The sequence below is a fragment of the Adiantum capillus-veneris genome, chromosome 11 (assembly GCF_014529385.1).
Source record: "Adiantum capillus-veneris isolate H3 chromosome 11, ASM1452938v2, whole genome shotgun sequence".
NCBI classification, from domain to species: domain Eukaryota; kingdom Viridiplantae; phylum Streptophyta; class Polypodiopsida; order Polypodiales; family Pteridaceae; genus Adiantum; species Adiantum capillus-veneris.
In genome coordinates, this window is record NC_140941.1 from 39,785,815 (window position 1) to 39,929,993 (window position 144,179).

Sequence of the window (144,179 nt, forward strand, 5' to 3'; positions counted from 1 at the left end):
TACAGAGTGAGAAGGTTTAGCAATGGTTTATGCAGTAAAGAAATTTTGCTACTACCTTCTGGCAAACAAGTTTGTATTTTATGTGGATCATCAAGCGTTGCTGTATCTGGTAAACAAGCCATGCTCCACAGGAAGAATCACACGATGGTTGTTAATTCTTCTGGAGTTTGATTTCACGATTGTAGTGAGACCCGATAAAAGGCACGTCATGGCTGATCATTTGTCTCGCATACCCAATGGTGAAGCCCCTACAGGAGTTCATGATGAATTACCCGATACTTCCCTATTCATAGTTGAGACTATGCCTGAATGGAGTGAGAACATTGTTAACTTTTTAGTTAAAGGTTTTCCACCCAAGGAACTTCGTAAGATATCGCTCGAAGGCTAGTAAAAGAATGTGAACCCTATTGTTTGATTGCCGGAACTCTGTATAGACTAGGCAAGGACGATATTCTTAGGCGTTGTGCCCGCGAGGATGAATATTTGTATATCTTGCAAGAAGCACATATGGGCATAGCAGGAGGACATTTTTTCGGAGACCTGACTGCTAGAAAGGTGTTGCAATCAGGCTATTGGTGGCCAACTTTATTTAAGGATGCATCCCTTTTTACAAAAGGGTGTGATGAGTGCCAACGTTACAAGACCACACAACGCAAAGACAAAATGCCCTTACATCCTATTAATGTAACCCAACCATTTGAAAAATGGGGCTTAGACTTTGTAGGTCCAATTAGTCCCGCAGCTCGCAACACTCAATCTCGATATATTCTAGTTGCTACGGACTATGTAACAAAGTGGGCTGAAGCTAAGGCTTCACAAAAAGCTGACGCGAGGACAACAGCTAAGTTTCTTTATGAGAACATTATCACAAGATTTGGTTGCCCTTTTGAAATTATTAGTGATAATGGTACCCATTTTATAAATGAGGTAATAAGAGAGCTTACCACGACCTTTATGATATCCCACCATAAGTCTACACCTTATTACCCGCAAGCTAATGGACAAGCCGAGAGCACCAACAAGACTCTAATCTCTATTTTAACCAAGACGGTAGAAGCTCATCGCACTGATTGGGATTTGAAGTTGACATTTGCTCTATGGGCTTATCGTACTGCTTATAAAGTGGCTATTAATTGTACGCCATTCAAAATGGTATACGGCCAAGAAGCGGTTATGCCTTGGGAGTTTGTCATTCCTAGTCTTAGGGTAGCTTCGCAAGAAGGATGGAATGGTAACCCCTTAACCGAGCGTTTGTATATCTTAGAAAAACTAGACGAAGAGAGACAGTTGGTTGTGCAAAATGCTCTTGTGGAAAAGGATAGGAGAAAGAAGTGGTTTGATCGCCATGTGAAGGACAAGGACATCAAAGTTGGTGATAAAGTCCTTATGTATGGAGTACGTAAAGAGAAGAAAAAGTTGAAATATGTTGGTAAAGGACCATATAGAGTATGTGAAATTACCCCACAAGGTACCCTTCGTGTGGAAACTCTTGATGGAGTTGAAACCATTGGATTCCTCAATGGGAGTAAATTCAAAAGATATTATGATCCTTTAAGCCAAGAAGAACTACGGGCCATTCATCAAAAGAAGGCTGCCAAAGCACAAACCGAGTTAAAGAAGATACAAGCTCAAGCTGAGGCTAAGGAGCGACAACAACGTATAAGACAAAAACGAGAGGCTAACCTTGGAGTCACAAATGCATTCCACGTGGAAATCGAAGAGGATTGGTTGGACTCTGACACACCTCTACGATACCCTATTGAGTTAAATAGTGCCTATGGAAAAGCGCTATATAACGCCTTATTGGACACAGGTGCTAAATATAATCTGCTATCCTATGGGATGTGGTGTCAGTTAGGGAAGCCACCTCTATCTGAGAGTATTATCCAAGTCAAGGGTGTCAACAAGAAAAAAACTACGGTTTTTGGAATCTGGCACACTTCTGTCAGTTATGACAATGGAATTGTAGCTCAAGACTTTTTGGTCATGCCTACTGGAACTATGGAGGGTAATATAAACCTAGGACACACGTGGATGCTAGCCACCAAATGCACTATTGATTGGGGGACTGGGGGTGTCACAATGCAAAAACCGACTCTTATCCCTACCACTCAAGCCATAGTCCCTGAGATATTGCCTAAGGAAATAAAACCCAAGACATTGCATGTCCAGGAGGTTGAACCATACGTCCCCATAGCCCAACTCTCTAGATCTTCAACTGATGTAGTTGAAAGAAAGCTTGAGACACACAAGAACCATCCTAATATAACAAAGAAAGCATACAAGTGGGTCCCTAAAGCTTCTTTAGTAACCATGGATGATGCTAAAAAACGAAAGCCTCGTAAGAAACATCCCACTCGCTCCAAGAAATGTACGAAAACGTGGCGCTGGATTCCTAAACGACTATTAAAAGCCCAAGGATACTATGATGGAAATGAGCAAATTTGGGTACCTAAACGTAAGATGTGTCCTTCCCTATCAACAACAAACCCATATGAGTCAAACAGTGTAACGCTAAAGCCAATGGCAGACCGTGGGAAGGGAAAGATCACAGCATGCTACACACCTAGTCCAGAGCTAGTTTGGGCTCCAAGGCAAACCCAATTTATTCCACCTAGCTCAGGAAGGGGGGAGTTCCATGAAGCTTCTAGCTCCTCATGTAATACATCCATAGAGGTAAAAGCTTCTACACAGCCTCCATCTATAGTAATGGACCTCAATGAAGCTACAAAAGAATCCACACCTCCAAGTGTTCAAGAATCACCTGATGAACCACTTCAAGTTCGATCCTGGGAGAGTACCTTACCACCCTTGCAACTTGACGAGGCACCTAGGGTAATAGAAAACTACTGGCAAAAATCCTCACCTATTACCAACTGGAACAATTGGTTTCAAAGGGTGACAAGCTCATTTCAAACGGTATGATCTACCCAAGGAAGGGGGGAGTGTTTGTGGACATCCATCATTCACTTGCTTCCCTCTCAACCTTTCTCCCTGACCTCTTAATCTCCGATCTTAGGGAATGTATATATAAAGCCTTATACTCACAAAAACAAGATAAAAAAGTAAAAGAGCAAGAGCCATCACACAAATCATAAAAACAAATTATGCACAAGAACACGACCCTTGTAATATTTGCACTCTAACCATCATCTATTTGCGTGTACAGATATGGCTAGTACGCTAGAGTCATCCACTCCTGCCTCGGGTGAGAGGTACCCTCGTTACTTTTCACAAATGTTTCACATGGTCTTTCCAGTGCTTGCATGTGAATGGGATTTGATAGGTACGCTAGCATGTGAGAGGAACTTTGAGGAGTTAGAATGGCTGATACGTCTCTTGACCACGTCTGATCCATACTTAGTAGAGAGCGTTTCTCCCATTGCACAAGCCTACCCTTTTGACCAAAATGACTATAGGCGTCTAGTGACCTTCTTAGTAAACATGGGCACCTATGAAGAAGAAGAAAATTTACATGACTACATGGATGGCACATATGGTCTCATGGATGATGACTTTGTTTATCTCGACGACGAGGATAGGGGTTTAGCCTTAGGGTTTCCCCCCAACCTCTACAATATCCTATTCCCTTGACTCTTTAGGGGGAGTGCAAATAATTAGATTAGGGTTCCTTATGTTTTTTGTTGTGTTCAATAAGTGTTGGTACCTTTTCCCACTAATGTGCCTCCTGGAGGTATTCCTTTTGTTTCCTAGTGTGTACAGGAGCGTGTTGCTATTGATAGGATTTGGACCTTCATGGAACCTTTCTCTCGTTCACACTTCAAATCAAGCGCGACCATCAACACAAATAGGTGTTTTATGTCCATTAGCATTGCCCTTATCTTTTTGCATCCATGTTTGTCTGCTTTGATTGTGATTGGTAGCATAATATTCAGCGCATTTTCTTAGTATCAAACATTTAACTCAATGTAATGTTTTGTCATAATCACTTGTCTAGGTTTAAAAATCAAGCAGTCCGACTAAGCTAGTTTGACCAAGCTAGGTATTAGAAATCTTCTCTTAATACCATGGGTAACTTCTCAATTTTTTTCTGGTCAATTAAGTTGTTTAATCGCGAGAGCCAAGTATTTGATGTCCGAGGGCTGACTAGAGGCTATACCTAGAAGACCTTGTAGTTCAGCTACGATAAAAGGAATTTCTCATGAAATCATCACCTGACTGATTACCTTTTCTTTGACCCCCCAAAGTCTTTTCACATTGATTCAATTTTGATGTGTGTGCTTATTTTGTATGCCTTGGGTTTTTTGCTTTTCAAGGAAAAGCGCCCACACTGGGAACCTCTAGGGCTCTAGTACCATAGGCGATACATGTGAGTGAAGTACCAATTTAAGCAGGGATTTCTCTTCCAGCTTAAAATTTTACATTGTGGCACTTTGATTTTTTGTTTGTTCATTTTCAGCATTTTAATTTTGTAACTTTGGGGGGTCATATAACACTGTTACCCTCCCCAGGCTCATCACATTAGTAAACTCCCTTTATAATACTTAAGCTAAAGGTCAATAGGGTTAAGCCCACTAGAAAGCCCTAGTACATTTCACACAATGCTGCCTAAATCGGATTAAGAACCTAAGTAGACATTGCTTATTAGGAAGGCATTACCCATGGTATTAATAGTCGAGCCCTAGTGCCTTTTGACCGTTAAATTAGCAACCCTGGACTTGTTTAATTTTTACCTTTACATCTGTTTATGCATTTGATTATATTGCAATTTAATGTTTATTGCTGACAAATTGTCTAAAATTCTGTTACCAATCGATTTGTCTGTTTAAAATTGCATATGATTTTTAATTGTATATGAGAATGCAATTACTGTGGCAATGTTGTTTGATTTTGTAGTGATTGAAGAAGGCTACGCACATCCATGTCGACTGCTCTTCCATCTCGACGAACGAGCTTCAACTGGATAGCTTCCGAGGACGGAATCTACATCAGGAAGGGGGGCATGTTAACTCTCACGGCACACGGACACCCTATGATCTATAAACGTTGTATTGTTTAGAGTCAGGTACCGGGCTTGTCGGACCAATAGGAACAGGGTAAGGGTGATCGCCGATGACAGGCGCACTCTAACTGGAATATTCAAGGAGTTAGTTGGCTAAGTATGGGCGCCCAAGTGTGAATGGGGTGAGCTCATATAAAAGCCACTAAACCTAATTTTTACTCATTCTCTCATTGTGCAATAGAAGCCGCTCTTGCTCCATCTCCACCTTCTCCTTCACCATCTCCTTGTGTGTGTGTGTGTGTACGTGTGAGAGAGAGTGTGAGAGTGTGTGTGTGATCGAGCGTTGCGGCGGCACGACGGCGGCGAGGCGGTTGAGCGCGGCGTAGCGGCGTCTCCCTCTTCTTCGCGGCGCGGGAATCCTTCATTCGCAACTACGCAGGAAGGTGAGTGACACACCATTCTTCCTTGTGAGCTTGTCTGTTGTATGACTGTGTGCTAGGAGCCTTTGTGGCTCGCACACGGCGCGTAGCAAGTCCCTAGCCGTAACAGCCATCCAATAGGATTTGAGTACACCTTGTGGGCATCTGGCCTAGGGAGATGACATGTGTCCCTCATTCCCTTTGTGTAAAGGGAGCTTGTGTGTGTGCGAGTTTCTCTCTCATTGCGTACTTCTTGGGCTCGCCCCCTCCTTTGTAGGACTTGGGAAGACTTTTTGGGACACACACAAAGCATCCAATTTCCTAAGCTTTATAGGAATTAGGGTTGCAGAGAAACACACACAGCTTAGAGAAGACGAAGGAAGCTCAAGGCACAAAATGGAGAGCGTATTACTTAGTGTGCAATGGAAAGATAGATAGTCCTAGAGTGATGGGCGTATATACAATGCACGGGTGAAAAAACCTCCTAAAGAGGGAAAAAATGCCCGGAGGTCCTAGTGTATTCACACACATCACCACCACATGTATATGGTAACAAATCCCCCCTCGAGTGATGCGATGAACGAGAGCTAGCACATGAGTAAAGGGAAGTGCCATGCCCTGAGGACATGATCAGTCCACAAAGGGGACTAAGTCCAAAGCTTTGCGGAAAACTTCGAGCTTCTCAAGAGACAATGCCTTTGTGAAAAGATCTGCAAGGTTGTCCCATGTTGGCACATAAGCCAAGCTGATCTCTCCTACTGAGAGCCTCTCCTTGACATAGTGTTAATGCACTCCCTGACATAGTGTTAATGCACCTCAATGTTCTTTGTGCGAGCATGAAAAATTGGGTTCCTCGCAACTACAAATGCGCTCTGACTGTCAGTGTAGATAGTGTTGACAGTGTCCTGTCCAACACCCAAATCAGCCATAAGGCATCTGAGCCATATACACTTAACCGTAGTTCTGAATACTGCCATGTACTCAGCCTCATAACTCGAAGTGGTCACAGTAGGTTGCTTCTGGCTCAACCATGATATACATGAACTGCCAAGCATGAAACAAAAACCACTTGTGACACTCACGTGTCAAAACAACCAGCCCAATCTGAGTCCGAAAAAGCATGTAAGTTTGGCGGCAATGATCCCCCCTTGGGATAAAACAAGCCAAGATGTAAAGTGCCACTAAGTTAGCGGGAAATCCTCTTAACATCTTGCCAATGATTAGACCCTGGGCTATGCATAAATTTTTTGACCTGTGAGACTGCAAACTAAATATCAGGCCTCGTGTTGCATACATAAATGAGGCATCCAACAACAGTTTGGTAAAGAGTGACATCAGCACGATCGCCAGCATCATGTAGACTCAACTTCAAACCTGTTTCCATGGGAGTGGCAATAGGTTTGCAATCCTCAAGTCCAAACTTACATAGCAATGTCTCTATGTAACTTTTCAGACACAAGGCAATAGCACCATCACATTGCTTAAACTATATTCCCCAATAATGATGCAACATACCCAAATCTTTCATCTTTAAAGTAGCATTCAAACCAGCCTTAAATTCAACAATATGTCTCTCATTTGGTCCAGTGATCAGCAAATCATCTACATAAAGAACCACAATGAGAAGTGTTGGAATTAGGGTTGCAGAGAAACACACACAGCTTGGAGAAGACGAAGGAAGCTCAAGGCACACAATAGAGAGTATGTTACTTAGTGTGCAATGAAAAGATAGTTAGCCCTAGAGTGATGGGCGTATATACAATGCACGGGGGAAAAAACCTCCTAAAGAGGGAAAAAATGCCCCGGCGGTCCTAGTGTGTTCACACACATCACTACCACATGTATATGGTAACAAATCCCCCCTGGAGTGATGCGGTGAACGAGAGCTGACACATGAGTAAAGGGAAGTGCCATGCCCTGAGGACAGGATCAGTCCACAAAGGGGAGTAAGCCCAAAGCTTTGCGGAAAGCTTCAAGCTTCTCACGAGACAATGCCTTTGTGAAAAGATCTGCAAGGTTGTCCTGTGTTGGCACATAAGCCAAGCTGATCTCTCCTGCTGAGAGCCTCTCCCTGACATAGTGGTAATGCACCTCAATGTGCTTTGTGCGAGCATGAAAAACTGGGTTCCTCGCAACTGTCAATGCGCTCTGACTGTCAGTGTAGATAGTGTTGGCAGTGTCCTGTCCAACACCCAAGTCAGCCATAAGGCGTCTGAGCCATACACACTCAACCGTAGCTGTGAAGACTGCCCTGTACTCAGCCTCACAACTTGAAGTGGCCACAGTAGGTTGCTTCTTGCTCAACCATGATATACATGAACTGCCAAGCATGAAACAAAAACCACTTGTGGACACTCGCGTGTCAAAACAACTAGCCCAATCTGAGTCCGAAAAAGCATGTAAGTCTGGCGGCAATGATCCCCCCTTGGGATAAAACAAGCCAAGATGTAAAGTGCCACTAAGGTAGCGGAAAATCCTCTTGACAGCTTGCCAATGCTTAGACCCTGGGCTATGCATAAATCTGCTGACCTGCAAGACTGCAAACTGAATATCTGGCCTCGTGTTGCATACATAAATGAGGCAGCCAACAGCAGTTTGGTAAAGAGTGACATCAGCAGGATCGCCAGCATCATGTAGACTCAACTTCAAACCTGTTTCCATGGGAGTGGCAATAGGTTTGCAATCCTCAAGTCCAAACTTACATAGCAATGTCTCTATGTAACTTTTCTGACACAAGGCAATACCACCATCACACTGCTTAAACTATATACCCAAGTAATGATGCAACAGCCCCAAATCTTTCATCTTGAAAGTAGCATTCAAATCAGCCTTAAATTCAGCAATATGTCTCTCATTTGGTCCAGTGATCAGCAAATCATCAACATAAAGAACCACAATGAGAAATACATCATCCTCACGCTTTACATACAATGTGCTTTCTGTTGGACTGTTACGAAAGCCTCGTTTAACCAAATGAGTGTCAGCTTTCTCATACCAAGCACGAGGAGATTGCTTCAACCCATACAAAGCCTTCTTACATTTGCACACTTTGTCCTCTTGTCCTTTTATGACAAAACTGCGAGGCTGCGTTACATAACCTTCCTCAAATATGTCACCATTCAAGAAAGCAGTAACAATGTCTGATTGATGTACATCCCAACCAAAATGAGCTGCCAATGCACATAGAAAACGCACAGTAGTCATACGACAAGTGGGAGCAAAAGTCTCTTCATAATCTATGCCTTTTTGTTGTGCACAACCCTTTGCAACAAGTCGAGCCTTATGGCGATCGATCTCACCATCCGGCTTGCATTTCAACTTGTAAACCCACTTCGTACCAATGGCCTTTTTGCCAGGAGGCAAATCACATAAAGTCCATGTGTCATTCTCTATAAGTGCATCATATTCTGATTTCATGGCAGCAATCCAATTTTCTGAATTCTGTGCTTCATCAAAAGACAGAGGCTCCTCAACATCATGTAAACTAGACACAGCCAAAGCATAACAATCTGATGCATAAGATGCATGGTGAGAGCCTCTGAACGAGTACGACTAGATAAAGGTGCATCCAATTTACTGTCACGCAAAGTGTGCACCAGCCATTTTGGCATACCTCTAGCCTGCTCATTTTCAGCCCTTTCCTCATCAAGTACATCATGTACATCTGCATCAGTAATAGGCTGTTCTAAAACATTTTCAGAAACCCCCATAGGCTGTACATTTGCCTCATTGGAACTTACATTCGTATTTCCACCACTGAAAAGAGGCAACAAAGTGTCATAAATGTCCTGTGAGCTTACATTACTGTCTCTAGTACATGACAGCAAGGGCTGAACAGAGTCTTCCACAAACACTACATCCCGTGAAACCAGAATACGTTTTGTTTGCGGATGATGCAACCTGTAACCTTTGCTTTCAGCACTATAACCAACAAAAATACATTTGACAGCCTTATCATCCAATTTTCTGCGCTGCACTTGTGGCACCAAAGCATATGTCAAACAGCCAAAAACACGCATGTGCTCAATAGAAGGTTTTCTATCATGCCATGCTTCATATGGAGTAATAGACTGCAAAGCTTTCGTAGGACACCTGTTAAGTACATAAGTGGCACACATGATGGCCTCAAGCCAAAAAGAATGCAGCAAAGCTTGACTTTTGACCATACATCGTGCCATTTCCGTTAGTGACCTGTTTTTCCTCTCAGCAACACCATTTTGCTGAGGTGTATAAGGCACTGTACATTGGTGTTTTATCCCACGACTAGCCAGAAATGCATTAAATTCATGAGACATATACTCCCCCCCTCTATCGGAACGGAGGGTGCCCATAGTACATTTTGAGACATTTTCAGCCATAGCCAAAAATTGTTTGAAGCACATAAAAACTTCGGACTTCGCTTTAAGCGGAAATACCCATGCATGCCTGGAGTAATCATCAATGAAAGTCACAAAGTACAGGTAATTGCCCAAGGACGGAGTTTGCATGGGCCCACAAACATCACTATGCACAAGCTGCAACCTGCATGTGGCCCTAACTGAACCATCCTTTGGAAACTTAGAACGCTGTATTTTACCCAGAATACAGCCTTCACAAACATGTTTGACAGGTGCTTCAAGAGGCGGCAAAGAAGCAACCATATCAGATTTCTGCAAACGCAGAAAACTGGCAAAATTCAGATCACCAAAACGTGCATGCCAAAGTTCTGCATCTGAAATAGCCCTTGAATCTGCAACAGCATTTGCAAAATTTTGTCCACACTTGTCATACAAAGTGAGCTTATACAGCCCACGGCACAAAAGCCCAGATGCAACAATTTCATCACCAAAACTGAGATCATGAACTGTACATCTGTCATCCACAAATTTGACTACAAGTCCAAGTCTAGCAAGTGCAGATACAGACAAGAGATTCTTCTTGATCCCAGGTACATAAAGTGCATCAACAAGTGTGAAGGAACTGCCATTAGCAGCAGTGAGCACAATCTTTCCAACTCCCTGAACTGGATAAGAGGCGTTGTTGGCACAAGTGACTGAATTCCCATGAGGGACAGACTCGAGAGAGGTAAACAATTCACGATGTGAGGTAATGTGCTTTTGTAGCACCACTGTCGAAATACCACACATGTGAATCTGCAGCAACTGACAAGCATGCATCATGGACAGCAGGATTGTAAGTGCACTCTGCGCTAAAAGCCCATTCTGCATCAACATCAGCATCACAATCTCCTTTCACAGAAGACTCAACAATGGCTGCATTTGTAGTGGAACCAACATTTGCAGTGGAACCACCCTCTTTCTTCTTAGCCTCTTTGGCCTTCAACTTAGGACACGACTTGATCAAGTGATCATTGGCTTTACAATAATGGCAACGCATCTTCTTTTTGCCCTTATCACCAGAATTGCCAGACGAAGTGCTGCCACCAGAAGCATTAGGAACAGAATTTTTGCCACTCACAGCAGAACCATAAGAAGTGGCTGCATTACTGTTACCACCCTTTCTTTGAGAAGCAATAAAAGCCTGTTCAACTGCACGCTGCCTAGTCCTGTTTTTTCTAGAAAGTGACTCTTGCAATAGCAATGTGCATAATGCATCAAACTTGACAACTTCAGGATTTCCTTGGGTCATCAGTCTCCAAGTACTAGCAAAAGTCTTGTAGGAATCTGGTAAGGCATCAAGAACAGTCTGCACAAGGGAACTGTCCGAAATGACTTCACCTGCAGAAATGAGTTGCTCATTGATATCCTTGACACTAGCAAGGAAAGTGTCCATATCATCTTCCTCATGCATAATCTTCGACTCTAGCTCTTTACGCAGCAAAGCAATTTTAGCCTCATTGCGGCTTGCATAAAGACCTGCTAGAATATCCCAAGCTTGTTTTGCAGATTTTGCTGAACGGATGTGAGGAATAATGGTGCGCTTCACAGACAACGCAATCAATGCATGAGCCTACGCATCCTTAACATCCCAACGAGCTTGTTCTGCCGTAGGCAAAACAACTCTAACAGCTACAATCCTTGTAGCAAGACCTACAACATCCTCAACATCGCCTACATCTTCAAAAACAGGATGTACATCAATGCCCTGCACAATGTTCCAGACACCTTTTGACACAAGAACATGTTGCATCATATAAGCCCACATAGGGTAGTTGTCCCCATCCAACCTGTCCTCAGCAGCAAACATCTTGAACACATCTGTGTTGTTGTTGTCAGCCATGGTAAATGTTGCACCTGATGTGAAAACTGCCCGAAAATAGGAGAAATGGAGCGGGAACAACTTGTGCTATATAGCACAAACCGTAGAAGACTATAAGGCACCTGTTATGCAGAAAACGGCACTGACAGAAAATTTGCACAAAATGACGAAATAGCCTGTGCAGTACTGCCTGTAGTGGAAACGGAGGCTGAAATGAGCCCTAATCAAAATTCTGAGCAGACCAAGCTCTTCCAGCTCTTCCAGAATATTTGTTGACCTGCGAATGCTCGCCAAAGCTCACTGAAATCGGAGAAAGTGAGCAGGCGTGTGCTGGAGCAGCTGGCGACTAAGCCCGGGAGGACGTGACCTGCTCTGATACCAATTGTTGGAATTAGGGTTGCAGAGAAACACACACAGCTTGGAGAAGACGAAGGAAGCTCAAGGCACACAATAGAGAGTATGTTACTTAGTGTGCAATGGAAAGATAGTTAGCCCTAGAGTGATGGGCGTATATACAATGCACGGGGGAAAAAACCTCCTAAAGAGGGAAAAAATGCCCCGGCGGTCCTAGTGTGTTCACACACATCACTACCACATGTATATGGTAACAAGAAGTACATCACCCTCACGCTTTACATACAATGTGCTTTCTGTTGGACTGTTACGAAAGCCTCGTTTGACCAAATGAGTGTTAGATTTCTCATACCAAGCACGAGGAGATTTCTAGAACCCATACAAAGCCTTGTTACATTTGCACACTTTGTCCTCTTGTCATTTCGCGACAAAACCGCGAGGCTACGTTACATAAACTTCCTCAAATATGTCACCATTCAAGAAAGCTATAACAATGTCTGATTGACGTACATCCCAACCAAAATGAGTTGCCAACGCACATAGAAAACGCACAGTACTCATACGACAAGCGGGAGAAAAAGTTTCTTCATAGTCTATGCCTTTTTGTTGTGCATAACCCTTTGCAACAAGTCGAGCCTTATGGCGATCAATCTCACCATCCGGCTTACGTTTCAACTTGTAAACCCACTTCGTACCAATGGCCTTTTTGCTAGGAGGCAAATCACATAAAACCCACGTGTCATTTTCTATAAGTGCATCATATTCTGATTGTATGGCAGCCATCCAATTTTTTGAATTTTGTGCTTCATCAAAAGACAACTCCTCAACATCATGTAAGCTAGACACATCCAAAGCATAGCAATCTAAAGCATAAGATGCATGGCGAGAGCCTGAACGAGTACGACTAGACAAAGGTGCATCCAATTTGCTGTCACGCAAAGTGTGCACCAGCCATTTTGGCATACCTCTAGCCTGCTCATTTTCAGGCCTTTCCTCATCAAGTACATCATGTATGTCTGCATCAGTGATAGGTTGATGTGTATTATTTACGAAAACCCCCACAGGCTGTACATTTGCCTCATTGGAATTTACATTCGAACTTCCACAACTGAAAAGAGGCAACAAAGTGTCATAAATGTCCTATGAGCTTACATTACTGTCTCTAGTACATGACAGCAAGGGCTGAACAGAATCTTCCACAAACACTACATCCCGTGAAACCAGAATACGCTTTGTTTGCGGATGATACAACCTGTAACCGTTGCTTTCAGCACTATAACCAACAAAAATACATTTGACAGCCTTATCATCCAATTTTGTGCGCTGTGTTTGTGGCACCAAAGCATATGCCAAACACCCAAAAACACGCATGTGCTTAATAGAAGGCTTTCTATCATTCCATGCTTCATATGGAGTACTAGACTGTAAAGCTTTTGTAGGACACCTGTTTAGTACATAAGTGGCACACATGACGGCCTCAAGACAAAACGAATGCGGCAAAGCTTGACTTTTGACCATACATCGTGTCATTTTCGTAACTGACCTGTTTTTCATCTCAGCAACACCATTTTGCTAAGGTGTATAAGGCACTGTACAGTGGTGTTTTATCGCACGACTAGCCAGAAATGCATTAAATTCATAAGACATATACTCCCCCCCCCCCCCGATCGAAACAGAGGGTGCCCATAGTACATTTCGATACATTTTCCGCCATAGCCAGAAAATGTTTGAAGCACAAACTTCGCTTTAAGCAGAAATACCCATGCATGCCATGAGTAATCATCAATCAAAGTCAGAAGTACACGTAATTGCCCAAGGACGGAGTTTGCATGGGCCCACAAACATCACTATGCACAAGTTGCAACCTTCATGTGGCCCTAATTGAACCATCATTTAGAAACTTAGAATGCTGCATTTTACCCAAAAGGCAGCCTTCAAAAACATGTTTAACAGGTGTTTGAAGAGGCGGCAAAGAAGCAACCATATCAGATTTCCGCAAATGCAGCAGCAAACTGACAAAATTCAGATGACCAAAACGTGCATGCCAAAGTTTTGCATCTGAAATAGCCCTTGAATCTGTAAGTACATTTGCAAAATTTTGTCCACACTTGTCATACAAAGTGAGCTTATACAGCCCACGGCACAAAAGGCCAGATGCAACAATTTCATCACCAAAACTAAGATCATGAACTGTACATCTCTCATCCACAAATTTGACTACAAGTCCAAGTCTATCAAGTGAATATACAGACAAAAGATTCTTCTTGATCCAAGGGACATAAAGTGCATCAACAAGTGTGAAAGAACTGCCATTTGCAGCAGTAAGCAGAATCTTTCCAACTCCCTGAACCAGATAAGAGGCATCGTTGGCACAAGTGACTGAATTCCCATGAGGGACCTCGAGAGAGGTGAACAATACAAGATGTGAGGTAATATGCTTTGTAGCACAACTGTCGAAATACCACACATGTGAATCTGTAACAACTGACAAGCATGCATCATGGACAACAGGATTTTAAGTGCACTCTGTACTAAGGCCCGTTCTGCATCAACATCAGCATTACAGTCTCCTTTTACAGAAGACTCAACAATGGCAGCATTTGAAGTGGACCCACCATTTGCAGTGGAACCACCCTCTTTCTTCTTAGCCTCTTTGGCCTTCAACTTAGGACACTGCTTGATCAAGTGATCATTAGCTTCACAATAATGGCAATGCATCTTCTTTTTTCCCTTATCATAATTTCCCAACGAGTTGCTACCAGCAGAAGCATTAGCAACAGAAGCTTTGCCACTCGCAGCACAACTATAAGAAGTGGCTACATTGTTGTTACCTACCACCCTTTCTTTGAGAAGCAATAAAATCCTGGTCAACTGCACGCTGCCTAGTCTTGTTTTTTCTAGAAAGTGACTCTTGCAACAGAAATCTGCATAATGCATCAAACTTGACAACTTCATGATTTCCTTCGGTCATACGTCTCCAAGTACTAGCAAAAGTCTAGTAAGAATCTGGTAAGGCATCAAGAATAGTCTGCACAAGGGAACTGTCAAAAATGACTTCACCTGCAAAAATAAGTTGCTCATTGATATCCTTGACACCTGCAAGGAAAGTGTCCATATCATCCTCCTCATGCATAATCTTCGATTCCAGCTCTTTACGTAGCAAAGCAATTTTAGCCTCGTTGCGGCTTGCATAAAGACCTGCTAGAATATCCCAAGCCTGTTTTTCAAATTTTGTTAAACGAATGTGAGGAACCATCGTGCGCTTCACAAACAACGCAATCAATGCATGAGCCTACGCATCCTTTACATCCCAACGAGCTTGTTCTGTCGTGGGCAAAACAACTCTAATAGCACCAATCTTTGCAGTAAGACCTACAACATCCTCAACATCGCCTACATCCTCAGAACCAGGACGTACATCAATGCTTTGCACAATATTCCAGACGCCCTTTGACACAAGAACATGTTGCATCATATAAGCCCACATAGGGTAATTGTCCCCATCCAACTTGTCCTCATCAGCAGCAAACATCTTGAACCCATCTGTGTTGTTGTCAACCATGGTAAATGTTGCACCTGATGTGAAAACTGCCCAAAAACTGGGCAAATGAAGCGCGAATAACACGTTCTATATAGCACAAACCGTAGAAGATATATAAGACTATGAGGCACCTGTTATGCAAAAAATGGCACTGATAGAAATTCTGCACAAAATGACGAAATTGCATGTGCAAGCCTACCTGTAGTCGAAACGGATGCCACAATGAGCCCAAATCAGAAATTGGAGTAAGTGAGGAGGTTTGTGTTGGAGAAGCTGGCAACTAAGCCTGGGAGGACACAACCTACTCTCATACCAATTATTGGAATTAGGGTTGCATAGAAACGCGCACAGCTTGGAGAAGACAAAGGAAGCTCAAGGCACACAATGGAGAGTGTCTTACTTAGTGTGCAATGGAAAGATAGATAGCCCTAAAGTGATGGGCATATAAACAATGCACGGGGGGGAAAAAATCCTAAAGAGGGAAAAAAAGCCCAAGCGGTCCTACTGTGTACACACACATCTCTACCACATGTATATGGTAACAAGCTTTTGGCCATTGCACACAACCTTTGAATTTTGGAACCTTAGCATTTTGGAAGTCTTTACGAACTGAAGCCTAAGGTCTTTGGAGCCCATTGTTGCACATAGCTCGTTTGCAAATGGCCCCCCCTTTGGATCTCTCTTTGGATCCCTATTGTGGCCGGTCTGCCAGCTTAACCAATATTCTAGCTTTTTCTCCCCTCGCACTTCCCCATATTAAATGATCAGTTTAACATGAAAAAATCATTAGGAGAATTAGATATTCGTTATTATGACATAGAATAGATGCAAGAGGCAGGCATCATCATTCTTATGGAGCAGTCTAACTCAGTGTCCCCTATGGTAATAGCTTCCAAGGAGCAATCTAGTCAATAAAGAAACCATACAAGTTTAGTTTCCAACACCGTTCATTGTGAAAGATTCTTGGAGAACCAATACTAGGTTGGTAATGGAAAACTTGCTTGTCCTCAGACACTTCTATGTCCTTTTAGCATGTTCTACAATTGAAAACTAAGTGGCCTACTTTTGTAACAACTTGTGAAGAGTATTTGGTGAAGCTAGAAACAAGATTTAATGGTCATGTTCATGACATTCGTCAATTATGCAAAAACAAACATCGCCAAATTATTACTTTTGCAAAATTTAATACTATATTAAGATTATGTTGATATTTTATAAAAGACAAAATTCTGGTCTTTCAAAGCCCCTTACCTCACCATGATAAGGTTATGGGGCAAAACTTAAAGTCTGTAATGTATATATAGGCCAACATCCATCAACTAAGCATTTTTCAAGGTTTGAAACTCAGAAGTATCTTATAATTTGAATTCATTCTAGAAAGTTTATTATGCATAATTTCTTGCAAGACATAAAATTTCTTGCACAGTTTTCGACATATTATATAAAATAGCCAAATGTGGCTTGCGTAACCGTCAAATATTATCACCTCAAGTAATGAAGTGCTAGATGTAGTATATATCCAACATTAGACACTGCAAATTAATATGAACTAAATGTTTTATGTGGTAGTTATGTGGACTATTGCATACACACTACTCATTTTTTTCTTCGATTAGGGTACAAGTTTTAGTGAAACATCAACTACTGTTATTTTTTGCATAGATGCTTTTTATGAGTCTAGTTATTATTGAGATTGTCTATAAAAGTGAGAGATTATAATTTTTATCAGTACTTGGGCTAACATTTTATATGTTTGCAACAACATTTCTTGAGATGTTTTCTCAATTTCATATCCAATTTTAATTAAATTCTTAAAACAGATACCAAGTGAACTTGAACTCTTTTTTATCCTTGAAGTTATCTCATGAATCGAGGAAAAAAAAATTGCCAACAAATTCCATTGTTGCTGTCAAAGTTACAAAATATTGACACTAACACGTTTCTAAAAGTCATCTACTTTACTATCACTTAGAAAATTCATTGTTATTCGTAAAATGCAACATTACATCTACTTTGGAAGCCCACCATGATCCACTAGCGAAAAGTCCTGTATCTTAATTACTTTGCCGATGTGGAACTACACTTACTACAAGTATTGAGATCTATCATGGAACCATTTCCCCTTCTTCATCCCCAAACCCAAGCAAGCCCTCCCTTTCAACTATGCACCAAAAATTGAAGAGCAACTTCTTAACTATGTTTGTGGGCCCATCAATACCATTTTCCATTTTCACTTTATTTAATTTCCAACAGTACCTTGTAGACCTCTCTCTCTCTCTCTCTCTCTCTCTCTCTCTCTCTCTCTCTCAAGGTTGTTTGGATCGGTCATAGAAAAGAAGATAAGTCAGTGAGCTAAAAAAACATCGGAGCACCATTGATCACCTTGTCATTCTTCCATTTCTCACGGAGGAACACGGCTTGAAGTATCAAGTGCGTACAAGAGAGGGAATTTTTCCGAGGTACTATTGGCATCGAGCAAGTATGCCAACTTTCACCAACTCTTTAATAAATTCGAACCACATAGTGCTTGGATTAATGTAATGAGAAGGCATTAAAGAGATTATGAGTGGGAATATTAATTTTCGGATAGTCATAAACAAAACAAGGAGAGTCTACTATGCATTTGAGAATAAGTGCAATCCAGATTAAATGCTGTGTTCTCAAGAAAAACCTCTTTGTCACCATGGTGCCTTCAATAACCTCTTCATGGAGTACAATCCATAAGTTTACTTGCTTAGTGTTTGAGAACTTCCAAAAGAAGTTTCTCACAAACACCATACATACTCTTACTTGTTGAGTACATATCACTTCCCATTGAGATTATGGATAGTGAACCAAATCGTTAACATACAACCAAACCCTTGATGTCACATCTACTTTCAACAAGCAAAAAAGGTCCACCCAGAGGATACACAAACTCAAGTGCAAGATGGATGCAAGACATCAAGGAGTGCTTTGAGAGATGGGATGCATTTCTTTTGCTTCCATTCACAAGAGGATTTAGGAATTTTCTCATGTAGGAAAATGGAGTCTTTTTTAATACATTACATAACATCATGAGCTTCGACGAGGGAGCCACAGAACCTAGCTAGGTACGATTGGGAGCAGAGGACCGCCGGTCCGGTGGCTTCCATTCACAAAAGGATTTAGAAAATTTTTTAATGTAGGAAAATAAAGTCCTTTTTAGTGTTTTTTCATGCATTGCATAACATCATGACCTTCTACTCGAGAGGCACCACATACCTAGCTAGGTACGATTGGGGGCATCGTACCACCACCCGCCCCACCGGGCCGAAGGTCCCTTGCCCCCGGTCGTACCTAGCTAGGTACGCGGTGCCTCCCTCGCCGAAGCTCATGATGTTCAGATAAGTGACAATGTGAGAATTATTGAGAGAATCTGTCTAAAACTTCTTGTGATTATGACACCGACCCTTACAATTCTTGGCCATCAAGACTCACTTATCGACTCCAACATGATACGTATCCTTTTGTCCCCTAGACCATTGAAATTTCCCTCTATTTCCCTCTCTCTCCCTCTCTCTTAAATTCCCTTCTTTTTCTTCTCCTCTACTCCTGGGATTCTTTCTAGCATGTTCAAATCCCATATTCCACCGTCAAGATCGCCATTAGCTACTTCACTGCTCGCTGCTTTACCTCGCGAACACACATTTTTCCCTTTCAATTTAACAACTCGATGGAACCAGTACAAACCAACGATGTTTCTTATTGTTTGTACTTCTTCTCATGAAAGCTGTGGCAATCTAAAGAATCAGCCACAATGAAACTTCTCTAAATGCACCTGCGTGCGTGCGCGCACTCTTCTTCGGGTTTGTCATATTCGCCCCATTACAAGCGATTTCCTTCGTCGTGTCTGCGATGTCTTCCACTAAAGGATTTGGGCATTTCGCATTTTCTCACCATCACTATATGTGGGTCAAACGCTAGGCTTATTGAACCGTGGCGTCAATGTAAGCTTAGATGTTCCATCGTACTCATGAAGACATGTCTCCACTCTTCAACCTTTCTCTTAGGCAATTGTTACGGTTTGCTTTGCAAGTTGGTGATGTCACCACATAGATACATCAGCTTTCCTATGAATGTTTCTAGCTGCATTGTACAGTTGAAGGTTATGTATTCTTCCCCTTGTATATGATTTATTCGGTGGGTTTGCTTTGCAAGTTGGTGATGTCACTACAGAGATACATCAGCTTTCCTATAAATGTTTCTAGCTACATTGTACAGTTGAAGGTTATGTGTTCTTCCCCTTGTATATGATCCATTCGGTGGGTTTTCCTTGCTTCGAGGTTTCCCACTAGTAAATTAATCAAATCAGTTTACAAACAAAAAGTGTGTGTGTGTGTGCATCCGCGATAGGTGATTACCACAAACATGAAGATTGAGGTACATGCTTAACTTTGCATCTCTTCTAATTCGTGTGTATTTGTCTTCCCACAAGTAGACTTCTAGCCGTGTACTTTGGACATTGTCCATCGATATTAGCTCTGCTCTACGTCTGCTGATGACTCTACTATTATGCAGGCATGTTGAAATCTGGTACTATTATCATGATATTTTGAAAATCTTGAATATCGCAATTTCTTGTAGATTCACATCCTCGATGGACCGATGACTTCACATACACAGGAACTGCCACAGTAATGGATAGTAAGAAAGCTTCGGACTGATCTTAAGATCAGCATTTCTGCAGATTCAATAGCTAGAGAAATCGGATTCAATAACCAATAACCATTGTTACCCCTCTTTTCCAACGCATACTTACCGTCTATAAGAAGCACACATCACCGCACATCCACCAACACACACACCCCACACCTATTATAAGCCACTACCCAAAAACATCAGAAAACAAGGGCAGCTATGATTTCCTTTTATTCAAAAAACCGTATATGTTTATATAATATGGTACATACAGCAAACACATAAGACTCAACATACAGCAATATGCTGGAAAAAACCCAGGCATTCAGCGGATACCCTTAAAAGATGATTGTCAACATCATCGGCAACCACGAAGAAGGTGAAGAGATGGGCTTGGAACATCAGAACAGTTGGGATAAATTAGGTGACTCGATTCCCCATTACCAGGAGTTATGCTCCATGGGGACGTGTCCACCTGGTCACAACCAAATCTTATCAGTTTCACACACATGTAATCATCTCAAAAGGGAGAACCATTTGAACATACCAAGAGAGCTCCTGGTGAGCAGATGCCAACATCCATCATCTGCTTATCCACAGCAATTACATTCTCCTTCCCATTGACCAGGCTCGCCTCTCCCGCTCCTACATCTCTGCCATCACACGAGAGAATTCTCTCCGCTTCTCTGTATGCAGCAGCCGTCTGTTGGCTCAACTGTTGCATCAGGCTAAGAGCATCAGCACCATACTCTTCTCCGTACAAGCCCGAGAAATCCTGCATTCAAAAAACGCCCAGCCATAAAACACATCTCCTTTGGCATTCCAATTCAGCACCTGAATAGCCCATACATTACCTCAATTAAGTTGCAGCTACCCTGCCTTTGTGTTGAAAGGGAGCCACAGCAATTAGGAGACTTCCAGTTGACCAACGGCGAACACAATGCCCTGTTTAAAATAGAAAATCTCTCTCTCTCTCTCTCTCTCTCTCTCTCTCTCTCTCTCTCTCTCTCTCAGATTCATGAGATATTTTGAGGGCACAGTCCACAAAATAAAATGTACAACAATATGCCAAGACTATTTCTTGGTCCTCAATCTCTCATAACATTACTTCAACACGTGGCAAATGACCTCAAATTGTGTCATAAGAACAAACCAAGCAGAGTATCAGCTTTGTCTATAATACATGAAGGCACAAGAATATCCTCAGGATCCTTGTCAATATTAAAGAAGCAACTGGTATATCTGGCAACGACAAGGAAATTTCTGAAGTAGACCCTACACGATGGGATCTCTATCTCAGGACCTCTATCTGCCTCTAGCTTCTCCTTTCCTTTGCTACCTCCTAGTTTTTTCTGCCTCTGATCCTCTAGTATCCATAGAATCCTCCGGAGCGCGGAGCAGCACACCTAGCATGGGAGGTGAGAAGGGCATAGTCCAGTTCTAGTCATGAAAAGAGTAAAAGATGTGTAAACCTTCACAGAATTTAGGGGAGGGAGGAGGATCCGGAAATGGTCCTCCTCGTGTAGGGACTTGACTTTTTCTTCTCCAATTCCACTATCATCATCTTCATGCGAAGTATCCATCTCGCTTCTGGTGGTGACCATGCACTGAGTACTGGGATACTTGGGTACTAAGGGTACTTGGGGTTGTTGATACTTGGTACAAGTTTTTCAAAAGGCATTTCTCGTGCCGAGATCAACTCCTTCCTGCAGGTGCACCCCTTGGGTCCCTTGAAGTCACACAAAGGTTCCTTTTTCCCACCTCATGTTGATTGGCCTTGCGCAATGTGCAAAGTCCACTCTTAGTGAGTGGAGAAGAGGAATGAGGGGAGGGCCGAAGCTGGACAAGCCCTTCTTCTCTAGGTAACACAAATAAGAAATATCGACACGCGCAGTGGTCTTGGGTTACCTACAATCTTCCAACAAGCAAAAAAATTTACGTGGCCCTTAAGACAAAGCCACATGAAACTTATTTGATAAAAATTCTGTGAGAGGTTCTTTGATAGATAATTTAAGAAAGGTTCTTTTCTTGACTGATGATACATAAGACTGCCAAAGAGATTTCATAGCAATGTAATGTGCAACGGACGTGATTGATGGTGAATGCTCAAGATGAGTGCTCAATGATTACTCAACGTTCCTTTACTTAATGAGAGAGTTTCTTCTACTTCATGACATGTGCAAAGACGAGAGAGCGAAGGGAGAGATATTGTGAGTGATATAGAAAGAAGAAGACTAACACCAGATTAGGTCTCCATCCCCCCCCCCCCCAAGCACCCCCCTTTCTATTGCTAGGGAGATAATGCTTTAGATTGCACAAATGTTGATACAATGGTCCTAAATGTTGAGATGATGATGGGATCTTGTTGCAGGTGCTTGAATTTGTAAGGCTAAAGGCTGAAAACACTGGCGAGGTGCTACAACAAGAGGAAAGGGAACGCGAACCTCAAAGTGTACCTGCTGAGAAAGAAGGGTAGCTATGGAGCAAGCAAGCGAAGCTCGGTGATAGCAGCTAAAGGAAACAGGGCAGCTACGGCGCTACAGCGTGAGGCATTGTGAGGCCTACCCATGCATGACTTGGTCTAACGCATGCTCTCCTCGAAGACTGATCCACTCAACAAGCCTGGGGAGTATAAAAGCTTGCTCTCCTAGCTTTCCTCCTCAAGGCTCAAGCACTCCTTCAAGCTCTTCCTCTCCATTGTCCAAGGCTCTCCTTCTTCCTCTCCAAGCTCTCCTTCAAGCTCTCCCTCTCCATTGTCCAAGGCTCTACTTCTTCCTCTCCAAGCTCTCCCTCTCCATTGTCCAAGGCTCTCCTTTGTCTCAAAGCTCTCCCTCTCCAAGCTCTCCCTTTTTTCCAAGACTCAACTAGCAAGCTCTCTACTCTCTCTTCCCTCTCATCCCATTCGCCATCTCCATTATCCCTCCATCCCATTCCCTTACTTTTTTCTCCTACTCTACTCAATCGATACTATGGTATCCTCCCCCCCCAAAAAAAACTCAACCGGACTCACCATTGCCTGGAGCACTCGGTACATCAAGAACACAGAGTTCAAGAAAAAAATATTTTCCTTTGTTAAGTGTCATAGACTTCTCGTTTTGTATGTTGTCAAAACAATCATATATTTTTTTGTCAAATGATACCATCAAAGCCTTGTTTTTAATATGTCAGTTTTCGATTATTGCCATGATAAAAATTTGTACGGGTTATAGACCCTGCCACACATAAGTGGTAAAGCATCTCAAAATTGATATGTTCTCCACCTATTGTCCCACTTCTCGTGAGGTTATTGGGTACACCTTACACCAGAGGTTTGACATTGAAAAACCCATTTGTTGGTAGCTTAACAATAGCACCAGGTAATGGGTACCCAAAACCCTTGGTTGTAAGAGAGCCTAAAACTTAAGGTTGACGAGTACATTAAAAAGTCGAGATATCATGAGAGTTCTGCATAGAGCCATCTACATTGCACTATGCTACTTCTCATTATCAAGATTAGCTTTGCCATCATTGAGGAGGGACCACTAGAACAGTAGAAAACAAGGGCATCAAAGATGGTGCACCCAATGCTTGCCTATTAGAGAAGATTATGCACTACTACACTCTGAGGGAGGTCTTCCTTCTCAGAGGGCTTCAATTGAGCTTTACATGTACGAGTGACCAGTCTAAGAGACCGTGACGATGTAGAGGGCGAAGTCAAAAAACTTCTAATCATAATGGGTAGTGAGGTCACGCGGACAAAGGCATGGAGATTGAATAAGAAGAGAGAAGAAAATGGGGAGACTTCAACGGAGAGAGCATTGATCTTGCACTTCCCCTCCTTTGAAGCACAGAAAGATTTCTTAAAGAAGCGTCCTACACTAAAGAAGACAGGGATATTGCTTGGGGACCACCTCATGCTCTCACAGCTTGCTCATATTCAAGAAGTTATGCCTGAAATAACGACGCTCCAAAAGAACCGGAATTTGACCTTCTTTAACGACCTAAGAGTGGTTATTATGGGCAGGTGCTCCGCATGACGGCGAGAGACCTATGGGACCACACTCAAAGTTGCTACTTGCAAATGTAATATAACTCTACGCCTCGATAAGGATACTTTTGAGGATAGTTTCACTAGGAGGGACATCATCTTCTATTCTGAGACACATCAGGCCCCTGAGCAATCTATGCCACATGTCAGCGGATACAAATGGGAGACACCTTGCAGACAGGAAGCTCGATCAAAGCACAGAGAACAGGGCTAAGGGGGAGTGGCAGTCTTATTCAAGGAGGAGTTGCAACCATTGATACATATAGCCCATATGGATAAGCAAGCTAGGTACATATGGAAAAGATTGAGGGCAGCGACAGGCAGATACCTCTACATTGCTATTTGCTTCTTTTCTCCGAGTATGTCAGTATATGCACCACATAGAGACCAGTCCTCCTTTTCTATTTTGCATGATGACATATAGAAGTTCTGTAGGGATGGTGACATTATCATCCTGGGGGACTTCAATGCTAGGATTGCCCATCACCAGACACTATTTTATAATACTTCAAAGGAGATGCTGAGATAGGTGGATATTACAGAGATGGGCCTATCTAGAATAACACAAGATGTGGAGCATACTCAGTATGGACGACACTTGATAGACATGGGGACAGAGCACAGAGAACAGGGCTAAGGGGGAGTGGCAGTCTTATTCAAGGAGGAGTTGCAACCATTGACACATATAGCCCGTATGGATAAGCAAGCTAGGTACATATGGAAAAGATTGAGGGCAGAGACAGGCACATGGGCAGAGACACGCAGATACCTCTACAGTGCTATTTGCGTCTTTACTCCGAGTATGTTAGTATATGCACCACCTAGAGAACAGTCCCCCTTTTCTATTTTGGATGATGACATATGGGAGTTCTGTCAGGATGGTGACAGTATTATCTTGGGGGACTTCAATGCTAGGACTGCCCATCACAAACAATATTTTATGATACTTCAAAGTAGATGCTGAGATAGGTGGATATTGCAGAGATGGGCCTATCTAGAATATCACAAGATGTGGAGCATACTCAGTATGGACGGCACTCGATATGCATGGGGACTCCACATAGATTGGCCATTTTGCATGGCCTACAAAGATTTCCTGCTACATAAGGTTTTACATCCTTTCCACACAGACATGGAGCCAGCACAGTGCATTATGTCATGGCATAGCCGAGCTTTATCTCTAGTATCCAAGAGCTCAGAGTTGAACCTAGACCTGTTGGTGTGGCAAGAGATCACGCCCTTGTGTCGATGACCATCTCTTTCCAGTTTAGTGTACCACACATACCACGGATAGCAGCCCCTACTCGCTACACGTTTACACAGAAGACGGACTCTGTCCACATAGATGGGATCTACAGACCCCTGTGCACTAAGGAGCAGCCGGAGCAAAGACTATGTTCTGTCTGGGAGCATGCCCCAAAACGGCTAGTATGATGACAAGTGCCGCGAGACGAGAGCCATACTTTAGAGGGAGGTGCTTTTGGGGGACATAACTCATAGACAGCCACAGATTGCCTTCGAAAGCCTGGTGCGGCAAAAGAAGAGGGTATTTCAGGCTCGACTAGTGCAAGATCTATATCCACTATCCTTGAGTAAGGACTTAGGTGAGGCATGGCGACCCTTTCATGAGCACTCCTCCTCTCCTGCCATTACTTCTATAGAGGCTTGGGGCCAGTATGCGTCATCTTTGTACACAGTTCTTGGATAGCCGCCTCTTCGCGACCCCCCCGAGCCATGCCCACACATATGTGCTTTTTTCACCACGAAGATGGTGAAGAAGGCCATTGATAGATTGAGGACTTGGAGAGCATATGATCATGATGTCTTAGTGGCTAAGCATGTTATACATGCCAAAACTCTACTCCCAGAGATTCTAGCACCGATGTTCAACCATGCGATGTGTGAAGGTTTGCCTGATACTTGCCGTTTATCTACTATTGCACTATCATGATTAGACACACATTGGAAACGTTATACGCATCCATTCTTGAGCAGCAACTAAGTAGATAAGCAAAGAGAGAGGGTGTACGCGTAGCCGGGAAAGTAGGGTTCAAGAGAGGTTTTACTACTCCTCACCACATTCTGACACTTAGAGCCATTATTGAGGAGGGCACATCACATGTGAGACAGATCTATTGTAGCTTTCTGGACATCCGCAAAGCATTTGACACAATGCCCAAACCTAGATTGATGCGCAGACAACAGGACATGGGAGTACCCAACAGAGCTGATTTGGGGGATTATGGCATTATAAAGGTCAGTGATGGGGCATGTACGCACTCCAAAGGGGTTATCTACATTACTTCACTCCACCACTGAGGTAAAGCAAGGCTGCCCGCTCTCTCCTACTCTATTTGGTATGTATGTGAATGAGGTTTCTGACTATATTGAGAGAGAGGGTCATAGAGGTGCAATTTGGTAGGGACATGGATTCCAATATTGTTATATGTTGATGATATTATGTTGATGATCTCCTCCGTAGGGGATGCAACGTCACTTGAATGTATTCGAGCATAGCTAGCTGCCCCCACTCGTGGTTGAGGCACTTACCAGATCATACTCCTTTTTACACTGCTTGTGGGACCTCCCCAAAGACAGATATGCCTATCTAGCACTTTAGTCCTCTCAATAGTTAGCTTTGCAAGGAGACATAGCATGCTGGTATGGGTAGATGACATCATGGTTTCACGTACATGGGTTCAGCATGGAGAGACTGCCCCCCTTCCACTGGATGCACTATCTCTGACTCTTACACAGTCCGAGATCACCAAGCTCATCCGCCAAGACGTGATTCAGCTACATACTAGGAGGACTTGGATACGCCCGGCTTTGGAATTGGGCACCAAGATGGCCTTCTATAGAGAAAATCTTCTCCAGCTCGGAAACTTTCGGCCAGTGCTGCCCTTGCCTTGTCGGCGACTTCCTGACTTCTTGTAGCTCCTCCTCCTGCCTCCTTCTAGGCTTGCTCGCCCTTGTCGATGCTCCCTTAGCACGATTGCCACCAACCCATGCTTTAAAGCCTTGTCAAGCCCTCCTTGCTCGATGGCAGCTCCTCTCGATTTTTCTGACGGCGCGCACCTCAGCCGCTCGCTCGGCCTCCCTGTAATTCTCCTCGTCAACTGCCAGCGCCCTCTAATTGCCCTACCGTCCTCAAGATCCACCATGCTCTCGGTACATCTCCCCCTCCTCGTAATGCTCTTCCCAATTGCGCGCTTTTTCTCCAGCTGCTTGACGGCACAATGTCTCCCTGCTTTTTCTCCTCGTGCAGTCCCCAGTTGACGTTGTGCCCCCGCCGCCAGCTTGCTTTTCGACCCCGTTAACTGCCAGCGCTAAGGAAGTTGCATTCCGAACTAGAAACTCTTCAAGCACTTATGGTGCTCTCTAGGTTCATCACATTTGACTTACATAACAACTATAGCACTGCAAATCACAAGATCAAAACCCGACATTCTTTTGCCAAAACAAATCCTACAAAAAAATTGTTATTTTGTGATTTCCTCCTAGTGAACGCGAAGCGTCACGACAGCGCAAACAAAAAGAGAGCCTCATTAGACGAGAGGCTAAACTGTCTCAGAGAGAGATCATAAACTTCTTTAGGGTGGACATTGGGGAGCCAGAGATGCACAGCTACCATAGCAGAGCTCGCATTCTCCTCCCACAAGAGGCACATTGATCGATCGAGCGACCGAGCTAGGGAGATCTAGACGATTATGACTACGGAGGACTACATAGCATTCATGAAATCCGCCAGCGACCGATGATGGATCTCCTATAACTTAGGTCTTTCGAGGATTGTACATCCTGCTTATCTTGTATCAGCCTTTGTATCAACTCTCACCCATTATCTTCGTACACGCACACCCACATTGTGTTGTATTAGCCCTCGGTCACTACCTCCAACCCCCTACTCATATCCTACACAGTTCTAGCTAGCTGCTTGATTCACATCTAGCAATTGAGATGTTAGTTTTTCACTTAACTTCATTTTATTTTTGTACCCAGACATTGCATTAGATTCACCAAGATTATATCAGTTTGGTCTCATAGGTCATTTTGGCCATTTGAAAACTTTTAATATAACATTTTATTTCATCTCTCTCTCTCTCTCTCTCTCTCCACATCAGCTTTTTGCTATTTTTTAGGGTTTCGAGGCTTTTTTTTTGTTGTTTAGGATTTTATTGGTTTTTTTTTTTTTGCTTTTCTTAAGGATTTCAAAACTGTTTTTTGCTATTTTTATGGGTTTTGTCATTGTTTTTTGCGGTATTTTAGGATTTTGAAATTGTTTTTTACTGGTTTTCAGGGTGTCCAAACTGTTTTTTGCTGTTTTGTAGGGTTTTGCTTTTTTTTCCTTTTCTAGGATTTTCTTACGTCTTTATCTATTTTTTATGGTTTTTTTGCTATTTTTCCAAAGTTTTATTGCTGATTTTTTCTGTTTTTTTAGGGTTTCACAAGCATTTCCTGTTGTTATCTAAGTTCTTTCTAAGCACTAAAAGCAAACATAGAAGACCGGCAAGATTTCCAGGGATATGTCCCCAATCTCAAAGGCAAAATGTAACGATTGCCTTTGAACGATGCAAAAGGATCTGCATCATGCTGGTGAAACATGCGGAGATTGCGACAATGCCACAAGGACCATAGCGACCAAAATCTGACCCATGCGAAGAAAACGGCAAATTGTTGGAGGGAATTCGAAACAATGCATAAAAGCCAGAATCGTTTGTGGAAGACCGCTGAGGGAAATCAAAGGTGCATACGCAACGAAGGAAAGCCCTGCTGCAGTGACACTCCCAAAGCAAATGTCTGGCAGTCTCATCAACAGTCGAGCAACCGACGCAACGAGAGGAGCTAATACGATGCGCCGCAAGGAGTGTTCCAACTGCAAGAACTCCCAGCAAACAACGCCAAAGAAACAAACACTCCTTAAGAAGCAAGCGAGACTTCCAGATTGATGTAAGAGCTTGCCTCGACCATTAATCGGATTTGTGTAAATCTCAGAGCGCATTACAATCATTAGCCAGCCAAGAGTCCTGCTTGAGAGAAGCATAGACATGGCAAGCAGAAATCACATCCAAAGAAGAGTCCCATAAATTCCAATCCTACATACGGCATCTACCGGCAAACGGCAGAATAGGGAGAAAAACATCCCGCATATGCCGACGCAAGCTCCAACCCAATAATCTGACGATAATGTAGGCCCAACCCAACGCATGCTACCACTTGAGAAAAGTAAAGCAAATTCCCAGATGAATCCACCACATCATGCACCGTGCGTATACCACAACTAGAGAGGAAGTCGGCTTGACGAGGCGACTCATCAACCAGGGTAAAAGACAACGCCATGCTCCAATGAATGCTTTCCAAAGGCAACGAATTCCCATATGCTTGTTGCCTGCCATGCCAAGAGAGATGTTCCGTAACAACTTTCCAAGCGGAGAGCAAGCCAGAGGTGATCAAGCAACCAGGAATATTGCAGACCATCTTGCCAAACACAAACTCCCAAAGGGAAGTCTGCCAATGACCAAAGGTAGGAGTGGCAACATGTCGACATAGATCAGCAACCATAATTGTCCATGGCTGAGACTGCAATGCAAGAGTGGACAATAACATAGCCTTCCTTGCCAATGCATGCCGACGAAGGGCCAAAATATTTAACTCGCCAAGACGCTTTGGAGTGCAAAGTTTCTCGATTGCTAACAAATGGAGCTCTTTCTTATGAGAACTGGTGCGCCACAAGTGAGATACAATAGTAGACATAAGCATTGAGAGGCGGCGGCGGGGAGCGAGGCCAATGCAGCAACGGCAAGTAAAACTGAACATATGCCATCATAATACTTTGCAAAACACGAAGGAACATGCACCGGCCATGTAGACAATTTCCAATAGAGCAATTTCACATTCAATAGTTGCATGATCCAATCGATTTGTTGTGTATTAGTAACCTGCCAACTGATAGGATATCCTAAATGACTGACCACATGCGGATCGAGAATCTCGCCAGGCCAAAAAGATGATGCCAGTCACAAACAGCAAGAGGCAAGAGTTTAGATTTCCGAAAGTTAACCTTAAGGCCTGCTGCCACGCCAAATGTATCCAATGCCAACATAATTTCACGCACATCATCCTGATTGTTACGAGGCATGAATTCATCAGCATAGGCCTGTCCTGTGAAGTCTTTCCCATTGGGTAACTTCAGCCCATGAAGACAACCGAGCGAAGTCAAGTGATCAAAATACAATAAGAGAGGGTGAGTGGCAATGGCATACAACAAGGCGCTAAGTGGGCAACCTTGTCTGACAGAGCATCCAAGAGACCAAGGTTCTGTCAGCTCTCCATCAAGGAGTACTCAACATGTACTGTGAGCATACAAGAAGTAAACGACATTGACCATCTTTGGGCCAAAGCCAAGGCCCCGCATGGTACCAGCAATGAAATCCCTAGGGCCTGCATTACGAGAACATCTTACTGGGTATATTTGGCATATTCCATTCCAATTAATACATGAGCCAGATTATCCAAAATCTGGCGACGAGAAATAAATCCATATTGGCGAAATGGATAACAACCATAAGAGGTTCCTTGATACAAGTAACAATGACCTTAGCCAAGATTTTATAGATCACCCGCACAAGAGTAATTGGCCACCAAAGCGCTTCTTTAGGCAACAACTTCAATAAACCCTCTTTCCAAGACATTGGCAAATCCTATTTCACCCACGCAACGTTCATCATATAAAGTAAAGGCTCTTTCAAAGGCTCCCAGATAGAGAGAAAAAATTCCACAGTGAGCCCATCCCAACCAGGTGAACGTCATCTTCCGAGAGCACGCAAAGCTAAGTGCAATTCATTCTCTGCAAAAGCTGCCTCCATTGCCAAAGCATCTTGAGGCAAGACAATTGAATGCATTGTAGATAACAAAAGTTGACGTGCATGAAAACCTGCGGACGAGGCCACAAGGGGAGCGGCAAAAACAGTCCTAAAATGGGCCACCATGGCATCTGCAAGCTCACACTTCGAAGCTGTCCAAGCTCATGGTCGATCCATAACCCACTTAATAGGTAGAGAGGCCCTTGAATGATGCAAGTGCTTAAAAAACTGCTTTCATGCACATCCCTTGTGTACAAACGCTCGATGACTACCACGAGCTTGCTATTTATCCAATTTTCGTTTGTCATAATGCAGCAGATACACCCCGGCCTGACAAAGGGCCGTGGATTCAATTTCCGACAACAAACGTGTGTCAGCTAAGAGTTTGACCAGTTGATACATATGGTTGGCGTCATAGTTTTTTTCTAACGCGCATGCTAGGCTAATCATGCTTCCGGACGCGTAAGAGCCCGATTGAAGTATGATTGGGATTTCCATACGTTGGGCAGCGTTTTTGAACCCAATGGGCATTTCGCCCATGTGCGAACCCTTTGCCCTATAGTGCTATTACAATATGCGAGGGAGCATACGTTTTTTGGGATTCACCATGCGTACGATCTTTAGAGCCCAACTTAAAAGACCAGTCCACAGAGAGCAGAGAAGTGACAGGCCCATACACTAGTGACTGCACTCTGTGCCTTGTGACTCGCGCTCAAAGCTTAGAGTTCTCGCGTGCTAAACAACTGTGACCGTTTGAATTCAGCAGAGAATCGAGATGGGCCGAGCCAAGCGTCCCGAGTGTCAATATGCGCAAAATGTAAAGCCTCATGCAAAAGGACAATGGACTTGCGTATGTATCTATTGTGCGCATGTATGGGATGGGGATCCTTATTGTATTCGGGCACATTTGTTGGCCATCGCGGGTTGTGGTGTGGGCCCATGCAATGAAGTTTCCGAGGAAGTTAAAGTGGTTGTCAGAAGGTGCATGCAGATGTATAGGGTGATGGAGAGGACCCAAATGCATTTGTGGATACTTTGGTGATGATTTGGGGGGGGATGCCTCTCAATCTCATGCAAGCGGATCGCATGCATCTGTAAACTCACCACCAAATTCATAAATCTGACCATTGGATCATGCATTGGACCACCATCCAAGGACCCAGTGGATCATTATATGACAGAATTGGCCCCAACTCATGCCTAACCATAATGAGAACACCCGAAAAGCACAACGAACCAGCATATGCTATTCAGTATCCTGCAAGATGCGAGCATTGCCCAGCATAATCATGTTGAATATGCTCTTGCAAAACCTCAATGTCAACCTTACATGTATGTACATAGTGCCAGGTTCGTCTCCACTTATAAGGGTTACATAACCCACACATTATATGAACTGCATTTTACACAACTATTCATTGAAGAGATATGTACAGAGGCAAAATAAGGAAGGGCTACACGCACACCCACCAAATGTGCATGCCATTGCTTGGACTTGTTGTTTAAGGACATTCGGAAGCTCCCTTGGATTGCAAAGATCCTTGAGAATGGCACAAACGTGGTTACATTTGTCACGAGGAAGTCCACTGTCTTGGCATTGTTTCAAACACTTAGCAAGAAAGATTTGGTGAAGCCCGCTGCCACTCGTTTTGTCTACCACTACATCATGCTTGCCAGTCTCGTGGATGACAGATGTATGCAAGGTCTGCACACGCTTATGATTGATCCAAAAATTGTGAGGATGAAGACCAACAAACCTATAAAGGCCACAGTGGTCTCTGAAATTGTATTTAATGCATCCTTTTCGCAAGAGGCCAAGTTGATTTTGAAGATTTCTGCCCCCAACTTGAAGATCCTTCATTTGGCTGAAAGGGAAGGAGCCACCATGGGGCTTGTGTATGAGCTTACAGATCGCATGGTTGAGCAAGTTCGTTGATGCGGCAAGGACGCAAGAGATCAACGACTTGTGTGTTGACAGATGGAATATGATGCACACACCACTGCATGCTGTGGGATACCTGTTTCGCACGGAAGAGAACAATAAAGTGATAGTGAGGTTCATGATGGGTGGATGACATTCTTTTTTTTCGACACACCATAGGGCCCACAGGGGGAGGTGCTTATCCCTTCCAAATATTAGCCATGTTACATGGTCGGGCAAGGGCCGCGTACCATCGGGCAAGAGCCACGCGTAGGCATCACCATGGCCACCTAATTGATGCACCACATGCTGGGAACGGCGGAGAGAACTCGTAGCAACCAGCTAGGAACCTCCTCCTCGGGTGATCCACCCCAGGAGGAGGATGCACTCGAGTGTCCAAGGGCAAGAGCCCTAGCAACGTGAACACCAGGCGAGCACAAGGTGTCCCTCTAGAGTGTGACCCAACGGGGGATTTGAACCCACAACCCATAGGTTGAGAGGCCAAAGCCTTACCGTTAGACCAACTCTTTGGGGACAGGTGGATGACATTCTTGAACAAGTACACCAAGGGAGATTTAACAATGCAAGGTACCCTCATTGATGAGTTAGACACTTTTATCAATGAAGGAAAGACATTTGCTTATCCTATTGTGAAGGATCCAAAGAGAATGCAAGAGGGTGTGAAATGGTGGGAGACTTTTCGGGCTTGCACGCCCACATCGCAGACTCTTGCACTTACGGTGCTTTCTCAAGGGACATTTGCCTCTCCTTGTGAAAGAAATTGGAGCACCTTCTCTCTCATTCACACTAAGAGAAGAAATCAACTACTCCCTGCTCATACCGAGAAGCTTGTCTACATACACACCAACTTGAGGCTCTTGTGCAAGATCAAAGAACGCGGCTATGAGAGGACTGAGGCCACTTTGGAGATGGTTAGCAAGGAGAAGGATGAGGAGCGTTTGCTTCAGTTGCAGGCGATTCAGGAGGCTATTGCACAAAGTACAGAGGGTGTTGTGGAGTCTCCTCTTCCGATTGCCATGCCTAGCCATATTGGGACATCGTGCTCCATCGAGGAGGTCCACGAGGATAAGGATGAGGATGAGGATGAGGCTGACGATGATGATATTCATGAGGATGTGGCCTACGATGAGAGGAGCTCATCCTGGTTTGCTCTACCCTCGGCTCACTACTTATGTTTTGGTTTCGGTATCTAGTAGACACTCCCTACTTACGTTTTGGCTTTGGTATCTAGTAGCTTGTTGACGGCTTTACAGTCTAGACTCTAGTACTCTATTGTCTACTAATGTTTTGTGATTCGGAGTCTACACTCTGTGACTCTTGTAAGTTTTGGTCATTGAAGGCTCCATAGTTTGTCTGTCATCTCCTGCATTTCTCCTAGTATCATTCTAAATTCTAATTTCTATTGATCTTATTGTCCAAACGGCGAAGTCTATGATATTTCAACATAAAAGTTTTAATGTATTCTATGGTCTTGTGTTGCTCCAATGCTCTCTGAGTCTCTAGTATTTTAAACTTGCATTCTCTGGTTTTTGTGCTACTGTTTAGTGTTTTCTAGGGTGCCGTATGGTATCCCACATATGGAATCTTCAGGGGTCTGAACTGGGCTTGTGGCAGGGGCTTCCATACCCGTCCGCGTATGCCGCATGGTTGACATTAGCAAAAACTATGGTTGGCGTCCTCAACATCACCATGTAATTGAAACATGTAATGCTTGCCATAGTCCTGAATTACATTGCGAACACGCACGCAATATTAGGATCAAGATGCATTTGGACAACCAAAGACGGAATAACCTCATAGATCATCTCACGAAATGCCTCGTGCGAAAGATATGCATTGTTGATGTGGAACAGACGCTTCTTAGCAAGAGGTTGATCATAATATAGTTGCCCAAAGCGCAGCAACATCACAACAAGAGCATGATCAGAGAAAAGCAAGGAACGGTCTATGCTCATTTCGCACACAAACTCATCAATTGTTGCATGCCAAGGACATACCACCGATCTAATCTTACAGGATAGGCAGAAAAAGCATTATGTTGAAATATATACCCCGAAACATCATGATGCAAGAAGGTCCATACATCCAACATCCGTCTACATGCCACAAGCTCTGTCCAAGCTTGCAATTCTATGCTTAACATGCCAGAATGTCCAGTGGTGTTATCAAATGAAGTCGGCGCATTGTTGAAATCCCCACAAAGCAACGCATTGGAAAGCCATGGATAACAAGCTATCTCACGCCACAAAATCGCTCGTTATCCCGAGGTTGTGTGCGCATAAACACCACCAAATTCGTCGACCTACACTCCAGCCTGCTACAGACCTTACTCCACAGGAGTAGAGCAGTGAGAGAGCGGAGTGTTGGGAGCTTATCAGCGGCCTAGCTCTCTGGTTCATCTGGCGGGCCCGTTGTCTCCGCATCTTTGAGGCTTGCCCTGTACCACCAGCAGAGACTGTTCGTGACTTTTGGCTAGAGCTGATCCATACTCTCAGAGGACAGCTTGAGGGACTACAGGGCAGCTCCGACCGCATGCGGGAGCGCCGCGAGGCTTTCCTTCGACTCTGGCGCCCTGGGCCGTTTTACTCCATGGTCCAGGGGGTGCTCAGATGGCACTACTGTCCACCTGTGTGGCTTTTCCCTCCTCCCATCTCTTGATTTAGCCCCATTGTATATATGCTGTTTTTTCATTGGGAGAGTCTCCCCATCATGCTTGTTGTAGCCCTCTCTTGCAGAGGTGGATGTAGCCCTATGAGCAGCTTTCATTAACTAATAGAAGGATCTTTTTCTCGGGGGGAAAAAAAAAAACACCACCAAATTCATAAATCTGACCATTGGATCATGCATTGGACCACCATCCAAGGACCCAGTGGATCACTATATGACAGAATTGGCCCCAACTCATGCCTAACCATAATGAGAACACCCGAAAAGCACAACGAACCAGCATATGCTATCCAGTATCCCGCAAGATACGAGCATTGCCCAGCATAATCATGTTGATTATGCTCTTGCAAAACGTCAATGTCAGCCTTACATGTATGTACATAGTGCCAGGATAGTCTCCACTTACAAGGGTTACATAACCCACGCACATTATATGAACTGCATTTTACACAACTATTCATTCAAGAGATATGTACAGAGGCAAAATAAGGAAGGGCTACACGAACACCCACCTTGTGTTGTATTAGCCCCCAGTCACTACCTTCAACCCCCCACCCATATCTTACCCAGTTCCAACTAGCTGCTTAGTTCACATCTAGCGGTTAAGATTTTAGTTTTTCACTTTACTTCATTTTATTTTTGTACCCAGACATTGTATTAGATCCAACAAGATTGTATCAGTTTGGTCTCATAGGTCATTTTGGCCTTTTAAAGACGTTCAATATAACATTTCGTCTCTCTCTCTCTCTCTCTCTCTCTCTCTCTCTCTCTCTCTCTCTCTCTCTCTCTCTCTCTCTCTCTCTCTCTCTCTCTCTCTCTCTCTCTCTACCTATGCCCCCCCCCCCCCCCCCCCTCCCCCAACACACACACGATACCCCCCTTGTTGCCCGTGCTTAGAGAGAGAAACTGAAGGGAAAGAAGGCGTAGAGAGACAGAAAAATAAATAACGTAGAGAGAGAAAGTGGAGGGAAAGAACCCGTAGAAACAGAATTTAAAAGCGTAGAGAGAGAGAAATTGTAGAGGGAGAAAGCATTGAGAGAGAAAACTTGCACACGTAGAGAGGGGTCAAAAAAAAATGTCAGACTACAGATTTTTCGTTTAAATTGCAAGGGTATGCAAAATGCATACTTCATGTGAGAGAAAATGTATACATAATGTCGAACCATATGTGCGCATAGGCTCTCGTTATTGCGGCGATTAAGCATGAGGAAGCAGAATGATAAGACCAATCCCTTAGAGGATGCCATCCAAGAGTGCAAAGAAGAAATAACGGAAACCATTAGCAAGATATACCGCAACCTATTGGGCACAATAAAAATGCTCAAAGGACGCATGTTCATCCAAGAAAGCAAGATAACGTGTGACGGCTCAGGAGAGATTGCATCACTCAAGAAGGATCTCGTTGAAGCACAATCAAAAAACACACTTGAAAGGAGAATTGCAACCCTCAGTAATAGAAAAACTCAACACGATCAAGGAGCAAGTACGGGCCATCAAAGAATGAGAAGAGCAACACAAAGAAATCACGACTTCTTGGGTGGATGTTATTACGAAGACTCAACAGGAGACGAATAAAGGCGAGAAATGGATCGAAGCTGCCAAGAAAGAAAACGGCAAGGAAATAATGTCCAGATAAGTCCACACCCACAATCATTAATCTGAAACTAGGAGGAGCAACAAAGAAGACGTGTGCGCTTAACATGTGAGAATTTGTGGCCTTAAAGACAAAGATAATGTGGACGAAGAGGTAAAAGAACTCATGGCTTTAATGGGGGTTCATGAGCCGATGCACACAAGAGCTTGGAGAGTGGGCAACACGAAAAATAGAAGGAATGAGGCAACCTCAAAAGAAAGGGCACTCATCCTTCGTTTTCCCTCCATAGAAGCGAAGGACTTTTCGCAAAAAAGGCCAACTCTTAAGAAGACGAGCATCTTTCTCAGAGATGATCTTACCGTCTCGCAGATCGCTCATATGCAAGAAGTAATGCCAAAAATTAGAGCAGCAAGGCCAAAAGGCAAGATTGCCTTTTACCGAGACGGCAAAGTGGTAATATTGGAGTGACGCTCCACATGACAGTGCGAGACCTATGGCACCACAATCAAAATTTCCACCTAGAACTGTAATGGATCTATGCGCCTCGATGTCGGTGCTTTTGAGAATAGTTTTATTGGAAGGGACATCATCTTCTATTGTGAGACATATCACGCCCCTCGGCAATCTATGCCTCACATCAATGGATACAAATGGGAGACAGCCAGCAGATAGGTGACACGATCAGAGCACAGAGGGCGGGGATTAAAACGACTAGCAGTGTTATTAGAGAGGAGTTGCAGTCATTGATACATATAGCCTGCAGGGATGAGCAGGCTAGGTCAGAGACAGGCAAATATCTATACATCGCTATTTGGTGCTTTCCCTCGAGTACGTCAGTCTATGCTTCACTCAAAGGCCAGTCCCCCTTTTCTATTTTGGATGATGACATATGGGAGTTCTCTTGAGATGGTGACATTATCATTCTAGGGGACTTCAATGCTAGGATTGCCCATCACTAGACACTCTTCTATGATACTTCAGAGGTGATGCTAAGAGAGTTGGATGCTGTAGAGACGGGCTTGTATAGACTATCACACGATGTGGAACATACTGAGTATGGACGACACTTGATAGACATGGGAACTGCACATGGACTGGCCATCTTGAATGGCCTACAGAGATTCCCCGTTGCAGGAGGTTTTACATGCTTTCCACAGAGACATGGACCAGCACAGTGGATTATGTCATGGCACACGCAGAGCTTCTAGCAGTTCTGTTTAACCGTGCCATGTGTAAAGGCTTGCCTGATACTTGGAGCATATCTACTATTGTACCTATCTTCAAATCAGTAGACCCTATGGAGGCTAGGAATTATCGCATTATCATGATTGGACACACATTGGCACGGTTGTACGCGTCCATTCTTGAGCAATAGCTCAATAGATGGGCAGAGAGGGAGAGGATATGCACAGTCGAGCAGGCACGGTTCAGGAGAGGCTTTTCTACTCTTGACCATATCTTGACACTCAGAGCCATCATTGAGGAGGGCAGATAACATGGGAGAAGGATATATTGTACCTTTGTAGACTCCTGCAAAGCATTTGAAACAGTACACAGAGCTAGATTGATGCGCAGACTACAGGAGATGGGAGTACCCACAGAGCTCATTTGGGAGATCATAGCATTATACAAGCCAGTAGCGGGGCATGTAGGCCCCTCAGAGGGTCTATCTACACCGGTTCACTCCACTATTGGGGTGAAGCAGGGTTGCCTGCTCTCTCCTACTCTATTCGGTATGTATGTGGATCATGTTGCTCACAACTACTCTATTCGGTATGTATGTGGATGAGCTTGCTTACTACCTTGAGAGCGATGGTGATAGAGGTGCACAGCTGGCAGGGACATCCGTTATATCCTAATGATATTGTGTTTATCTTTGACTCCCCGAAGGGGATGCAACGTCACTTGGATGCTTTGCATAGGTTTGCCCACGAAAGTGGTTTGTCTGTCAACCTTGGTAAAACCAAGGTTATGGTGTCTAATACCACTCGACAGTGGATCGGGAGGTTAGCACCTACATTCACATACGGCCAGGAAACAGTGGAGTATACAGATGCTTACACTTACCCTGGAGTGGTTTTTAGCCGACCAGCATTTTCATTAAGGAGGGCAGCAAAGACCAGATTGACTAGAGCCCATGTAGCATTGGGTAGATTGGAGAGGATGTGTTCGCAGGTTCACTTTTAGGAGCCTCGGACGAAGCTCTGGCTCTTTGACACTTTGGTGGCTTCTGCATTGCTCTATGGAGCTGAGATATGGGAGCCTTCATTAGACCATCACAGGAGGTCGGGTCGCACTGATAGATGGGGGGACATGGAGAAACCTTTGGTCTCTATGATCTCACGGCTCATTAGAGAGAAGGCTTCAGTACCACGTGCCATTATCCGAGCAGAGCTAGCGGCCCCCCCACTAGTGGTTGAGGCAGTCACCAGATCAGTCTCCTTCATACACCGCATGTGGGAACTTCCCAAAGACAGATATGCCCGCCTTGCACTTGACAGTTTGCCATGCACGGAGATACAGCATACTGGTATGCGGAGATGACATCATGGTTTCAAGCGCATGGATTCAGCATAGACAGATTGCAACCCTTCCAGTTCTCACTCGATGCACCATCACCGGGCTCATCTACCAAAACATGACTTAGCTAGACACCAGGAGGAGATGGATACAGCCAGCACATGAGCAGGACAGAAGATGGCTTTCTACCGAGAGTATCTTCTCCAGCTGTAGCGTGGATAGTGTGTCGTACTCTCTACAGTGGGTGATCCTCAGTGCAATGTGTGTGACATCTCACTCAAAACAGAATGAAAACACAACAAACAACAGATAACAGCAAATCAACACAAAGACACAACAGTAGACCAGAACATATAGACTCAACTAACTCAAAGGAACCAGTACAGACTCTGGTGTGGCAGCACGCTCAGCTCCAGCCCAGAACTCACGGGTACAATAGGGGTGTCAAGGCTCAGATGTGCAGGGATGGTGCAGACGTGTTGTGTGTATAGACTCACTATTGTAGACGACGACGCTGGACCATATATGAAGAAGATGATCGTGATGACCCAACAGCTACTACTCATATGTACAACCATAAACAGCCACCAACAGCTCATAAATGTCAGCCCTCTAAGTCTATCTCCAAACTAAGTGGTGGTGGTGACCTTGCCAGGATGTCCACTAAACCACCGTCCGTATCCCTGCCACATGTCACTGCCCAGCCAGGAGAGTCCGTCCAATGTGAATTAGACCATACCAACTCTACTAATTGTGTCATGTGAAAGTAACACTGTAGCCGGCTACACGTTGCCCGCCACAAGACCGCTCACCGTCTCGGTAAGAGAAATACAAGTTGTTGCCACTGTTGCACCCGGAGGTGGAGCCATCAAATCGATGGGAAAACTCTGGACTCTATGAGTGCTCTCTACAAACCGACTATTAGCGAAAGGAGCAGCCACCTGCTGCTCGACGAATGGGAGTACCTACCCCGAAGTGTACTGAGGCCACCGACTCGCACACCCACGTCGATGTGCGCCAGCGAAGCCGTCACAAGGAGCCGTCTGTGAGGATGATATGTGTCGTAACGAGTCCAAGGTACCAGCAGGCTGTTGAAATTCCTGAGGGTAGTAGTCAAACTGCTGCTGTGATGGAGCACCTCCCCAAATCTGTCGATGACTGTGCTCTCCATATCCCATGGGCATCTGTACTGATCTCACGGCATGAGCCCACCCATATCCCATGGTAGCCTAAGGCTGCTACTGAAACCCCATGTCCCCTGGACTAGCATATCTTGCATATGAGTGTCACGTGCACATCTAACTCTATGTGTACGTGCAGAAGCTACTTCATGACATGGGTTCAGTTCAGTGCATTCAGCGTAGCTTAGGGAGTGTTCTCGCACTTTTGTGAGTCTCTTCAGAGACCGTGCATGTTCACGCACTTAGAGTAGATGTATATTCTTTGGTTGCACACATCATGATTATCAGATTTTCATCAGAAACCATCAGGAGCATTTTTACAATGCATAGACCTATTTTGAATTTTCCCTATTTTAGCCAATTTTCACTTATTATTTTAAAGTGACTTTTCTTGGGAACTAGGTAGGGCAAATGTAGCAAGCATATAAGCAAACTAGTGCTAGCACTTTCTGGCAGAAGAGGCAACAACAACACAACATTCAACAAGCACTTTCTTATCAGAACCCCCATCAACAAACCTAGCGTTTTTCATTAGCAATAAGCTAACGTTTTGCACTCAGATCAGCCAGCGTTTTTGCATTGCAGTAGCCTGGCGACAGCAAGACCACAGAACAGCCCTACCATTAGCACATTTCCACCGAAAGACAGTTTTCAGTCCTAGCGTTTCTGCATTTGCATAGCGTTTTGCAGATTCACCACGATGAAACCCCAAGAAGTATCAACATTTTCAGTTTTCAGCATTGACACATTGGAGTAGAACCCCTGAACCTCGCAGATCTCACCTTCTCGTAGCAGATCCTCGCCGCATGGTCAGATTCCGCGTAGTTTGCAGATTCAGCCCCCCGTCGTCGTATCGCCGCCATCGACATCGTCACCGACATAGAGTCAGAATTCAGCAGATAAAGATTTGCATATTTCAGCCATTAGCGTTTTCAGATTTCAACCCGTCTCATCCTCGTCAACATCGTCGGCAAGTCCAAAGCATTGTAGCAATTTGTGCAATCAATAGTAGACCACTCTCGCCATAAAGAATGGGACCTTCGGAGGAGGGTTTCACAACATTCTGGTGTCGTATTCCTCTTTCTCTATCTCTCAGTCTCATGCACCTTCATTCACAATGTTTACCACTTTGTTTGTGATCTTTTGCACTCTCTCACTAAAGGAACAAAAGGCTCTCCCTTCCGTAAGTAAAAGGAACCCTTAAGCACAGTTCGGAGCACTCATCTTGAGCAAAGTTCAACATTCACTGTTGCACCATACATTGAGCTTTGAGGTCATCAATTATCTGGGACTTTACATGCAAATCTTGAGGCACGGCGAAAATGGTAGCATCTCTATCAGCAATGGCACTCTCTCTGCAACTCACAAGCAACCTTCCATGGCCGCATATGTGGCTGAGTGCTTTTGGTGGATAGCTATTAATTTCTTTGCACCAAGTTCAATCATTGCAATAGCATTTCTTGACTCTTGCACATTCTCTTCAAAGATTCTGAACAACGAGGTAGAGTCTGTTCTACTGGAAGAAGCTTCAGTAGCACCTGGAGGTGTAGAGTGCCCAACAGGCACTGCAGTCGAGGTCGGGTTGACAGTAGGACTAGGGTGCACAACAGCCACTGCAGTGGATGTCGGGGTGACAATGGTAGTAGGTTCAATGCGTAAGCTGGAGATCGGAGAGAATGACGAGGGTACCACACGTGGTGAGAAAGGTGTGGTAAAAGTGGCAGGAATATAGACAGGAGCAGTAGGGGGAGGTACGCAGGAGAGACAGACCGCCTCAGTAACAAGAGTGGGCGTACCAAGAATAGCGGAACTCCCAACGGCCTATGGCATTGTAGAGATAGGGATGGAGGTAGAAGAAGGACATAGTAGCGGATGCGTGACCAGAGTCTGGCTCTCTGAAAATGGCAGAGGTCGTAGTGTCTCTTACCACTTTGACTCTTTTCTTTTGTTTCCTCTTTTGATCATCTATGCCAAGAGACTTTCTTCTTGCTTGCAATGGCAATGTTGCATCCTCATACAGTTCAAGAGGGTTGATGTGGATGTTTATCACCTAAGCCAACAGTGACGCGGCAAAACATTGGAAGCTAGATTGAGGTGACTGCACTTATGCTCTAAACCTTTTCGCCCTGGTTTGCAATGATGTAAAGAGAATATGATGAAACCCACAAGGTATGTTCTTGATTACACAGTAAAGACCGTCACATTGTGCGAATGTGGTAGGTACTTCGCATTTCGCCTTTGGTCCTTGAGCATCTCTCACCAAAAAATACTACTAAGAGAGGTTTATGATGTTGCAGATTCGGATCATCCTGTTCGAACAATGCCCTGCATGCCTATATGGTAGCAGCTTTGGAGAGCTTTGAATATGACCTAGTACTCAACTCCATTGCATGTCCTAGACGCGCCGCTGTCAAAGTGTGTTCTTTGACCTTGGGAAAATTTTAAGCATTTCGTGAATCATGCCGACAGGTATGTCATCACAGTGGACAGCTTCAGCTAGCGATCTTACACCCAAGTTGTCCAATTGGTCATGTGAAAGAACATCTGTAAGAGACCGCTTGGGCTGCTGCATGTGAAAATAGAGGAAAAATGTTGTTTTATGTTTTGTTTTATCAATCCTGGCAATTTCATGACGATTGATAAGGTGACTCGTTACTTTCCTTTTCCCTTTTGGATCCTTCTCTTGTGCACTTGAGCTACCACTGTCTAAGCCTGAGCTTGAATTTGCATCTAATACCGGGGCATTGTAACTTTCATTAAATGGAAGACTGGACGTCTGACCCCATGCCTGCTAGGATCCGCTTCAGTTTCATAAATGGCCTGCTAGGATCCGCTTCAATTTCATAAATGGCCTGCCAGTGTGGTTGAGGCCTTTTCCTCAGCAATAGTTTTTTGCCTCTTGCCATAGCCACCTGATTGAGACTATCTGTAAACACTCGAGCAGTATTTTTTGAAAACCCCAAAAGCTTATAACAGTGAGCTCATTGTACACTAGATTCTATTAGGCCCACCAGAGCATACACAAAAAACATCCCCAGGATCATACATACATCAGTACATCACCATATGCCCCATGCAGCAATCGCAATTTTGCATACAACATAATCGTGATTTTTGTGTTGAAAGCTGGTATCTTGAAAATCTGACTGAGAGTAGCTAAATTTCGATGGCGAGGTCGCGAGCGTAGTATGGACGGATTGTGTGCAGAGAGCCAAGTTGATCGTGACAAGCACTACGAGAAGGGCCGAGATATAGATTAATGTGCCAAGTAGACTCGTTTAAGGTTTGGTCGACGTTTGATGGTTGAATAGGGCGAGAGGGGAGAGGCGATGGTGGCTAAGGGCCGAAGGGAGGGGCGAGGAGTAGATAGGGGCGAGGGTGAGAGGGAGGGGCGAGGATTGGGTATAGAGGACCATAGGCGAGGGGTTAGGGGACCAGAGGTAGACAGCGGGCCGAGCAGTAGATAGGGGCGCACAGGGGCGAGGACTGGTGTGGGGAGGGGGGGGGGGGCCGCGAGGGGTAGGGACCAGGGGCAAGGACTAGTGAGGGGGGGCAAGAGGTAGGGACTAGGGGTGAGGGGTGGGTAGCAGGAGCGAGGGGTAGATAAGGACGAGGGGAAGGGACTAGGGGCGAGGGCTAGTTAGGAGGGCGAGCGCAGCAGGTAGGGACAAGCAGATAGGAGAGGAGGCTAGGGATAGGCAAAGTAGGTTTTAACGTCCTAGGAACAATACCAAGAAAAATGAAAGATCTATCCGCCGAGAGTTGAACCTCGGACATTGAACAAATCGACAAGGACAGAGAGGCAGTAGAGAAGAGATACATAGAGATACAGATAGAGGCACAGAGACAGAAACAGGAGGATGACCATACAGTCTATGAGTGAATTCAGTTAATTAAAAAGAACAAGCTAGATCTTAGTAGGACTCCAAAAACCAAATTATATCAATGGGATAAGAGCAAAATGGATACACACAGTAGAAGTATAAGAATTTTAGAGATAACATTGATTACAACTAAGATGAGAACTGACATGAGGAAGACTTGAGAAGAGGGAAAAATGGAAAGTTGGAGAGAGTTGAGGAGGGGGCATTCATATGGTTGTTGGTGGGAGAGGTAACATCATCAGATTTCTAAAGAGTCAGGGCGAGTGATAGCACTTGATTTTGGATCCATTTACCAACAGCAAGGGAACACCTTCCAGAGTGACTAGCTGGATAGCCCCTTTTGGCAAAATCTCTTGTACCATGAATGGCCCTTGCCATGCTGAGACCAGCTTCTTAGCTTTTTTTCAAATATTTAGCTTGATAGAGTAGCACCAGTGTATCTTGCGTTATTTTCGGCTTTCTGAGATGGCCATCATGCCACGCTTTGCCACGAAGTTGCTCGGCTTGCAGAGCATGTGAAGCTAACATCCTGCTTTCTTCTAACTTCGAGAGAGGAGAGAGGTTTGCGGAAGCAATCCGCGCTGTGACACGAACGCTTCCCACTCTTGCTGAGCCTGAGTTCACCTCGTATGGTGCAAGTGCTTCTAGACCGAAAGCTAGCTGGAATGCGGTGAGGTTAGTGGTTGCTTTGAAGGAGGTGCGATAAGCTCAGACTGTGCCGAGGATAGCTTGAGCCCAAGTAGTTAGATGCAAGTGACAAGCTTTCCTAAGAAGTGCGATTAGCACTTTCTTAGTGCTCTCGGCTTACCCATTTGCTCTGGGATATTACGAGCAAGATTTGCAATGAAAAATCTTGTAGTTCGTGAGGAGTGTGGAGATTAGGTCGTTGACGAAATGACCATCTCGATCACTGGTGATTTCTAGAGGGCACCCAAATCTACAAAAAAAAAAATTCATACCGAAATTTTGCGACAGTGACTGCTGTACAGTCGATGGTAGCCACTACATCGGCCCACTTTGTTGCATAATCCGTCAGTACCAAGAGATACTTACGATTGCCGGGTTGAGCAGGTGGAGCAATTGGACCAACAAAGTCCAAGTCCCATCGCTCAAAGGGCAACCACGCCATAGATATCTGCAGAGGGCGATTCAATTGCTTGAGGGCTTGGGCGTACATCGCTGATAGACATCCCTGTATGGCCTACAAAGCTATGAACACCTTTGGGATTAAGTCGAGGGGGCAATCTTAAAATGGCCACTATTTTCTCACGGTAAGGTGCTAAATCGTCGGCAGACACGACATGACCTAAAAGCATATCTTGAGTCACCAAAAAGTGGCACTTGTTTGGATTGAGCTTAAGGTGCGTCTCGCGACACTTCGAGAAGACTACAGAGAGTTGAGCCAAGTGCCCCGATTCATGGATGATCTGGACCGTGTTAGCACTATCCATGAGGAGTCAAAGCGAGGCTCTGATATTGAGAGAGAACTTGGGAATGAAAAATATGTTCCTCTAGGGCCATGAGCAGCTGATGAATTAAGGGATTCTTAGCACTCAACCCATTCGAGGAGAAGACGTGTAGAGAGAGTAAAGTGATGGACCCGATCTCATGGTTCTTAGCGGAGCAGGAAACATATTGAGGATAGTGAGGATGGCAAGCAAGTCATCGATCACCAAGACATAAACCAACAAAGAAGATTGAAGAAGACACAGTGACTAAGACTAAAGATAACAATGATTGGGAAGTTGATACAGATCACTACTGTAAAAGATGATCCAAAGACAGAAAACCGGCTCACAAAACAATAGCGAGTCGACGCAAACTCGATTTTGTTGGACTGCTCAGTGCTTGTTGGGAGCGATAACCATAGAGCACAACCATTCTGAGTGCTCCACGGGCTCAATACTACCTGATTCTTGCATTTTTTCTAACTTGACTTTGACTGTTTCTGCATACTTCGGGTTGAGCTTGTAAGCCTGTGTCCTCTAACGGGCTTACCCCCTCAACCGATATGTGGACTCCTTACTTTGTTGGGATCCCTTCTAAATCGAGGTAAGACCAGGCAAGTACATCCTTGGAAGAGTGCACGAAAGAGATTACCTAGTCGAGTAGCGCGAGGTGATCCCATAACCAAGCGGCTAACACGATGGGCTGATGGCTGTCAGGGTCGCCTATGTTTACTTCTCTGACGAGGTCAGGCGGTGTAGTTGGCAAGGATGCATCGGGAAGAAAAGACCTTGCCGCCTCTGTGAGCTTCCGAACATCATGAGCTGGCGTCTGATCGATATTGAAATCAGCACTCTTCTTGTAACCATCCTGGTGGAAGCTCGTCAAAGGGAAATTCATCTGGTACATAGGATAGCTTGGATTGAGACACGGTATCAGACACAGGTGAGGCTGAGGGTGTGGCATGGGCAAACTCTTGTAAAAGAGATTTCTTACCCCTTCAATGGTCTTTGATAGGCTCACCAAGTCCAAAGGCTTCTACAGAGGGGCCAGCTAAGATATCAACCTCTAGGAGCAATGGAGTCCGTGCACAGGGCTCAGCCACTGTAGCAACATTGGAAGATAGTGTATCCTCTTGTAAGGCTTGAATGGAGACCACATAGCAAGACATAGAGTGGGTAGCCTCCAACCACTCCTGCAAGTCCTCTTCTGGTCCATCCGGTGGAGTAGGCTGGTTCGGTTGGGGGGTTGACTCCATTCATAGAGAACTATGATTCACCACCGAATCCATTCCCCCTTCAAGGCGAATAGGTTTCATTGGATAGCCCTTCAATGGTCTTTGATAGGCTCACCAAGTCCAAAGGCTTCTACCGAGGGGCCAGCTAAGATATCAACCTCTAGGAGCAATGGAGTCCGTGCACAGGGCTCAGCCACTGTAGCAACATTGGAAGATGGTGTATCCTCTTGTAAGGCTTGAATGGAGACCACATAGCAAGGCATAGAGTGGGTAGCCTCCAACCACTCCAGCAAGTCCTCTTCTGGCCCATCCTGTGGAGTAGGCTGGTTCGGTTGGGGGGTTGACTCCATTCATAGAGAACTATGATTCACCACCGAATCCATTCCCCCTTCAAGGCGAATAGGTTTCATTGGATAGCCCGGGCTACGTATCCACATTGAATCGGTTCCCCAATCATGTAATTCCTTTTCCAATGAGTAACGGAAATCTGCCCTCTATCTGAGGGAGGCTAACTACAACAAAATCTAGGTTGAATGTGAAGTCATGTACCTGCAGAGGGACCTTGTCAACTATTTCTACAAGGTAGAGAGTTCTCTGGTCTGCCAAAGTCACTGTAAAGGGAGCGGGCAGGGTACGCTGGAGACCCAATGCCATCATAGTGAATTCGGGCATCAAGTTGATACCCAACCCGCAATCCACTATGATCCTGGAGAAGTTGCGCCCTAGAATAGACGCGGTGAGACGAGGACTCCTATAATCAGTGAGCGGAGCAGCGCGAAATGAAATCATGTAGGACTCTAAGGGCTGCACTAGTTGGTCCCCGCCACTAGACCCTTGAATGATACAGAGATTGAATACAGAGACTATCTTGAAATACACCTTTCAACAAGTGTCATTGTACGTCATGCTTCGACTTGATGCAAATTTTAGAAGTGACACCCTTTCCATCAACAGGATACAGAGATTGAATGATGGAAAGGGTGTCACTTCGAAAATTTGCATCAAGTCGAAGCATGACGTACAATGACACTTGTTGAAAGGTGTATTTCAAGATAGTCTCTGTTGTAGGCTTCTCTCTTTTGATCAGTGCTTGCTCTCGTATCTTGAGCTTCTGCAAGTCCTCTACTTCTTCCATGAAGACACCATCAATATCTGAGAGAAGAGAGGTAGGTTGGCTCATGGCACTACTTGTTGGTTTGTCAGCTACTAGGAGAGGTTGACTCATTTGTGTGACTGGAGATGAAAAAGTTGGACCGTCGGGGAGACTAACACCCAGAGCAGCTCTGTGTGTCCGTGTGAGCACACGAGTAGGCTCTTCCACCTGTTTCAAGTTTCAACCCATTTTCAGAGGAAACTACAAGAGTGGCAGGTGGGGCCTGTGGAATGGTGTTTACTGTGATTAGGTTGATCTTTGGAAATGTAAACTCCAATTGGTTCTAGCTTGTGCTTGCAAATGTGGATGCACGTTGTTTTGGGCAGTCCTTACTATAGTAATCCTTAGCATCAAGGCAATGTCGACAAGGAGGGGACCCTTCTAGCAACGTACATTTGCTCTGATAATGTCCATACTCCCCGCACCTGTAGCACAAAATTGGCCGATTGGAGAGGCAAGGTGGTCTCGGCCCTTGCTGCATGGGGACGGATGCTGATGTGTAGAAGCTTTGGGGAACTAAGGGAGCATTAGCCAGATAAAAGCTAGGAGATGCAAAGTTGTTGTGCATACCTTGCATAGGAGGTGTTGTCAGCAGACGTGGCATAGGGTTTTGATGGCTATAGGGTGAAACCATGTTGGATACACGTGTCAACCCTTGTTGAGGGTTGGGGGCGCGGTTCTGTTGTAGTTGCCACATTCCCTTCATATAATAGCACTCTTTGTCATCATGGCCAGGTTTCTCGCAGACATGAAAGTAAGCTCGAAGTGGGCAGTCCTAAGGAGAATGCCCTGGAGAGCAACACGAGGTACACCACACCATCGGTATCTTAGTGTCTTGCTGTGCCCGGAGCTCTTCTAGCTCCCGCTTGATTTGTTCTAAAGCCTCTTGCTGTGGAGATTTTTCCGGGCTAAGAGAGAAGGACCTCTCCTCTTGAAGTGCTCTTTGTAACTTCAATGCTTCTAACTCCCTGCGTAAAAAAAGCAAGGGGTCAAAGGGATTTTCAGTGAGAACTAGGGCAGCCTCCACCTGAACGAGGTCCTTGAATAGCCTTCTTGCTCCTTTCCTGGTAGTGGCTGCTATAATCTCCTCCAAAGATGCTTCAGGTCGAAGACTTTCGCGTAGTCTCTCCTGAGATGTCTTTGGAAGAGCTTTCTCTACCCACTTCTTGACCATAAATTCCCCTGGTTGCTAAGGAAGCTTGGCAACCAGAGACTTGGTTTAAGTCATGCGTTCTGCAAAAGTCTCCTCTGGCTCGTTGGCCAACTCATCCAAAACCTTTTCCTCAAAGTCACCTGGCTTGAATGCTGCACAGAACTGTTGTCTTAAAGCTGCCCAAGTTGGAAAGTGATTCTCTGCAAACTGACTGTACCACTTGTCTGCTAAACCATCGAAGGTTGATGGAAACAGCCCAAATAAGCATCTTCTCTATTAAGAACACAACCTCTACAGAGAGGTACAAACCTCCTTGCATGGTCCTCTGCATCTTCTGAGGAGAGTCTCTTGCAAGTAGGAAACTTGATGTTTACTTTGGCCAAAACATTGGTCAACTCCTCCAGGGCCTCTTGCTCAAGAGCCTGTTGCTCAATAGCTTGTTGTAACAAAATGGGAGAGGGCTTTACTCGGATAGGTGACCTGGAAGATGTAGAACCAACCGGATGAAGGAATGGATAATGCCGTATGTAGAGCTATGGGTGATGGGGTTGGTGGACTTCTACTAGGTACCAGGGGTTGATGCCTTCTGTGGTAGTACTTTAGAGGACACAGTAGTGCGCTTTGACGCTCTAATGATTGCCTTGTATGTGTCATGCAATAACCACAAAACCCAACCACGCTTTGGGCAAGAAGACCTTTAACTAGCTGAACACCGGTCTAGACTCTACTAGACCAGGGCGAGTGACTAGACACCTGGCTGGACCAGGGACGAGGAAGGACTAGACCAGGAGGACAGCTTGGTTAGCCCAGAGCGAGAGAGGACCTGACCAGCAGGGCGAGAGACTAGGTCAGCTAGACTAAGCTCTCTAGGGTGAAACTGGACCAGACGAGCAAGCTGCACTGAGCAAGGTGAAGTAGGCGAGGCTAGGTAAACCAGCTAGCTCCCTGACTTGTACCTCAACAGAGAGTGAGACTTCAGTTCAGGTCCCACCGGGCGTGCCAAAATGACGAGGCAGGACTAGACCAGGACGAGAGCTTCGTTGGACCAGGGCGAGAGAGGACGAGACAAGCAGGGCGAAAGACTAGGTCAACTAGACTAAGCTGTCTAGGGTGAAACTGGGCCATACCAGCAGGCTGCATTGGGCAAGGTGAAGTAGGCAAGCCTAGGTAAACCAGCTAGATCCTCGACTTGTACCTCAATAGAGAGTGAGACTTCAGTTGAGGTCCCATCGGGCGTGCCAAAATGAGAGCACTTGTAGTGTGGATAGTGTGTCGTGCTCTCTATAATGGGTGCTTCTCAGTGCAATGTGTGTGACATCTCACTCAAAACAAAATGAAAACACAGTAAACAACAGATAACAACAAATCAACACAGGGACACAACAGACCATAACATATAGACTATCTCAAAAGAACCAGTACAGACTCTGGCGTGCCAGCACACTGAGCTCCAGCCGAAAACTCACGGGTACAATGGGGTGTCAAGGCTCAGATGTGCATGGATGGAGCAGACGTGCTGTGTATAGACTAACTACTCTAGACGACGACACTGGACCATATATGAACAAGATGATCGTGATGACCCAACAGCTACTACTCATATGTACAACCATAAAGAGCCACCCACAGCTCATAAATGTCAGCCCTTTAAGTCTATCTCCAAACTGAGTGGTCCTAGTGACTAGGCCACGATGTCCACTAAACCACCGTCTGTATCCTTCCCACCTGTCAACTGCCGAGCCCAAAGAGTGTGTCCAGTGTGAACTAGACCAGACCAGCTGTACTAACTGTGTGTCCTGTGAAAGTGACATTGTAGCCTGCTACACCAGCTTACGAGGGACGGTTTTGTGACCAGACCCACATACAAAGACAATGACCTGTCTCATGGGATACAATTTGCTATTCACCAGACACGCACATCTTCACACCAGTTGCGGATTGAGACAAGAAGATACAACAGAGTACCAGGAGGGGCGAGGACATGCCCCTTCTGTGACATGGAGCCTGAGACAGAGTTGCACTACACATGCCGCTGCCCTGTCTACTACAAGATACCAGACCGCTTCCATTGCTTGTTCAGAGAGGATTTTTGATCACTCTCCAGAGTTATGGGGTGCGAAGATCAGAGATGCCTGGGTTTGTTTTTGCTCGACCTGCACAGACATAGGGAGAGCCTAATGAGAGGAGAGGCTAGCCAAACTCAAAGACGGATCACAGATTTCTTTAGAACAAACACCGGAAAGTCGAAGGAGTTACTACCACAACAGAGCTCACATTTGTCTCACACCAGAGACACTCATCGACCGAACGATAGAGCTGGGGAGATCCAGACGCCTACGACTGGGGAGGATACACAGCATCGACGGACGCTACATCAAAAGATTTGGCTCACTTTGGCCAGGCATGCACGACGCCAGGTCAGACTACTGACCATGGAGGAGATTGATAAGATATGCCATCGATCGATGTTGAAACTCCTATAATTTAGCCATTTAGCTATCCCAGCCACCTGCTTAATTCACATCGAGCGGCTTAGCATTCCATAGTATTTTTATTTTGTTATGTTATGTTGTTATTGTTGTTATTTTTGTTACTCTCACTTTGTATCAAATCCACCACCTTGTAACTTTCTGGTCTCATAGGTCACGTTGGCCTTTTGAAGACGTTAATATAACAGTTCATCTCTCTCTCTCTCTCTCTCTCTCTCTCTCTCTCTCTCTCTCATGATGGCTTAGTGGTTGAGCATTTCATGCATGCCAGAGATCTATTAGCAGAGCTTCTAGCAGTTATGTTTAACCGTGCCAAGTGTGAGGGCTTGCCTGATACTTCGAGCCTTTCTACGATCGTACCTATCTTCAAGTCAGGAGACCCTATAGAGCCTGGGAATTATCGCACTATCATGATTGGACACACATTGGCACGGTTGTACGCATCCATTCTTGAGCAACAACTGAGTAGATGGGCAGAGAGGGAGGATGCGTGTTGTGGGGCAGGAAGGGTTCAGGAGAGGGTTTTCTACTCTTGACCATATCTTGAGACTCAGGGCCATCATTGAGGAGGGCATATCTCCATCTGGTGAGCGCCTCAACTACTAGAGGGGGGCAGCTAGCTTTGCTCGGATAATGGCACGTGGTACAGAAGCCTTGGCTCTAATAAGCCGCGAGATCATACAGACCAGAGGCTTCTCCATGTCCCCCAGTCCATCAGTGCGACCTATTCTCCCGTGATGATCCAATGAAGGGCTCCTATATCTCAACTCCATAGAGCAGTTAGCCAGGCAGGGAGACACAGTATGTTAGTATGGGGAGATGACGTCGTGGTTTCAAGCACATGGGTTTAGTATAGACAGATGGCCCCTCCTTCCAGTACTCACTGGATGCACCCTCTTTGACTCTTACACAATCCAAGACCACCAGGCTCATCTGCCAGGACCTGACTCAGCTAGACACCAGGAGGACATGGGTACAGCCAGCACAGGAGCTGGGAACGAAGATGGCTTTCTACAGAGAGCATCTTCTCAAGCTTACGACGGACGGTTTTGTGTGACAAGGCCCAGATACATGGACACCCACTTGTCTCATGGGATACGATGTGCTATTGGCCAAATACGCACATCTTCACACCAGCTGCGGATCGAGACTGGGAGATACAGCGGAGTACCAGCAGAGGCCAAGACATGCACCCTGTGTGACATGGAGCCTGAAACAGAGTTACACACACGCCATTGCCCCGTCTACTAGCAGATACGAGGCCGCTCCACTGCTTGTTCAGAGAGGGCTTTGGACCACTCTCCAGAGTCATGAGGTACGAGGATCAAAGATACCCGGGGTTGTTTCTGCTCGAGCTGCGCAGACACAGAGAGAGCCTGATGAGAGGAGAGACTAGCCAGTCTCAGAGACACATCACAGACTTCTTTACAGCAGACACTAGACACCTAGAGGAGCTACTACCACAACAGATCTTGTCGCCTAACAGCACAGGCACACTCATTGATCGAGCGATTGAGCTGGGGAGATCCAGCTGCTCACGAGTGCGGAGGACTACGCGACCTTGCCCCCCTTGCCTCAGCTCGACAGCTCGCGACCCTGCCCCCCTTGCCTCAGCTGAGCTCGACAGCAAGGGAAACGCTGGTCCTGCATGGACTTTGCCCCCCGTCCAGCGCGCAGTCATCCTCCTCGACCTCCCGACTTCAAGGACCAACCCCCCTCTCGACTCCAATGAGCAAGCCTGAGCGGGCCTCAGTGAACAGAGATCACTCACAAATTAACACTAAGGTCATTTTCAAACAGTCACAAGAGCAAGTTCTCACAGTAGGTTTTCACCGCAGAGCTCGGCCACAGACAAAGGTTTTCGCACAGCAGAACAAAGATTCTTCAGTCATGACTTCTTTCAACACACCGACTTCTGACACACGGAAGAGTTTTCTTGCTGTGGCAGCTGCGCCCAGGAAAGATCTCGCCGCTCATCAAGATGCACGGATCACGGCCCTAGAGGCTCAGATCCAAGAACTTGCGTTAGAGAATGTTGAACTGAAAAAATGCTTGTGTAAGCTCGAAGATACAAAAGCCAACAAGGCATCGCATAAGAAGATTGAGAACGACATACAAGCAGCCTTACAAGAATGTCGGATACAAGAATCCCTTGCCCTCAAAATTAGGATTGGAGGACTCTCCTCACCATGGTGCACTGAGGAGGATTCCCTCGAAGAATCCATCGTCAAGCTCAATATGACATTCTTCAACCGATCAATATCAAGCCCGACACTGTCTCGTGGTTCAAGGACACACATAGGCGTGTACCTCTTGGCCAATGCATCCTCACTTTCAAGAACAAAGAAGAACGGACGCGGCTGTTGCGCCAATCTTATCACCTCAAGGGGACAAAGCTGTAGATTGCCGAGGAATTGACTACAAACCAACTCAAGCACAAAGCAAGCCAGCTCAAAAAGATGCATGAAGCTCGTAAACAAGGTAAATGGGCAGTCTACCGTGGCGGTAAAGCCATCATTCAAGAGTTTCGAACTCCCAAGCCAGCTCCCCCTCTACCTGACCCCCTCTAGGTTTTGTTTGTTTTTTGTCCGTATCCTTTCCTTTTCCTTTATCCCTGATGGACCCTCAGTCCCTAACTAATATGTATCTAACGCTTCCACCGAAAGAACAGATGTAATGTTTTGTTTTGGTCCCATGGGTCATATCTGACCTCCGTGGACAATAATTAAATCTCTCTCTCTCTCTCTCCCCCCAACTCTATTTGGTATGTATGTGGATGAGGTTTCTAACTACATTGAGAGAGATGGTGATAGAGGTGCACAGCTGGCAGGGACATGGATTCCATTATTGTTATATGCTGATGATATTGTGTTGATCTCTGACTCTCCAGAGGGGATGCAACGTCACTTGGATGCTTTGAATAGGTTTGCTCACGAAAGTGGTTTGTCCGTCAACCTTGGTAAAACCAAGCTCATGGCATTTAATACCACCCCACAGTGGATCAGTAGGTCAGCGCTAGCATTCACATACGGCCAGGAGACTGTGGAGTATACAGCTGCGGACACTTACCTCGGAGTGGTTTTTAGTGGGCCAGCATTTTCATTGAGGAGGGCAGCAAAACTAGACTGACCAGAGCCCATGCAGCATTGGGTAGATTGGAAAGGATGTGTTACAGCTGCGTACACTTACCTCGGAGTGGTTTTTAGTGGGCCAGCATTTTCATTGAGGAGGGCAGCAGAACTAGACTGACCAGAGCCCATGCAGCATTGGGTAGATTGGAAAGGATGTGTTCACAGGTTCAGTTTCAGGAGCCTAGGACGAAGCTCTGGCTCTTTGACACTCTGGTGGCTTCTGCATTGCTTTATGGAGCTGAGATCTGGGGACCTTCATTAGATCATCACAGGAGGACAGGCCGCAGTGATGGATGGGGGGACATGGAGAAGCCTCTGGTCTCTATGATCTCGCGGCTCATTAGAGCCAAGGCCTCAGTACCACGTCCTATTGTTCGAGCAGAGCTAGCTCCCCCCTACTAGTGGTTGAGGCGCTCACCAGATCGGTCTCCTTCATACACCTCATGTGGGAACTTCCCAGAGACAGATATGCCCGCCTTGCACATGAGTCCTCTCGACAGTTAGCCATGCAGGGAGATACAGCATGCTGGTATGGGGAGATGACATCATGGTTTCAGGCGCATGGGTTCAGCATAGACAGATTTCCTCCCTTCCAATACTCACTGGATGCACCCTCTCTGACTCTTACACAGTCCGAGATCACCAAGCTCATCTGCCAGGACTTGACTCAGCTAGACACCAGGAGGACATGGATACAGCCAGCACAAGAGCTGGGTACGAAGATGGCTTTCTACAGAGAGCATCTCCTCCAGCTTACGGTTGATGGCTTTGTGACTAGGCCCGGATACATGGACTTGTCTCATGGGATACAATGTGCTATCGGCCAAATACGTACACCTTCACACCAGCTGCGGATCGAGACTGGGAGATACAGGGGAGTACCAGCAGAGGCCAGGACATGCCCCCTGTGTGACATCGAGCCTATGAGACAGAGTTGCACTACACATGCCATTGCCCCGTCTACTATGAGATACGGGTCCGCTTCCATTGCTTGTTCAGAAAGGGCTTTGGACCATTCTCCAGAGTCATGCAATACGAGGATCAGAGATGCTTGGGTTTGTTTTTGCTCGAGCTACGCAGACACAGAGAGCCTAATGAGAGGAGAGGCTAGCCAATCCCAGAGACAGATCACAAATTTCTTTAGAGCTGCCCCACTGGACACCGGGAGGAGTTACTACCACAATAGAGCTCGTCGTCTCACGACTGAGCTGGGAAGATCCAAACGCCCACGACTGCGAAGGACTACACAGCATCGACGGAGGCTGCATTAGAGGATTCGGATCACTTTGGCTCGACATGCACGACGCTCGGTCAGACTACCGACCATGGAGGAGATTGATGAGATCTGCCAACGACCGATGCTGGATCTCTTGTGATCTAGCTATCCCAACTAGCTGCTGTTCACACCTTGTAGTTTAGGATTCCATACTATTTTATTGTGACATTTGTCATTTCATTTTTGTTATTGTTGTCATCTTCTTACTCTGACTCTGACTTTGTATCAGATCCACCACATTGTAACTTTCTGGTCTCATAGGTCACTTTGGCCTTTTGAAGACGTTAATATAACATTTCATTTCTCTCTCTCTCTCTCTCTCTCTCTCTCTCTCTCTCTCTCTCTCTCTCTCTCTCTAGAACACTTCCCTTTCCAGTAGCACTAGACATCTATCTTGCCAAAGTGCTAGAACATCACACCACAGTCACAAACAAAATCACCACAGAATCATGACACGTCCCCTCCTTCACATAGGAAGGGGGGAGTCTCATATATTAGATTTTGGGTCCCATGGGTCATTTTGGCCCCCCGAGGACGTAAATACATCATCATCATCATCATCTCTCTCTCTCTCTCTCTCTCTCTCTCTCTCTCTCTCTCTCTCTCTCTCTCTCTCTATTGTATGGGGTAGAGGTATGGGGACCAAGTATTCCGGCCAGCACATGGAATGACATTGAGAAAATTCAGAGAAGTTCTTATGTAGACATATGGGGATAAAAACCACAACACCATACTCGGTGATGCTATTGGAGACTAGACAAAGACCATTGGAAATGCTTGCTTTGCAAAGAATGCATAGATATCTCTTAAAGGTGAAGTTGATGCCTAATAACCGTTTGCCTCACATAGCATGGGAGGTAGGATGTAAACCGCAAAAGAACCACAAAAGCATGTTTCTCACCTCTAACCTTGTTGAGGACATCAGGAAATGGTTCTCTAAATGGAATGTGCAAGGATATGTGGACATGCATGTAGAGGAAGGTACCGAGCATGAGCACGAGCTGAATTTTGAACTACAATTACTTGAGGCCCTTCACAACAAATGGAAGAATGCAATGCACAGGTCCAAGTTTGAATACTATTGCAAGCACATAAACACGCGATACTGGGAAGAATACAAAACCAAGGAAACCCAAATACATATCAAGACACCCATGTCCTTCCGTGCGAGACGGGCCATCACCTTGATGCGGACAAGATCACACATGCTCAAAAGTGAAATGGGAGGATGGCTGAATATTGATGCAAACATGAGAAGATGCACTCAATGCAACTTGAATTCATTGGAAAATGAGGCACATGTAACCCTTGAATGTCCGGCATATGCGCACATTCGGGTCGACTTTCCCCAACTTATTCAAGGATATACTACATTTGCGGAGCTTCTCTCACGAACATATCCCTCTCCAATAGCACTAGCCATCTATCTTGCCAAAGTGCTAGAACATCACACCACACTCACAAACAAAATCACCACAGAATCATGACACGTCCCCTCCTTCACATGGGAAGGGGGGAGTCTCATATATGAGATTTTGGGTCCTATGGTTCATTTGGGCCCCCCCAGGTCGTAAATACATCATCATCATCATCATCTCTCTCTCTCTCTCTCTCTCTCTCTCTCTCTCTCTCTCTCTCTCTCTCTCTCTCTCTCTCTCTCTCTCTCTCTCTCTCTCTCTCTCTCTCTCTCGTTACTCTTGTTACTCTGACTTTGTATCAAATCCACCACATTGTAACTTTCTGGTCTCATAGGTCACTTTGGCCTTTTGCAGACATTAATATAACATTTCTCTCTCGTCCCACCCTGATTGAATCCATACTACAATTGACACGTTAGTGGCAACCTTAGAATCCTATTTTAACACTTAACTCTACTCATTGCTGGAATCATTTAGGGCTATGATGTGAAATAGCACAACCAAACAATGAGTAGAGTTAAAACTCAAAATAGCATCATCACAACTATACTTAATTAGGATGGAAACTTCAAAGCTACTCAAATGGTGAGAGGTGTGAGAGTCCATTTTTGTAGGCATTAAACACTTGCTGATACCAAGCCATGCCAGACCATTATTGAAATGCAAAGGAGTGTGGCCAGTACGACTGTGATTGTGGTATGTTGCAGCCCTTAAAACTAAAACATATGTGACCCTCATTTACACAATCATAGAATTTAAGAATTTGAAATCACAGAAAATCAGACTCCAATCTTGAAACTGCTATGGAACCTCATCATCAACCCCAGAATCAGCCTCCTTATCAACCATATGCTATCTTCATCTGCTTCATTGAGAGGCTCCAAAACATTGGAGTTGCTTGCATTCTGATCTTCATTAACATTATGATGACCATACAAGTAACAATTCATTCATCCTCCCTGCAAAAAAATAAATAAACATCTCTCTTCCCAATGAGAAGTAAGAACGAGACGCTTTCTCCATCCATAGACATGGGATTCTCTTCAGATTTTGGCAAGGTATGATTAAAAAAATTTATAATAACATTGAAATCACCGTGCGAGTACAATTCCAACTATGTGCCGGACAAAGGAAGACAAGTAGGTAGCATGAGAAAGCAATACACAAATCAAGCTAATGCCGTCTTCAGCAATTTCCTTGTAAACAACCTTACCAACAAAATAGAAGCAACAAAGATATATGGGGAGTGTACGTACAGATTGAGACTGTCCCATTCACTGATGGTATTGAGGAATTCCTTGTGAGGGGTAATAGCAGCAACGTTGCCGGACTTGGGTATGGCCATGTTTGGATCAACCTTTTTCTCACAAGATATGGGAACTATGATAGATAAAGACGACTTGCATGCAGTCCGCCTATGAGACAAACTATCGCATGCCCCCAAGCCATTTGAGAAGGTTAATTTTGAAGAACAAGAAGAGGGTAAATTTTTTCCTTCTCTGCAATTCTCTACGAATGGTGAGTGCACCTGCTGCCTATTTATGTCTTGCTCAGAAAGCACTGAAGGAATCTCTGTCTGCAAGGAAAAGAGACTGATAATCAATTTCGCTACCTCCCTCTCTCCCCTCTCTTTTTCTCTCTCTCTCATCACACTAATTCAGAAATTTTCTTCACCTTTACAACTGGATCTGATATTCTCAGATGTCTAAATTCCTTATCAGTGCCATTGGTCAAGTTTTGAACCGACTCCTCTTGCTTAAAATCAGGCCATTGGTTTCTGTCTCTTGTTGACACTCCCACTCCACAATTCGAGCCATTCTCTGAATCTTGTGCAGTAAGCTGAATTCCTCGCCTTGAACTGGATACACCAGGTTTAGAATCTTTACCACCACTCGCTGAATACACTGGGCCTTTTGTTTTCACACAATAAGCAGGCGAAACTAGCATTGTTTTATCTCCTAATGCTCTTGAGTCTGAAGGTCCAGCATCCCCACTAGACATATCTGAGGGTTCTATCTTGTAAGGCCCAAGAATACTAAAATTTTTTGGGGTAGCAGATTTCTGTAAGCACGAAGTTTCATGCACAGGAGTAAAGGTCTCGCGCTGTCTCTTTTTTAAGATTGAAGGTGTGCCACCAAAGCTTCTGGCTGCAATTCTAAGCACAGCCTGAGGACTTCCCTCAGCGCCAGGAGAATCCCAAGGAGATTTTGATGGAGTTGAGCAATTCACTGCTGAGACAAACATCTGCCGTACACCAAGAGGACTATAGGCTTGCTGTACATATCCACAACTCATTACGTCGTAGTTAGTGAAGGGTAGTTCTAGGTTTGGGAATTTGGGGGGTTCATAAAACAAAGACTCTGATTCTGCAGACACCATATCTGAATCCAGCTCACCTTGATCGTCTTGCCAATCCACAAGCTCAACCTCTTCCAATCCAAGTGCCTGAGAAAGTGGATCAACTTCAGAGACATCAGTAACTTTGCTAATGTCTCTAACTTTTGGTACAATGTCGCAAGAATTTGGTGGGAACTTGCTTTCACAAAAGTCCTCTGGATCTTCGGTGATGGGTATGTCAGTTATCTGAAGAGAGTCTGTGGCATGAATGCATAGATCATCCCTTACATTACAAGTTGACATCTTGCTCAAGTAAATTTTCCTTTTAAGGGAATTTAAAGGAGTGCGCAAAGGAGTGGAGAAATGGGTAGCAGAATTGACAGGAGAAACAGATGGCAGAGAAAAGGATTGCCCTGCAGAGGCCACACAACAATTAGATGAGCCTGTGGGAGAACCACACTGCATGGGTGATCCCCCACCTTCAACTTCCATGGAATAAAATTCATTGGAGTTTAATGGCTCCCTCCTACCCTGTTTTTCCATCTCCATGGCACAAATGGATTGCTCTTGTGATAATTGTGAAACCAAACCCTGCTGATCAACATGATCTTGTCTTTTTTCTGACTGAAATTGTAGATACAGTGAGTCATCCAGTCCATACAGTTGACCCTGGTCTGTTTCTGTATGACCAAATGGCTGTTCCTCAGAGCCCCTATGAGATTGAAGCTGCCTCGGTTTTGAAGTTCCATCCATAGAATGCTCAACATTATGCACCATGTCGAGTGCTCCTGGCTGGTACTGCATGTAACTACAAGAGCTTTCCGATTGGCTGCACATATTTGAATGCATTTGGCGATTAACAAATTCATTCTCAAAGTCCACTGACATATTCTGTTGCTCAATTGTTACATTATCAGTTGTATTCAGAAGCATGTGCTGAGAAATTGCTGGGTCCAATGAGAGCTTTAATCTACCACCAACAAAAAAAGTGTCTAGCTTCTTCTTGATGGAGCTATTCCAGTGATTCTTTATAGCATTGTCCGTCCTGGATAATAATACAATAGTCCACTTTCTTAGAAAGCAATTCTCTTTAGAAATACCAACCAAACACCTTCATCACATTTAAACACAGTTAATTAATCACCTTCCAGGTAAAAACTTGGCTATTTCAGCCCACTTGTTCCCATAAATTGCATGAGCCTGGACAAGAGCCAGCTCCTCCTGTGGAGTCCAAGCATCCTTTTTTATATTTGGATTGAGATGGTTGTGCCACCTGTACCAAGAGAGTAAAGTAGTTTCAATACATTGCTTGTTTTCAGAAAACGACTCTTCAGACAGCGGAATGTCAAGTATTTTTGGAATAAGTCTGGACAAAGCCTCCCCAACCTTTCTCTACATTGCTTTCCAATTCTCCCAGGTAAGGATTGTGCAATTACAGACCACTTCTTTGCTCCAAACTTGTCGACAAGTTCCACAATCTTATCATCTTCCTGATTGGACCAATAACAACACTTTCTCAATACTTTTCAACAAAAAATATACTACGTCACATAAAAAACTAGAGAGCATAACAGAGTACCTCTTTTGTCCAAGGCCCTTTCACCAGATCAGGATTCAAGACTTTTTGCCAGCGATGGAGGCATTGCACATCTGTTCTGTCTGGAAAGTACTCCGCTGAAAGATCATTAAAAGAAATCTCTCTCTCTCTCTCTCTCTCTCTCTCTCTCTCTCTCTCTCTCTCTCTCTCTCTCTCTCTCTCTCTCTCTCTCTCCGCCCGCCCCCGCCCCTGCTCACGCACGCTGCACCCCCCCGCCTCTAGCCCCCGCCCCTCGCCCTATCTCCTTGCCCTTGCCCCTCGCCCTATCTCCTAGCCCTTGTTCCTAACCCCCTTGCCTCTCGCCCCTCGCCCCTCGCCCCTAGCCCTCGCCCCTCATCCTATCTCCTCACCCATGCCCCTCCCCTAGTCCTCGCCCTCCCCCTATCTCCTCGCCCTCGCCCTTTTTCCTCGCCCCTCACCCTTGAACCTACCCTCGCCCTCGCCTCTCGCCCTCTCTCCTCGCCCTCGCCCCTTTCCCATCGCCCTCGCCCATGGCATTAAAGCACAAATCAAATTAAATTAAATTCAATTGCATTCCATTGCTTTGCTTTGATGTGCTTTAATTTTCCCTGCAAAAAGCACTACACACCGAAAAGCAAAAATAAAAAACACAAAAATCAAAAAGGCCGATTCTCCTTTAGGTGCTAGAACAGGAGCAGACCCAGGGCTGCTTTGGTTGTGTGGGACAGCTTGCACACGTTCGGATTTGTGGTGTATGCAGGACAGTGCTTGACAGGTTTGGGTTCACGACATTGGGCGCAAGGCCCCCCCATTATTTTGGCTTTACGGCTGACGTCCGCAGTGAGCTGTGGTTGTACCTTTACCCACAGTGGACTGCTTGATGCGGATGTATGCTTGATGCGGGAGACAATGTATGCATAGTGTGGATGCATATGTGCGCTCAGTGGCTCTTCTCCGGACAGTGATTAAGCATGAGGAAGCTGAGTGATAAAGTCAACCCCCTAGCGGATCCCTTTCAAAAGTGCAAAGAGGAAATGACGGAGACTATTACCAAGATGAACCACAATCTATTGGGCACAATAAAAATGCTGGAAGGACGCATCATATTCCAAGAAAGCAAGATAAACGCACTAGAAGACCAAGTGACGACTCAGGACGAAGAGATTGTGTCACTCAAAAAAGATCTCGCCAAAGCACGACCAAGCAGCACACTAGAAGAGGGCGAATTACAACCCTCAGTAATCGAAGAAATCAACACTATCAAGGAGCAAGTACGGGCCATCAAAGAGGGAGAAGAGCAACACAAAGAGATGGCGACTTCTTGGGTGGATGTTCTTACAAAAACTCAACAGAAGGTGGATGAAGCCGAGAAATGGATCGAGGTGGCCAAGAAAGGAAAAGGCGAGGAGATAACGTCCACGCCCACACCCACTATCATTAATCAAACACTAGAGGAGGAGCAAAGAACACGTGTGCGCGCTTTACATGTGAGAATTTGCGGTCTTAAAGACAAAGGCAATGTGGACGAAGAGGTAAAAGAACTCATGGCCTTGATGGGGGTTCATGAGCTGATGCACACAAGAGCTTGGAGAGTGGGCAACATAAAGAAAAATGGAAGCAGTGGGGAAACCTCAAAAGAAAGGGCACTCATCCTCCGTTTTCCCTCCATGGAAGCGAAGAAGTCCTTCTTGAAGAAAAGGCCAATCTTAAAGAGACGGGCATTTTTCTCGAGGATGATCTTACCCTCTCGTAGGTCGCTCATATGGAGGAAGTAATGCCGGACCGGCAAGGGGAAAAGGCAAGATTGCCTTTTACCGAGATGGAAGAGTAGTAATACTGGAGCGACGCTCCACATGACGGTGCCAAACTTATGGGACCACACTCAAAGTGGCGGCCTAGAACTGTAATGGATCCATGCGTCTTGATGTGGGTGCTTTTGAGGATAGCTTTACTGGAAGAGACATCATCTTCTACTCTGAGACACACCAGCCCCCTGGGCAATCCATGGCTCACATCAGTGGATACAGATGGGAGACAGCTTACAGACAAGAGACACACTCAGAGCACAGAGGACGGGGCTTGGAGGGAGTGGCAGTGTTATTTAGAAAGGATTTGCAGCCCTTGATACATGTAGCCCGCAGGGATGAGCAGGCTAGCTACATGTGGATGAGATTGAAAGCAGAGATAGCCAGATATCTCTACATTGCTATTAGCTACTTTCCCCCAAGTACGTCGGGCTATGAATCACCCAGAGGAGAGTCCCCCTTTTCTATTTTGGATGAAGACATATGGGAGTTCCCTAGAGATGGTGACATTATCATTCTAGGGGACTTCAACGCTAGGACTGCCCATCACCAGACAGTGTTTTATGATACTTCAGAGGAGATGCTCAGAGAGCTAGATGTTGTAGAGACGGGCATGTCCAGACTATCACACGATGCGGAATATACTAAGTATGGACGACACCTGATAGACAATGGGCACTGCACATGGACTGGCCATCTTGAATGGCCTACAGAGGTTTCCTACTTCGGGAGGCTTCACATGCTTCCCACACAGACATGGAGCCAGCACAGTGGACTATGTCATGGCACAACCGAGCCTCATCTCTAGTATTCAGGACCTCACGGTTGGACCCAGACCTGTTGGTGTGGCAGTGGATCATGCTCCTGTATCGCTGACCATTTCTTTTCAGTTTAGTGTAGCGCAAAGGCTACGGGCAGCACCCCCTACTCGCTACACCTTCACGCGGGAGACGGACTCTGTATATATAGATGGGATCTACAGACGCATGTGCACAGAAGAGCCAAGGCGACCTCTGGAGGAGGTTACTCCTATACTGACACAGACACTACATGATGCAGCTGCAGAGGCATACCCACATACACAGCCTGGGCAGAGACGCCGTTCACGGAGCATGCCCCAGAACAGTTGGTATGATGAGGAATGCCGGGACACTAGAGCTAGACTTCAGAGGGAGGTGCTTTTGGGGAACATCACTCATAGGCAATCACAGATTGACTTCAGACACCTAGTGCGGCAAAACAAGAGAGCATTTCTAGCTCGCCTAGAGCAAGATCTATACCAGCTCCTCTTGAGTCAGGACTCACGGGAGGCGTGGAGGCTCTTTCATGAACACTCCCCCCCCCCCCCCCCCCCCCTCCCCTGCCATCACTTCTACAAAGGCTTGGGGCCAGTATGCATCATCCTTGTACACAGTTCCTGACCATCCCCCCCTTCCCGATCCCCCCGATCCATGCCCGCACACATGTGTTTTTTTCAGTGCTGAGATGGTGAGGAAGGCCATTGACAGGATGAAGACTGGGAGAACTATCGCACCATCATGATTGGACACACATTGGCACAGTTCTACGCATCTATTCGTGAGCAGCGACTAAGTAGATGGGAAGAGAGGGAGGGGATGCGCGCAGCCGTGCAGGCAGGTTTCAAGAGGGGTTTTTTTACTCTTTATCATATCTTGACACTCAAAGCCATCATTGAGGAGGGCAGATCGCGTCGGAGACAGATCTATTGCAGCTTTGTGGATTTCCGTAAAGCATTTGACACAGTGCCCAGAGCGAGATTAATGTGCAGATTACAGCGGATGGGAGTACCCACAGACCTCATTTGGGGGGGCACGGCATTATACAGGTCAGTAGTGGGGCATGTATGCACCCATATACGCACCCCAGAGGGTCTATCCACACCGGTTTACTCCACTATTGGGGTGAAGCAGGGCTGCCCGCTCTCTCCTACTCTATTTGGTATGTATGTAGATGAGGTTTCTGACTACATTGAGAGAGATGGTGATAGAGGTGCACAGCTAGCGGGGACATGGATTCCACTATTGTTATATGCTGATGATATTATTTTGATATCTGACTCTCCGGAGGGGATGCAACGTCACCTAGATGCTTTGTATAGGTTTGCCCAAGAAAGTGGTTTGTCCATCAACCTTGGTAAAACCAAGGTCATGGTATTTATCACCACCCCACAGTGGATCAACAGGTCAGCGCCCGCTTGCACATATGAACAGGAGAAGGTGAAGTATACAGATGCTTACACTTACCTTGGAGTGGTTTTTATTGGGCCAGCATTTTCATTGAGGAGGGCAGCAGAGACTAGATTGACCAGAGCCCATGCAGCATTGGCTAAATTGAAAAGGATGTGTTCACAGGTCCAGTTTCAGGAGCCTCAAACGAAGCTCTGGCTCTTTGACACTTTGGTGGCTTCTGTATTGCTCTATGGAGCTGAGATTTGGGGACCTTCACCGGACCATCACGAGAGGACAGGCCGCAGTGATGGATGGGGGCACATGGAGAAGCCTCTAGTCTCTATGATCTCGCGGCTTATTAGGGCCAAGACTTCAGTAGCACGTGCTATTATACGTGCAGAGCTAGGTGCCTCCCCACAGGTGGTTGAGGCGCTCACCAGATCGGTCTCCTTCAGACACCGCATGTGGGAACTTCCCAAAGACAGATATGCACGCCTTGCACTTGAGTCCTCTCGACAATTAGCCGTGCAAGGAGATACAACATGCTGGTATGGGAAGATGAGGTCATGGTTTCAGGCACATGGGTTCAACATAGACAGATTTCCTCCTTTCGAGTACTCACTCGATGCGCCCTCTCTCACTGTTACACAGTCCGAGATCACCAGGCTCATTCGCCAGGACTTAACCCAGCTAGACATCAAGAGGACATGGATACAGCCAGTACAGAAGCTAGGCACGAAGATGGCTTTCTACAGAGAGAATCTCCTCTAGCTTATGGAGGATGGTTTTGTGACGAGCCCAGATACATGGACACTCACCTGTCTCATGGGGTACGATGTGCTATTGGCCAGATACGCACATCTTCACACCAGCTGCGGATCGAGACTGGGAGATACAACGGAGTACCAACAGAGGCCACGACATGCCCAATGTGTGACATCGAGCCTGAGACAGAGTTGCACTACACATGCCACTGCCCCGTCTACTACGAGATACGAGGCCGCTTCCATTGCTTGTTCAGAGAGGGCTTTGGACCATTCTCTAGAGTCATGCGGTACGAGGATTAGAGATGCCTGGGTTTGTTTTTGCTCGAGCTGCGCAGACACAGAGAGAGCTTGATGAGAGGAAAGATTAGCCAATCTCAGAGACAGATCACAAACTTCTTTAGAGCTGTCACTGGACACCCGGAGGAGTTACTACCACAGCAGAGCTCGTCGCTTTACATACTGATCGAACGAGCAACTCAACTGAGGAGATCCAAACGCCCACGACAGAGGAGGACTACAGAACATCGATAACAAGCGGCCCAAGCAACAAAGGATTTGTGGGAGACCAATGGCGTCTCTCTTCTTGTAGATGGATGGAGCGACACCCGCAAGCGGTCCATCCACGGAGTGGTGGCCTACTCTCGGGGGGAGATATACTTTGTGGAGTCACATGATGCATCCGATAGTTGCAACGCCGCGGAGATGCTTGTTGCGGAGTGGACAAGCCCCATAGAGATCACCGGCCCGGAGAATGTCCTTTGTATGGTTGCAGATGGAGAGGCGTCAAATAGGGCAATCGGGGCTATCATTGAGGGCATGTATCCTAGCATCCATGTCACATTTTGCATGGCACATTGCCTCAATAACCTCCTCAAGGACATAGGGAACTTGTCATGGATTTTCACCCACCATTGGTGACGCCTCTCGAATTGTCTCCTTTGTGTTCAACCATCAAAAAGTGCACCATGAATTCTCAAAGAGGAGCCACTTGTCCTTGCTCAAATATTCAGAGACAAGATTTGCATTCAATTGGCTTATGCTAGGCCGCTTGTCTACATGTGGCGGAGCCTTAAGGGGCCTCTTTCTCAGTGATGAGTTCCAGGCCATGCCGGAATCTACATCAGCAAAACAGGATTGAAATGCCGAGAATGGGCCAACGACGCCACTTGCTGGGAGGAGATGAAGACTCTTGACGCCTTGGTCAAGCCTATTCTACGCCTACTTCGAGTTGTGGATGGCTTGCAGCCATGCATGGGCAAAGTCTACGAAGCTATGGATCAGATGATAGAGACACTTGAGAAGCTTGTGTCTGACCCTGTTCAGTATGCGGAGATTCATGGCTTTTGTGAGTCGAGGTGGAATGGATACTACTCTCCACTTCATGCAGAAGCTTATGTGCTTGACCCTGAGTTTCAGGGAAGGCGTCAAGAAACCGACAAGGAGGTGAGCAAAGGATAGCGGCTTGCATTGGAGCGCCTTGAGCCTAGCAGTGACACTAGGCACAAGATTAGAGACGAGCTACTCAACTACAGGCAAAAGAAGGGCTCCTATGGATGTGTAGAGGCACAGGTTGATTGCAACAAGATTGGCTCAGTTTTGTGGTGGGAGGACTATGGAGGAGATGGCCCACATTTGCAGCGCTTGGCTATTCGTATCCTTACCCAAGCATGTACCACTAGTTGCTTGGAGCAACTATGGTGTGTGTACAGCCACATTGCCTCTAAGAAGAGGAATCGCCTTGGGATCAAGAGGGCCAATGATTTGGTGTTTCTGAGCGCTAACTTGCGCATGCTTGCCAAGAGCATCACACACAAGGCAGATCCCTTCACTGAGAGGGAGATGGCACAAGAGAATCCATCTATGGCTGATACACTTTTGGAGGACCTAGAGGAAGACTTCGAGCCTCAATGCGAGCCTCGCAAGGCCTCATGCGTCGCTGACAACCTCGACTACGACAACGATATGGAGATTCAGCAGGCGAGCACTTCTTGAGTTTGATGATCATTGATCACTCTCGAGTCTAGACTCTAGAGTCTACGACTCTACCTACTACATAGCCCTTTGTACTTTTTGTTATCCTTGAGGCTTGTCCTAAGTCCTTTAGGATTTTTGAGCCCTTGTTGCATGCACTTTTCATTTTTTATCCATCGATGTTTTATTAGCACATTTGCGCCTATATGACTCGTGCTCTTTGCTCTATTTAGTGTAAATTTGTCGTCAAAGTGATGCTCTATGTGTGTGGCATGTGTAGGTCAAAAAATGCCAAAAAAAAACTTTTTTTTTTTTTTTGCTGTTCCGACTCCGTCCCCGTTTCCAGACTTTTGCCGTCACGTCCCCGTCTTTGTCCATGTTCCCGACCCCGACCCGCCGTCCCATGTAACTATGATCGAAACACACTCGGCAACACTTGAAAAAGATGAGACATGTGTGACAGTAGAGCTCCGAGAACAACGACTTCAAGAAAAAAATATCCTCAAGGTCCGCATTGGCGGGGCTACGTCAAGCATGAGAAACAACCAAGAACGACTTCTCGGAGCGCATCAATTTTCTCAATGAGACTCTCAAGACAATCAAGCTCGACTACAATGCAATAGATTGTATCACCTCTAGAGGCCCTAACAAGCCTATACCACATGGGCATGCCATCCTCGAATTTGGAAGAAGAGAAGGTCCGCTCAAGCTTCTCCAACAAACATGTCATCTCAAAGGTACCAAGCTTTGGATCGCAGAAGAACTCACTCCTCTCAACTCAAATGCAAAAGTGAAGAGCTCAAGAAGGTACATGAAGCCCGCAAACAAGGTAAATGGCCTATCTACAGAAGTGGTAAAGCTATCATCCAGGAGTTTCGAAATCCCAAACCGGCTCCCCCCACAGATGACCCCCCCTAGGTTTTTGTCTTCCCCCCTTTCATCTTCCCAATGGACCCTCAGTCCTTAACTGATATGTATCAATGCGATTTGCCACAAAAGCGCACCCGTTGTAATGTGTGTTTGGTCCCATAGGTCATATTTGACCTCCAAAGACGATGGCTGCACAGAGCCGTTGCAAACGGTCAAAAACGGTCACTTTTTTGAATCCGACCCCGGCCGACCCGTGCCGTCCCCGTCCGGTCCGTCCGACCTCGGTCCGGCCCCGGCCGTCCCCGGTCCGTCCCCCCTGCGACCCGCCCGTCCGGCCCGTTTTCCGTTTGTCCCTCGGCGTTCCCAGCCGTTCCCGGCCAGGTTACGGCCGTTCCCCGGCCCTAGGGCCCGTCCCCCCCGTCCCCTGTAACTATGCTCTTATTAACATGACCCTCGAAAAGGAACAAAGGAGGATGCAGGCTCTACATGTGAGGGTAACCGGACTCAAGGTCATAAACAATGTGGCAAAGAGGTCACAATCCTCATATCGATTATGGGAGTGGACAAGCCTTCACACACAAAAGCATGGAGAGTGGGCAAGAAGAGTGATGGCTCGAGAGAATCTTCAAAAGAGAGATCTCTCATACTACACTCCCCCTCCTTGGAAGAGAAGAAGAAATTCCTGAAAAAGAGGCCTACTCTCAAGAAGACAAGTATTTTCCTCAGTGATTATCTCACTCTCTCACAGCATGCGCATATGAGAGAGGTAATGTCAGAGATTAGGACGGCAAGGGAGAAGGGAAAGAGAGCCTTTTACAGAGATGGTCGGGTGGTGATTGTAGAGCGGCACTCTACATGACAGTGTGAGATCTATGGGACCACACTGAAAATGGCTACTTAGAATTGTAATGGATCTATGAGGTTGGACGTTGGTGCCTTTGAGGACAATTTTAGAGAGAGGGACATTGTTTTCTTCTCAGAGACTCATCAGGCATGTGGTCGCATACAGAAGGGAGAGCCCACAGGACAGTCGCGAGATCTGAGCATGGGAGTAGAGGTTCAGGAGGAGTAGCAATGCTATTTAGCGAGGAGTTACAACCACTACTACATATTGTGCGGAGAGATCATCATGCTAGATACATGTGGGTGAGGCTGAGAGCTGACACAGGTCGATTTCTATACATTGCCATATGTTACTTCCCCCCAGTACGTCAGTATATACTGCACCAAAAGGACAATCACCTTTCTCTATACTAGATGATGATATATGGGAGCTTTCTAGGGATGGTGATATCATCCTCCTAGGGGACTTCAATGCCCGAACAGGAAACTCTCACACAGTCGTCTAAGACACTTCAGATAATATGCTAAGAGAGCTACATGTGGGTGACTTGGGGCTTGACAGATGCTCAAATGACAGAGAGCATACGGAGTATGGGACATACCTCACGGAGATGACGACCACACATGGGTTAGCCATACTTAATGGCTTACATCGATTTCCTGGAGCAGCCGGTTTCACATGCTTTCTACTCAGACACGGGGCCAGTACAGTGGACTATGTTATGGCACAGCCGAGCTTTATTCCTTGTATTAAGGATTTCATAGTGGGAGCCAGACCAGTGGGCGTAGCAGTGGATCATGCTCTTTTGGCATTGTCCGTTTCATTTCAGTATAGTACAGCCCAGACATCAGAAGGCAAGTCACATACCACATAGTGGGAGCCAGACCAATGGACGTAGTGGATCATGCTCATTCTGCATTATCCGTTTCATTTCAGTATAGTACAGCCCAGACATCAGGAGGCAGGTCACATACCTGTTGTTGTTGACGTGCAAACAAGAAGGAAAACGAGAACCTCTATAGCCTTGCACACACCACACCGTCGGAAAGAAACACCATAAAGCTACGGAAAACACCTATGTCGAACACCTGTAAAGTAGGGCAGGAAACAACCCTAACCCGAACCATAATTAAAATTGATAAAAACCAAGACCATAGAGATGAAGCTCGTGTCATGTAGACCTCCGTAGAATATCCATATGCTTGATTCCGACAACAGACGAGAGAGTTACCAGCTTTTGAAGTTGGGGTATCTCTCAAAAGCACCAAAAAAGCTAGTCTGTGTTAGGAATAAAGGTATGCAGGGAATTGTAGCTATTAAAAAGGGGAATTTTTTGGCTCTTATCCCAAGGAATTTTCTCTCTCCTCTTAGCCGACATGGTTCTCTCCTTGGGCACCTTTTAATTAGTCTGATTTTTGGATTTTTTGGATAAAAAATGAGCTATCGACGACCATTTGAGCAAGGAATGGGGTAGAGGCAAGTGTCCGGGGACCAAAAAAAGGCCAAACACCTGTCTAGGCAGTGGGAACTCAAAATGGGCGTCCTTTCCTCCCCCAAAGTCCACGAGCCCTCATGGGCAAGTGAGCTCCAGTTGCTCCTTTGATACAACCTTAGGGAGTACCCACTCCCCCCCTTATAATTTCCAATTTCTACTTTCTCCCCTCCCCCATGTAGGATTACCCCATTGCCACTTGGCAACTCTCCCTAAGCTTTCCAACTTCCCCAAAAATTCTCAGCTTCTCCCACAGCATGAGAGGACTTCTCGGACAATTTTCCTCGAGGCATACCTTGCTGCTCCAGTCACCGAATGACGCACCTCGGCTATCTCCAGAAATATAAAACTTCAACAATTCTAATCTTAGACCCCCAAGTTTGCCTAATTGCCCTTCTCGCATGCACCTGCAATCCCCTTCTAAGTTGAGACGGCCCACTTCGGATGCTCATAACTCATGATGTACAAGTTCGATTCACAAGCTATAAAGAACGGCTGAAAATACTTATTAAAAACCATATTTTGGAGTCTCGAACAACCGTGAATTTTTACAAGGCCACTTCTAAAACTTGCAGGACTATGTACACATATATACATGAGGCTAGTGGGCAAGCTTTTTGGCATGACTTAGTGACTTCATGCTTATCCAAAAAATGTCTAACATAGCTTTTCCAAACCCCCCCTTTCCTGCTTAGTCATTCACGACAAGCAGAGGTCCCTAGGGTGAACAACTGCTTCATTCCATCCCCAAAAACCTCAACTACATCCTCAGATGTCTCAACATAGTCTCCCTCCATTGATAACATTTCATCTGTCACAATTCTCATCAAACGCGCCAGATACTTCTTCAATCTATAACCATTAACACGATATTTATGATCTACACCACCCAAATCAGCCAACTGATATTTGTCATTATCAAATTTATTCACAACAGTAAAAGGACCCTCCCATTTAATTTGAAACTTCTTTTGAAAGGTATTGTCCAACTTACTATTGTATCGCAACACCAAATCACCCTTTTCAATTTTTTTATCCTCCACGCACTCATTGGCTTTTAGTTGAGCCTTCCTTGACACTTCCTTATAGTAACTCAAAGCTAAAATTCTATCCAATTGCAAGCATTGTAAATCCAATAACCTTTTCTGCCATGCATTTGTTTGCTCTTCATCTTCCAATGACAACAACTTGAGAGCAAGAATTTCCACTTCAATTGGCAATAAACCTTCCTTGCCATAAATCAAATGGTAAGGGGAAAATCCTGTGCTCGTTTTGATAGCAGCTCCAGAGGCCCATAACGCACAAGGAAACTCTGAATCCCAAGTCTTCCCATGTGTTTGAGTCATCTTTCTCAAGATCTTCACCAGCTCTCCATTGAACCTTTCATTAAGACCATTGCATTGTGAATAATAGGAGGAACTGTACCTATGCTGTATATTGAGCTTTTCACATAAGAAATTAAACACCTCTCTTTTAAATCCTGGTCCTCTATCCGAAAGTAGCTCTAGTGACACACCAAATTTGCAAGATATGTATTTATAAACAAATTTTCCCATCTCCTTACTAGTAATTTGTTTGACAGCTTTGGCTTCTACCCATCATGACAAATAATCCACTGTTGTCAAAATGTAAGCATTTCTCTTGCTAGTCATAATCAAGACCCCATTTTTCAAACACATCAAAAGCTAAAATTGTCTTTCGCAACTCAGGCTTCAAAATTCTCTTTCCCATCCTTTGGCAATGCAAACATGACTTGCACCAATGATTAACATCCCGTTGAATACTCCGCCATATGTAACCTTCTTGCAATACCTTATGCAACATGATCTTCGTAGCAAAATGGCCTCCACAAGATCCCTCATGATTTTCTTCCATAATTTTGTAAATCTCCTCCTTCCAAGGCACACGACGCAAAACCAAATCACCTCCTTTCATGTAAAGCACATCATCAAGCATTTTGTATTTCCTGGCTTTCCTTATGAATGCATACTTTTAAGAAGATGGCAAACCTTCAGGTAGAACACCTGTCAATAGAAAATCCACTTCCTTTGATAAGATTTCCCTCCCATGATATAAGGGGACATCTGCTTTTACCACAAACACACAAGTGATCATCTCTTGGGCAGCATCATGAGCTTCTTCATTTAGAGACCTTTCAATATGCTGCAAACTCCATGCATCAAGTTTTTTGAGCAAAGCCTTCACTTTGAAGCATAAATTCTTCAGTTTAGGGTTCATGCTTCCATACTCCCAACACTTGCTTTACAACCAACAAAGCATCTCCTTTAATTTGCAAGCGTCTAATTCTCAATTGTATGCAAATATGCAAACCACCTTCAAGAGTCATGTATTCTGCTTCATTGTTACTAATTGCGTCAAGTTTTAACCCTTGCTTTCTCATAAGCTCCCCTTGTGCATCATAAATAACAATCCCTCCTGAAGTAATATTATGACTTCTTCGATAAGAACCATCCAAGTATAACAGTGAAGCAGTAGGGATGGCAAGAGTCCCGACTTCCTTCTTTCCAACCACCTTTTCTTTAACCAAAACCGGAGTATCCTTATAAGTAAGAAGATCTGCCAAGGTAGCCCAAGTACTTTCCTCCACCACAAAGGTGAATTGAAACTCTTGAAGCTCTATAACCCATTTCATCACTGATTTTGATATATTTGAATTATTGAATAGCTGGGGAAGCAATGAATAATTGGTGAGAAAGGTGAATGACTTTTGTAACAAGTAGTGTTTAAATCGTCTGCAAGCATAGACCATACTGGTCATCACCAATTCAATCTCAGAAAAATCTCTCGTGAGGAGTCTTCACTCTGCTAGCATAATGAACACGCTTCATATACTGAGATTCCTTCCCCCTTTGCAATAACATAGCCCTGATAGCATAATCTCCCACTGACGGATTGACATAAAACTCCTTTTCCCAGTCAAGAGCTTGCATAATTGGTAACGTACTCAAGACTTCTTTAACTTTGTCAAAAACATCGTCACACTCGTGAGACCACTCCAAGGGATCATTCTTATCTGTTTGTTGTAATGGATACAATAGTTGCGATGCCAAAGATATGAAACGAGACAAATATTTAACTTTCTGTATGAAAATGGCCAACTGTCTGGTATCTTTTGGGGATGACAGTAACAGCAAAGCCTCCACTTTCTTTGGATCTGCTTCAATCCCATTTTCTGAAATAACATGCCCAAGAAGCTTCACCCATGGTTGTGCCAAATGACATTTTTTAGGGTTTAGCTGACCCCCGCATTCGTCATACCTTGCAAAAGTCATTTCAAGCTTTTGAACATGCTCTTTTCTTGCACTCTATACACAGAAATCGTCTATGAACCCTTTGACAAACTTCCCAAGGAACAAGGTAAGGACCCAATCTACTTTTCTTTTGAAGGCGGACATTTGTTAGGGTTTAACTGACCCCCGCATTTATCATACCTTGCAAAATTCATTTCAAGCTTTTGAACATGCTCATTTCTTGCACTGTACACACAGAAATCGTCTATAAACCCTTTGACAAACTTTCCAAGGAACGGGGTAAGGATCCAATCTACTTTTCTTTTGAAGGCTCCCGGCCCATTTGTCAACCCAAAAGGAAGGTAACAAAAGCAGAAACAACCCCATGGCGTGATAAAAGTAGTCTTTTTCCGATCTTCAAGAGCAAGGATAAGCTGAAAGTATCCTGAATACCCGTCACAGACACTGTATCTTTCAAAACCAGCCACTGCAATTGATCAATATAAGGGAAAGGGTAAGGATCTTTCTTGGTTACCACATTTAGTGGCTTGTAATCAACACAAACTCTCCAACGCCAATCTTTCTTTAGGGTGACTACTACAAGGCTCACCCATTCAACAGTATCCACTGCTACAATGAACCCTGCATCTAAAAGCTTATCTATTTCATCCTTTAAAGCATTCATCTGTTCCTTATCCATCCTTCTTAATTTCTGTCGTATTTGCTTTGCCCCGTCAACTAGCTCGATCTTCACAAGATCCCCAACAAAACCCCTTATTTCTTAATATGAGGTAATGAAAAGATTTGGAAACCTGTCCAACATTGCTAAGTACTCCTTTCTTTCTCCTTGTGTCAAATCAGTACTCAGCATATTTTGAATCAACTCTTTCTTAACTAGCAGTTCCTGTTTAGGTTGCATCAACTCGTCAAGTTGCTCTAAACGGCTTGAAGAATTTATATTCCCTGATATTTGCAACATTTCATTAATTCCTTTTTGTTCTTCGTCTAAAAACAAAAATGACACGTCACCCTCATCACTGAAACTCAAAGTAGTGCTACTTTCTGAGTCTTCAGAACTATCATCACTGGTAGTTTTGGACTCATCATTCTCACTCAGATCTTCAAGTTTCATAGGTTGTTTCATAGTCATATCAAACACTTTCTTTTCACCCTTCTTGCCATGCACACCGATTGTGCCCTTGCCCCAATCTTGCACGGCACCAACAGCTCTCAACCAAGGTTGTCCCAAAATGAGAGAAAAGGCTCCCAAACCAACTGGCATAACATGAAAGTTCACCATAACCTTCACGTTAAAGACTTCGACTTCCAAATTCTTGATCATTCCCAAATATTTCACTTTGGCACGGTTTGCTAGTCGAATCCAAAACCGAGAGCTTCCGCATGTAATGAGACCCAGTCTCTCGACACATGACTATGTGATCACACAAACTTGAGCACCTCCATTAATGTAGGCTTCTCCCATGCCCACACCTTTGAGCCAAGCGTTCACCACAGGACAGATGTCAGGTAACTCTCCCACAAACAACACTTTGACTCATCCATGCTTTGGCTCTTTTTCTAGATTCACTAATGACTTCCACTACCTTTTAAGTTTGGGCACCATATTCATCAACGATCCAAAACTACAATCTACTTTCCTCCCAATCAGGTTTTCCTTTAAACTGTAAGCTGTTTCGCATTCTCCCAAAGGAAAATCTGTCACTTCAAATCGTCTACGAGGCTTTCTCTTTCTCTTGGCTTTCGCATCTTCACCCTTCTTCTCCTTCTCTTTCTTTCTGCTAGGCCCTGGTGTTACATAGCCTTCCCTCTCTCTTTTGCCTAGTGGCAACACATCTACGTTTTTCTTTTCAACCAGCACAATATCCACATGACCACCCGAGGTTGAGGCTTGATATTCCTGTCCAGTACCTTAATCTCACCGTATATCCAATGCATAATCATTAGCTCTGTTACGAATCTGCTGAGGAAGTGGAAACATATCCCCTCCCATCCTTATTGGCTCTGAACAATAAGTACTAATATGACAAAGTTAACCACAATTATAACAACTGGGGATGAACCTCCTCTGTGGCTCAAAACCACCTTGTCCACGACCAGCATTTGCATTAGGCTGGGCTTCACATGCCTGAGCCATTCCTCTACCACGTCCTCGACCACGACCACCTCCACCACCAAGAACACTAAGTCGTAATTTTTGTATCATGGTCATCATGTCTTGCATATTTCGTTGTAATTGTTAGGTATTACCAGCCCTTTGAACATGTTGGCATCCAGCTTCTGCTTGATTCTCCTCCTTTAGGCTGCCATTATTTTGCTCAGGGACCGCTTTCCCATATTCATTAAGTCTTTGAGCTTTCCATTCTTTCTCTTTGGCAATGGCGATTGCCTCCTCGAAGGTGGCGGGCTTTTTCAGGTCAACTTTGAACTTCAGACTTTCATTTAGGTTTGCCACAAAACGGTCCTTCTTTAACATGGATGGCGTGATTTCATTTCCCAAAGCCCGGGCTCATTCATCCCATAAACGGGTGGGGATGAACGGGTGAACTACATGACAAAATCATCAACACTCTAATTAGCCCTCCCAGTGTACCCCAGAATTTCATGCCAAACTTCATCAGGTACTTTGATGGATCGGTATTGTGCTAGGAAAACTTGTTATACACGGTTGTAGTCGAAAACCACCCCTGGATTTTGTGTCTGCATCAACTCCTCAAAATTGTGTAAAAAAACTTTTGCCTCATCTTGTAAACTATATTGCAACAACCGCAACAATATAGCTTGGTTTAGTATATTGCGCAGTAAGCAATTGACTTCCAACTTTTCAATAAATGTCTGTACATTTTCATTAGGCAATCCATGAAACTGTGGGAAGTCGTCTGCTATGTTTGATTGCCACAAAAACACTTACATGTGACGTCGAAAACACAAGGGATGTGGACGGATCGCTACAGTACCTAACTCACCTCACACTGGGTAACCCGGCCCCCAGTTGTTTGCTTCACAAAAACTCACGACCCTCCAAAGGCTGCAATCCAATTATACGACCACGTCAAGTGTTGTCCACAATTTGCACATACATAGGCGGTTGTCCATAAGGACCCACATCCCTTTTACAATCACTGCCTGCAGAATAGATATATTTCACAAGAATTGGAACATAGAAGCAATTGCTCCTCAATGGGGACACCAAAACGATGTTAGCGTGCAAACAAGAAGGAAAACAAGAACCTCTAGAGCCTTGCACACATCACACCATCGGAAGGAAACACCATAAAGCTGCGGAAAACACCTATGTCGAACACTTGTAAAGTCAGGCAGGAAACAACCCTAACCTGAACCATGATTAAAATTGATGAAAACCAAGACCATAAAGATGAATCTCCTGTCGTGTAGACCTCCGTAGAGCATCCATATGCTTGATTCCAACAACAGACGAGAGAGTTACCAGCTTTTGAAGTTGGGGTTATCTCTCAAAAGCTCCAAAAAAGCTAGCATCCATATACTTGATTCCAACAACAGACGAGAGAGTTACTAGCTTTTGAAGTTGGGGTTATCTCTCAAAAGCTCCAAAAAAGCTAGTCTCTGTTAGGAAAAAGGGTGTGCAGGGAATTACAGCTATTAAAAAGGGGATTTTTTTGGCTCTGATCTCAAGGAATTTTCTCTCTCCTCTTAGCCGACATGGTTCTCTCCTTGGGCACCTTTACCTGATCCAATTTTGGCCTTTTTTGTGTGAAAAATGAACTATCGATGACCATTTGACCAAGGAATGGGGTGGGGGCAAGTGTCTGGGGACCAAAATAAAAGGCCAAGGTACAGAGGAGATCTATAGCCGTCTATGAATAGCTAGTCTTGGCCTCTCAATGGAGGAGTGCACCACTTTACTGATTGAGACATTGCATGGTGCAACATCAGAGGCATACACACACACTCAGCCGGGTCGGAGGCGACATTCTGGGAGCATGCCCAACAATAGTTGCTATGATGAGGAGTGCAGAGAGATGAGAGCCCAGCTCAAGAGTGATCTTCTTTTAGGAGCTTACTTGGCGCATGCCCCACAATAGTTGATATGATGAGGAGTGCAGAGAGATGAGAGCCCATCTCAAGAGTGATCTTCTTTTAGGAGTCATCACTTACAAATAGTCTCGGATTGCTTCCGAGTGCCTTGTGTGACAGAAGAAATGAGCTTACTTGGCCCAAATGGAGCGAGACTGGTATCAGTTGTTCTTGAGTAGAGACTCAAGAGAGGCATGGCCATTCTTTCATGAGCACTCCCCTCACATGTGATTACTTCTCTTGATGTGTGGGGTGTAGGGCTACAGTGTCGCAAGCACTGGACAAACAGTTAGTGGCATTTAGGCTGAGTCCACACTTTTGCTTAGGCAATGATGCGTGGTGGTCTAGCGGTCGCGGGGCCAGACCACCACGATCACAGTCTTGAGATAATCTTAGTTGGATTAGATATTGGTGAGCCGTTGGTGGCTCTTTATGGTTGTATATATACGTAGTTGTTTGGGTTTTTATCACATCAGCTACTTTTGTGTGGTCAATCGTCTAGAGTCTATCATCTTCAATTGTACACAGCACGCCTGCACCATCGCTACACAGTTGAGTCTCGACACCCCCACTTACCTATGAGATCCAAGCTAGAGTTGAGTGTGTTACCATGCCAAAGCCTATATTGGTTTCTTAGAGTTTGTCGATGTTCATGTTGTTCATGTTCTGGTTCTGCTGAGTCGTACTATTGTTGCTCTGTTGTTCATTATCATTTGTGTTTGCATTCTCTAGAGTGAGATCTCACGCATATTGTATTGAGGAGCACCCACTATAGAGCACCACGACACATTATCTCGCTACAGGTGCGCTCATTTTTGGTACGCCCGATGGGACCTCAACTAACGTTTCACTCCACTATGCCTATAGGTCGAGGAGCTAGCTCCTTTAAGCTCTCGCATGTGTTGGTCTGGACTAGCGTAGTCCAGCTTGGTCTGTCCAATTCAATACTAGACCAGCTAGTCTAGTAACTCGTCTTGGCTCGTCTTGGTTAAGTCTCTCGTCCTGGTCTAGTAGTCTCTAGGCTGGGTCTAGTCCTCTCCCCTCCAAGTCTAGCCAGAGTAGGCTGGGTCTAGTCCTCTCTCGTCCAGGTCTAACCAGGAGATCTAGTCACTCGCCATGATCTAGTGGAATTTGGACCAGTGTGCACTAAGTAAAGATCTTCATGCTCAAGGCTTGGGTGGGCTTGTGGTTACTGCATGACACATACAAGGCAGTCAAAAGAGCGAGAAAGCCCGCTACTAAGTCCTTTGAGGTACTACCATAGGAAGCGTCAACCCTTCGTGCCAAGCAGCAATCAACCAGCCCCATTACCCCTACCTTCCCCTTCAACCAATTCTACTTCTCCCCACTCACCCCCATCAATAAACTTCTCATCCACTGTATCACAGCAAGCTCCAATGCAATAAGCTCCTATACAGACAGCCATGGAGGAGCTCAGAAGCGTTCTAGCTAAGGTGAATATTAAGTTTCCGACTCTCAAGGGTCTCTCCATAGAGGATGCTGACACGACCATGCCCGGACATTTGTTTCTCTCTGCAGAGGTCGTGGGCTCAACCGAGAAGATGCCTACTTAGTACTCTTCCCATCTACCTTGGATGGATTAACAGACAAGAGGTACAGTCAGTTTGCAGAGAATCACTTTACTACTTGGGCTACACTAAGACAACAATTTTGTGAAGCTTTCAAACCAAGCGACTTCCAAGAAAAGGTTTTGGATGAGTTGGCCAACCTGTTGCTTCAGCCCTAAGAGACTTTTGCAGAACTCATGACCCGAACAAAGTCTCTGGTCGCCAAGCTTCCTCAGCAACCAGGTGAGTTTATGGTCAAGAAATGGGTAGAGAAGGTTCTTTCAAAGACTTCTCAACAAAAACTCGGGAGAATCTCCGACCTGACGCCACCCTGGAGGAGTTTGTTGCGGCTGCTACTAGGATAGAGGGGGCAAGGAAGCTGTTTACCGACTCTTCTTAGGTAGAGAGTGCCCCTATACTCTTGGAGAGTCCATCTGACTGACTTCTTTACATAAAGAACTTGAAGCCCTAAAACTACAACGCACTCTTCAAGAGGAGAAATCGATCTCTCTTAGACAAGAGAAGCCCCCACATCACGAGGCTTTGGATCAAATTAAGAGGCAGCTAGAAGAGCATAGGTCTCAGCAAGAGACTAAGGCTATGGTATGGTGCAGCTCATGCCGCTCTCCAGGACACCCTCCACAGGACTGCCCCCTTCGTGCTTATTGCCACTTCTACGAAAAGTCTGGGCATGAAGACAAGGATTGCTACTATATCAAGGGATTGTGGCAAATACAACAAAGTCTCGGTCCTTCTCTCCAACAAGGGCTAGCACCAACATCCAATATGGTTTCCCCCTATGGCCATACCAAATTACATGCCACCTTTGCTCAATACCCCTATTGTCCAAGGTATGTCAAGTACTTTTCCATCTTAAAATTTTTATCATACTCATGCTCCCTCAGCCCCTCAGAGCTTCTACACCTCGGCTTCCAACTCCATGCAACAAGCAGAGACCACCTCGTCCCCGTTTTGTCCATCAAATTGGCCCATCTTATGCTACAGATGTGGAGAATATGAGCATTACGAAAGCAAGTGTCCTTTACCTGAAGGGTCTCCTTGTCGTCATTGTCCAGAGTCTAAGGACCACTACAGTAAGGATTGTCTCAAGCAAAGGGGGTCCTCATCTTCAGGCCCAACTCAGAACCAACAAGAATTCACATTCTCGAAGATCAATCTGATCGCAGTGAACACCATCACCCGCTACTCATGCAATTAGGCCACAACAAGTGGGGGAGCTCGCTGGGATCCTCACTCGGGCACAAAAGCAGCTCTTGGTCTCAGCTTGCCAACAGGTCCATCTCATCCATATCCACTTCCACAACCTGACCCAACTAACAAGCCCTTCATTGGTGCTAGGAGCAGGCCATTCTCTATGCTATCTGACATTGATGGAGCCTTCTTAGAAGCAGTGGCTGACTTGGAACAGGTCAAAGTTCCAGAGGAAGCCCAGATTAAAGGAGCTAAGCCCAGAGCGGAAGCAATCTTGAAGAACACCTTTCAGCAAGTGTCCCTTTACGATATGCTCCGGCTCGATGCAACCCTCTCAGTCATTTAGTCTCTGTACCCGGGTGTTGGGCCTAGTAGCAGGCACCTCCCCGTAAAGCCCTCACAGTCTTACATGATTTCCTATCAACCGCTCTCCTCACCAATTACAAAAATCCTCGTCTCACTGTATCTATTATTGGGCATCAATTCTCCGGCGTCATAGTGGATGGTGGATCTGGGATCAAGCTGATGCCATAATTCACTATGTTGGCATTAGGTTTGTAGCCTACCCGCCTTGCTCCATTCACTATTACATTGGCCGACCATAGGACAGTCTATCCAGTGGGCATAGTAGACAAGGTGCCTCTAAAGGTACAAGACTTCACCTTTAGCTTGGATTTTGTGGTGGCCAGTCTTCCCCAGGTGGAGGGAGGATTTCCTTTGCTTATTGGTAGACCATGGTTGAGGCACACTAAGGCACTTCATGATTGGGGAAACGATGCCATATGGATACATACTCCTCGTTCCCCCATGCAACCAATTCGACTCGAAGAAGGCATGGATCCCGTTCAGCTTTGTTAGGACAGTCCAGCCCCGATCTCGAGCAGCCTACCCCACCTGACGGGTCTGACGAAGACCTACTGTTTTCTCTATTCAAGCCTTGCCTGTGGATACACCCTCTTTCTCGGATCCTCTAGCTAAAATCAGTGACCCAAGTCATCCAAAAGAAAGTGTGTCAATCCCAGAAGCAAGTGTGTTAGTCCCTGATGATCATGCCTCAGGTGTTACCCTGATGGAAGTTGTTGGCCTTAGTGAACCTATAACACATCATAGAAGGGAAAGAAATCTCCTCTGAATGAGTTCGCCAACGTTTCGCCTCTTCCCTAAACACCGCCTAGGTCTGACGCCCCGCTTACTCAAGGCACTTTGTTGTGTCTGAAGAATTACCCTTTGAAGAGCTTCCACTAAGATGGTTATAAGAGGAGTATGCGGAGTTTCCAATCGATCAGACACCAGCCCATGATGTCTTGAAGCTCCAAGAGACTGCTCACTCTTCATCTTCTTAGGCGTCCTCTCTCGCTATGCCTTTTGACCCGGTCACAGAAGTCAACTTGGGCGACCCTGACAACCCTAAGCACATCCTCTTAGCCGCTTGGTTATGGGAGCATCCCGCGCTACTTGATTAGGTAGTCTCCTTCATGCACTCTCTTTAAGATGTTTTTGCTTGGTCCTACAAGGATTTGGAAGGGATCCCACCAAAATTGGGTGTCCATACTATCCCTCTGGTTGAAGGGGCTAAGCCGGTCAGTGGCCTAGCTTACAAGCTCAACCCAAAGTATGCAGAAGTTGTCAAGTCAAAGCTAGAAAAAATGTAAGAGCCATGGATCATTGTACCTGTGGAGCACTCTGAGTGGTTATCACCCATGGTGATAGCGCCTAAGAACCAATCCAATAAAATCCGTGTGTGCGTCGATTACCGCGCTCTAAACAAGGTAACTATCCAAGACGGTTTTCCCACACCTTCACTGAGCGTGGACTTGAAGATGTAGCAGCCTGCAGGGCATGTATTGTACAGTTTCATGGATGGGTTCAGTGGATACAATCAATTGGGCATCCATCCAGGTGCTCAGATCAAAACGGCTTTTGTGACTCCCTGGGGTATTTTCATCTACACTAGAAAGTCATTTGGGTTGAAAAATGCTCCACCTTCCTTCAATCGCAATGCATATCTCATATTTTGTCCCTTGCTTACGGATCATCTTCGCATCTTCATGGACGATTTTTCAACCTTCTCGAGTGCTCAGTATTCAACCCCGGTGGAGAATCTAGAGAAGCACCTCGCTCAGCTCTCTGATGTCTTCCTCAGGTATAGAGAGGCACGCCTAAAGCTCAATCCGAACAAACGTCATTTTTTGGTCACTGGAGGCACCTTTCTAGGCCATGTGGTGTCTGCTAAAGGTTTAGCGTCTGACCCAGAAAAGATAGTAGCCATCTTGAAGTTACCACCTCCCATCAACCCAAAAGGTGTTCAGAGCTTTGTAGGCCACACATGCTATCATTGCTCGTTTATATGCATGTATGCACTGGTGGCTCAACCATTGACCCGACTCACTAGTGCTACTGTACCCTTTCAATGGTCAAAAACCTGAGGCTGAAGCATTTGCATACCTCCAAAAATGCCTCATTGAAGCACCTATTCTAGTGCCTCCCGATTGGTCTATCCCCTTTCATGTGCATATTGAATATTGATGCCAGTCAATTGGTTGTGGGTGATATGCTGACTCAACCTAGTAAGGAGTACAACCTCGATCGCCATGTTCACTATGCCAATTGCCTGCTCACCAAAGCAAAGCGTAACTATAGCACCACAGAAAGGGAAGGTTTGGCTATTATGTATGCTCTACAAAAATTTCTCCATTATTTATTAGGGGTCCACTTCACAATTATTACTGATCACCATGCCCTGTGCTATCTGCTTAATAAGCCGCAAGTTGCAGGTCGAGCATGGCGGTGGCTACTCTTATTTCAAGAGTTTGATTTCGAAGTGGTACTCACCCCCGGCAAACATCACGTCCTTGTTGACCATCTCTCTCGCATTCACACAGGTGAAGAAGCAATAAGGGTTGTTGATGACTTTCCAGATAGCGATCTCTCTAAGGTGGATACCACTCCGGAATGGTACGGCGATGTCTTGCATTTGCTATCTACTAGTCTGTATCCGAAGAATGCGTCTCCGCTGCAGAAGAGAAGATTGCTTTTAAAGTCTAGGCCATTCACTCTGATAGGAGGCCAGCTCTATAAGTCAGGACCAAATGGTGTTCTGAGATGGCGTGTCTCCCCACATGAAGTTGAGGTTATTCTGGAAGATGCCCATAGTGGTCCCACTCGTGGCCATTACCCTAGTCACATCACCACCCAGAAGATTCTACAGAGTGGTCTATGGTGACCCTATGTTTTTCGGGATGCAATTGCCTATGTGAAAGTATGTGATGTGTGTCAGCTCTGTGGACCTAAACCAAGCAAGCAACCCAACCGTCCTCTGCAGGTCTCTATGGCATGGCTGCCCTTTGAGAGATGGGGCATAGATTTTGTGAATCCAATTGCTCCTCCGGCCCAACCAAGTAACCGAAAGTATTTGCTGGTGGCTACAGATTATGCAACCAAGTGGGCAAAGGTACTGGTGACAACTGATTACACTGGCAATACTATAGCCAAGTTTCTGAATGAAAATATTTTGTGCAGGTTTGGATGTCCACTGGAGATTACCAGTGATAGGGGTAGTCACTTTGTTAATGAAATGATTTCAAGCTTGCTCGCCAACTACAAGATTTTTCAACGTAAGTCTTGTTCCTAATACTCTAGAGCAAATGCGCAAGCCGAGAGCACCAACAAGGCTCTGATAGCCCTTCTGTGGAAAGCATGTCATCTCCATCCGGCGTCTTGGGCTCAAGCTATCCACGGCACCCTTTGGGCATACCGAACTTCCTTCAAAGCCACAACCAATCACACCCCATTTCCGTTAGCCTTCTGTTTAGAAGCCATAGCCCCGTTCGAATTCAACTCAGGATCTCCTTGAGTAGGCAGTCTACGTGGCTAATAAGGGTATGGAGTTTGCCTCTATCTCTCGTTTCTCCCTATTGGAAGAAAACCGCCGTTTGGCTTCTGAGGCTCTTGAAACAGAGCAGCTTCGTCGCAAGGCTTGGCATGATCGCCATCTCCAAAAGCCAAAAATTATGCAAGGTTCACTAGTGCTACTGTATCAAGCTAGATATCAGAAAAAAGCAAAAAGTTGGTCCCAGCTTGGCAAGGCCCATTCATGGTATAGGAAATCCAGCTAGTAACTTTGGAAGGTGTCTCCTTGCCGTTGGTAAATGGCTCCAAAATAGAATGCTATTATCCCTCTAATGAGTAAGCCGTCTGCAACTGTTTTCACCATCTGTAGTTGTTCTGCCTATAGTATAGGTTCCTGAATCTCCCTTCTCTCTTCTTCCACTTACCTCCCACCGAGCCGGTGTTATGATAATGTCCTTGCATACTCCCAGTCTCTGCTATGCTTAAAGGTGTCTCCACATTTCCTCCTTCGGTATACTTTCTCTACCACTGTGTAATTGGGGTGCTTGTTTCGTCTTGAACTTCTTGTAATCAGCTCATTATTTCCATAAGTGTGGACTACCTTGTTGTATTGCTTTCTATCGTTAGTGTTGTTTGACACTGAAATATCAGTCTTGTTTGATACTCAAAATGGGGTCTCTCTAGTGTAACACACTTTGGTCATTAGGAGGCTTTGCTATGCAGTAATTCTCTTTCTACTCTTCTTTCAGTAGCACGAAGTTTCTTCTTCTTCTCCTTATGATGTTTTCTAAGTGTGGATATTGGGTCACTCTATAACCATTGCTCTCACCGTAAAGTTTTTACCCAATCTCTTTGTCTGTAGTCTCCGGAGTCACTCTCCTTGCCCTACAGGTTTCTCTCTTCACCTTGAATTTAGCACTAACCCCCGCCCTTCCTACCTCAAGAGGCCCTACCCACTAGCCTCGCTCCTCTCTCCCCTCCCTAATCCCTCCACTAACCCTCGTCCTACTTTCCCTCGCCCCACCTACCAGCGCTCGTCCCTACCCAATACTACTCGCCCCTCTACTCCTCTCGCCCCTACCTATTGGCACTCGCCCCTCTCTACTCCTACTCGCCCCTACCTATTGGCACTCGCCCTCTCTACTCCTACTCGCCTCTACCCAGCAAAGTTTCGCCCCTACCTACTTCCACTTGCCCCTACCTACTGCCACTTGCCCATACCTACTAAACTCGCCCCTACCCACTAACCCTAGACAGTACCTACCTCACTTGCCCCTACACACTGCCTCTTGCCCTATCTACACTACATCGCCACCACCAACCTGTCTAACCTTGCGCACCTCAGCCTCCTCTCTGCCCATGCCCCTATCTACCCACTCAACTCCTCGTCATATCTCCCCGCTCGCTGACCCTCTTCCTTTCACTTTTAAATTAAGGCAATACACGTATCCACTCTCCTCTCAGCTATCGCAAAACCTCTCTCCCAGCTATCGCAAAAGCTTAGAGCCAGCAGGTACTGCAACTCCGGACAAATCTACTTCCTTTTAGTCTGCACATCTGCATAGTGGGATATATCATCTCATCTCATAATGATCTACCCGGTTATGGTTATGTATGTATGCTTCTGTGAGATTGCGCCTGGAATGTAAGCTCTTGTGATACAGAACATAACAGCAACAGAGCTACTCTTGTACTTTTTCTGTGCCCATCTCTAAGTGGTTACTGAAATACTATGGCAAGTAGTACTTGGCAAATACGAAGGGAAGTTTTGCGCAAAAAGCCTTCGCGCAGGGAAATAGAAAGTAGTTCTGCAGAGGAAGCGGAATATGATAACAACAACCATGGTGTTACTGAGATGACTTCTAGTGAAGCCAGTAATGAGAGCTATAGAATTCCCTCTCACCTGGTGGATCCAGATTCCAGCTCAGAATCAGAATCAGGGCCGTCTAGCTGTCGAAAGGTGGATCCCAGGAACATAAGAAAGGGGGCACAGCATGTGTTACGTCATGCAATCAACACACCTCCTAAGTCAGAAAGTCGAGCACCTTTCACATTAAACCTTCACCAGCAGCTAACTCGCCCTTCTCTACAGGATATCTTTTCACAACAACTAGGTCTGACTGCATTAGCCACTGCAGAATTACCCACTGACGTGCCTGGAGATATGGTACACGAGCTTTTGAACCGTTTTCCCAAAGTGCGGGGCCACAACCTTACCCCTACCAGGATTGGTCACGCATTGGGCATGACCACCTTCCCATCTTTGAAACCAGCCACACGCACATACTCAAAGCTTGTTAGGCGCAGCTATGGTGGGTACCACCTTAGGCAAGCCATGGCGAGAGAGAGAAGGTGCAAAAGAGATGAAGCAGAGAATGAGCGAGAGAGCAGAGAGAGAGAGTCGACATTGCAAAGTGAAAACGCTATTGTATTGTCTTTCTTTGTTAAAAAAGCTTACAATATAAGGCAAAAGTGGCCAAGCAAAACTGGCTCTAAACTAAACTTTCCTCTGCATGCTATAGCTATAAGCAGTGTTCCCACGGGCTGACATCAAAATAAATGAGGGCTTGGAAACCCCCCCCCCCCCCCCCCCCCCCCCCTCAAGCCCGAACTGGGCAGACCACTCTCATGATACCTAGAGTTTTTGGCGTACTCGACAACCATGAGTTTTAGGTTCTCTCACAAACAAGGATTTTTGGTATATCCATAACCAAGTGCTATGACAATGAAACCCCCCCATGAATAGATAGGATGTAGGTCAAAAATTAGTTACCAATGAGTGGAGGTTTTGGTTCACTGCCAAACCTTGGGTTTAAGGTGTACCCACTAACCTCACGAGAAGTGCAACACAAAAAAGACTGAGAACAAATATGTTTGGAAGGTCTTACCACTTATGTATTTGTGGCAGTGTCTAACCCATACAAGTTTTTATCATGGCATGACTGACAACGGATAAAGTAAAAGAGGCTTTTGACTGAAACAGATAATTTTGTTGACAAAAGACAAACCATAATTCTATGACACTTTACAAGCAAAATAAAATAATATTTTGAATTGTGTATATGTTGTTGTAGCAAGCGCTCTAAGCAAACCATTGAATAAGTTGGCGCGGAATTGATGCTATCTTTCATGCACTGATCATTTGAATGAGTTGTCGCGGAATTGATGCTATCTTTCATGCACTGATTGAGTAGGTACCCATAAAGCTTGGTTGCATCGAGCTTGACCCCAAAACTATCGCACATAATGTCGGCATCATCAAGAGGATCCAAGCGTTGCATAAATCCAAAATCAAATGTTTTCTTTTCTTGAAATAATTCAAACTCGGAATTTGTTTGAACATGATCCCCTTTAGCTCGGTGGCAATATAGTATCATACCAAACACAGTAAGAATTCCAATGCAATTTGGTTCCTTCTTCATCTTGCTTTGGAGGAGCAATTATGCGGCTTGATTCGTGCCATCTCCAATACCTCTTTGAGTCAACGGTGCGTGTGAAGACCCTCTTGAACAAAGTCAAGAGCCCAAGGTGCAGAAGAGATAAAGCAAAGAATGAGCGAGAGAGGAGAGAGAGAGTCGACACTACAAAGTGAAAACGCTATTGTATTGTATGTCTTTGTTAAAAAAGCTTACAATATAAAGCAAAAGTGGCCATGCAAACTGGCTCTAAACTAAGTGGTGTTCCCACAGGCTGACATCAAAATAAATGAGGGCTTGGAAACCCACGGGCTTGGAAACTGGCTATAAGCGGTGTCCCCACGGGCGGACATCAAAATAAATGAGGGCTTGGAAACCCAACAAAGCTTTCGAGAGAGGCAACAGTTCAGGCGTGTCAAGAGTTGCAGCACTCTGATCACCCAAACTTATGCGCGCGGAATAAAGAGTTGTTTTCTTTTTACTCAAAGATGCCAAAAAAACAAACAAAAGTTTGTCCACAATGTTTTCTCACTGTGAGGGACTCTACTATCTGATCCACACAATACCTTGCGGATTTCACAAGATTCTTTACACATCTTTGCAGTTTCGAGCCCTGGTGCAATCGGTATGCTCTGGCTTTCAGTGCTTTGCAGCACCTATGCTGGCTTGGGTTATTAACATACACATAAGCCCGGTGGATGTGGATGTCGAGATGGAGAGTACGCACTCCACAGTAAAAGGGAAATCAATCGCCCATATAGATCCGAGCTAAATCCATAAACCCTTCCATTGCACCTGACATTGGTATCAGAGCTCTATGCGTGCTTCGACTTCGTAAACTCAAAGAAAGAACCACCAAGAACCCAAGCAGAGACAAGAACCCAAAGAACCTCTCTCAGCTTTTTTTTCTGAAAAAATCTTCCTGTCCCTTCCCGTCGACAAGCAACCCTTGGATTTTTCTCCGAGCACCCTTGTCTTTCATCTTCACCTACAATGTTTTTACGACAGGACTATTCGTGTGGTAGTACTTGCTGGCAAGGCAGAGTCGGCACCAAGGCTGGTATTATGCGACAATAGTAAGGCTACCTAGTGACTCAAATGGTCGGTTTTTACATCGCAACAGAGCCTACATCTGCATTATCCACAAGTTTGGAGGAGTTTTCATCGGCTTATGCATCCCCAGGCATCAGAAGTACTCTGTTAACAATTGTGTCTCACCTTTAACAAGGGGGATGTCACGTGCGCACTGCAATTGCGCCACGTCGACGACAAGCTTCTGCTACAGTCTAGCGTCACTCTTAGCTTAGGACCTAGCCTGGCACCCTTGTGAGCCTCTACCAGGACGTGCATGTCCAAGCCGGTCATAGTTACATACCCTCACTTGCACAGTTAAGTCACTTAAGCATATAGGCATACGAAGAGTCACTTAAGTCATTTATTCATAAGTGACTTTCACATGACATTTATTGAAAGTAGGTAGGGCAAATGGCTAAAAGACCTATAAAAGAATCCCTTTGAGCGCTAGAGAAGGCAGAAGAGACAAAGGAAGAAGCAGTACCCACAGTAGCACCTCTTCTCAGCAGTTATTAGCAGATTTGGCGTTTTTCAGCCATCAGCATCAGCATTTTCAGCCACCAGTCTTAGCGTTTTGAGCATACAGTCCTAGCTTCAACACGATCGCAATCCCCGCCGCAACATCACCAACGTTTTCAGTTTTAAGCCCATTGTCATCCTTGGCGATAGCAGATCAGCCCATAGCCTCCTCCTCCTCCTCGTCATCGTTGTCGAAGTACCCATTAGTGCCTCAGGAGCACCACAGTACAAGTACCCCTCATCGTCGTCGTCGTCGTCGTCGTCGACGCAATATCCCAGCATCTAGCACCCCTTGCGTTTTGGCTTGGCTCCTGCCTAGCCTAGCGTAGGGATCATCAATACCTTAGTATCCTCAACACCCAAGTACCTTCTACCCAGAGTACCCCGCCGTACCAAGTACCAAGAACTCACAGTACTAAGCACCAAGTACCTGCAATACCCGTCAGTATCTCAGTAGTACCAAGCATCTGCATCAAGTACCCAATAGCATCTCAGCATCTCATCATTTAGCATCATTGTATCAGCATTTTGTGCAAGTAATAAAGCAAGTACTTGCTCTGGCAACAGAGCAAGGGGGCCCAGGGGGCCCTTGAGGGTCGTTGGGATCCGACATGCCGTGTCGTCTCTTTTCTCTCTCTCTCTTTGCGTCTCTCTCAAATGGTCTACAATTCAGTTCTCTTTTTCAAGTGAAGTTAAGTAACCTTGTGTATGTGCGAAATACTAGGTCCGAGCTAAATCCATAAACACTTATGTTGCACCTGACATTGACATGGACTCACCCTTTACCAAGCTTTCACACAATAAGAGGAACAATGTACTCAGACAAGATCTACGACAGCTCTACATCAAAGAGACACGGATCGCACCTAGACAACCTCTTCTCCGAAGCTTCTATATACAATGAGCACTTCTTGATAATGCTAGACAAGGGATTCATTCGAAGATCATGCTACAAGGACACATACATGCCACATAGCATACGTGTGGTAATTTTTCAACTCTCGCGCTCACACGATGAGAAAAACACAGTACGCAGACAAGATCTATGGCAGCTCTACATCACAGAGACATGGATCACACCTAGACAACCACTTACCCGAAGCTACTATATTACAGTGAGCACTTCTTGGATGTGTTAGACAAGGGATTCATTCAAAGACCATGCTACATAGACACATACAGCTCACGAGTAGTAATAGATCGACTCCAGGTATCATCACACCAGAGATGGGAAGACTTGTTCATACCCCCCGAGCTGGGAAGTTCTCCCAGATTTGCATAGAGAGGGTGACTAAGGAGGAGGAGCACTTTGTCAACAAATGTAGAGCATATGAGAGTATCATAGACTTTTCACAAAATAATTTACCTTTGACAAATCATGGAGTCTAACGATCAGTGCCAGTTTGGCAGTTTTCTAATGGAGATGCATAAACATAGAGAGACACTAATGGCACTTGTAGCAACACTAGAGGGTGGTAGATAATCTCAACTTACAGACTTCCTATAGAGGACCACAACCCTACCACCACCCATCACACTAACACAGAGAGGGGTCATCCAACGCCACGTTGAGATGGTAGGAGTTATGAAATGTCCCTTGAGCTCTAGGATACAAAGCTATGAGACTCCATCACAACGGAATTGAGAGATACAAACTCGCCACGGCTCTTTTCACAGTATAGCACACCCTACGACAAATCTTGACGTCTAGACATCGATGCCAGTTTGGCCGTTTTCTAGTGGAGAGACATAGACAAAGAGATAGTTGGTCCTGTAGCGACACCAGAGGGTGATAGACAATCACAGCTTACAAACTTCTTCTAGAGGACCACAACCCTATCACCACCCATCACACTAACACAGAGAGGGGCCACCTTACTATATAATGTAGACTCGGAAGACACCCCCGAGCTCTAGGATGCAAAGCTCTGAGACTCCACCGCTAAATTTAAGAGATCCAGACTCACCACCACCAGGCAGTCAACAAGAGATTTGCTCAGATCTGGTAGTCCCAACCGTGATCATATGCGCAACCTTTACACCACACCCACCCATCTACCAAATCTTAAACCTCTAGTTTGACATACAATGAAGTTAATCAGCTAGAAGCGCCATAAATCACCAGGATAAAAACACAAAGTAACAAAATGTGGTTTTGTGGTAGTGGGAAGAGTTCCAAATAGATGAAGGAGTTACACATATATATTTGATTAGTCTCATAAGCCATCTTTGGCCTCTATTAGTTGTAAAGAGAGAGAGAGAGAGAGAGGGAGAGAGAGGGAGGGAGGGGATGAAAGACTAGTTCCAACGGGAGACTATTGGAGACTTCAAAGCGCCTCGCCAGCTTAGACTAGACCATGGCATATTCTTCAAGGAGCTCCTAGCACCCCCATCTTTGATATATACCATACTACACCCTTAATATAGCACAAGACGGAGCTAGCTAGAGTGCACATCATATTTGTATAGCCTTTGCATATAATCCTACATTCGGAGCCCCTAGTAGTATTAAGTAGGGACTCTAACCTCCCACAATCCACCATCATAGTCACCACCCATTGTACACCCCATATCACCAGTTTATCAATTCGCTTTAGCTATAGTCTTTACTTTCAGTTTAGCTTCTTCCTTTTTTGAGATGGTAGCGGATATATCACATATGTACAATGATTTGTCTCATAAGGCGAGTTCGACCTTTTCAAGACATTAATAATCAATCTCTCTCTCTCTCTCTCTCTCTCTCTCTCTCTCTCTCTCTCTCTCTCTCTCTCAGCTTTCACCCCACCCCTACCCACTATTTTCTTTTCAGTTCTTTGTACTTTTTGTATACAGACCTGGTATTAGATTCACCACATGTAACCTTTTGGTCTCGTAGGTCATTTTGGCCTTTTGAAGATGTTAATATTACATTTCATTTCATTTTCTCTCTCTCTCTCTCTCTCTCTCTCTCTCTCTCTCTCTCTCTCTCTCTCTCTCTCTCTCTCTCTCTCTCTCTCTCTCTCTCAAGCAAGAATGCCCACTTTACCGACTCTCTTTGAGCTACTCATCAATGAATTGGACCATATGGTAAATGAGTTTAAGCAACCATAAGGCATTGAAGAGGTCATGAATTAATAATGTGGTAATCATGCTTTTATTATATGCGGATGATGCAGTGCCTTCAACCTATACTTCTTAAAATGCACAAAAGCTTATCATTGTCTTGGAAAAATTTTGCTTGCATAGTGAGAGCGAGCCCCTTAGAGTGGTAGAGAGCTTCATGTACCTTGGACGTGACCTTTCCGCCAATCATATAGAATGATTCATAGATACAGGGAATGGCCATTTTCAAGTCTCCGTTCCCCGTTCCCATCCCAATTTCCCGTTCCGTGTTTCAAACGTGAGTATCCGAAACAAGGAATGGCATTTCATGCATGTTGCCGTTCCGCATTTCCTGTTCCAATTTCCCGTTCCGTGTAATCCTGGAATGATTGCACTATGCGATGCTTGGAAACCGTATGTACCTTGGCCTTGAGGTTCCCGCCAGTTATATAGAATGATTATGTTGCGCGATGCTTGGAAGCTAGAAAGAGAGCCTAGTATGCATTTGAGACAATGCACAATGGGGAGGAAATTAAATGTTTGGGTTCTCAAGAAATACCTCTACGACACCTTGGTGACACAAGTGCTTTTTCTTTGTGGAGTTGATGCATGGGGTGGTAGCATCTTGTGTCCCCTCCCCCCCTTTCGGCAGTGTTTTTTCTTTCATTTTCACCCACAGGTATGCTTGCTTGCTTAGGTTGGTGGAATTCAAAAAATCCATCCCCCTAGCTCTATTCATACAGATAACAATATGCCATGCCAAAGTCCAAAAGATTCCTTCAAAGAGCTTAGCTAGCTTGATCTAATGTCTCATAACCACAACTCTAGGATTGGACTGTCTTGAAGTAGTTCATCAACTATCTTCAAGATAGCCTATATCTCACCACCTTGTATGCCAAGCAACAATCCTCCGATGAAACCATTGAATTGTGAATGGAACGAAGGGTATCAGCTGAAAATTTAGCACAGTGAATATCCACATTTGCTTGAGATCCTACCTCAAATTCCTCAATAGGAGAAAGAAAGACATCTCTCTCTTTACTGGTCTGGTTACCTCTCTGACTTAGCTCATTTACCTTGTTTGCTTCTTGTATTTGTTTCCAAAGTTCATCTAAGCCATCGTCTTCTCTAAATATCTCATGTATGATAGAATGGAAACCATCAGATGTGATCTGTGGTATTCATCACTACTCTTGGATTTTTTATTAGCTTTGCAGTTCTAATTTAGCTGTGGAAATCTCAGTTATCTTTCCAAGATTGTGTCTTGGTGGGACCACTAGTGTTGGAGCTGGAATCTCTATCCAACCCTCTAGTTTTCTTGCTGGTGGCTGTTTGTTCACGTTCCTTCCTGGCTTTCATGTGTGCTTTTCTAGCCTTCCAAGTGTTTTGTGACTTTTCCATTCAGGACTAGGTGCATCTATTCTAGGTTCCTCAATTATTGGTTCTTTCATTTCTTTTTGAGCTTGCGCTCTTGTGACAACCTGTATAGGTATCACCGTTTCATTTTCAGAACCACTCTTGATGGGATTGCCTTTAATATGTTTAATGTTGTTTTCACCGTTTTATTTGGGTTTTTTGGGAAATTATTAATCAAATGAGTGATGCCCCAATCTTGACAGTATACATTCACTCTGATGATCTCCATATGAGGACAATATTTCATAAGGTGGTCACCATGACACTTGTAGCACGGTCATAATGGTTGTCGAGGTGCTCCTGGAGCCACTCTCTATTGATAGGCAAGCCTTTGTCCTACTAAGACAACATTGTCTATGAACAATAATGTTCTCTCATCTAAGCTGTATCTGCATTCTCTTGCAGCATATGAAAAGCCCATCAAAGTCTATGACAAAGACTCTTCTCAAGGAATGGTGCAATACCCCATGCAAACAGGGGCAATCGGAGCCTATGGGAATCTTTAAACCAATTGCAGCTTACTAGTGTCTCAAACAATTGAACGGCTCAGCATGAAACATTGCCTTCAGACACTTCAGACACTTCCATACCAAGCAAAAGTCCTCCAATGAAACCATTGAATTGTGAATGGACAAAGTGTATCAGCTGGGAATTTGGCGCGAATGAAAAGACCATCAAAGTCTATGATGAAGTCTCCTCTCCAAGAATGGTGCAATACCCAACGCAAACAGGGACAGTCAGTGAATGGTGACCCTTTTAAATGCACCAATTTCACCTTATCAAAGTCTCGAACAACTGAATGGCTCAAGCATGGGCCTACAGCATCAAGCAAAAACAGCATGAATTTGTATGGAGAGGCTGCAGGACATAGGTGGTGTGCGTTGGCGTGTCAATGCACACCAGGTTCCATTGGCATGCCTAGCTGCAAGAGGACCGGATATAGGCCTAGTATAGCTAATCTCTAGACAGAAAAGGGATTCTTTATCAATGAAATGATTGTTATCGCTGAAGAAAAAGCCTAAGATCTGCATTGTGGAACCTTGACTCCAACCACAAAATCAGTATAGATGCAAAGCAATGACCAGATCCTTGGATCTTCACTTGTATCTGCGATACGTACTGAAAGAAATGGTCATAAAGTAGCAAGAACGAGCAGCAAGTGGATTTGTTTTCTTACAAGCAAACTGTGTCTTGGCTTTGGTTTTGAAAAAAAAAAATCAGAAAAATGGCTTGCAGTCTTACCAATTTTCTTCCAATTCTTTCCATTGTAGCACTGAACTGCTCTTCTGAGGGTTTCATCCTGAAATAACACCCAATAGAAGAGACATATGTCATTTAATGGCAGGTCAATCCTCACTAACCTCCTGGTGTAGACTGCTTTCAAAGCATTTGGAGGCACCATGCACATCAAAATGAGGCCACAAAATCCAGTTATATGTGTTGCATAAATGGATGTGCTACCTCTTCAGGTGTCCAACCTCCCTTGGCTGACTTTCTTGTGGGTCCACCAGTGCGGCTGCACAAAATCAATAATCAATGGCATGTATTCTGTATTTATGGAGCCAGCAAGAACATGTAATTTCATAGTTGTGTGATACCCCTGAACGGGTGGTAGGCTGAGAACCCCATTGTCACTGCAATCCGAAATAGATGAGCATGATGGAGCCGGCCTTTTCTCTTCAGATGTGCAATTTTTTCTGAGCCTGATCCCTGACATTTGTCTAAGTACAGAAGATAGTGCATGTCCCACTTACTTGTAATCATCCAAGCCTGTTACGAGTTCAATGGCTACGAAATCAAGGTGCTGTGAGGCAGGTACAAAACTCCAGGGACATCAGTCAATACCCTCTTGAAAGCATTCAAAAAGAACCAGCCAGTTTGGTACCATTGCCAGCATTATGAGCTACCTCAGAGACCAGCGTCAGAAAGGAAAGAGGAAGGTGTATTAAGGCTCGTACAGTGATGGGTTCCTATCTCTGGAGCAGGAACAGGGGCTTTCAGCAGAAGCAGATCTGCAATGGGAGACGAGATGAGTCCATAGCTGATGTTTAGATCTGTTCTCGAGGAACCCTGTGAGGAAGAGAAGGCGCCCACGAAGCAGAGAGTCTATCTGCGTGTTATCCCGTGACTTGTTTTGACAGTGAGGGAGAGCGACGAGATCCAACGGAACCTCTCCCACTCCTCATTTTTCAAACCTCAAACGGCCCTCCCACCTCCTATAGACCTCTTTCCCACTGGTTGTAACCCGTCCACATTTATGTCTAGTGGATTTTGTTGGGGGCTATAGGCCCATAAAGGTGCCTTTGGAGGGCCCTTGAGAAAATTCACGACTGCCCGATACTATGGCCCAGGTCATACTCTAAAGGTGGAAGAAAGGGAGCTTATCAAGTCTTCCAGGTGGCACACAAGGCGGAAGCAATTCGGGCACCCTTCGCTTGTGTGGCGCAGTGCCATAGGTTGGAGGAGACCCTATCAGGGTGGAAGTCCTCACGGGCGAGGGGCGGGGTGGGGGGTCGAAAGAGCTGCAGGGCAGGGCGAAAGAGAAAAAGTGATTTTCTTCCTTGACATGGCTACCTCGTCAACCACTTCAACGGCCCTATGTGAACGCGGCTGGAAAAAGCGGGTAAGCTGATTGGCTCGCAACAAATAGGAGAGACTTCTGCTGCGCATTGTGAACCCAGCCTATGCAAAGAAGGAAGCAAGTCCGCTTCGGTAGTGACCATGGTTGCTTTGTTGACCACCCCCCACATTCGTTTTCCGTCTTTTTAACTGATGGTTACCTCTCCCATGAACATGGGCAACAAGTCGCAACACATGGGATGTGAAGCATGCTACAAATGGGTCCTCTACAAGTGATTGGCCCTTGAAGATCACGCACTGGGAGCTCTCTTAGAGGGCTCCCCCATAGGCCCATTAGAGGTCCATGTGGAGGGCCCTCATAGCTTGAACTTCTTGGGGAATGTAGATGGCGTTGCAGAAATACTGACAAGGTGGCCTACAATTTCATTGGGGGTGCTTCAAGCTACCTACTGAATCGTCTTTTAACCGACTATTTCGCCAATGCAGCTGGCGGGTGTCCTCCTAGCTGACGACCACACCTTGTCCAAGCTCCAAAATTTTGTTGTAACCTATCCTATATTTCTCGAAAATCCTTGTAAAAGAATCCATGTAATTTTGAGCCAAATGTTGTATATATTGAGTTGTAATATTTTGTCATGAGCCCAAAGCTATGTGAGCCAACAGTTGGCCATTTGAAAAGCCCTAGGTATAAAGCCCAAAAAACCCTTAGTTTGAACAAGATTGTAACATTATCCTGAGTTTGGAAGAGCTTTTGAACGTACGACTATGAGCCACTACTCGGCTACAACTTGTAATCAATTTTTCTCATCCAAATTCGATTCCACAAAGTGTGTTGTGTAATGGAAATGGGCTATTAATTTTGAGAGTAACAGAAATTAGAGAAGGTACTTCTGTGGAATTACTTTGTGAGCAGAGCCGGTGAACTTAATTGATGGTAGAAACATAAACATAGCATTTAGTTAACTTGGCATGAACAATACTTTTGCAAGAGAGAGAGTTTAGAGAACATGACAACAGTTGAGGACCAAATTTATGTGGAGCCGGTCCCCCCTCCAATAGGCATTTGTATTATAGTTTCTCCCATCAAGAGAGACTTGGTACAATACAATCTGTTGTGTTCCTTGTGACCTAGGTGATGCAATGAAGATGGAAAGCTTCATGCATCATGAGCATAACATTAAGTTTGTGGAAAGCATTAACTATCCCAAGCCTCGGTCCCAAGACCTCAAACACCTTCAAAGGTGGAGAGAGCTAGCAGGGAATGAGGGTAGGGAAGAGGAAGAAGAAACATTTCATAGGAGAAATAATTAGTTCCTCACTTATCATCACTCTTCTTTCTAGCATACATAATATCATAGTAATGAAGATGGATAACATGGAAAGCTTAAGCATTGAAGCATGGCTCTTGGTTGGATTTGCATTCCATAGCCAAGAGCGTTAGTGTAGGCTCTCAACATCTCTACTTGCTTGGAGAAGGAGATGGAGCTCTTGCACTTTGCACTTCACAGAATGAGAGTGTGTGTGAGTGTGTGTGCAAGAGTATACCCCTCAAGCAACCCCCTAGCTTGCTTTGGTCGCCCCCCCTTGTAGCTCATGCTTGAAGCTCATTGGACCCCTCCAAGCCTAGGCAATCACTAGCAAGAGGCATATCAAACAAGCATGCTAGTCTTGGGACAAGTGTCCCCCTTTCCCCTTTGAAAGAGAGGACTTGATAAATGCAAAAACAATTAATGAAATTAACTAATTTATCATTGGACCCCTTGGAAGGCCAACCAATAGGCTTTAGGCACACCATGAGGGCAACCTAGCTAGGGGCTTGACATGTGTCCCACTTGCCTCTTAACCAAGGTCAAGAAAGCATGGCTCGCCCCCCTCTTCGTAGGGAGATAAGATTTGACTTTTGTGACACCTCAATCCCCTCAACCTTGGGCCTAGTTCTCACCACAAGCTTGGCCCTTAAGCCCCTCAAGCTTGGTCTAGGTACCTCGAGTACAACCCTAGCATCTCAAGCATCTCAATCATCAAGCACCTCAAGCATCAAGCACGACAAGAACCTCAAGCTTGGGCCAGGTTCCCACCTCAAGCACATCCCTAGCTTACCTAAGGTCAAAGGACTTTTAGCACTAACTATTGGAGGTCTTCAATGAAGCTAACCCTAAGGTATTTAAGCTCCATTGGCTAGCCTTGCTCTTTGGAAGACCATCTCTCATTTGATCCCCTTTACCATTGGCCCCATGTTGAGATAGATCTGTAAGCACATGTCTATATCCTAATCCTTGTTCTCCTTTATTCTCTCACATTAAATGATCAGTTTAAGTTGAGAAAATCATTTGGACTGGTTAGATATTAGATTTTATGACATTACCACTCTCTTGAAATCATAGTCGTCCTCGACTATAAGGTAGAAGAGATAAAGCCTTAGTTATTAGTCAATCTTGCTTAGCGGGTAGAGGCTCCCTTTTTACCCTACGATATCTTTCCAAGATGGATGACTAATCCATTTGGTGCTTGGGAGACATAGCTTCCGCAAGCATGTTTGCTCTTTAGTCCATTCATTCTCCCAAGTAGAGTGACAAATTCTACTCGGTGTTTGAGAGACGGCATCATCACAAACATGATTCTAAGCATGCATACTATTCAAATTTGTGCACAATAGAAAGAGAACTATTCTTATAAGACAAAAACATTGGTCATTTAAAAGAAATTTGTACATTTGCTTACTCTAATGTAGCATTGTAAGCATTGACAAGGTTCATACTATCCTTAAGCTGTATTCCTTGCATCCATCCAACATCTTCAAAAGGATAATTCTTGAACTTAATAAGATACCGTCAGATAATCTTACCATGTTGTAGTACCTTGTCTTCATGCCGAAGGATAGCTTCAAGTTGTAGCACCTCTTCTTGGTCTTCGATTTCGGGAGGATCTTCAATAATTGGTTCACTTGGTGGCTCTCCTTTGTAGGGCTTAAGTAGGCTCACATGAGAAGCATTTTGTATGAGCCAATGGTTGGGCCACTTGAGTTGATAAGCCATCTCATTGATGGGCTTCAAGATTTGGAAAGGACCATAGTATCTTTTTGCTAGCTTAGCATAATACTTTTGATGGCCCATGGGATTTTTGCCCGTCGTTTGCCTCAATCGAATCTTAGGAAACTTAAGTAAGACCCAATCATTTTCTTTAAATGTTAAGGCCCTTCTATGCTTGTCGATAACAACTTTTTGCCTTTGTTGAGAGATGGATATAGCCTCCTTAATCTTTTGAAAAGATTCTTGTAGGTCACGGATCCGCAGTGAAGATCTTCCCATGTACTTTAAGTAGCATGGGACTTTTAGGTCTTCCTTCAATTATTTCAAAAGGTTTTTTTTCGTAGAAGTATGTACAATATTATTGTAGGCATAGTCTACAAGAAGTAAGTACTTTTTCCATTGTGAGCATTGATTTACTTCTGTAATATAAGTCTGTAATAGATCGAGTATCGTAAGATTGGCTATCTCACTTTAGCCATCCATGTGTGGGTGATATGCCAAAGAGAAATTCAATCTTGTTCCTAGATTTTCAAAGAGACCTTTCCAAAAATTAATAGTCATTCTAGGATCTCTATCTGACATAATGGATGTTGGCAATCCATGGTGTTTGAAAATCTGTGATATGAAGAGATGTGCCATTTGGTGTGCCTTAATAGTATTTTTGATAGGAATAGAGTGTGCTTGCTTGCAAAACCTCTTGACTATTATCCATATTCTCGTATTTCCATGGATAGACTTGAGTAATCCAAAGATGAAATCCATGGATATATTCTCCCATGGTGAGTTTGGGATAGGCGATAGTTGGAGTAATCCAGGTTGCTTCCCCCTATCATACTTGGTCTTTTGGCATACTACACATTTTGAAACATACTCTTGTATGTCCACTTTCATGCTAGGCCAATAGAAGTACGTTTCTACTCCTCGGAGAGGAGGTTGAATGCCTCTACGCATAGGGAGGAGCATGGGATTCATACATGACTTTCTCACGAAGGGAGTGGGTAACACATAGCCTATTGCCATGGAGAAGATAACCATCTTGCAAGGTGAATGGTTCCTCTTTCTTCCCCAAAGCAAGGGCTTACATTATGTCTCTAAAGTTAGGGTCAGTAGCCTACTCATCTATCATAGAAGATAGATCATTGTGAGTTGCTATAGACACCGCATTAATTTGTTTGTCGGAAAGCTTGGTTTGTGTCATGAAGTACTTGAGACTTTGGTGGTCGGTTCGTCGAATAAATGGAGTCCCCAATAAATAGTGCTTCCATGTTTCTAGGGCATGTAGAGCAACTAATAGCTCTTTCCCATAAATGCCTAAGACACGTTCATCTGTATTGAGCCTTCGGCTCTCATATGCTATGGCATGTCCTTCTTGAAGCAAGACTGCTCCAAGGCAATCACCACAAGCATCACATTAGAACTCAAATGGCTTTGAGAGATCCATAAGCATGAGGACTGGTTGGGAGGTAAGCTTCTCTTTGAGCTTGTCAAAAGCATTTTGCTCCTTAGTAGTCCATAAATACTTAACGTTCCTCTTAGTTAAGTCATGTAATGGTCCTCCTATTTGAGAAATTTTTTCTATGGAGCATCTATAGTATGCACACATACCAATAAAGCTTCTTAGCTCATGTAGATTCCTTGGATTAGGCCATGCTTTTATTACCTCTGTCATAATAATCAATATCTAATTCTCCTAAATGATTTTTTCATATTAAACTGATCATTTAATGTGGGGAAGTGCTAGGGGAGAAAAAGCTAGAATATTGGTTAAGCTAGCAGACCGGCCACAGTAGGGATCCAAAGGAGGGAAAATAGGGATCCAAAGGGCCATGTGCAACAATGGGATAAAAAGACCCTAAGGTTCAGCCCATTAAGACTTCCAAAATGCTAAGGTTCCAAAATTCAAAGGTTGTGTCCAAAGGGTTAAAGCTTAGGATGAATTGGGTGGTTTGTGTGCTCTCCAAAGTCAACACACATCCCTACACATGAGGGGGCGAGCCCTAAAGGTAGGGGATGAGAGAGAAAGCCACACACACACACACACACAAGCCCCCTTTACACAAAGGGAATGAAGGACACATGTCAGATGCCTAAGCTAGTTGCTCCCAAAATGTGCTCAATTCCTATTGTATGACCCTTGAAGTGGACCAATGAGAATTAGGCTAGAGTAAATTTAGCCTAATTAATTTTAAAACACATAATAAAAAGAACCAATGAAAATTAAGTCTCCTGGATGATTATTGGACAGCCTGAGAAGGGGTCCAATAGGAATTGAGCAGCCCAATGGGCTACTTAATTCCTATTGGTCAGAATGGGGAAAGGTCCAATGGGGATCTAATTCACTTAAATCAATTAAATTTAATTGATTAAGCTCTCACAAAAGGGGAAAGGGGGACACATGTCAGAAGGCTATCATTTATGCTGCTTAATAGCCATTGGCTGAGCTTGGCATTGTCCAATAGGGAGCCTGCAAGAGCAAATAGCAAGGGGGCTCGCCCAAGAGAGAGAGGGGGCTGATTTTTGCAAGGCATTATCACACACACACTCACACAATCTCATGTGTGAAGAAAGAGAAGACTATCTCTTCCCAAGCTTTAATGGAGAGCTCATCACCTACTCCAAGCTTGTGAGATAGAAGCCTACATCGACACACTCTTGGCTTGTGGATGCAAATCCAACCAAGAGCCAAGCTTCAATGCATGCTCATCTCCTCTATCAAGCTAATTACTAAGCCAAATCTATGCTAATATGAGTGATTATGTGAGGAGATGTACATCTTTCTCGTAAGATACTCCTTCTTCCTCTCAATCTACTCTCATACCCTTCTAGCTCTCACCATCTTCGAAGGTGTGTGAGGTCTTGGGTATGAGAACGAGGATAATTAAAGTTGTGTTTACTAAGTGTTTTGCTTAGTGCATGAAGCTTTCATCTTCATTGCACTAGCTAGTCTTGAAGGAACACAAAGAATTGTATTGTACAATGTCTCTCTTGATGGGAGAAACCATAATACAAAGCCTTTTGGAGGGGGGACCGGCTCCATGCAAATCCGGTCCTCAACTGTTGTCAATAGCTTAATTTCTCTTTCTTTTGAAAGTATTGTGGATGCTATCTAACTAGGTGTTATGCTTTTTGTTGCTCTCTCCACCCAAGCACTCTCGTAATTCTCATTAGGAATCTATTCTAATGAAATGCCCACTATGTTCATGTTAAATTCCGCTACACATAAGTTTTTAGACCATTAAATGTTACATTGGTATCAGAGCACAAGGTTTCTCTTTTCTTGCTCAAGAAGGGAGGTCCTCAAGCTAGCTATAAATGGCTGGTATTATTAATTGCCTGTGAGTAAGTAGAATAGGGATTTTTCAGCCTTGCAGTGCGCCTGCCTTTGTGCAGTTAACGGGCATCACCGTCGAGAGCTATGGTCTTAATAGTGGAGTCCTGCGGGGCTTGCCTACGGCTTAACCACTATTGAGCTATTAGAAGCTTGACAAGAGCCGGTGCTGTTTTGGTGTCAAAAGACCCTCTCTTCTATTCCTTGCAATTAATGGTATTCGAGCCGTGGGTACAGTAGCTTGAGTGCTTTTTCTAAAGGGGTAAAGAGGAGTAGCAACTAGGGCTTGAAGTGCCAAAGTACACCTAAAAAGTTTACACCTAAAAGTTGTTAGAATGGTTGACAATAGTAAAGAGAGTGAAATTAATGTTGATAACTTTGATTTTGCTCATGAGCAAGCTACTAATGATGCTTCAATGCTTGTTAACTATCTTGTTTCTAGGCTTCAACAAGCCATGGGCAATCCATCTCTCCAAAGTGAAGTGCAACGGCAGCTTCGTGCTCATGGGATTCTCCAAGCTCATCACCATGACGAGAGAATACCTAGGAAGCCTCCTTGTGAGACTACCAAAAGAGGTCTCTCTCCGATTCGGGAAGAAGAAGAGAATCCATACAAAGGGCTCAAGAATTTACTTCTTGATGATGTATCTCCTTCCCAAAGGAGAACTCAAGAGCCTCCACCGAAGGAATGAGAAAGAAGTGAGTCTCCCGCCACCTCGGCGGAGATGGCTCCACGAAGACGGCGGGCTAAACTCTCTCCATCACCACCAAAGCGGAGAATATCATCACACTCTTCTCCACGCCATAATTCAAAGAGGGATGATAAAAATCAAGAGAAGAAAAAGGCGAGAAAGAGGACACCCTCTTCTCCATCTTCTTCATCCTCTTCCTCTTATGAAAGCTATGGTGAAGACGACAAAGATCAAGACAAGAAAAAGGCAAGAAAGAGGTCACCCTCTTCTCCACCTTCTTCAAATTCTTCACCTTCTGAAGAAAGTGATGGTGCAACCTTTGAACCATCAAAAAGAAGAGGCCATAGGAAATCCTATGCCGCATGGAAGAGGTCGTCCAAATTGAAGAAATTCAAAGAGGGAGGGAAGAGCATCTCTTTCCTTACCTATGATGGTACCTTTGGTGCTACGGACAAAGTCTTGGCCTTTATCCAGCAATTCGATGCGGCGTTTGGAGATGAGGGCTTCACGGAGTCCTCTAAGCTACGCCATGTAGCTATGCACTTTCAAAAGTTCGCCAGACAATGGTGGTCTAGCCTACGAGCCAACGGTGAAGCTCCACGAACATGGAAAGCTTTAAGAGCTTCCATTATGAAGCAGTTTTTGGCCACCGATGCCAAAGACAAAGTACTCACCGAATGGTGAAGCTTAAAGCTCTCTCCCAATGAATCCATCCACAAATATGTAGACAAGTTTTGGGACCTACAACTTAAAGCCACTGTCTTCAAAAAGTTGGATTTTGGAGAGAAAAAGCAACAATTTTGTGCGGGCTTAACCGACGAAATGGAGGAGTATGTCAACTCCCAAAGGCCACGTACCATATCGGCGGTAATACACCATACTATGGTGGCCTCTCGAATCAATTTCCAAACAGAGGCTAAAAGAAATAATAAGCCCCCGGAAAACAAGGGTTCCAATGAGCTTAAGGGGAAGGACAATGTCCAAAAGTCTCCTAAGGGCAACTCCAACAAAGCTAAAGAGAAGGGAGTTTACAAAGGTAAGAACAAACTCTCTCCTGAAGATCTTGAGCGTTATCGTAAGGATAACCGGTGTTTCAAGTGCGGTGAACAAGGGCATGCGTACCGCGCTTGTCCCCAAAAGAACAACCGCCAAGATCCTCCTAGAGCTTCCTTGGTTGAAATCCAAGAGGAGGAGACTCACCAAACTCATCACAAAGGATCTCCTCTATGCCATGCTTGGGGAAAGGTAAGAGAACATGATTCTTTTATTCTCTTTGACCCTGGTTCTACTCACAATTTTATATCTATAGAGTTGGCCACCAAGCTAGGCATACAAGCTTACGAGATGGGAGATGTCCGACCCGCAGATAGTGCCTTCAAGGGGCAAGAAGCTTCAGTCACTCCCTTAATCGAGAAATTGAGGCTTCATGTCCAAGGCTATGTGGACAAAGAGGACTTCTTTATCTCTCCTCTCAAGCATGAGGATGTGATCCTAGGGGCACCATGGTTTGACCGCCTGGCCGCCTGGTTGCCGATGTTAAATTTCCTGAAAGGAGAATCTCCTTTAAGTTCAGGGAAAAAGACATGTATATAGATGCTAAGGAAATGGGTAACACTATCCCCATTGTACATACACCAGCTTTCAACAAGTCAATAAAGAGCTCTATTTCCATGTACATGATTTGTTAAAGATTCTCAAAATGAACCTAATGCTTTAGCAAAAGAAAATAAAAGCAACCAAAAGGAATTAGAGCTATCCAATTTTTCTCAAGGGGTTTCAAGATGTTTTTATTGACGACATCCCTTGTGAGCTACCTCCTAAACGAGGTAATGATGACCATGCAATTGAACTTCTTCCAGGAAGTTCACCGCCTGACAAACCTCCTTATAGAGTTTCTCAAGCTCAACAAGAGGAGATTATGCGGCAAGTGCATGAGTTAGTTGAGAAGGGCATGGTTAGGCCTAGCTCATCTCCATTTTGCTCACCGGTGCTATTAGTGCAAAAGAAAGACGGCACATATCGTATGTGTGCCGACTATAGAGCACTAAATAGGATCACTATCAAAAATAGGTTTCCCATTCCACGGGTAGAAGACCTATTTGATAAGCTACAAGGATCGACCTACTTCAGCAGGATTGACCTAAAAAGTGGCTATCATCAAATAAGGATAGTTGATCAAGACATTGTAAAGACAGCATTTCGCACCACATTTGGTCTTTACGAATATATTGTCATGCCTTTTGGCTTGACCAATGCACCAGGCACATTCAACCGCTTGATGGAGAAGCTGTTCCGGCCTCATCGAACCTTCACTGGAGTGTTCTTTGATGATATTATCATCTACTCTAATTCATTAGACGAACACAAGCAACACCTCCAGGTAATATTTCAAGTTTTGAGAGACAATAAACTTTATGTTAATCGAAAGAAAAGTGAATTTTTCTTGCAAGAGATTCAGTATTTAGGTCACATTATCTCTCAAGATGGCATCCAAATGGATCCATCAAAGTTAGAGGTAATAAAAGGATGGCCTAAACCAAGGAATCTTCATGAACTAAGAAGCTTTATAGGTATGTGTGCATACTATAGACGCTTCATAGAAAAGTTCTCACAAATTGCGGGACCATTACATGACCTAACAAAGAATAGCGTTAGGTATACATGGTCTGCTAAGGAGAACAATGCTTTCGAAAAGCTTAAAGAAAAGCTTATCTCTCAACCTGTGCTTACACTACTGGATCTCTCAAAACTATTTGAGGTCCAATGTGATGCTTGTGGTGATTGCCTTGGAGCTGTTTTGCTCCAAGAAGGGCACGCCATAGGCTATGAGAGTCGAAGGCTCGGCCCTGTTGAGCAAGCTCTAGAACTCCTTGTAGTTCTACATGCCTTAGACTCATGGAACCACTATTTATTGGGGACTCCTTTCATTCTGCGAGCGGATCACCAAAGTCTTAAGTACTTCATGACGCAGACCAAGCTCTTCGACAAACAAATGAGGTGGGCAAATTTCCTTTCGCAATTTCATTTTCATATTGCTCACATTGCTGGCAAGCATAATCAAGTAGCTGATGCACTCTCAAGACGGCCGAGAGTGAATGCGGTTTCCATAGCAACTCACAATGATCTATCTTCAATGATAGATGAATACGCTATTGATCCCGATTTTAGAGATGTGATTTCAGCCCTTGCATTAGGGAAGAAAGAAGAACCATTTACTTTACAAGATGGTTATCCTCTCTATGGCAATAGACTATGCGTTACTAACTCACTACGTGAGAAAGTAATGTATGAATCTCATGCTCCACCTTATGCGGGGCATAGAGGGATTCAGTCTACCTTAAAGGGAATTGAAACATATTTCTATTGGCCTACCATGAAAGTGAACATACAAGAGTATGTTTCTAAATGTGTGGTATGCCAAAAGACAAAATTTGATAGAGGGAAGCAACTTGGATTGCTTCAACCCTTGCCAATCCCTAATTCACCATGGGAGAGCATATCCATGGATTTTATCTTTGGATTGCCTAAGTCTATCCATGGGAATACGGGAATATGGACGATAGTAGACAGGTTCAGTAAACAAGCTCATTTTATACCTGTCAAAAAGACTATCAAAGCCCATCAAATGGCAACCCTCTTCATTTCACAAATTTTCAAGTACCATGGCTTGCCAATATCTATAGTGTCGGATAGAGATCCTAGAATGACCAGTAATTTCTGGAAGGGTCTCGTTGAGAATTTAGGGACAAGGCTAAACTTCTCTTCGGCCTATCATCCACAAACGGATGGCCAAAGTGAAATAGCTAACCTAACCATTCTCGATCTACTAAAAGCCTATGTAACGGAAGTAGATCAAAGATCCCAATGGGAGAAGTACTTACCCTTAGTGGAGTATGATTACAATAACACTGTACATACTTCCACGGGAAAAGCACCTTTCGAGGTAATTGAGGGAAGATCAAAAAGTCCCTTGCTACTTAAGGTACATGGGAAGATCTTCGTTGCAGACGAGTATAGCCGAGACCTACAAGAATCTTTTCAAAAGATTAAGGATGCTATCTCTATCTCACAGCAAAGGCAAAAGGCTGCTGTTGACAAACACAGAAGAGCCCAAGCCTTTAAAGAAAACAATTGGGTCTTGTTAAAGTTTCCCAAGGCTCGATTAAGGCACACGACGGGCAAGAATCCTACGGGCCACCAAAAGTACTATGCTAAACTAGCAAAAAGGTACTATGGTCCCTTCCAGATTCTTAGGCCAATCAATGAGATGGCCTATCAACTCAAGTTGCCCAATCATTGGCTCATACACAATGCTTTCCATGTGAGCCTATTAAAGCCTTACAAAGGAGAGCCACCTCAAGAACCAACTATTGAAGACCCACCGGAGATTGAGGACCAAGAGGAGGTGTTGCAGCCCGAGTCCATTCTCCGACATGAAGACAAGGTATTAAGAGGCGGTAAGACTATCCAACAATATCTTATTAAGTTTAAGAATTATCCTTTTGAAGATGCTAGATGGATGCAAGGCATACAATTAAAGGATAACCTAAACCTTGTCAATGCTTACAATGCTTCCCAAGAGTAAGGAAATGTACAAAATGTTAAAAATGAACAAAGTTTTTTTTTGTCTTATAAGACTCTCTTTTTTTAATTATTGTGCACAAAAATGAAGTAGTATGCATGCTTAGATCAAGTTTGTGGAGACGACGTCTCCCAAACACCAAGTAGAGCTTGTCACTCTACTATGGAAGACTGATAGGACTAATGTGCAGACATGCTTGCGGCAGCCTCAGGCTCTCAAGCGCCAAATGGACTAGTCATCCATTGTGGAATGATGTCGTAGGGTAACATAGGGATCCTCTACCCGCTAAGAAAAGGACTCATGAATATGATTTATCTTCTCTACACCATAGTCGAGGACGACTATGATTTCAAGAGAGAGGTAATGTCATAATAATCAATATCTAATTCTCCTAAATGATTTTCTCATATTAAACTGATCATTTAATGTGGGGAAGTGCCAGGGGAGAAAAAGCTAGAATATTGGTTAAGCTAGTAGACCGGCCACAGTAGGGATCCAAAGGAGGGAAAATAGGGATCCAAAGGGGGGGCCATCTGCAAAAGAGCCATGTGCAACAATGGGCTAAAAAGACCCTTAGGTTCAGCCCATTAAGACTTCCAAAATGCTAAGGTTCCAAAATTCAAAGGTTGTGTCCAAAGGGTTAAAGCTTAGGATGAATTGGGTGGTTTGTGTGCTCTCCAAAGTCAACACACATCCCTACACATGAGGGGGCGAGCCCTAAAGGTAGGGTATGAGAGAGAAAGCCACACACACACACACAATCCCCCTTTACACAAAGGGAATGAAGGACACATGTCAGATGCCTAAGCTAGTTGCTCCCAAAATGTGCTCAATTCCTATTGTATGACCCTTGAAGTGGACCAATGAGAATTAGGCTAGAGTGAATTTAGCCTAATTAATTTTAAAACACTTAATAAAAAGAACCGATGAAAATTAAGTCTCCTGGATGATTATTGGACAGCCTGAGAAGGGGTCCAATAGGAATTGAGCAGCCCAATGGGCTACTTAATTCCTATTGGTCAGAATGGGGAAAGGTCCAATGGGGATTTAATTCACTTAAATCAATTAAGTTTAATTGATTAAGCTCTCACAAAAGGGGAAAGGGGGAAACATGTCAGAAGGCTATCACTTATGTTGCTTAATAGCCATTGGTTGAGCTTGGCATTGTCCAATATGGAGCATGCAAGAGCAAATAGCAAGGGGGCTCAACTGTTGTCAATAGCTTAATTTCTCTCTCTTTTGAAAGTATCGTGGATGCTATCTAACTAGGTGTTATGCCTTTTGTTGCTCTCTCCACCCACGCACTCTTGTAATTCTCATTAGGAATCTATTCTAATGAAATGCCCACTATGTTCATGTTAAATTCCGCTACACATAAGTTTTTAGACCATTAAATGTTACAACCTCTAACTTTGATGGATCCATACAGATACCATCTTGAGAGATAATATGATCTACATATTGAATCTCTTGAAAAAAAAATTCGCTTTTCTTTTGGTTGAGAAAAAGCTTGTTCTCCCTCAATGCTTGAAAAATCACTTGGAGATGTTGCTTATGTTCCTCCCAAGACTTGGAGTAGATGATGATATCATCAAAGAACACTCCAATGAATTTTCAGTAGGGTCTAAAGATTTTCTCCATTAGACCATTGAACGTGGCTGGTGCATTAGTCAAGCCAAAAGGCATGACTAGATATTCATAAAGACCAAACGTTGTGTTAAACATGGTCTTTAGGATATCTTCATCCACTATCCTTATTTGATGATAGCCACTTTTAAGGTCAATCCTACTGAAGTAGGCGGAGCCTTGTAGCTTATCAAACAGATCTTCTACATAAGGCACAAAAAATCTATTTTTGATAGTGATATGTTTTGGGGCTTGATAGTCCACACACATACGGTATGTACCATCTTTCTTTTGCACTAAAAGGACTGGAGAACAAAAGGGAGAGGAGCTAGGCCTCACCATCCCTTTGTCTACCACTTCTTGGACTTGCCTTATGATCTCGTCTTGTTGAGCTTTAGAAACTTGATAAGAAGGCTTGTTAGGCAATGATCTTCCTGGTAGGAGCTCAATTCAATGGTCATCATCCCCTTGTTTTGGAGGTAAGTCCATAGGGATATCATCGATGAACACATCCTAGAATCCTTTTAAAAAATTAGACAAGTCTAACTCTACTTGATTCCTACCATTTACATTTGATGAAACATTGGGACCTTTTAGAAACTCTTTGACAAAAATCATGTACGCAGAAACTGAACTCTTCATTGATTTATCAAAAGCAGGTGAATTTACAAGTGGTATAGTACAACCAAACTCACTAGCATCTATATACATGTTCTTTCCCCTGTAGTAGGTGAAGTAGATTCTCCTTTCATGGAACTTCATATTGGCAGCCATGCGGTTGAACCATGGTGCCCCTAGGATAGCATCCTCATGTTGGAGAGGAGAGATGAAAAAGTCTTCTTTGTTGATATAGCTTTGGACATGGAGTCTCAACTTCCCAATCAAGGGAGTAACGGAGGCTTGTTGTCCCTTGAAAGCAATGTCGGCTGTTACAACATCTTCCATCTCAAAAGCTTGAATGCCCAACCTAGTGGCCAACTCCGTTGATATGAAATTGTGAGTAGATCCAAGGTCAAACAAGATGAACGCATCATGCTCCCTTGCCTTTCCCCAAGCATAGGAGAGAGGTGCACCTTTGCAATGAGCATCCTCTTTTGGAGCTTCGATGGTGGAAGCCCTAGGAGTCTCATTGCGAGCATTTTTCTTGGGGCAAGAATGATAGCCATGCCCTTGCTCCCCACACTTAAAACACTTATGGTCCTTGCAAAAATCTTGAAGCTCTTCAGCAGAGAGTTTTTTTAACTCCCTTCTCCTTGGACCGATTGTTGTTGTTGTTGTTGGAATTGCCTTGGGAAGAATTTTGGGCATTGGTTTTTCCCTTGGCACCACTTTTGTCTTTATTTTCCATGGTCTTGACATTCTGTCTAGCGCCTTGTTGGAAATTGATGCGCGAAGCAACCATGGTGTGGTGGATTACTTCGGTGATAGAACCAGGCCGTTGAGAGTTTACATACTGGGCCATCTCTTCAGGTAATCCCGCACAAAACTGTTGCTTTTGCTCGGCAAAGTCTATCTTTTGGAAGACAATAGCCTTGAGATGTAAGTCCAAAAACTTGTCTACGTAGTTGTGGATAGACTCATGGGAGAGAAGCTTCAAGCTATGCCATTCTTTGTCCTTTGCATCGCTGGCAAGGAATTGCTTCATGATGGAAACTCGTAGAGTTTTCCACGTCTTTGGGGCTTTGCCATTGCCACAAAGGCTAGGCAACCATTGACAAGCCAATTTTTGGAAGTGCATAGCTACACGGCGTAGCTTGGAGGACTCCGTGAAGCCCTCGTCTCCAAAGGCCGCATCGAAGGCCAACACTTTGTCAGTAGCACCAAAGGTTCCATTATAGGTGAGAAAAGAGATACTCTTTCCTCCCTCTTTGAACTTCTTGAGCTTTTGTGACCTTCGCCATGTAGGGTATGATTTGCGATGTCCTCCCCTCTTATATTCTCTAGGAGAATAGCCATAGCTTTCATCGAAAGAAGAGGAAGGTGAAGAAGAAGAAGGAGAAGAGGGTGACCTCTATCTTGCCCTTTTCTTCCTTTAATTCCTCTCTTCCCTTTCAGAGTGACGAGGAGAAGGACTGCGTGTTGATCTTTTCCTCTTGTGAGGAGATGGTGATCGTCTAGACCGCCGTCTTCGTGGAGCCACATCTGTAGAAGATCTTAAAGTTTCATTACTTTCTTGCTCTTTGGATTCCTCCTCTCGTATGGGAGAGAGTCTTCTTTTGGGGGTCTCTTCAAGAGGCCTCCTAAGCTCTCTGTCCTCTTGGAGAGGAAGGAAAATCCCATAAGTGCAAAGTTGTTGAGTAACTTCGGATTACAAAGCAGGGTTGCCCATAGCTTGTTGCAACCTAGTAACAAGATAATTGACAAGCATGGGGGCATCATCAATATTAGCACCTTCATGTGGAAAATCAAAGTTATCAATGTTCATTCTACTCTCTTGGTTATTGTTAGCCATGTTAACAAAACTTGTGTGCTTACTTAGTGTATGCTTTGGCAATTCAAAACCTTAGTTGCCACTACTCTTAGCCTTTGAAAATCGGCACTTAAGTATCTACACCCATGACTCGAAGTGGTTAATTATAGAGAGTAGTGGAGTGGGTCTAATATTGTAGAATTGCCGAGGGCGAGCTCCTTTTGGACTTCTTATGGCTCGATAACGGTAAAGTCGTATACAAGTTTAAAAAGACCCCATTATTAAGTCCAAATCTCGTGAGGTGTGCACCATATCCCACATAGTGGGCTCAACAAAACCGATAATAGATCCGAGTCCCACTTACCCTAATATAATTAACAAAATCAACCATTTATAGGCTACTTAAGGACCTCTCTTCTTAAGAAAGAAAAGAGAAACCAAATGCTCTAATACCAATGTAATGGAAATGGCCTATTTAATTGATGGTAGCAACATAAACATAGCATTTAGGTTAACTTGGCATGGACAATACTTTTGCAAGAGAGAGATTTTAGAGAACATGACAACAGTTCAGGGTCAGATTTATGTGGAGCCGGCCGGTCCCCCCTCCAATAGACATTTGTATTATAGTTTCTCCCATCAAGAGAGACTTGGTACAATACAATCAATTGTGTTCCTTTGTGACCTAGGTAATGCAATGAATATGGAAAGCTTCATGCATCATGAGCATAACATTAAATTTGTGGAAAGCATTAACTACCCAAGCCTTAGTCCCAAGACCTCAAACACCTTCAAAGGTGGAGAGAGCTAGCACGAAATGAGGGTAGGGAAGAGGAAGAAGAAACATTTCATAGGAGAAAGAATTAGCTCCTCACTTATCATCACTCTTTTTGCTAGCATACATAATAACATAGTAATGAAGATGGAGAAGATGGCAAGCTTAAGCATTGAAGCATGGCTCTTGGTTGGATTTGCATTCCATAGCCAAGAGAGTTAGTGTAGGCTCTCAACCTCTCTACTTGCTTGGAGAAGGAGATGGAGCTCTTGCACTTTGCACTTCACACAATGAGAGTGTGTGTGAGTGTGTGTGGGAGAGTATACCCCTCAAGCAACCCCCTAGCTTGCTTTTGTCGACCCCCACTTGTAGCTCATGCTTGAAGCTCATTGGACCCCTCCAAGCCTAGCCAATAACAAGCAAGAGGCATATCAAGCAAGCATGCTAGTCTTGGGACAAGTGTCCCCCTTTCCCCTTTGAGAGAGAGGACTTGATAAATGCAAAAACAATTAATGAAATTAACTAATTTATCATTGGACCCCTTGGAAGGCCAACCAATAGGCTTTAGGCACACCATGAGGGCAACCTAGCTAGGGGCTTGACATGTGTCCCACGTGCCTCTTGACCAAGGGGTGCCCTTTGGGGGAGAGAGTGGTCAAGAAACCACCCACCCTACTTGCATGGCTTGCCCCCCTCTTTGTAGGGATAATATTTGACTTTTGTGACACCTCAATCCCCTCAACCTTGGGCCTAGTTCTCACCACAAGCTCGACCCTTAAGCCCCTCAAGCTTGATCTGGGTTCCCACCTCAAGTACAACCCTAGCATCTCAAGCATGACAAGCACCTCAAGCATCTCAGTCATCAAGCACCTCAAGCATCAAGCACGACAAGCACCTCAAGCTTGGGCCGGGTTCTTACCTCAAGCACATCCCTAGCTTACCTAAGGTCAAAGGAGTTTTAACACTAACTATTGGATGTCTTCAATGAAGCTAACCCTAAGGTCTTTAAGCTCCATTGGTTAGCCTTTCTCTTTGACAGACCATCTCTCATTTGGGCCCCTTTACCATTGGCCCGGTGCTGAGATAAATCTGTAAGCACATGTCTATATCCAACCCTTGTTTCCGTTTATTCTCCCACATTAAATGATCAATTTAATATGAGAAAATCATTTGGGTTGGTTAGATATTAGATTTTATGAAACGTTGTGTTCCTTGTCTCTTGCTCTTTCAATTAAGTACAATCATTTCCACTTTTGCTGGGGTTCACAACTATGCATTTGTGAGCCTTATTAGCAGATTTGAGTGTCTAAATGATTGTTTTTTGACATTTCGGTCTATGGAATGGCTAGATCTATCCTTGAGGGGCAAAGAGAGTTGTGAGTGAGATACAAAAGGCATTTCATTCTTCAAATTCTCGATGCTTTGAAAGTATTGTTCCATATTCCATTCCGCTTTCAGTTTGTACCGTTTGTTTATTTTTGTTCCTAGTCTTTTTTTAGCACATAGGAGTAGGGTAAGTAGAAACTACCACCATCAAATTTGGACTGAAAGATCAGGGCAAAAACTGCTAAAAATCATATTTTGGTAAAAAGATCATAACTCTAAAATTTTAAAAAATTGATGGGAAGAGTCTAAAGTCTGATCAAAACTCAAAAAGTTGGTGGCCAAAGGCATTACAAAACTCACAGAAAGCAATCTGAGAAGTTTCGTCCAGTTTTGCAGTGGAACATGGATCGCGATCCTTATACCCCAAAGAGAGTTTGAGTATAAACTAAGACCATCACATAGAGAGTACCTCCAAGCAACTAAAACCAAAATTTGGGGTCAATTTGATACCAAAATTACACTCAAAATAAGGAAAACGGGAAGAATCACCAAAAGCTAGTCAAATTGACCAAAATTTGGAATTTTTCAACTTTTAATGATCTACACTCAAAAAGTTTTGGGGAATAGCTTTAGAATAGCATTGACAACTAGCTGACCAAGTTTCATGTCAAAATGAGGTCAAACATGGATCGTGATCCATGTACCTCATCATGATTTTTTATTGAGATTTGAGTAGTAGGCAGATGAGACCAATTGAAACACTTTTTCTAGAAGGCACATTAACAAAAGGGTTGAAAAAATTGGTCAAAAGAGCAAAATTCAGATCATACAATAGTAAAAAAACGCAAAGCAGACCCAAAAAATCACTTTTGATTAGCAGAAGGTGATCCAAATCCGAAAGATTTTGGGAGTAGGCTATAGACATTATAAGCAATCAACATGCCAAATTTCAAGACCAAAAGTGATGGAACATGGATCGCGATCATCCATGTCCCCAATCTAAGTTTTTGTGTAGATACTTTACTAGCCTGTATCACATACCATTTTGAGAAAAACTCCCCAAAGCAAGGTAGCCAAAAGAATCCAAAAAGTGGATCAAAAGGGGCAAAAACACTTCCAAGCTAAAAATCGCCAAGGCAAACCTAGGTTTGACTCTTAGCTGATCCAATCAACTCCAAACCACACAAAAAGCATATAGCTGGGGTCAAGGTACCAAGGGCAAGCTGTGTGTCAAATTTTATCACATTTTGTTATTGTGGTACATGGAACGCGATCCATGACCCCTGTCACAAACTGAGACCAAATTTTTACCATAGCTAGAGCTAGTCACAAGGAGCTTACTGGTATTTTCACAATTGAATTTGGACTTTATTTGAGGGTTCTACGGTTACAAAGCTAGAAATGTACTTGTGAGTATGTAATCGTGAGAATGGTGGCCAAAACACGAAAAATGGGACCATCTCAAGTATCAATGTGCGTTGCTAAAAAGTACAATGGGTTAGGGGATCCATATGCACATGTCTCACTCTTTAAGCAAGTTTGGAGAGTTGAACAAGTAACGGATTTCTATACAAGGTACAAGGGATTTGAGTTGACATTGAAAGGAACAACTTTAACGTGGTTTCAACCATTGAACAATAAAGATTTTCCCAATATAGAGCAGCTTCTATGAGAGTTTGCTGAGAAATTCTCAAAAAGGGAAATCAAGCACATTACAATGTCCCCGATCTATGCTTTTAAGCAGAAAGAGAACAAGAAAGTAAAAGAAGCTTTTCTTCACGTCAAGCAATACATCAAGAGATGTCCTGTTAGAGAGCTACCACAAGACGAGATGAGTTCTCTTTATAGAGGGCTTGAGAAACGAGACTCTCAAAAAGGACTTGCACTTAAAAGCGTGCACCTTATTTGAGCAAGTCACTAGAGTATTGTATCTAGCTGACAACTGTAAGGTTTACGAAGAGGTTACGAAAGATGCAAATTACACAACCAAGAGTGCCTCTTCTACCACAAGAGAATCAACAACAAAGCAGAGTATTCAACCTCCACATGTACCAAATGTTGATCAAATGGTTGAGGAAGTGATCAGAAGAATAAACCAGAGCTATCGATAAAACATGAACCTACGACAACCATCAATAGCATCAAATGTACCACATGTATTGAAGTGGTGTCCGATCAAGTAGAAGTATATAAATCATGAGATGAAGGAGTGATTTTACAATAGGAATTATGTGAGAGAAAGGCTGTATGGATCTCCAAGGATGAAAATGGGTCCAAATACTGCAACACAAGGGGGAGAAAAGCCTCAACATGTGCTGGGCCAACAACCTCCTTTACCTCAAGAGAATCAAGCAATTGTTAGATATATGCATCCTGTGGAAGCAATCACTAGTCAAAAGATGTTGCCACTGACTTCATAATACCTATGAGAGAGAACCTGAGGGTATTGCATATGCCAAAGAAGGGTATCCTTCCTAGGTAAGCACAGATGAATATGTAGAGCCATCCTACATTGCTCAACCGATGAAGAATCAATAACGATGAACAAAAAACACTCATATTGACAACAAATCAGTTACAAACCTGGAGGATATCGAGTGTTTTTTTTTGCGAGCTTTTGATTTCAAGATTTTGTAATGAAAACCATTATTCCGAGGTTTTTGAATTTAAAATTGAAGCCTTTTATAACGACACAAAAAAGCTAACCAAAAAAATAACCATTACTCATACGATACACACCAAAGAACATGCATAAGTTTCCAAAAGTTCTTACTTTGAGCTTGAGCATCTATCAAGATATGAATCGCAAAGCATACATCTATAATGAGAGGGGGTTCAAAAAAAACTTCAAAGGGTAGAATGAAGCAATTCCATAGCTCATGCTACATAAGAGACGACTCCTTCGATGCACGACTCTAGACCACTTTGTTTTTCTAGAGGTTCACTACACTATAGTGTATGGTTGCCCCAATACAAATGCAAGGTCCATGGGAGTTAGTGCATGCTTATAATGACATGGCTCTTTTGGTTGAGGTCCAAGTATGTGCACATATACATAATACATGTTCTTACATGCGAGAATGGATTTATGCATAGATTCTCTCTTCCAAAAATCAAGGCAGGTGCAACTAGGTTCTTCTTTTATGTGTACATCATAACAATTCTCTATCAAGACTCAAAAAAACATGTGCTTTTCACTTTTCACTTTCTCTTCCAAAAACATTGCAACCATGCTTGCAACTAACTCCAATCTCTTTTATGCTTCTTTGGAAATACCATGCTTCCTTTGCATCTCTTGTTGCTTGAACATTATAAAGTGCATCATAAAGTGAGATCTTTAGTTTTCCATATTCACTTGCCAACCAACTTGCATGGATGTTCTCTAACAAGTTTATGCTTAATTTGAGCATTGTCCCAAGGAATCTTTTTGGTCTATTAATCCAAGACAAAGAAAATGGTATATACTTGAATCACTATTTCCATGTATGTTGTAAAAATCAAAGAATAGATTGATATACCATTGGTTTAGCTACTTTCCACTGGGCAATTCGTTGCTCCCATCAATTAAATCATTGCTCTAAAGCCTTTCTATTATCTTTATCACATTTTGCACCCACCAATCTCTTATTGCGGAAGCTATCAAACATGCCTCTTTAGTTGTCCTTGCCAAGCGCCATGCTTCTAGTCTTCATGACCCAATCTTGGCGACACATTGACCTTGGTCCTAGACCCTTTTGTCTATATGATTGCTTCCGACCCTTGAAATTTGACACAAGGAGGTAGCAAGATTTGAACAAAATATTCACCAAGGAGAATTTCTCCATTTCTTAATGAAACACAGCTCCCCCCCCCTCCCCAACACACACACACACACACACACACACATACACACATTGTCTCTCTGTATTGGCCCATCTTTCTGTCATATTATATGCTTGTCTTTCTCATTATAGTTCATGCACTATAAATTCGTGTGAAGTAATAGAGCTTGGCTAAAAATCTTCCTTGAGCTTCCCACATTCTAAGGCACAAAAAGAAAATTTGGGTCCAATAATTTATAATAAATTGGATAATGGTCCCCAAAGAGTTGGTCTAACAGTAAGACTTTGGCCTCTCAACCCATAGGTTGTAAGTTCAAATCACCCTTTGGGTTACCTCTAGAGGGACACCTTGTGCTCACTTAGTGTTCACATTACTATGGCTCTTTCCCTTAGACACTTGAGTGCATCGTCCTCCTTGGGTGGGTCACTCGAGGAGGAGGTTCCTAGCTGGTTGCTACGAGTTCTCTCTATCATTCCCATCACGTGATGCATTGATTAGGTGGCCATGGTGATGCCTACGTGTGGCTCTTGCTCAATGGTACACGGCCCTTGCCCGACCATGTTTCATGGCTAATATTTGGAAGGGATAAGCACCTCCCCCTATAGGCCCTTGGTGCTTTAAAATAAGTAGAGATCCTCCAAAGGTAACGAGGGAAAAGTTGCACAAGATAATGCAGACGTAGCCTCTTCTGCTGCAGCCCATGATAAGGGTGTAGAAGAAGATGAAATTAGTGCACCCTTAATTTCTGCAAATCAAGATCATCTTTGCACAAGTTCTCAAACACTTGATGCTCCTGCAATGTTCAAACTTGCATGCGCAAAAGCCTACCTTGCTCTTCCTCCAATGGTAACGAGGGAAAAGTTGCACAAGATAATGCAGACGTAGCCTCTTCTGCTACAACCCATGATAAGGGTGTAGAAGAAGATGAAATTAGTTGCAACGATTCAAATGAGGTTGTAATGATCAACAAGAACCAGGTCTACATCATGGCCTACTTGGATTCCGTGTGTGTGTGTGTGTGTGTGTGTAACAATCGGGGAGAGCTCTTGGCCCTCCCTGCCCTTTGGGACTAAGTGACGATGAGGGGATTATGGGCCATAGATCTGGGATGCAGGTACCCTAGATTACAGAAAGTAATCTAGGGTGCCCTAGATCACAAAAATTAATCTAGGGTATCCCATTTTGCATCCATGGATTTGAACATGTGACCTCATCCTTGTGAGGCGCATGTCCTAACCACTTCGTCTTGCGCGCCGACAAAAGTAATCGAGGGTACCCTAGATTACTTTTTGTAATCTAAGTTACCCTATATTACTTTTGGCATTGCCGCCAAGATCTACAGTGCAAAATTGCCTCATCGTAGATCCCACCCTCCCATGCCCATGTCACTTAGCCCCGAGGCTACCTTGCGCAAAAATTGGGGAGAGCTCTTGGCCCTCCCCTTTTTTCATTTTTGAAGTTGTAGTGAGGAGTAGAAAATTGACATAAGGACCTTTGAGGTTGTCAGCACTGGGCTCCATTGTTCCTTCAAAATATCAAAGCATATGTTGAGGTTTGAAGGGGTAGTCACGAGGGAAGTGAATAGCGACAAAGAAGACCCCACCTGAGTAGGGGTTATTGCTCAGCGGCCCCATAATTGTAGCTTGCTAGTGGAATAAATCATCGCCCATTGTGCTGGCACTACACAAAACTCTCTCTCTCTCTCTCTCTCTCTCTCTCTCTCTCTCTCCAAAGAAAGGGAGGGCCAATAGCCCCCCAATAGTCCACACGCATGCAGATGATGAGAGATCTCTCGACCCTCCCCTTTTTCATAAGATAGAGGGAGGAGTTTTTCCAAAAAAAGAAAAAAAATCATCCTTCATAGCCGGCATGGCTTTACGGATTTGCATATTAAAAAAAAGAACACGGCGAGCGAGAGCCTTCTTGTTGTCCGTGCATGTAGGGACCACGGGGAGGCTCTTGTTCCTTCCCTTTTTTTTAATGTAGAAGGTCCATTGAGACTCATTAGAAGATACGAATCCAAATTTTGCAAAAGAAAAAAGAACACACAAGCTCCATTAAAATGCAGTAAGAGGGTATAAATCTAAAACTTTGGGGAAAAGAGGGGGCTAGGAGCCCCTCGATCATCCACGTGCACGCGGATGATTAGGGAGCTCCTGCCCCCATTTTTTCCCCAAAATTTTGGATATTCTAAGTTATTCACGTATTGTAAATAGTTTTTAATGATAGTTAGATTGAATTGTCATGAAGTATTCGTTAAAATTAAATAATTAGACCAAAATTTTAACAAATTTTTAACAAAGCCAAGAAGCCTACACTTGCATCTTATAGGCATGTCGCAACAAAATGTCGTGGTTGGTACTACCTGGTCAAGATGTATGCCAAATGTGGTGTCCATACAATCTTAAAAAAAAGGGGGGGGGGGGGGGGGGGGGGGGGGGGGGGGGGGGGGAGCCCCCATAATCCGTGTGTGCACGGACGATGGAGCCCCCCCCTTTTTTTGAGATGCCCAAAGAAATGTCATACTTGGTTACAAAGAGTCACTAGGCAAAGCCAACAATGCCGTTGTGTTTTTCATATTTCACGGAACTTGAAGACCTGCCAAAACTCTCTCTCTCTCTCTCTCTCACACACACATACACACACACACACACACACACCATGTCGTACATAAGAGAAAGGCTTCATAGAAGGAACAAGTGCATGTGTGTGTGTGTCTATGTGTGTGGATGGCAATTAGAGTTCCAAACTGCATAAGGATAAACATTCTCTTGCATGTGCTAGAGTTGACCTACATGTTCCAAGAGATTTTTGAGTTGTGACTAGGGAAGAAGCCCCAACTTATGTGTGTGTGTGTGTGTGTGTGTGAGAGAGAGAGAGAGAGAGAGAGAGAGAGAGAGAGAGAGAGAGAGAGAGAGAGAGAGAGAGAGAGAGAGAGAGAGAGAGAGAGAAGGGGCAAGTGCCTGTATGTGTGTGTGTGAGTGTGTGTGTGTGTGGGGGGGAGAGAGAGAGAGAGAGAGAGAGAGAGAGAGAGAGAGAGAGAGAGAGAGAGAGAGAGAGAGAGTGAGAGTGTTGTTTCAAGTTGCTTGATGTGCTTGCAGGTTTAAGGGCAACGACATGTTGACAACTGCTGCAGAAGGAGTGGTGATGAAGGCTATGCTGGCTGATCTACTGCACTACATTATTGAGACCAAATTTTGCACCTGATAATCACGATTGGCGGAGGAAGGGGTTGTTTACTAGGTTGCTAGCTTAGAGAAAGAGACCAACTTCTACACCATATATGCACGATGTCTGAGGAATCGGTTGTCTAGGTTGCTAGCTCAAAGAAGGAGGAGACGATGAGTACTTGCTGGTGCTAGACTATGTTGGCCATGTGGACACGTAAGGGTGGCCACCCTTGACCTCTTGCATAACAGCACTATGGTGCATGTCTTTCCTTTGTTTCTAGGCAGCTACTACATTGCATATTGCGTGCTTTGCTATGATGTCAGCTCTATGGGGTTTAGCCCCTAAGTAGAAGAGGATATGATTGAAGCTATCCAATGTTGATAGCATCCTCCCTTTCCATCCGATGAACTGTGTAAAAAATTATCCCCCCCCCCCCCCCCCCCCCCCCCCCCCCCCCCCCCCCCCCCCCCCCCCCCCCCCCTTTGGCTATACGGTTCTCAAGGTATAAACTACTACAAGTGCGCTTTGTAAGCAGGGGTGCTTGTAATAAAAGCGTCGCTAAGTGCGTCACATCTTGTGATGCTCATAACAACGTTTACAAATTGTAAAGTGAAAAAAGCCCAACTTTATTGCGTGAGCCATTTTTGCTCCCGTAGCAATTGAGCAGAGCATTCTCCATCAACTTTGCAGTGAAGCGAGGTCGGCCCCTACCGGCCATCTCTCTTGCACCCCCACCCCATCTGTCCTTCACCACACACACACACACACACACACACACACACACACATGAACGAAGTGAAATTATATATATGTGTGTGTATTAATAAGTATAGCCTTGAGTTTATCAAAAGCTACATTGCAGTCTAAATTTCACTCAACAGATACTAATAGCCAATACATGGTCCCCAATGGCCCGTAGAAACTTGCACATCCAACAAAATCTTGGGCTTGGGTAGATCAATGATTGACGAAATTATATCCATGCCCTTGGTTATTCCATGATTTGCACGATGTGATCAAGGACTAGCAATACCACCAATTTGCATTTTTTGAGGTTGAGCATATCCTATAGATGTGGCACTTAATGAAAATGAGTATCAAATGATCAATGTGATCCTTTCTTTCCTTCAAGTGCATTAGCTGGAGTATTTGAAAGCACAAATTGAATCACAAAGTTTGTAATTACTCTCAATTTAGTGGCAATAACCATCTTATGTTGGTCTTGAGGTGCTATGGTCACTTGATTGTGCCAGAGATGCCATTCAAAAAGTTGTAAGCACATAGTTTGGGATTGATGGAGGGAGATTATCCCTAATGATGGTGGCATTGACTTGTTCAAGATTGACACAAACTTTTAGTTTTCCGTTCTTCATAGGTACCACCACAATAAGAGACACCCATTATGTGTGGGCAATTTTGGAGATAAACTCTACCTCAAACAATTTCTATTTCCTCCATGATTTTCTTGGCAAGCATATCATTTTATGTATAAGGGTGTAGTTTCCAAGGTTTGGCTCCATCCTTGATAAGGATTGTGTGTTGGGAGATCAAAGGATTCAACCCTTTAGGTCCTTGTATGTGTCACCAATAATGCTTTTTACGGTATGTTTTTATGATTTATAAATGCTTTTTATGAGAATTATGTTTAGAACATATTTTTGAAGTCATTGTTCTTGTAAAATAAAAAGTGTTTTCCAAAAAGCAAAAAGGGCTTTTTGAAACTCTAGTGTGCTTTCTGACATTCTCTTTGAAGAGGACAATTTCACGATCAAGAATCTATATTTGGATGTGAATTTTGTGAAGGTTAAGTACTCGTTTTCTAAGGTTAAGTGCTCTCTTTATAAGATTAAATACTGCACATGTTTTTTAAGCTAATGATAGCATGTAGGCTATGTTTGGTTTAAAAAGACAAGAGGAGGCTATTAAATGAAGCCAAAAGCTCTAAAAAAGGAGAAGTAAGGGCATTTTTTCATGCAATGGGCTCTCTAGATTAGAGAAGCAAGTTGTCGTGCATGCAGGACAACTCTTCATAAAAACGGCCATAACTTAAGCTCCAATTGTCAGAATTGTGCAACCCAAGACGCAAAAGAAATCTCTCTTTGAGCTCTATACATCTATGGTATTACTTTCAACATTATTTTTCTCTATAATAGCACCTTTTTTCACCAATTATTCTCACCATTTTCAAAGAAGACAATAAAGAAGTTATGTGCCATGCATAGACCTCTATAAGTAAGGCTCTTATAAAGGGAAGCATGTACATGTTTCTAAGATTTTGGTGTATTTTTGTGATTCTTCTATAGAAGGAAGAAGATATGTCAAAGAAGAAAGAAGATGATGCTTCTTCAAAGAGAGGACTTTGTGAGTCTATGGTTCTAATAAGAGAAGGCCAAAATGGTTGGCTTGATCAGAGAAGGCCATTACATTGGCACAAAGAGAATGCCACCTTATGAAAAATTTAATGTATCATGATTATATTTAGCTTCATTGAAAGCTTTTATAAAATAAAAAGACCTTTTTTGGGGGGGGGGGGAGGCCATCAAACCCTCAATACTATGTTGTTCCTCTCTCTCTCTCTCTCTCTCTCTCTCTCTCTCTCTCTAAGTTTCTACTTATGGTTATGTGATTTATGTTATGCATCTCTTATTTTCAATTAATTATGGCAGTCAACTACTCAAATTACGTTACATTGGTATAAGAGTCCCGGCTAGGTTCTTCTTTTATGGAGCAGTTCAATATAAGATACTCCACCATCGCAAGGAGAGATTCACAAATGTCAAAGGTTTATTTCTTTCTCAATCAAGATATGAGTTGAGGTAAATTTTTTTATATTTTTGATGTAATATGGATAACATGAGTAGCCCAAATCTTGAATGCATATGGGTTCCTCTTAAACAGAGGAAAGAAGAAGTCATGTTTGTGAGGGCCATGCCAGGTACCGCCGGCTGCAATGTCTTCCCACAACTACACCGCGATTCCTGACATCCCTCCCACTTGAGACCGACACCAAGACAGAACTCCCCCTACTCTTCGATGCCAACTCAAGGGGGTGATAACCGTCACTTTTCTCATACGGGTCCCTTAACCCAAAAACACCTTTCCTTATCGGTTTCACTTACCATTCAAAGTCATTAGACTAAATTAGAACATCAACCTTCCAGGGTCCGCTGGTGGGAGTTCTCTGATTCATCCTTGGTTCAAGGTCACTGACGCTTTTTTCCCGGTTAGGACCGAGCACAGCCGTTAGAGCATTCCCCTAAGATGAGTGGTATTATTGGCTACACGAAATCCCTCATTCCCTAGTTTGAATTCCCACTCCGTAAATCAGATTTTCCTTCCCTAAGCTTGACTCAACTTATTAGACAACATAAAATTGGGTTCAACTTTTCGGCCAACAATTAACCCTCCGGAATCCACCCTCCCACCGAACCATTCGGTAAATGCACAATCCCAAGGTAGTACTACATTACTAGGAAAACAGTATTCCAAACCAATTGATCACAGAAAACATTTCAAGCAATTGAAAGCAGCATGCAAACTGTTGCATACCCTTGCAAATGTGCATTCACCAAGTCGTTCCCACCTTTTTCCCTTTTATAATGTTTTAATTTCTTTTTCCTTTAATAATATTTCAAGCAATCACATATACTTCTCCAGGCATATCCCGATCCTTGTCCCAGGACTCAGATATCCTGTCTCCTCCGCCACGTGTTGAGGCGACGCCTTTACACCATTCCTGTTTATTATATTTTCTTGTTTGGGAAAGGCTTTAAAACAATCTACTTTAGGTTCCTTTTAGAAAACTGTCCGAGAAGCAGAGCACTGTCCGATTGATGTGGACAAGTACGAGATAGCCCATTTAGGTTCCTAGCCTTTTCAAGGTTAATTTTTACCAAACAATTTGAAAACAAGTGTTCTTTAATTAATCACATCTCCCTTCCTTTGTCTGATCCATCCCAGGATCCCTTACTTCTTCCATAATACGATCCCTCTCAGGATTCGTATCCTTCTTTCCTTATCCAATCCCTCAAGGATCCATCTTCCTCCCTTTTCCGTCGGCATCAGGCCTACCCGGATTAGGCCGATTTCCAGACGCATCCGCGGGTCCCTATCACCCGGCCGGGACTCACTCCCATCCAATTCCAATCCTAGGGCAATGGATGAACCCGAGCTCATCATATATAGATCAATGGTTCGCTGTCCTTGTTACCATATACATGAGGTAGTGATGTGTGTGAACACACTTAGGACCGCCGGGGCACTTTTTCCCTCTTTAGGAGGTTTTTTCCCCCGTGCATGTATATACGCCCATTACCCTAGGGCTAGCTCATCTTTCATTGTGAGCACTGAGCAGTACACTCCCTGTGTTGTACATTGAGCTTCTTCATCTTCTCCAAGCTGTGTGTGTGGGTTCCTTGCAACCCTAATTTCAACAATTGGTATTAGAGCAGGTCACGTCCTCCTGGGCATAGTCGCTAGCGTCGCCAGCACCCTCCTGCTCACTTGCTCCGATTTGAGTGAGATTTGGCGAGCATCTACAGGGCGATTAATACTTTGGGTAAGCTCGTAGAGCTAAGTATTTGCAGAATTTTGATCTGAGCTCATTTCGGCCTCTGTTTCCACTACAGGCAGTATTGCGCAGGCTATTTCGTCCTTTTGTGCAGATTTTTTGTCAGTGCCGTTTTCTGCATAACAGGTTCCTACAGTCTTCTGCGGGTTGTGATATATAGCACGTGTTGTTCCTACTTCGTTTCTCCTCTTTCCGAGCAGTTTTCACATCAGGTACAGTCATTCGCCATGGCTGACAACAACACAGATGTATTCAAGATGTTGGCTACTGAGGACAAATTGGATGGGGATAAGTATCCCATGTGGGCTTACATGATGACACATGTTCTTGTGTCAAAAGGTGTTTGAAATGTTGTGCAGGGCATTGATGTACGCCCGCCTTCTGTGGATACAAGCTCTATTGAGGATGTTGCAGGTTCTAGCAGGCCTACTATGGGTGCTAGAGTTGTTTTGCCTACAGCTGTGCAGGCTCATTGGGATGTTAAAGATGCGCAGGCTCATGCATTGATTGCATTATCTGTGAAGCGCAGTATTACTCCTCACATCCGTTCAGCAAAATCTGCAAAACAGGCTTGGGATACTTTGGCTGGTCTTTATGCAAGCCGCAATGAGGCTAAAATTGCATTGCTGCGTAAAGAGTTGGAGTCAAAGATTATGCAAGAGGAAGATGATATGGACACTTTCCTTGCTGGTATCAAGGATATCAATGAGCAACTCATTTCTGCAGGTGAAGTCATTTCCGACAGCTCACTTGTGCAGACTGTTCTGGATGCGTTGCTGGACACTTACCAGACTTTTGCTAGTACTTTGAGACTTATGACCCAAGGAAATCCGCAAGCTATCAAATTTGATACATTATGCACATTGCTGTTAGGAGTCACTTTCTAGAAAAAACAGGACTAAACAGTGTGCAATTGAACAGGCTTTTATTGCTTCGCAGAAAAAGAGTGGTAATAACAATGCAGCCACTTCTCAGGGTTCTTTTGTAAAAGCAGCAAGGCACCTGTTTCTAATGCTTCAGTTGGCAGCAGTTCGTCTGGGAATTCTGGTGACAAAGGCAAAAAGAAGATGCGTTGCCACTATTGCAAGGCTAATGATCATTTGATCAAGCAATGTCCTAAATTGAAGGCGAAAGAGGCCAAGAAGAAAGAGGCTGGACCCACTACTAATGCATCTATTATGGAGTCTTTCGACGATGGAGATTGTGATGCTGATGTAGATGCAGAATGGACATTTAGTGCAGAGTGTACTTATGACCCTTCCGTCCATGATGCATGTATGTCAGTTGCTGCAGATTTGCATGTTTGGTACTTTTATAGTGGTGCTACAAAGCACATCACTTCGCATCGTGACTTGTTTACTTCTCTTGAGGCTGTCCCTCATGGAAACACAGTCACTTGACAAGACTTCAAGTGACTAATAGATCTGCAAATGGGCATTCCTTTGGATAAAGTTTAAACAAGCTAAAATGGGTAGAATTCTCGCTTCAAGGTTCAGAATAAATCCATGCTTGGACAGGGATTTGATGTTGCTGCACGGTCCTTTTTTTTTTCCAAGAAAAAGATCCTTCCATTAGTTAAAAAACTGCCCAATGGGCTACAAACTTCCCTTGCTAGAGAGGGCTACATCAACATGTGGGGAGATTCACCCAAAGAAAAAACAAGATATGTACAAAGGAGGCTAAATCAAGAAATGGGAGGGGGAAACAACCACACCGGTGGGTGGTACTGCCATCTAGACACACCATGAACCATGGTGAAGAATGGTCCTGGGCGCCACAGTCTCAAGAAGGTCTCATGGCACTCCCGCATGCGGTTGAAGCTACCTTGGAGTCACTCAAACTAGCCCCTGAGTGTGCAGACCAGCTTCAGATGTCGCGACAAACAGTCTCCACCGGTGGAACAGGTCGAGCCTCGAAGATGCGAAAACAGCAGGCTCACCAAATGAACCATAGTGTCAGGCCGCAAATGAGCTCCCAACAGTCACTGGTCCACTCCTGAGGAACGAGGTGGTGGCAGGCTGGAGAGTAGGCCTACCCTCCTATATCACTATCATCCTGCTAACTGAAGCCATCTCAAAACGCAACACTGGCCCCGAGAGTGTGGACTAGGCTGCAGCACCCCAAGTGTACTGTCTGGCTATAGAAAGTGCAGGCATCAGCGAAAGAATCCGAAGCCATACCTGATGTGCCATGGGGCAGTCCCACAGACAGCACCGTTGAGTCTCAAGTGGGTGGTCACAAGCCGCGCATGCTGCCGAGAAGCCACTGTGCACCAACCAACTCCCGACTGCAGTAGCTCAATGTGTGCACGGTTTTTTTTTATAGCGGTTAACATGAATTTATTGAAATCTGGCTCTGCGTTGTGAACTGTCACGTGCACATCTAACCCTAAGAGCATGGACAAGCTACCTCCTACTTCTATAGTTAAAGACAGCTTAGGAAATGTCCTGGCACCGTGCAAAATTGGTATCAATTTTCTGCAGCCGCCGGGTAAAACTTGAATGGGCAGAAATCTTCCTTGATTGATGTATTTGATACTGATTTTCATTCTCTTGTCTGCACGGACGAAAGATCACCCAAAGACAATTTAGTTACCCAATGTTGGACATCTCAATTTGCAAAGTTCTACTCTCTTGTTAAGTCAGCAGGACATGCAATCTAAACGTAACAAGTGCCACGTGCACCTATAACTAAGCTGGTAAAAAATGGAGACGTTCACAAATATCTGGTGACCAGAAAGTTTTTCTAAGAAGAATGCTGGCTGTGCAGCCTTAGCAATTGGTAAAAGTTTGAAGAATATGACAATTTCTAACACAGTAGTACGTACCAGAGGTGGAAAGATGGAAAACAGTAAAAATGGTTTTTGATTTTGTGTTGATGTACAGAATCGGTGGATGTACACTAGTCATACCAGTGAGAGATTGACTATTTATTCCATCACTTTGGCACATTTCACACACTACAGTTTGCGATTTATTTCACCCTATGCTCCTCTAGGGTATGGTTTTGAGGTTCATATGGCAACTCAGGAATGCCTACTGCATTTGCAAATGTAGAGTTGCATCCAACAGGTTTATCTTGGCTTATGATTAAGACCAAGATGCTGGAGGGTGAGATCACTGAGAATGAGATCATAAAATCACACACGGGGTGGGGTGGGGTGGGGTGGGGGAGGGGGAGAGAGAGAGAGAGACTCGAGAGAAAACAATTACCTGCAGTAATCAGAATTGGCCTTCTGAAGAGTCAGACCGGCAAGCTGCACTCTCCATTTTGTTGCCTCAGACCGAAACCATGAAATTTCTTGCTCTAATGCACATATGCCTCCCAGAACAAGGTCAACATCATTTTCCAGAGCATCCTTTGGCAAGTTGACAAGCACACTAGCAACAAACCTAACGAACGACCTTACAAAAAAGTAGTCTTGACCCTGCCACCAAAAATATAGAATTGTCATGAACCAGCATGACAGTCACAATTCAAATAGAGTTCACCCTTATAACCTCTAAAATGAAACAATGTGATCCATTGTACATGTCTCAACCAATCAAAGGTCTCAAAGTGCACAGAATACAGCGTCAAGTAGGTCTATGTATAACCACAGAATACAGCGTCAAGTAGGTCTATGTAGAAAATTATGAGCATACACCAAAACGCCAGTGGAAGTGATCAGAATGGCACCCTTCCTTGCAATGGTATGGACGCTACATCAGACTATTCATTTAAGAGATGAGGACTATGTGCATTCTGGACATTATGCTCGAGGACTATGTGCCTTGTACTGTTTCTGTAACGGAGGGTTCCAATCAACCAAAGCAGGGACTAATCTGAGGTCATTCTTAACAGCCAACTAAGGCAAGAGTCCATAGAGAGAATTCCAGAGCTAAAGTGAAACACATAAAAGTGGGCAATGAGAGCAGACACTTGTTACTCTCCTCTTTAAACTTCTCACGAGCTAGCCTTCAACCTACTAGGTGTGATAATTCATGTGTCACACGCCAGCCGAAGATGATAACATCCAACGTTGCACATACCATACTAGTTATCCAATTGGCTCTAAGCTACATGATGTGGGATGCCTACACGCATGTAACAACGACTAGCTACATGCATGCCCTACGATCGTGTTATGCATAGTACATCCTGCTCTAAAGGGTTAGGTTAGTCAGTTGATGCATGGTCCTTCAAAAAGGTTAACAAAGTTGTTAGATCCTTGGATCTTCGCACCATAGCCGAGAAGGGGAAGAAGGAGAGCAACACGAGCAGAGAAGAGTAGAGGAAGAAACACTTGTAACCCACAATAAGCCAAAAAGAGAGTTATTCAATTAGACCAAGGTTACATATAAAATGGATTAAGGTGTCTCACGACCTTTTTTAGCATGCTCTCCTAACATCTATTTTAGATGCATGATTTAAGAGTTAAGTTCCATGGTGGTGTCCAACAATCCCCCTATCAAGTGTTTATTATTTAGGTCCTTCCACAAGTTTTAGGTAGGTTTTAGGTTTTTCAAGTTCTGGAAATTAAGATTTGTCCCCCCTTAGAGTGATATCTCTATATTCTTGGATTTATCCTTCTGTGAAGGCTTTACCAAATTCTAACAGATTACACCATAGAGATGGATCTACAAACATTGTTTGGAGTGTGCATGTTTGCCTTAGCCCATCATGTAGCGAGTGTCTACACTTTTACAATCTAACGATGATGCACTATGATATATGCATTTAGGTAATGTATGTAATTTTATTTATGTAGAAATTTGGTTCTTGCCTGAAGTCTGCATGTATACTTCATGAGCTTTAGCAATTTGTGTGCCACCTCTTGCAACATAAGCCTTCATGTGGGTCGTCATCATTGCATGACCTCGTTTTTTTTATGAAGTTTGTGTCCGTCGAGAGTACAAGCAGTCACAAAGTTCGAAACATATATAGCAATAACTCTAGCAAAAATCCTAAACTTAGCTTCATTCTGGATCCGAAACATGTCTTCGTCATTTAGGATATTTGTGTCCGTCGAGAGTACAAGCAGTCACAAAGTTTGAAACATACATAGCAATAACTCTAGCAAAAATCCTAAACTTAGTACCTTCATTCTGGATCTGAAACATGTCTTCGTCGTTTAGGATAATCGGGATCTTCTTGGATGGGTACTCGGTCATCAAATTCGCTCCACATAGCAATTCAAGCTTCATAAAATCCCCATGTGCAGTCATGCACATTAAAAACACCTTCGTAGCTTGAAAGTTGTTGATTTTGTCTTCCTAAGAATCGGTCCAGCAAGAAGCTTGTTGAAGTCGAGCCGTAGAGATAATTTTGAGCAAAGAGGATTGTAAAGCCAAATTAAAAAACGACAAGTAAAAAATAGATTACGAAACTTTTGTTGTTGTAGAATATAAATTTGACAAAGCCAAGTTGGAAAATTCGCGAGCTCAAAAACTCGATAACACCGTAGAAGCTTGTCGCAACGAACTCAAAATGCCGAATCGGTTCGCATCACAAGTGCGAAGGACCTCTAAAGCTCTTAAAGTGGATTTACCCATTCGTAAAATAGAGGTCAACACACAAGAAAAGCTCTAAAAATTATGCAGGTAGCGTGGAGTTGGATATCAAGTGGACCCACCACCCTGGAACTTTACTCTTAAATCATGTCTAAAATAAGGCTAGAAGAGCATGCAAAAAACGGTGGTTGGACACCGTAACTCATTTTATATGTAACCTTAGACTAATTGAATAACTCTCTTTTTGGCTTATTGTGGGTTATGAGTGTTTCTTCCTCTGCTCTTCTCGTCTTGTTCTCCTCCTTCCCCTTCTCAGCTGAGTGCCCCAAGCATTTTGGCTCGGTAATATATTGCCGCACCTTCTTACTTAACCCATGCTTCAATTCATGTGATAGGATCTGCACAATCTCTCTACAAGGTATCCTTTGTCTTTGATTTGTAGTGCTGCTAAGTTCCTTGAGGGATCACCAGGTAGGTGCATGACAACATAAACCGCTTTTCTTTCAAAACACTTATTTGGGTATACACACACACACACACACACACACACACACACACACACACACACACATCCACATAATAGAGGGGGAGAGAGCGTCCGCCACAACCTTCAAGGAGCCCTGAAAACTGCAAACCCTATGGGCCTCTACCTGCTGCTACAAGTAGCGCACACCTGTCCGCACTGTCCTACCCCTGCGTACCTACCTGCCCGTACGCCCTTTCTTGCAGGTGTTGACAACCGTACACCTGCAGTTCACGCTCTGCTTCGGGACAGTCATGGACAGCATGCACGACCGATTGCATTGCTCAAGGCTATCTTGCTTGTCGTTGCAACATTGGGCCACACACAGATGCATGCAAAAACTCTGGTGGAACTGAGGGCTGAAATTACTGATCTGCTCCAAAACGCTGATGTTCTGATGCAGATGGGGCTGAAAATGCTGGTACTACTAAATACTAAAGCTGACTGAAAACTGCTAGCGCTAGGGTTGATCTGGTACTGCGGGGCTGATTTGGTACGGTGGGCTGATGCTGGCCAAAAACGCCATGGTACTGGGGATGCTCATGGGCTGGGCTACCCATAGGGTGCTGCGGGTACTGTGTTCTAATGGTACTGACTTATGCTTGAGAAGTGACCCTTAGGGTCACTTATATATGAAACTAAAGCTGGGTCGGGCAATATCATAAAAATCCCACAATTTTTTAAAATGTCATCTATTGACGAGTTAATAAACTCACTTATAAGAGGTGTTTCACATGCAGATAAATACCTAGGTTGGATACTAATGCAACTGTATGGAAACACTCTCCAATGCTTACACCTGGTTGTGCTCATGTGCAATCAGAGGGTATACAATTAATCTAAGTGTCTAAACATGCACGTCCTGCGTACAAGCTCACAAGGGTGCCAAAATACTTCCTAGGCTGTCCTAAACCTTAGAAGTAGGAGTTAGCTTGTCCACATGCACATAGGGTTAGATGTGCACGTGACATCCCTCCCCTTTTCAAGGTGAGGTACTAGTACCGAGTTGCATGGCTTCCTTGTAGTCCGCCAACGACTCTGGAGTATCTGTGAAGCGATCTTCGTTGGCTCACTCTGCTGCGTGATGTCGCGATACTTAAACTTCAAAGAGGATTGCAATGCTTGCTTCTTTGAGCCATGCCAAAAGCGATGCAAAATATACTGCTCCAGTTCCATGTCTTCAACTTCGTCTACGATTTCGTGGTTGTCCTCTTCAAGAGTCTCCTTTGGGGAATCTCCCTGAAACAACATCAACCAAAAATGGTGTGCATTGATCATGAGTTAGGCAACCGCAAATTCATAAACACATCTTTTACCTTTTGCATGATTGGGAATGGACTAAGCTTCCTAAAAAACTGTGGATGGAATGCACAAGAAAAATGTGACGGAGTGCCAAACTCTCCAAAGAGTGCTTGCCTACAATGTGATCTAAACTTGACTTTTCTACTTTAAAAAATCGACTCTGGCAAACCACATGGGGAATGCCAATGCTTGATGGACAATCGTGATAATGCTTGTGATGTGACTATGTTCTGCGCCGAAAAAGACTATGTAATTCTATGAAGAAGAGCTACTGACTGTGATTTATGCGCTCTTAAGTTGGAAACACTACTTGCTAGGTGCTAATTTTGTTGTCCAAATAGATCATCAGACCTTGCGATACTTCTTGACACAGTCAAAGTTATCTGGAAAGCATATGCAATGGGTAAACATTCTGTCTATGTTCCATTTTCAGATTGTGCATGTGGAGGGAAAAAAGAATGTTGTGGTTGATGCACTGTCAAGAAAGCCACAAATTTCAGCTGTGTCAATTTCTTATCATCATGAGCTTGATGACATGAAGGAACAATATGCTAACGATGAAGATTTTGCAAGGATCTTTGAACAAGTGTTAGATGGACAATGTCATGAGAACTATCTTCTCAAAGATGGTTTTATGATGATGCATGGCAGACTGTGTGTCACAAGGCCATTGCGACATAAGGTCATGATAGAAAGTCATGTCCCATTGTATGTGGGGCATCATGGTATAGATGCAACAATGAAAGGGGTTGAGAGATTCTTTTAAACTATAGTGGTCTCGTGATATGGTGTCACACAAACTAAAGCATCCTCCCCTCAAGCGTAAGACCATCCATATCCTCTACAACTGCCAATGTCTACTTGTAGTAGTACCTTCCCTTGCTCCTAGTCGTCTTCTTCATCTGCTACTGCTGCTGCCTCGCCACCACTGCAGCTCATCCATGCTTTGTCAACAATAGTTCCACATTCATATTTCTTCTTGAAGAAGATATTTGAGGGACCAACTGACAACAAAGATAGTCAGTTTCACCGCATAGCATGTGAACCACCTCTTATTGCTAATAAGTGACAGTTCACTTATTATTAAAATAAGTGGGATGGTGGAAATCAGCCCAGAACTACTCGACCCACTTCATCTATAGCTATCAAAGGAGCAGGAGGCGCCCTCATTCCAGCAGATAACCTAGTAGAGCAAATTGCTTCTAGCGTTTTTCTCAAGGAGCTAACAAGCATAGCGTTTTTCAGCCGAAGACCCAGATTCAGCCTGGCGTTTTTGCACACAACAGATTTAGCCAGTGATTTCAGTTTTCAGCCCTAGAACATTGCGATCCAGCCTTGCGGTAGCAGATCTTCGCCACATCGCCTTCATCGACAGATCAGCCATAGCGTTAGCAGATTTAGCCCTGTTTCTGCAGCGTTTTCAGAATTCAGCCATTAGCCTCTACGACCCGACCCGAACCCGCTGCAGATCCTCGCCGCGAGAGCATTACCGTAGCAGATCTGCGGCGATCAATTTTCAGCATTCCGATAGTCCACCATTTTCAGATTTAGTGCGAGATCAGCCAGTGCTTTTGCATTCAGCATTCGCCCTCGACGACGGTTGCAAATCAGCCCCGTCATGGTGCGACAGTTGCAGATCCATAGCATTCAGATTTCAGCCCTAATCTCGTCGTCGTCATCCTCACCGTCGACATCGACATAGCATCATTCAACATCACAGCATTATGACCCATTGTACCAGACTTGTGCAATCTAAAGCAAATACCTCTCTAGCAATAGAGAGGGGGGCCCTTGGAGGGGGGTTTGGGACCCAATCTGGGGTCGTGTCTTTCTCTCTCTCCTTAGCACTCTCATGCACTAGTACGCACAATATCCACTCTCTTTGTTTTGGTCATTGCACACACTCTCTCATTGGGATGATGAAGGCTCTCCCTTCATCTCATTAAAAGGAACCTTGAGCACGAATCCTGATCTTGCACCATCATTTACTTCCGCTGCACATTACAACAAATTTTGAGACTACATGTTACACCAAAATCTATCGTGTTTGATAGACATTCCCAATTTACGAGTTTGTTTTGGCGAGCGATATGGGAGAATATAGACACACGTCTTAAATTCTCGTCCTCTTTTCATTTCCAGACAGACAAGCAACTAGAGATAGCCAACTCAATAGTGCTAGACTTGTTAAAGTGATACATCTATGATCGGAAAACTCAATGGGAAAAGTTTTTGCCTTTGGTGGAGTTCACCTATAATAACATCGTTCATTCATTATCGATGAGGAAGGTACCATTTGAGATTGTCGAGGGTGTTAGAAAGGTTCCACCGATTCTAAGCACCAAGGACAAGATTTTTGAAGCAGATCTGGACATTGCTTTTGCTAAGGTAAGCGAGGCTTTACAGAAGTCTCAAGAACGGCATACAGACAAGCATCGATGTAACTTGCAGTTGAAGGAGAATGCTACTCAAGTTTGAGAGACACGCTTACAAAAGCAAAATGACAAGAAAAGGCTTTTTCCAAAGCTAAGTATGCGATACTATGGGCCCCTCTAGGTTCAAGAAAAGATTAACATTCAAGGAAAGATTAATGATGTATCCTTCAGACTGAAGTTTCCAGATACTTGGAAGACTCACAATGCATTTCATATGAGTCTCTTGAGACCTTTCAAAGGTGAAATGCTAGAGGATAGAGAGCCAGATGAGCAATCTGAAGTGGAAGAGACGGAAGAAAAAATGATTTCAGAACAAGTCCTGGCTCAAAAGGAAAGAAAGTGAAAGGTAAGCTAACACAAAGATACCTGGTTAAGTTCAAAAATTATCCGGCTCTCAATGCCAAGTGGATGGAGGAGGACTTAGCAGATACTCCTCAGATATTAGAGCTTTACCTTGAGGCTTTTGATCGGAGTTACCCAAAACGCGAAACGGGAACAACGACGGGATCCCCGCAGAATGGGGGAATGGCTGAGGCCGGGTCCGAAACGGGAATGACGCAGAATGGGAGGCATACACCCAAATAATGCAATTTTTAGCTCTATGTGTTTGAATACTAGTATTAGAGTCCTTCACTCTAATACTCTCCTTTGACTTTAATACTCACAAAAAACTCGATTTGAAGACCATTCAACCTTGTTATGACTTGATAGCTTCGTGTGGTGATGCGCGGTCATAGTACACAAACAACAGTCACAGATACAATGCTATTAAGTATGTAGATTAGGGAGGATAAGCTAAGCTTGTATTCATGGTGATTGAGAGAGCACCATGTGCAGCCACACAAGACTCAATTAAAAGGACTCAATGCACAAGAGGTAGAGAGTGCAAATTGGATTGATTATGCTAGAGCAAAACAAGTACAAAGAGGTCCATTATATAGGCTTTTGGAGGGAGATTCCAGTGACATAATCAATGATGAAAAGGGCAAGGGTCAAGGTGCAATGTATCTGGACAAATTTGTGTAAGGGTTGTGCTCCATGGTGTAGGCCAAGCATAATGTGAGCTAGGCACAAATCCTAACAAGCCTCCCCTTTTGTGCCGGGGAACACCAAATATCAAAAAGTCCTACTAGTGGGGTCTATGGCTCCCATCTAGTTAGGCTCACAAAAGGTAGTATACCTCCCCCAGAGAATAGTACTAGTAGAGTGTAGGTAAACGAGAATTCCTCCCCTTGAGATTAGTGGCAACAAGGGTGTAGGATGTCAAAATTGCCTCCCCTTGAGATGGTCAACAAGGTGGTAGACATGTGCAAAGTCAAAAGTTGGTGTTGGTTGGCATTTTTAGTGCAAAATGTGACTAGTGTAGTGATTTGTTGTCAAGTTTGTCATATTTGGTCCTTGCCTTTGTGTTCTTTGTTATCTTTGTGTTCTTTGTTATCTTTGTGTTCTTTTTGATGTCGTCGATGTTTCCCTCCTTGATGCGTAGTGTTTTGAATGGGTTACTTCCTTCTTTGAGTCTTATGTGTGTGATATTCATAAAACTGCATTTCGAACAAAATTTGGTCATTATGAATTTCTTGTAATGCCTTTTGGTTTAACAAATGCACCCAGTACATTTTCACGCATAATGAATTGCATCTTTTTGAAGCATCAAGATTGTGTTGTGGTTTTCTTTGATGACATTTTGGCTTTCAGTAAGAATGAAAAAGACCATTATGCACATTTGGATTTGGTTTTTAAATTGTTGCATGAAAACCAACTTTACTTGAATTTTGAGAAAAACTCATTCTTCAAAACTGAGATTCAATATTTAGGTCACATTGTTTCTAGTGAAGGACTCCGTGTGGATCCGAAGAAGACTCAATGCATCAAGGAGTGGCCTAGACCTCAATCTATTCATGAGATTCGTTCTTTTTTGGGTTTGTGTAGCTATTATAGAAAATTCATTCGAAATTTTTCATACTTGGCTTTACCACTCACAAATCTTTTGAAAAAGAATACATCTTTCATTTGGAATGACCAACATCAAAAATCTTTTGAGACACTCAAATATGCACTCACACATGCCCCTGTTTTACACATTTTTGATTTCAAAAGACCCTTCTTTTTGGTCATAACTAATGCTAGTGGGCGTGGTATTGGTGTTGTCTTAATGCAAGATAATCATCCTATTGCATATGAAAGTAGAAAGTTGAAACCCAATGAGCTCAATTATAGCACTTATGACAGAATTGCTAGCTATTGTGCATGCTTTGAAATTGTGGAAACATTACTTGATGGACTCTGAATTTTTGATTAAAACTGATCAACAAAGCATTCGTCATTTACTTTCACAACCAGCTATCTTTGATTGCCATATAAAGTGGGCATCATTTATTCAAAGTTTTCATCCACTCATTCAATATCAACCTGGGCATGAAAATAAGATTGCAGATGCACTAAGTTGCATGCCATCAATTAATAACATTTCTGTTGTGTCTGCTGAAACATTTTCAAACATGGTTGATACGTATGCTCATGACTTTGACTTTTCTCACATTTATGCTTACTTTTGTAACCATCCATCTTTTGTTCATGCACAATACTCCTTTCATGATGGATATTTATTCTTTGAAAAGCGATTATGCATAACCATTGCATTTGTGAACTTGTCCTTAAAGAGTGCCATGAGCCACCTTATATAGGCCACCGTGGGATTGCCACAACTATTCACATAGTAGAATCTCACTTTTATTGGCCCCACCTTCAAAAAGATGTTGTTACATATGTTGCACAATGTTTTGTTTGTCAATGCATCAAGCGTCATCATGGTAAGCAAAATGGTTTGTTGATGCCTTTACCTATTTCTGACTCTCCTTGGCGACACATTTTTATGGATTTTATCACTGGATCGCCACTCACTCGTGCACAAAATGACATGATTTGGACCATCATTGATAGATTTAGCAAACAGGCTTACTTTTTACCTTGTAAGAAGACCCTCTCAACTAAGCAAGCGGCTTTATTGTTTCTTAAGCATATTTTTATTTTGCATGGAATGCCTAAATCTATCATATTTGATTAAGATGGAAGTTTTTGCAATGATTTTTGGGTGACACTTTTCACAAATTTGGGCACTCAAATAGACTTCACTTCTACATTTCATCCTGAATCTAATGGGCAAACAGAAGCGACCAATAGCACCATTTTGGATCTTTTAAGAACATATACTCATGAGAGACCAAGAACTTGGGACACATACATTCCCTTGATTCAATTTTCATATAGCAACACTCCTCATACATCGACGGGAAAATCACCCTTTCAAATTGTATATGGGTACTCATTGCCTACTCCTTTGTCTCGCATTTCTCATGAAGTACCACATGCTGATGAAATTGCTCAACAACACACCCAAATCTTGGAGCAAGCAAAACAAGAAATTAAAAAAGCACAAAATTCATACATGAAACAAGCAAATAAAAAGAGATAACACATGGAATTCAAAGTGGGAGATTTTGTGATGCTTCGCATTGAAAAGAGCCGTCTTAAGAGCGTAGAGACCAATCCTGTTGTCAAGCTTGCACCAAGGTATTATGGTCCCTTTAAAATCACTCATTGTATTAATGCTAATTCCTTTTGATTAACTCTCTCTGACTCTTGGAAAATTCATAACACATTTCACATAAGTCTTCTTTGTCCTTTCAAAGGTTCTCTACCATCACTCCCTATCATTGATGATCCACCACTTTTAGAAGAAGATTCTAAAATCCTTGTACCTAAGACCATCATTGACCATCAAGACACTTTGACACGCAGTGGTATGTTGCATCGCAAGTATTTGCTTAAGTATAAGAATCATGGCCTTGAAAGTGCCAAGTGGATGCCAGAGAGGTTTTTTCGCTCTCATCCTAGTATCTTGGAAGTTTAATTTTTTTTACATGAGGTTCAACCTTTGACTGATGCCTGTGGTATTTCATACCTGAGGTTTGCCCTTTGACAGTTCATTCAATGGTAATTTGATGCTGAGGTTCGCCCTTTGACTGTTAGTTTGTGGTATTTCATACCTGAGGTTTGCCCTTTGACAGCTATTCAGTGCTTCATTTAGAGCAATATTTGACTGAGGTTTTGCCCTTTGAACAGTGTAAAAGATGATTTCTTTTCACTGTTGTCATGCTCTACTTCTCCTTGTTAGAGGGTCCACTAACAAAGATTTCAGTTCTGTAGATATTTTGATATGTGGATTGCACTTACCATTTTGGTTTTCTCTTTTCAGAATCTTATGATGAGCAGTGGGAAGTTCCCTCTGAGTACTTTACTTGATTCAACATATATGGTGTGGAGATCTGCTTCGTCTCCACACAATTTTGAAGCTTCGTAGTCTTCTCTATTTTTCGCACAGTTGAGGGCAGTTGCTTCCCTATCGGGGAGGACTGTTATCAAAATTACTACTTTTGCACATTTTATCAATTTTGTTTATGTTTTATTCTCAAAAACCATTCAAAAGAAGCAATGTAAATAGAAATACTCTTTACCTACTATTTTTAGAGTTTAAGTGAAAAACAACCACTTCTATTTTGGGTGCATGCATGAAGAAAGAAAGTAATCTCGAGATCGCGTCTTTGCGCGCACCGCACTTTTTTATCAGGAATCAACTTCTTAGCTCCTGACGAGGAGGACGAGCGTTCCGAGAGCCAACAAAGCCATCAGAATATCCATCAGAGCAAAGCAGCAAAAGATACACTTTTGCTCTCTTTTTATGCTAATTCTCTCTCTTAATCATAGCATACACTCTCTTTATTGCGTTTCTCTTGATCTCTTATCTTTCATATATTCATATTATTGTAATTCATGCTCTTAATGAGATGAATAAAGAAGCGGAAGGCAAATACTCAATCATATTGATTGAGGGGGATGTCTTGTGTTTTGATTCTTGTTTATGTTGCTCTCTTTGTGTGTTGTGATTATTCAATCAATTGTTTTGTTGAATTTACTTTGAATTAAGGGATTGAAGTTGTGTTGAAAGTGTTGAGAAGATTATAGGAAGCCAACAGCTTGTGGTTCTTGTGAGGTTGAACTTGTGTGGAAAACACTGTGTTCGACATCTTGATATGCTTGGGTTTTGGCTCTAACTCTTGTTGAGTCTCTTCCACCAAACCCCTCAAATGTTGGACTCATTCAATTTCCTCTGTTGGGTTTAGATAGGTTCCGATCTGCGATTTTTAACTTTCGGCCCTTGTGGCTTATCTTGGGGGTTTGCAATTGGGTGGGTTAACTTTGAAAACTCTTTTGGTGTCCTTTGCAATTCCCTCTGGCTTTCCTTAACAATATTTTCACTCGATCCCCTCCCCTGATGCTCCTCACTAGATTTTTCCTTTATAGTAACGGTTTTGGTTTTCATGGTCTCTATCGAATCTGAGTCATCATTGGGGTCATTCATATACACAGGAGCCTCTCCCATCCCTATGTTAGTCTTTGAACTAGGTTTTGAGCTTGAAGCATTAAGGGATCTCTTCCTTCATGTTTTCTTTTTCTTCGCTTAGCCAATGGATGTGGCATCTCTCTCTTCAAGGATGTAATTTTGGTTTTGGAGCATTGACCGTGTGAGTGCGTTTACTGGTGCTACGGGTGTAGGTTGTGGTGCCCCATCGGCAATTTCAATTAAGTTCAATGGTGTAATCTTTGGCGAATTTGGATTGTTAGGACATTGTGCAATGGTGTAATCTATGCCACAATGATTACAAGTGAGTATCGGCATCATCGGCGTGGCTCCTTGACTTGCTTAAAATAGTGTAGCATTCTTTTGTATTCTAATAGGACACTCAGCTACTCGATGTGGTCCACCACATTTGTAGCACTGAAGAGGTGGTCTCTTGGCAAAGCTATTCATGTTTTGGCCTCTTTCTATAAGAGCAATGGCTTGATATACAGACTTGACTTGTCCCCACTGGTCCTCCTTGTAGTACTGGGGGAACTCCTCAAGCATGTTGACTCCATAGGTGATACTAGAGTCTATGTCTTCTTCACAGTCCAAATAAGTACTAGATACCCGTGTACAGATCAGTCAAGGTTTCAATTTTTAGGTCATATTTCCAATTTTTGTTGAGAAATAACCCTTCTAGGCCAAGCGTACTGGAGGTTTCCCTTGAAGTGGAAGCATTGTTGTTCCCCACAGTTTGACCCACATTGTCTACTAACTCAGGAGCACTCGATTGCTCGATTGGCATGCTTGTTGTCCTAGGGGTCTTTCCCTTCATGGCTCGGCGTTGCTCTAGAAAAATCTCCATTTCCCTCTCCCTAGCTGCTTGCATATAGCGCTCAACTTCTTGCACCTCCGCAAGACTCCTACCATTGGGTAGTAGAACTTCGGGGGGTGATTGCTTTGTAGGGTCTTCCATGAAAGCAGGGGGTAGGATATCGACGTGGACACTCTTGGGGAGTATAGACTCCCCTTGAGATACCAAGGGCGAATCTACCTCTTCCTCACCTTCGTTAACTTCACTAGCCGCAAGTTTAGAGCGAGTAGCTCTACTAAAGGTTTCCATAAAGCGACTAAACACACTAAATCTAGGCTATGGGACCCAGATAGGTACGTTTTCATTTACTTGTTTAGAGTTTGGTGTAGGATGTCCTTCCATAATGTCGTAGTCAGATGAAGAGTCACTAGCTGCTATGTTTGGGTCTTGGGTTGTACTACCTTGGGTCCCCGCCGAGCGCCCGAAACCTAAGATAGGTGGGTATTGAGAACCCGCGTAAGTCAAAGTGCTTGTTAGTTGCTCGGCCTCTAACACACAACTAGAGCGTAGATGCATGTGCCTTTGGCGCCCTACAAGCATTAATGAACACCCTCGAAGGTTAATCGCTTGATTTTTTGGGCATTTTGCACCTCGTTTTCACTCGTTTTTTAATGTTTTTTAAAATCTTTTTACGATCGTTTTTTGGATTAGAACGTGTGATAGTTCAAAACAAGCGTATCGCTCAGGGGGTCATGGTGTGCTTTACAGCACAGCATTTGGTTACCTGAGGCTCTGATAGTCCTCAAAAGGATCGTTTTTTACCTAAGCGTGAGGCTTAGAATAGAAGGTCTAAGGGAGGGTGACATGTGGAGGGAAAGGGGAAGGATTTTTTC

At 44.1% G+C, this 144,179-nt stretch overlaps 1 protein-coding gene and 1 pseudogene across 1 annotated transcript; both read right to left on the reverse strand.

Moving 5' to 3' along the window:
- Window positions 1-20,334: 20,334 nt before the first annotated feature.
- LOC147447131 (transcription factor MYB3R-1-like) lies at window positions 20,335-97,625 on the reverse strand. The gene is made up of 12 exons (XM_086523023.1): window positions 97,316-97,625; window positions 97,007-97,212; window positions 96,870-96,924; window positions 96,651-96,708; window positions 62,032-62,126; window positions 61,839-61,942; window positions 61,597-61,725; window positions 59,790-61,497; window positions 59,372-59,691; window positions 20,989-21,079; window positions 20,682-20,909; window positions 20,335-20,609 (listed from the first exon to the last, which is right to left on the reverse strand). The coding sequence occupies exons 2-12, from the start codon at window positions 97,123-97,125 to the stop codon at window positions 20,493-20,495; spliced, it is 3,024 nt and encodes a 1,007-aa protein (XP_086379149.1). The 5' UTR covers window positions 97,126-97,212; window positions 97,316-97,625; the 3' UTR covers window positions 20,335-20,492.
- Window positions 97,626-121,025: 23,400 nt separating this feature from the next.
- LOC147447132 (ubiquitin-conjugating enzyme E2 4 pseudogene) lies at window positions 121,026-124,225 on the reverse strand (annotated as a pseudogene).
- Window positions 124,226-144,179: the final 19,954 nt, after the last annotated feature.

Bases quoted from the DNA above. Each gene is read 5' to 3' on its own strand.
- LOC147447131 (XM_086523023.1), bottom strand. From the start codon at position 97,125: ATGTCAGGGATCAGGCTCAGAAAAAATTGCACATCTGAAGAGAAAAGG. The intron at 59,692-59,789 runs GTGAAGAAAATT...TTTTCCTTGCAG, and splicing joins TATCAGATCCAGTTGTAAAG to ACAGAGATTCCTTCAGTGCT. The intron at 21,080-59,371 runs GTACGTACACTC...TATTTTAAACAG, and splicing joins GAATGGGACAGTCTCAATCT to GGCATTGTGTTCGCCGTTGG.